The 136,239-nt window shown below is 47.7% G+C and overlaps 15 protein-coding genes, 1 non-coding gene and 1 pseudogene across 29 annotated transcripts; 11 read left to right on the forward strand and 6 right to left on the reverse strand.

Moving 5' to 3' along the window:
- Window positions 1–10,681: 10,681 nt before the first annotated feature.
- On the reverse strand, window positions 10,682–13,067 carry LOC120665128 (pentatricopeptide repeat-containing protein At1g11900-like). The gene is made up of 2 exons (XM_039944577.1): window positions 12,757–13,067; window positions 10,682–12,408 (listed from the first exon to the last, which is right to left on the reverse strand). The coding sequence occupies exons 1-2, from the start codon at window positions 12,832–12,834 to the stop codon at window positions 11,341–11,343; spliced, it is 1,146 nt and encodes a 381-aa protein (XP_039800511.1). The 5' UTR covers window positions 12,835–13,067; the 3' UTR covers window positions 10,682–11,340.
- A 3,145-nt stretch (window positions 13,068–16,212) lies between these two features.
- Window positions 16,213–18,440, forward strand: LOC120667673. Its single transcript, XM_039947701.1, has 6 exons — window positions 16,213–16,592; window positions 16,723–16,887; window positions 17,036–17,155; window positions 17,294–17,482; window positions 17,581–17,733; window positions 17,852–18,440. Exons 1-6 carry the CDS (start codon window positions 16,308–16,310, stop codon window positions 18,314–18,316), a joined length of 1,377 nt encoding a protein of 458 aa, XP_039803635.1. The 5' UTR covers window positions 16,213–16,307; the 3' UTR covers window positions 18,317–18,440.
- A 292-nt stretch (window positions 18,441–18,732) lies between these two features.
- LOC120665129 (NADH dehydrogenase [ubiquinone] 1 alpha subcomplex subunit 1) lies at window positions 18,733–28,816 on the reverse strand. Of its 4 annotated transcripts, none has more exons than XM_039944578.1 (3): window positions 28,582–28,816; window positions 28,409–28,492; window positions 18,733–19,110 (listed from the first exon to the last, which is right to left on the reverse strand). In XM_039944578.1, exons 1-2 carry the CDS (start codon window positions 28,690–28,692, stop codon window positions 28,409–28,411), a joined length of 195 nt encoding a protein of 64 aa, XP_039800512.1. In that variant the 5' UTR covers window positions 28,693–28,816; the 3' UTR covers window positions 18,733–19,110. The 4 variants fall into 4 exon arrangements, with proteins under 4 accessions (XP_039800512.1, XP_039800514.1, XP_039800513.1 ...); XM_039944580.1 differs by lacking the exon at window positions 18,733–19,110 and adding an exon at window positions 20,175–21,277; XM_039944579.1 differs by lacking the exon at window positions 18,733–19,110 and adding an exon at window positions 22,989–23,384.
- LOC120665130 lies at window positions 22,198–27,551 on the forward strand (annotated as a pseudogene).
- Window positions 28,817–36,125: 7,309 nt separating the features above from the next.
- On the forward strand, window positions 36,126–40,311 carry LOC120665131 (KH domain-containing protein SPIN1-like). The gene is made up of 7 exons (XM_039944582.1): window positions 36,126–36,325; window positions 36,469–36,557; window positions 36,869–37,020; window positions 38,849–38,962; window positions 39,048–39,164; window positions 39,304–39,447; window positions 39,855–40,311. Exons 1-7 carry the CDS (start codon window positions 36,234–36,236, stop codon window positions 39,996–39,998), a joined length of 852 nt encoding a protein of 283 aa, XP_039800516.1. The 5' UTR covers window positions 36,126–36,233; the 3' UTR covers window positions 39,999–40,311.
- A 3,812-nt stretch (window positions 40,312–44,123) lies between these two features.
- Window positions 44,124–46,886, forward strand: LOC120665134 (B3 domain-containing protein Os05g0481400-like). Its single transcript, XM_039944590.1, has 7 exons — window positions 44,124–44,339; window positions 44,520–44,585; window positions 44,698–44,796; window positions 45,296–45,330; window positions 45,415–45,592; window positions 45,686–45,892; window positions 46,355–46,886. The coding sequence occupies exons 1-7, from the start codon at window positions 44,250–44,252 to the stop codon at window positions 46,514–46,516; spliced, it is 837 nt and encodes a 278-aa protein (XP_039800524.1). The 5' UTR covers window positions 44,124–44,249; the 3' UTR covers window positions 46,517–46,886.
- Window positions 46,887–46,893: 7 nt separating this feature from the next.
- LOC120665133 (probable LRR receptor-like serine/threonine-protein kinase At1g06840) lies at window positions 46,894–59,058 on the reverse strand. 6 transcript variants are annotated; one of them, XM_039944583.1, is made up of 21 exons: window positions 58,734–59,058; window positions 57,908–58,069; window positions 57,682–57,829; window positions 57,106–57,177; window positions 56,811–56,882; window positions 56,462–56,605; window positions 56,306–56,377; window positions 56,136–56,207; window positions 55,957–56,031; window positions 55,666–55,734; window positions 55,377–55,445; window positions 55,241–55,312; window positions 50,096–50,182; window positions 49,942–50,010; window positions 49,361–49,857; window positions 48,734–48,886; window positions 48,377–48,660; window positions 48,239–48,290; window positions 47,872–48,122; window positions 47,648–47,782; window positions 46,894–47,457 (listed from the first exon to the last, which is right to left on the reverse strand). In XM_039944583.1, the coding sequence occupies exons 2-21, from the start codon at window positions 58,002–58,004 to the stop codon at window positions 47,110–47,112; spliced, it is 2,838 nt and encodes a 945-aa protein (XP_039800517.1). In that variant the 5' UTR covers window positions 58,005–58,069; window positions 58,734–59,058; the 3' UTR covers window positions 46,894–47,109. The 6 variants fall into 6 exon arrangements, with proteins under 6 accessions (XP_039800517.1, XP_039800520.1, XP_039800518.1 ...); XM_039944586.1 differs by having other exon boundaries at window positions 48,377–48,573; window positions 58,734–59,034; XM_039944584.1 differs by having other exon boundaries at window positions 58,761–59,032.
- Window positions 59,059–64,622: 5,564 nt separating this feature from the next.
- LOC120665135 (serotonin N-acetyltransferase 1, chloroplastic) lies at window positions 64,623–68,509 on the reverse strand. Of its 2 annotated transcripts, XM_039944591.1 has the most exons (8): window positions 68,297–68,509; window positions 68,123–68,208; window positions 66,758–66,821; window positions 66,108–66,294; window positions 65,905–66,004; window positions 65,657–65,757; window positions 65,459–65,552; window positions 64,623–65,105 (listed from the first exon to the last, which is right to left on the reverse strand). In XM_039944591.1, the coding sequence occupies exons 1-8, from the start codon at window positions 68,332–68,334 to the stop codon at window positions 65,026–65,028; spliced, it is 750 nt and encodes a 249-aa protein (XP_039800525.1). In that variant the 5' UTR covers window positions 68,335–68,509; the 3' UTR covers window positions 64,623–65,025. The 2 variants fall into 2 exon arrangements, with proteins under 2 accessions (XP_039800525.1, XP_039800526.1); XM_039944592.1 differs by lacking the exons at window positions 68,123–68,208; window positions 68,297–68,509 and adding an exon at window positions 66,961–67,056.
- Window positions 68,510–68,918: 409 nt separating this feature from the next.
- On the reverse strand, window positions 68,919–70,305 carry LOC120667674 (V-type proton ATPase subunit E). The gene is made up of 6 exons (XM_039947702.1): window positions 70,038–70,305; window positions 69,815–69,915; window positions 69,533–69,689; window positions 69,253–69,449; window positions 69,082–69,181; window positions 68,919–68,954 (listed from the first exon to the last, which is right to left on the reverse strand). The coding sequence occupies exons 1-6, from the start codon at window positions 70,137–70,139 to the stop codon at window positions 68,919–68,921; spliced, it is 693 nt and encodes a 230-aa protein (XP_039803636.1). The 5' UTR covers window positions 70,140–70,305.
- A 9,917-nt stretch (window positions 70,306–80,222) lies between these two features.
- On the forward strand, window positions 80,223–84,564 carry LOC120665136 (flocculation protein FLO11). Its single transcript, XM_039944593.1, has 5 exons — window positions 80,223–80,510; window positions 80,602–80,678; window positions 81,553–81,676; window positions 82,093–83,235; window positions 83,807–84,564. Exons 2-5 carry the CDS (start codon window positions 80,632–80,634, stop codon window positions 84,224–84,226), a joined length of 1,734 nt encoding a protein of 577 aa, XP_039800527.1. The 5' UTR covers window positions 80,223–80,510; window positions 80,602–80,631; the 3' UTR covers window positions 84,227–84,564.
- A 10,072-nt stretch (window positions 84,565–94,636) lies between these two features.
- Window positions 94,637–100,643, forward strand: LOC120665137 (probable inactive receptor kinase At5g58300). Its single transcript, XM_039944594.1, has 3 exons — window positions 94,637–94,798; window positions 96,873–98,222; window positions 99,741–100,643. Exons 2-3 carry the CDS (start codon window positions 96,944–96,946, stop codon window positions 100,358–100,360), a joined length of 1,899 nt encoding a protein of 632 aa, XP_039800528.1. The 5' UTR covers window positions 94,637–94,798; window positions 96,873–96,943; the 3' UTR covers window positions 100,361–100,643.
- Window positions 100,644–106,201: 5,558 nt separating this feature from the next.
- On the forward strand, window positions 106,202–110,678 carry LOC120665141 (ubiquitin-conjugating enzyme E2 11-like). Of its 2 annotated transcripts, none has more exons than XM_039944599.1 (5): window positions 106,202–106,404; window positions 107,989–108,067; window positions 108,271–108,398; window positions 109,103–109,207; window positions 110,267–110,678. In XM_039944599.1, exons 2-5 carry the CDS (start codon window positions 107,998–108,000, stop codon window positions 110,408–110,410), a joined length of 447 nt encoding a protein of 148 aa, XP_039800533.1. In that variant the 5' UTR covers window positions 106,202–106,404; window positions 107,989–107,997; the 3' UTR covers window positions 110,411–110,678. The 2 variants fall into 2 exon arrangements, with proteins under 2 accessions (XP_039800533.1, XP_039800535.1); XM_039944601.1 differs by having other exon boundaries at window positions 106,280–106,481.
- Window positions 110,679–111,186: 508 nt separating this feature from the next.
- LOC120665142 (thioredoxin H5-like) lies at window positions 111,187–113,944 on the forward strand. The gene is made up of 5 exons (XM_039944602.1): window positions 111,187–111,496; window positions 111,809–111,864; window positions 112,984–113,097; window positions 113,295–113,417; window positions 113,502–113,944. Exons 2-5 carry the CDS (start codon window positions 111,847–111,849, stop codon window positions 113,637–113,639), a joined length of 393 nt encoding a protein of 130 aa, XP_039800536.1. The 5' UTR covers window positions 111,187–111,496; window positions 111,809–111,846; the 3' UTR covers window positions 113,640–113,944.
- LOC120665138 (serine/threonine-protein kinase STN8, chloroplastic-like) lies at window positions 113,764–116,322 on the reverse strand. Its single transcript, XM_039944595.1, has 4 exons — window positions 115,419–116,322; window positions 115,146–115,319; window positions 114,522–114,926; window positions 113,764–114,419 (listed from the first exon to the last, which is right to left on the reverse strand). Exons 1-4 carry the CDS (start codon window positions 116,217–116,219, stop codon window positions 114,072–114,074), a joined length of 1,728 nt encoding a protein of 575 aa, XP_039800529.1. The 5' UTR covers window positions 116,220–116,322; the 3' UTR covers window positions 113,764–114,071.
- On the forward strand, window positions 114,983–115,056 carry TRNAI-AAU. The gene has a single exon. It is a non-coding gene; the product is annotated as a tRNA-Ile (tRNA).
- Window positions 116,323–116,333: 11 nt separating the features above from the next.
- Window positions 116,334–119,091, forward strand: LOC120665140 (MEIOTIC F-BOX protein MOF-like). 4 transcript variants are annotated; one of them, XR_005671108.1, is made up of 6 exons: window positions 116,334–116,559; window positions 116,671–117,583; window positions 117,769–117,930; window positions 118,026–118,179; window positions 118,658–118,755; window positions 118,843–119,091. XR_005671108.1 is itself a non-coding variant. In XM_039944598.1 (5 exons), exons 2-5 carry the CDS (start codon window positions 116,699–116,701, stop codon window positions 118,678–118,680), a joined length of 1,224 nt encoding a protein of 407 aa, XP_039800532.1. In that variant the 5' UTR covers window positions 116,334–116,559; window positions 116,671–116,698; the 3' UTR covers window positions 118,681–119,091. The 4 variants fall into 4 exon arrangements, 3 of the variants coding, with proteins under 3 accessions (XP_039800532.1, XP_039800530.1, XP_039800531.1); XM_039944598.1 differs by having other exon boundaries at window positions 118,658–119,091; XM_039944596.1 differs by lacking the exons at window positions 118,658–118,755; window positions 118,843–119,091 and having other exon boundaries at window positions 118,026–118,630.
- A 1,359-nt stretch (window positions 119,092–120,450) lies between these two features.
- Window positions 120,451–125,476, forward strand: LOC120667675 (protein ALP1-like). Its single transcript, XM_039947703.1, has 3 exons — window positions 120,451–120,528; window positions 121,020–122,154; window positions 125,241–125,476. The coding sequence occupies exons 1-3, from the start codon at window positions 120,451–120,453 to the stop codon at window positions 125,474–125,476; spliced, it is 1,449 nt and encodes a 482-aa protein (XP_039803637.1).
- The last annotated feature ends 10,763 nt before the right edge of the window (window positions 125,477–136,239 follow it).

A 136,239-nucleotide genomic window follows, 5' to 3' on the forward strand; every position in this document is an offset into this window, starting at 1 on the left:
TAATCTTGTCCTTGTTGCCACTCTTAGGCATGAATGTGACTCTGACAATCTTATTGATCACTGCAGGATGATGCCTCAGACCCTGAGTGCCCCCAAAAGTTCTAGCAATTCCAAGATGTGCAGGCTCATAGAACATGGGATAGTCATTCTCATCTAGAGGGTTTTCTAACACAACATTCATACTTTGCTCACTAGTGATGAAATTATAATCCAGTTGATTTGCCTCGGCAAACTGTGCAAATGTAGCATAATAGGTTCTTTTGCCAGTTGTCCACCTAAATGTTTCCTCAACCATATTGATCTCTAAAGTGGCATATAACTGACGTATCACAGTTTCATTCCAATCACAGCTATGCTGCAGAAAATTTGCTAACCCCATTTGCTGAAATTTATCTACTAAATCAGACATGACTTGTTGTTGTCTCATATAGCCTAGGTCAATGGTCTGATGTTTGAATACATTCTTCTTAACTAGATGACCAAAGTAAACATCTTTTTGTACCTCAGTTTTGAAGAAGAGAATGTTGGTGTCACGAGGCAAGCTGAATTGATCCACTGCTCTTGCATTGGCATAGCTCTCTGCAGTCCACTGTCGGCTAGGTAGATCTAGCCCCATCAAATCTGTAACATCATCATCAACCCCCTCAGTCTCTTCCTCTGAAGACTCATCACCTGCATCTCCTACTGAAGAAGCTGCAGCCATCTCACTGACATTTGGAGCATAGTCCACATCATCGGAGTCATCACTGTCTCTTTGTCTTTTGGAAGTCAGAGCCTTCTTGATTTTAGAAGCAGTGACCTTGATGATCTTCTGGGGTGGCCTGAGATGAAGATTTAACCATAAGAACAATTACTAAAGCAATATGATCAATCTATAATGATATAAGTCAATTCAGCATTCATCCGAAAAAAAACTGACACTGGCGGACCGTCCGCTCTTCTGAACGCGGACTGTCCGCGGTTCCTGAACTACCACTGTGGACCGTCCGCGTCCAGCAGGCGGACTGTCCGCGACCCATCTGTTCTGTGCAGGAACACAAAATCGCCCTCATCTTTGATTCACCCATATTTTGAGTTTCAATTCAAATCCACCAACCAAATTTTAACCAAAGCATCTCCTCATCACTAGGAACAAGATCCCCCAAGTATTTTCAAGAATCCATGGTCCAAAAACAGATCGGAGCATCTAACCCTAACTCTTTCCAATAAAGAAATTCAAGAACAAGAGTTAGGGATTCGTCAAAATACCGAGAGGACATGATGCACAATCTTGAGAAGAGTCCGGGGATGTTCTCGGACCGTCCGGGAACCACACCAAAAAGCCTTGACCTTGTCGTCTCCCCCGCGTGCTTGAGAGAGAAAGAGAGAGAGCTTTTTGACTATGTGTGCGGTTTGGTGGGGGATTGTGAGAGGGACACCCCTTATAAGTCAAGTCTGGCCGACCCCACCATTCTGTCCAGTCGCGGACTGTCCGCGGTTTCCTGGTGGACCGTCCGCCTTTGAATTTGTTCACTGCAACCCGACTGACACTGCCTCTGGCAAATTCTGCCCAACACAAGCGGACCGTCCGCGGTCCTTTGGCGGACTGTCCGCAGTGTATTTTTATGGTTGACAACTTCTCTACAGAGCCTCTGGTGGACAAGTCTCCTGAACTGCGGACCGTCAGCCTCTTACCCGCGGACCGTCCGCGCTACCAAAAATCTGACAAGTCTGAATTCTGCCGATTTTCTCAATTCCAACTCCAATTTGGGATCATTGCTCATATAAAAATCCAAAAATCTCAAATCTTGCATGAAAACCTTCAAAAGACTCATATGAGCAAGTTACAATAAGAATTCAAAAATAGATCGAGTAAAATCATTAAAACTCATAAATGGCTCAAAAATACCTCAAAAATTCAGAAAAATGAAACAAGGAGTGCATGAAAGAACCATATGCCACATGTGCTAGTTTTCAAGCCACATTTGAGAAGTCAATGATATTTAACTCATTTCTTAACTTGCAAAACCGAGATTCATCCAAGGGCTTGGTAAATATATCGGCTAATTGATCATCCGTGCCAATACCATCAATCTTGATATCACCCTTGTTCACATGATCTCTAAGAAAATGATGGCGGATATCAATATGCTTGGTTCTTGAATGTTGAACCGGATTAGAAGCAATCTTCACGGCACTTTCATTATCACATAACAAGAGAATTTCATCAAATTTCACACCATAGTCAAGAAGAGTTTGCTTCATCCATAACAATTGTGCACAACAACTTCCGGCTGAAATATATTCCGCCTCGGCGGTTGAAAGAGCCACGAAATTTTGCTTCTTTGATGACCAAGATACAAGAGATCTTCCAAGAAATTGACAACCACCGGAAGTGCTCTTCCTATCAACCTTGCACCCCGCATAATCCGATTCCGAGAATCCAACCAAATCAAAATGAGCACCCTTGGGATACCATAAACCAATATTAGGAGAATATTTCAAGTATCTCAAGATCCTTTTGACGGCGGTCAAATGACATTCTCTAGGTGCGGCTTGAAATCGTGCACACATGCAAACACTAAACATGATGTCGGGCCTAGATGCGGTCAAATAAAGCAAACTACCAATCATAGAACGGTAAATCTTTTGGTCAACTGGGTTACCTCCCTCATCTAGGTCGAGATGCCCATTTGTGGCCATAGGAGTCTTGATTGGTTTTGCATCTTCCATACCAAATTTCTTCAAGATATCCTTCACATATTTTGATTGACACACAAATGTGCCTTCCTTGAGTTGCTTGATTTGAAGTCCAAGAAAGAAACTCAATTCACCAATCATGGACATTTCAAATTCCCTAGACATCATTTCACCAAATTCCTCACAAAAACTTGGGTTAGTTGAACCAAAAATAATATCATCAACATAAATTTGACAAACGAATAAATCTTTACCAATATCTTTAGTGAACAAAGTAGTATCAACTTTACCAATTTTGAAGCCCTTAGATATAAGAAAGTCCCTCAATCTTTCATACCAAGCTCGTGGAGCTTGCTTAAGACTATAAAGAGCTTTAAAGAGCTTGTATACATGATTTGGCTTCTTTGGATCTTCAAAACCGGGAGGTTGCTCAACAAAAACAAGTTCACTAATCTTGCCATTCAAGAAAGCACTTTTCACATCCATTTGAAAAAGTTTTATGTTATGAGAGCAAGCATAAGCTAATAAAATTCTAATAGCTTCTAATCTAGCAACGGGAGCGAAAGTTTCACCGAAGTCCAAACCTTCGACTTGAGTGAAGTTTTGAGCTACCAATCTTGCCTTGTTTCTCACAACCATTTCATCTTCATTTTGCTTGTTTCTAAAAACCCATTTAGTGCCAATAACATTATAATTCTTGGGCCTCTCAACTAGATCCCAAACTTGATTCCGGGTGAAATTATTTAATTCTTCATGCATAGCATTCACCCAATCCGGATCTCTCAATGCTTCATCTACACGGTTAGGTTTAAGAAAAGATACAAAAGAATAATGTTCACAAAATGAAGCAATGCGAGATCGAGTTTGGACACCCTTACTAATATCACCCATGATTTGATCCACCGGATGATTCTTTGCAAGAACATGATGAATTCTTTGAGGAACAATGGATTTTTGAGTTGATGAAGAAGGTGCACTAGATAAACCAATTTGATTTTGTACTTGAGAATCATTATTACTTGAATCTTGTACAATTGGTTGTACTTGATCATTTGAGATAGAAGTTGAAGGATTAACTCTAATAGAGATAGAAGGACCATCTTCATCTTCATCTTCTTCTCTTGGTCTAACATCACCAATTGACATGTTTTTCATTGCATTTCTCAAACCATCACTTCTCACATCATCAAGATTTTCATGTTCATTATGAGACCCATTGGTTTCATCAAACTCAACATCATATGCTTCTTCAACAATGCCATGTGTTTTGTTGTAAATCTGATAAGCCTTGCTACAAGATGAATATCCAAGAAGAAAACCCTCATCACATTTGCTTTGAAACTTTGATAACCGAGTTCCCTTCTTGAGAATATAGCATTTGCAACCAAACACTCTAAAATATGATATATTTGGCTTCCTTCCAATGAGCAACTCATATAGGGTCTTGTTATGAAATCTATGGCAATACAATCTATTTGAGGCATGACAAGCCGTGTTGATTGCTTCGGCTCAAAAGCTATTCGAAACATTGTACTCGGAGAGCATTGATCTTGTCATATCAATCAAGGTTCTATTTTTCCCTCTCAACAAGACCATTTTGTTCCGGAGTATACTTGGTTGAGAATTCATGCTTGATTCCTTACTCATCACACCATTCCTCAACTCTTGTATTCCTAAACTCACTTCCATTGTCACTCCTCACTTTCTTCACCTTGAGCTCAAATTCATTTTCGGCCATTGAGAAGAATTTCTTGAATGTGTCATATGTATCGGCCTTGTCATGAAGAAAGAAAACCCATGTATATCGTGAGTAATCATCTACTACCACAAGACAATAGCAATTTCCACCAATACTTCTATATGTTGTAGGACCAAATAAATCCATATGCAATAATTCCAATGGTCTCTCGGTTGACATGACACTCTTAGTGGGATGAGTATTTGCAACTTGCTTTCCGGCTTGACATGCACTACATAGCTTATCTTTTTCAAACTTCACATTCTTCAACCCAACTACTAAATCATGTTTCAAAAGTCGGTTGAGTTGCTTCATGCCAACATGACCAAGCTTTCTATGCCATAACCAACCCAAAGATGATTGAGTGAACAAGCAAGTGGACAAGTTTGCCTCTTTAGTAGCAAAATCCATAAGATATACATTCTCATGTCTAAATCCCGTAAAGATGTGATCTTTTTCATCCAAGCTAGTCACTACAACATCATCTTTAGTGAAACTACACTTATATCCAAAATCACAAAGTTGAGTGACCGCTAAGAGATTAAACTTGAGAGAATCAACCAACAATACTTTTGAAAGAGAATGATCACTTGAGATAGGAATTGTACCAACTCCTTTGACTTTGCCCCGGCTATTGTCACCAAAGATGATGTCACTATAGCCACCCACATTCACATCTAGAGAGGAGAACATCATTGGATCTCCGGTCATGTGTTGAGTGCATCCACTATCAAGCACCCAATGTGTTCCTCCGGACTTGTAATTCACCTACAAAGAGAAAGTAACTCTTTTAGGTACCCAAACTTTCTTGGGTCCTTGAATGTTAGTGACCACATTAGTGACCAAGACTTTTGGCACCCAAATGGCATTCTTTTTAGCACCATTTATAGGTATCCCAACAAATTTTGCACTAACATTGACATTTGAATTTTTCATAAGAATATAACTTGAATCAAAGGATACGACTTTCTTGTTGGTGCAATTCTTCTCAACATGACCAACTTTCTTGCATTTTTCACAATATGGCTTACCACTAATTTTCACAAAAGTAGTTTTGGTTTGCACAAAAGTCTTCTTCCCTTTCTTAGGAATGTATCCAAACCCTTGCTTATTCAAGGTGAACTTTTGACTTGCCCAACAATGATTAAACTTGGCTCTACTATCATAGCACTTTCTCAAATTATTAGTCAAGCAAGTAATCTCTTTCTTTAACAAATCATTTTCCATAATGAGAGATTCATTGCAAGATGAGTTATCAATTTTGGTGCAAAAAGAACTAGTAGAGCTAGAGCCACAAGGTTTATCATCAATTAAATCACAACTAACACCAATGCTCAATGTTGCTTTTCTTTCATGATTAAGCAAGGTATTGTGAGATTCCTCAAGCTTCTCATGAGTTTCTTTGAGATTCTCATGAGAAGTCTTTAGCTCCTCATAGGAATCTTGAAGAGAAGTAAACTTCAACTTCAAGTCCTTCAACTTAGCATTTTCCTTAGTCATGAATTCATCGGCATCATTAAGCATTTCAACAAGATCATCATATGAAAGTTCATCAAGTTCACCATCTTGTTGTACCTTTGCACCACCCTTTGCCATAAGACAATGTGGTGTAGAGAAGAGTGATGGAGCCTCCTTGATGGCGATCCCGGCAACTCCCTTGGATGGCTTGTCGTCGTCATCATCATCATCATCATCATCATCATCATCGGAGCTTGCATCGAAATCCCATTCAACAAAATAAGCTTGGCCATTCTTCTTTTTCTTGATGAACTTCTTCTTCTTCTTCTTTTCATCATTTTTCTTGTCATTTTTCTTGTTTGGACAATTGACAATGATATGACCTACTTCACCACAATTGAAGCAAGTCTTGTCCACAAAAGGATTTTTTCTTGATGATTGACCTCTCTTGCCAAAGTTCTTCTTGCTCATCATTCTATTGAATCTCTTGACAAAGAGAGCCATCTCCTCATCCGATTCTTCTTCTTGGCATCCACTTTCTTCTTCATTTTTGCTATCTTGAGCTTTGAATGCCACACTTTTCTTTTTCATATCAATTTCTCCCCCATGAGCTTCATCTTGAGATTTCTTGAACATGTCATGGGTGATGATTTCTCCCAATATTTGTGTAGGAGTTGCGGTCTTCACATTTGACCTTACAAGTAAGGTCACAATTGTGTCATATCTTTTCGGAAAATATCTAAGAAACTTGTGGTTGAAATCCTCATCCGGTACCTCAAATCCAAGTCCCTTGAGGTCATTCACAATGTCGTTTAGCCGGTTGAACATCTCGGCTATACTCTCATCCTTCTTCATGGTAAATTCACTAAAATTTCCTTTAAGCAAATATAACTTGGCCTCCTTCACGGTTGATGTACCCTCATGAATTTCCATGAGCTTCTTCCATATGTCATTTGCATTTGTGAGGCTCTTGACTCTATTAAATTCATTCACATCAAAAGCACTAAAGAGCACATTAACCCCTTGATCATTTAGAGTCTCATTTTCCTCATCTAGGGGTGTCAAACTCTTTGGGTCCAAAATGACATATCCATCACTTACTACTCTCCATAGCTTTCTACTCATGGCTTTGAGATGAGCCGACATCCTAGTCTTCCAATAATCATAATTGTTCCCATCAAAGAACGGTGGCTTCCCAACATGAATTCCATGATCACTAGTCATTGTTCTACTCCAAGATGGTTAAATCCGCAATTAATTGAGTACTTAGCTTTGATACCACTTGTAGGATCAAGAACACTGACTAGACGGGGGTGAATAGGCGGTTTAAAATCTAAAGCCAATAGCACTAGAGAAATTTAATTAGTAACAAAGGAAAATCCTATGCCAAGCTATTACTATTTCTAGATGGGTTTGCAACCTAGGGTGACAAGATACAAATCAAGCTCTAGTAAAGTAAATTGCTCAAAGTAAAAACAAGTATTAAAGTGAGCAAGAGAAGTAACCAAGCTTGACACAAGAATTTATCCTGGGGTGTCGATGACTTGCCGGTCACCCCTAATCCACGTTGAGGTGGATTCCAAGAATCAACCGCTCCTCTATCAAGAACCTCTTGATCTTGAGCCGGCTTGAATCAAGGAACCGCTCCACACCTCGATTCCACTAGAGTTGCTCTTCACCACTCCGGTGAGGTGAGCACAAGACCTCTCACAACCGAAATCGGGGCTCCTCAACAATCTCCTTGGAGGAGCTCCACGAAATCCTCTTCTCCAAGCCGTCTAGGGAGCGGCAACTCCCAAGAGTAACAAGTCGATGATGCTTGCTTGAAGTTTCCCTAATGCCACAAAGCTCAAACTCTTGATGCAATGCACTAGGAAGCTCTCACACTCTCAAGAATGCAATATCTAAGCAAGTGTGTGTGAGAGAGGGATGCCTTAGCTCTAAGATGTCAAGTATGCAGTCCAAATGGCCAAAAGAACCACCCAAAGGCCGGGCAATGGGTATATATAGACATCCCTCAAAAAACTAGCCGTTACACTCTTTTCTGCGAAATCGCGGACCGTCCGCATTTCAAAAACCGGACTGTCCGCCGTTATAAACCAGTGAGTCAGAGTGCATTTAATGCGTGTCAGAACTAGCCGTTAAGCCCTGGCGGACCATCCGCGACCTAGGTGCGGACCGTCCGCAGTGAGTGTTCCACACCACCAGAGACGAAACATCGTCTCTGGTACAACTTTGAAATTAGCCTGCGGACCGTCCGCGCCTCAGGAGCGGACCGTCCGCAGTTCAATCTTGAAACCCCACCAGAGAGACAGCCTCTCTGGTACACCTTTAGAAATAAAGTGGCGGACCGTCCGCTCACCTGGACCGGACCGTCCGCGAGCCCACCAGAGACTTTGCAAGCTCTCTGGAACGGTCGCGGACTGTCCGCCCCTCGGTTGCGGACTGTCCGCCGTTACTCAGTCAGCTCTCAAACTTAGTTTTTTTCAAATCTTTTCAAAACGCCGTTAGCCCTCATGCATGCAACTAGACATTTTGAGCAAAATGGCACTAAAGACGCGTCAAGCATGAGTACACAACCCCTCTTGATAGTACGGTTATCTATCCAACAAACCCGGTCACTTTTCATTCACTAAACGCCTTGTGACCGGTAAAATACAAAAGCCCTATTTTATACCTTTGCCTTGAGCCCGAGCTTTGCTCATCATCTCCAAAACTTCATACGTTCACAACCAAATCTCTTTCATCCGTGGATCAACCTATACTCATTATCTTAAATGAAATCGTTAATCCACAAACCGTTGTCATTAATTACCAAAACTCGAATTAGGGGCATAGATGCTTTCAGCGTGGCGGTCGTCCTGGGCATCGTCCTTGTCCTCACGGAGATCGCGCCGGCGTCCTGCCAACCCCAGCAGGCGGCGTGGTCGTCGCTGTGGGGTGTACAATCCTCCAGATGTGGCGTGGTGGCGTTCCGTGGGCCCTGCAGGTCAGGGTCTTGCGTGCTCCAGCAGTAACGGGGCACGTGGCGACCCCGGACCCCCTGGACAAAGTGCCGGCGTGTGCACTAAGAAGGTCCGAAGGTCGCGTGGCGGTCCCGGACCCCTCGAGGGGGGGAGGTCCGGGCCTCCGGCCGCTAGCGCTGGGCGTCCCTCTTCGAGGGACTCGTGGCGATACCTGACCCCCTCCCGAGCAGGAGGCGGGCCCGGGGCCATACACGCGGGTGAGGTGGAGTCCGGACAGCCGGAGTTGGCAGAATAGTGATGGGAACTGTGCCAAGCGCGCTTCGTCCCGCGTCGCAGGTCCCACAGTATTGCCACAGCGCCCGGGATGGCGGAGCAGTGACCGGAGTTGGCAGATGGGACTCCGGTCACAGCAACTGTGGGGAATGGCGGCCTGACGCCGTCTGTCCTGGGCACTGTGGAGGAGTGGTTGGCACTTAATGCCTCCGTACGACGGGCGGGTGAGCGGCAGGGCCGTTTGTCCCTTACGCCGAGGGGTGGCCTCGAGCGAGGCGGAGATGAGTTGCCCGCTTGAGGGTAGGTCCGCTACCCTCGAGCGAGGCGGAGATGCGGGGCGCAGTCGAGGGTCCCGATGGGAGCCCTCGAGCGAGGCGGAGATCGTCCCGCGGGTCCGAGGAGGGTGCGAATGGGCCGCATGCTGGGTTTTTTGAGTCCTTTTCTTTCTTCCAGATTGGAAGGAGGCCGTGGGCCTTCGTGGGCCCGTTGCCTAATATGTATTTGCGTTTTTTAGGTGACCTTAGTACCGATAGAGTGTACCTAATTGTTACCCGACACGTTCCGGCGAGATACGGCCGCGCCGCGTATCTCCGTGCACGCGTCACCGCCTTAGCGCTAGGCGTCGTCTGCTTCCGCATCCATCTCCATCGCTCGCCGTCATCGTCGGGTCATTTTCTTCCTGCAGGCCAATCGTACGTGTCCATCTGACGTTGGGTTGACGTCCGACCCGGACCATCCTGACGTGACTGTCCGGCCCCGTGTTGCCCCTTGGATCGATCGATCGATTGCACGTCGCAGTTTTTGAAAACACGATGGCTGCTGCCTACACGTCTCCGCGTTCGATTTGATGATGATGATCTCTTGCTGCTGAAACTCGCAGTGCTACCGCGGGTAGTGACCAGAGAGCGTTTCAACTCCATGGTTTCAAAGCACTTCCGGGATGCACTGGCCATTTTTTTTTACAAATACTATAGGAAATGAAGTGGACTCACGGAATTATTTCCGTTGCAAATGTTTTTGCTGCAACCCTGCTTGCATTTGGGAGCTTGTCTTAAAAGAGAGCTCCATGGATTGCTGCATTATTATCCAGACTGTAGTCTGAAGAAAGAAATAACCTAGAACAGTTACTATTGTTCAAATTCAAGCTACCACTATAATCGCAAATGACTAAAATTGATGGAACGACTTTTATTAACTTTGGGTACTCCATGCCCTTGACGTAGCAAGTGTAACATGCCTTAATTAACTACAAACTTGTTGAGTTTTTTTTACATGTGTGACTACTAATTACTATCGCTCGATGACAAAGTATACATTTTGTAAAAACTACATTAGCGTTTCCTAGGTTGCAACTCCCACATGTAAGTTGTGATCCTCTACATCCAAAAGACTACTCACACATGTAAATTCATGTTTCATGCAAGTGTGTCGAGAGGAAGACAACTCACACAGACCTTGGTTGCATGACAACTTATCCCTATCACACTTAGAAACACTGTTGCCTATATCACCCATGTTTATATTCTTTAGGAAAGCATTAGGTTATCAATACAGAATTGTGATAGAATGACTAAAGTAAAAGATGAATTTAATCAACTGATATTAGTACATTCCACTTTCCGATTGCATGGCAGAACAATTGGAGAAAAAGAAATTCATGACTCATGATTAAACTATTTTGTTCAACTACAGCCACAGGTACAACCATTTGAGCGCAACTCAGGATCCTATGGTTAAACCCACCTAAAAGGATTGTACGTGAAGAATTTTAGTTTTGTTCAACACTGAAAAGGAACAGTAGAAGCTGATACTTTTCATGTAGAGATGCCCAGCAACACAAGCAGGTTAGATGCACACGTAGGGTACCACGTCACAGGTATCTCAAGCCCCAACCAAGTCATGTGACAGTCCAGCAATGTGTTGGTGCAGCAGATCACGTCTGTCACAAATTTACAATGCCCCCACGATGGCACATCGATCGAGGAGCCACAGGTACCAGATTGGCATGTCTCTTTGGTGCATAGTTTTGTGTTTGAATTTGTACCAGAGACTTCCCAATCATTGTGCTTTTGTCATCTGAAAGTCTGTTGCTCCTTGATTCTCTCTGAGATACATTCTCCTGAACATTTCAGTTCAATCCAGAATTTCTGGCACTATGGAAATATATGGATGCACACTGCGCATCAGAACAGAATATTCAGGCCTCAAAAATCACTCATCCACTTGTTATCTTTTATCCCTGAAACATCTTCCCTTGTTCTTTTGCTTGAAATCTTCAGGGACTAAATCTGATGCACTTGAATTCATCTCTTCAGATAGCTTTTGGGCTAGTTCAAACTGTCCAGCCTTTTTCATGTCACTGATCAGTGCGCGATAGACATAAACTGAAGGTTTATGAGACATCTTCATCTTGTCAAGTATTTCCAGGGCTTCAGTAATATGGCCAGCCCGTCCAAAACAATCAATGAGTGCTGTATATGTTCTAAGATCCGGATTGACACCTCTCTCAAGCATTTCCCGACAAAATCTTTTGCACAGATCTAATCTCCCAAGCCTTCGAGAGCAGTTAATTATGGTATTGTATGTCACAATGTCAGGATAATGGCCAAGTTCTTCCATTAGCTTCACCTCATGAAGCATTTGATCCACACGACCAGCTTTCCCTAGCATGTCCAAGATTGTGTTGAACGTGACAACATCCAAGCTGGTTCGATCTTTCTTCAACTCTTCAAAGATGACCAAACTTTTATCAATGTCTCCGTATTTAGCCGTGGCAAAAATTATGCGATTAATTACAGTAGGATCTCTACCCTGTGTTATTTCCAAAATTTCTCTTACAAAATTCAGTATCAATTCACACCCATCCAACTTCTGGAGGGCCTTGGCGACATTCATATATGAAGTTGAATCAGGAGCAAGTTTTGAAAGCAGCAAGTATCTGAATACCTTGGCAAAAAGAGCAAAGCCGTTTGCTTCAGCTGCTTGCTGCAGTAACATATTGAATGTGTGTAGGCTGACATGGATCTGCTCATCACACAGATAATGCAAAACACGTACAGCATCAACAAGATTGCCAGATTTGCAGAGCTTCTCAACATAAGCCGAAGATGCTGAGGCATCTGAAGCACTAGTACTTGCGATCGTCGAGCAATAATGCTTAAATGCCTCAATGGCCTCATCATTGCCGTCATTATCTGAACCACACCATTGGAGGTAACGCACAGTCATGGTCATGGGTGAATTAGTGCCCACAGTGGGCTGTTCCTCGTGTAGCAAGGCACGCACCAAACACCTCTGGAGGTAAAAATGAAAGAAACTTATGAGATCGTTGCACCACTTTGACAAGAGAAACACAATTCAAACAGTGTGGTAAAAAAGAAGGGACAAATTCAAAAGTTCAACCAAGCCTAGGATTAGGTCCTGAATACTAACAAAAGCTAGTGCCGAGTTGAGACGGGCTATCAACGATCTACCAGATAATCCGTCACAAGGAACCAATCAAGCCCCTCACCGGAGGCAATCTAGCAAGGTTATGCTTGGATTCGCAAATTCGTGACAGGCCCGCGCTAACAGAGCACCGTGACGGGATATCCTTTGCGGAAATCACAAATACTATTAGGAGAAGCTGGGGAAGTGCGGTACCGGAGCGGGGAGGCGCGCGGTGGCGCCGAGCGAGCGTCGGAGGAGGAGGAGCGCCGCGGCCGTGGGGAGCCGCCCCATCTGAATGGGGAGAGGAGCCGCGCGGGCCCCTCTCTACCTCGCGCCGCCGAGGCCATCCGACGGGCGGCGGGAGGGCATCCGCGGTCGCTCTGGGGTTGCTGGCGTTTAGGCGGGGCTGCGGGGTTTGGGGGCGCGCGGGCACGGCACGCAGGGCAGGTGTTCGGGGAAATGCTTCAAAGGGCGGGCGGTCGCGCGCGGCGGCGAAAAAGGCCGTGCGTGTGGTGGGAGACTGCTCGCTGGGCCGGGCGGAAGCCGGAGCGTAAGGGCCTGTTTGGGACCGCTTATAATCGGATTCTCGACGGAGAGAAGCGAGCCGACGAAAAAATCCCGCCAAACACCCGGCGTTTTTCTCGCTTCTGTCAAACGCAGCGGCAGCAAAACGCGAAATTTGTACTGCGGCCGGTGAAAAGCGGAAAGCGACTTCTGGCTCGCTTCTCCGTGCCGCGCGTCCCCAGCAAGCGCGTCTCCTGGACGCGGAAACAAACAGGGCCTAAGACTGACTTCAACAATCATTTGCAAATGCATATATGTCTCCGCGAGTGCACTGTGCATGGCCGATCGGAGGTCGAACAGGAGACCTAAACGGCGATGCATTTTGCTTCGCGAGGAGAGGGGAGTGGTAAAAATGAATCACCTCTCTCCTCGAAGACAAACGAGCCCGCGGGGCCAGGTGAGCCGCGGTCGCCGCCGACCCCTCCTCGGCGCCGCCCCATCCTCGCTGTAGCCGCAGTCGCTGCCGCCCCCTCCCTCCCTCTCCGCGCTGGGCCCTGGAGCTCGAGCAACGGAGGCCCATGGCGGCCTCGAGCTCCGCCGCCTCGGGTCGGCCGGCCTCGGCCTCGTGTGGACAAAGGCGGCGAAGGCCTCGGATCTGCGGCGGCCCTCCTCCCTCGGCGCGGGGGAAGGCCATGGTGGGCCTCCTCCTGTTCCTCCGCCGCCGGCCCGTCCTCCCGCCGCCTCCCTCTCCAGGCGACGAAGGAGCAGAGGGGCGGGTGGATCCAGGGGCGGCGCGTCGATCCGTCCGCTCGCGTCGATCCGGCGGCGGCGTGTCGATCCGTCCGCTCGCCTCGTACGCTCCGCCGGCCGCTCCTCGCCGAGGACTCGCCGAGCCGAGCTCGAATCGGCGGAGGGCGCCACGACGCTCGCCGGACCCGAGCAGAGAGGAGGAGGGACGCCCGTCATGGCACCACGCCGGCCGAGCTCGGAGGCGGCTCTCGGCGGACCGTGGCTCGGAGCTCCACGTCGTCCGCCGCCCAAGCCCGTCTTCGGGGCGCGTCCTCCCCCAAGCGCGCCGCCCCGCGGCGAGGCGCAGCGCCCCCACGCGCGTCTCCGGAGCGGGTGTGGCGGGCGGCCTGCACGGGCGGCGGCGGGCCTCGGGCGGCGGCGTGCGGTGGAGCGAGCATGGCGGGCGGCGGAGCAAGGGCGGGCGGCCGCGTGCGACGGAGCAAGGGCGGGCCGGCGCGCGGGAGGGAGGCGGGGCCGGCACGGATGGAGGCGGGCCGGCGCGCATGGAGGCCGAGCGGCGCTGGTGGCGGTCTGGCGGAGGTTGATTTACCTCTCCGATTTGCACTGCGCTGTTGGAGTCCTCCAAAAAAATTACTTGTTCTCGTTACTGTACACATGAGGCAAACTCGGTTTGCCTATCCAAAATGCATCTCTGCTGTTGGAGTCAGTCTAAATGAGTGTGCGAGTGGCGTGGCCTAAATTTGAAGATGGTTCTTTCTTTTTAGTTTTTGAGAAAAGATGGTTCTATTTTGACATGAGCGTTTTGCACTATGCCTAAAACTTGGCAGATTGAGGTGGCGCCCAGGTTTTTCTGGTTCAACATAAAATGCTCCGGCCAACGGACTTTTTTGCGTGACAAATAACGACCAAGTATCTAAATTGACGCCTAATTTGGACTCCCTCACAGGGATCGGAATCAAACACGCCTCAAGAACATGTATTGTGTTAATTCCGTTCTTGTTAAGCTCTATTATGCAATATCACTTTAGTTGACTGTAACAATATTGCCTCATCTTCTCAAATGATTTGGCAGTGCTTGTATTGGTTCCTTTTTTTATATATATAAAAAAACTTGAATCTAATGTCTTTGACGGGAGAGCCAGACTTCCACTAGTAGACAAATGGATCGAGTGGGAACATTGTTAGGCCCTCCACAGCGTTGGCCTTAAGTGAAGCTCCAAATGGAGAGAGTGTGTCTGAGTTTCACTCCCCACACTGCAACTTCCGATGCTACATCTAAGAAAACAAGAAGCGATGCATGTATAGGCATCGATGCCGAATGGTTAAACAATGGAGAAAAATGAAGATTTCCCATCCTCTGCTCTCCACAAGCTATACATTCCTTCATTGTTTATTTGCTTTTACATGTACCGTGAGATCAAGAAGGGATGCCCGCCACTGCAGCCGAAGTAGAGTGATTCCCATTTTGTACCGTAAAGTTTTTTTTATTTTAGACATCACTGCCACACCGTGAAGGGCCTTAGTCAAACACACGGGCTATGCACGGGACATGAAATCAGGTACACTGGCGCCAGGCTTTAACGTGTCTAGCAACACTGGCATGTGTCTCTGTGGGTGATTATGTTACCAGGACACATCTCAGAGTCAGAGCTCTAGAATTTTTGCGCAAATCAGGGTGTGTTTAGTTCGCGAAAAGTTTGCAAAAAAGTTATTGTAACACGTTTTGGTTTTATTTGATAATTATTGTCTAACTATGGAGTAATTAGTCTCAAAAGATTCGTTTCGTCATTTACAATCAAACTGTACAAATAGTTATATTTTTTAATTATATTTAATACTCCATGCATGTATCGTAAGATTCGATGTGATGTGCGTCAGTGAAAAATTTTGGGAACTTTTTGCGGAACTAAACACAGCCTCAGAGTCTCATCTCGTGTCGGGTGTCGGGTTCCGAACCTTCATAGCGAATGCTCCAGAGCGTGACAGCACTAGTGGTGACCGGACTTTTTATGAACCACGCCGAGCTCTATCCCAGTGAGAGTAAGTATTATAACTAGTTGTAAGTCGACTAAATGATGAGATGGAAAAGAGAAGAGAAGAGAGAGAAGTGAGCTGTAACCTTACAGCTAAATTGGATATAAGAACCAAAAAAAATTTGTGAGAGAAACAAATAGATTATCTATTAATTATGAAGAACTAACTATTGTACAATTAGGCTGAGAAAAAGCTATAAGGATTCTTACAGTGTTAGCTGAATTATTAGCCTTTGCTCTCAGCGAGTCGGTGACCATGCCACGCTATGGGATCGGAAGCTCGCGCCGCGCGCGGCCCCACCCCCGCTGCCTGAAAACGCGGGCAGGGTTAGTCGCCTAGAAGCTCGCTCCACCGCACCCCCGCCCGCGGAAGAGTTCGTCGCCTAGAAGCTCGCTCCACCAAGGAAAACGGTGCGCGAACGCCCCGCTCCACGCTCCTCTGTCCTCCCCGTCCCTGCGCGCGACGCGCCGGCGGCGATGGCGTACCGCAGGAAGCAGGGCATCCAGCGGTCGGCCACCTTCGTGGAGGACCACCGCCAGGCGTCGTCGGGCGGCTCCGCGTCGCCGGCCATCGCGTCCCCGCGCGCCACCCGCTTCGCCGACGACAACCGCTGGCCCGAGCGCTCCTCCGGCCTGGCCGCGCGGGTCATGGTGGCCCCGTCCGCCGCGCGCGGGGACCTGACGCTGCCGGCATTCGGCGACCGCTTCGCCGCCGCCGCCGCGGCGTCCCACGGCGACAGCCAGCCGAGCAGCCCGATACAGGTGCGCTTCCCGTCCCGTCCTGAAACCACCTCTGAACGCTGGTCAAGAATCGCCGATGGCGCTGGGGTAGTTGTTCTTGTGCGATCAAGATCCGACCCTGTCTCTGAGCGACCTGCTTCGACCATTTTAGGATCCTGTCACCCAGCTCTACACATCGACAAGCATGTTGAACGACGACGGGCCCAAGTACGACCTCGATCTGTCCAAGAAAGACGAAGCGCGGCACGGGCTCTGGTCGCTCGTGGCTCAGAAAGCCAAAGTCATGCTCGACGAGAACGGCACGCCACGCGCTCATGTAAGAACTCTGAAACCTAAAGGGAAAGGGGAAAAAAGTTACCAGGCCCGTTCACGAGATCCTTTGGTCAGTTCGCATGCTGCGTGTTCGCTTCAGAGTTCAGTCTCACCCCTGTTTCCTCTGCGCGGCTTCCCATGGGAATTTGCAGTCCTCTGAATCCCGCTGGTCCTACGACCGGGTCCGGAGCTCGGAGATCAGCCCCACGTCGCGGAAAGGAGCGCCGGAAGGGAAACTCGACATCGGAGGGAAGATCAAGAACGTCCTTGAAGTGAGTCGTCCTTGATAGACTTGACTGCTCCATGGTTTCATCCAGGCGCCTTTTCTGCACGAGGAGTTGTTAGAATTTTTTAGCATTCAGAGCCTGATGGCTGGCTATTGATGCGATCACTTGCTCGCTCGGTTGCAGCAGGAGGGCCTGACGGTGGCCGACAACGCGACGCCCGGCAGCGGCGGCGCCGTCGTCGCCGGCCGGAAGCTGCAGATCAGGAGGAAGGCGTGCAGCATGGACTTCCGGCGCGCCAACCTGGTGACCAGCTCCGACTCATCGTCGGCGCTGTCCGAAATGGACTCGCCTCAGATCAAGGCCTCTCGCGACGTAAGGTGCCTCCCTTGTTTTTGTGCGTCGGCGGGATGTGTCCCGCTAGTTCGTGGGTGAAAAAAAATGCAGCTTCCGCTTCTGCCCGTGCCCCGCAGGTAGCGAACGCCATGGCCGCCAAGGTGAAGCTGCTGCAGCGGGAGCTCAAGACGCTCAAGGCCGACCTGGCCTTCTCCAAGGAGCGGTGCGCGCAGCTGGAGGAGGAGAACCGGCAGCTCCGGGACGGCAACCACGACGCCGACGAGGACATGGTACGTGCTCAGCTCGACCCCGGGTCCCTGCTGCTGCATTCAGCGGTGAGGTGGCGTGTCCTCCTCTCGTGACCCCTGTTCGTTCCTGCGCCATGCTTGGTGCTCCTGCTTCTCCCAGATACGGCAGCAGCTGGAGACGCTGCTCGCGGAGAAGGCGCGGCTGGCGAACGAGAACACGCTGTACGCCCGCGAGAACCGGTTCCTGCGGGAGATCGTCGAGTACCACCAGCTCAACATGCAGGACGTCGTCAACCTCGACGAGGACGACATCGAGGAGGAAGACGAGGACGACGTCGACGAGGAGGCCGACGCCGGCGACGAGGAGGAGGAGGAGAAGGAGGCCGAGCAGTACCAAAGTCGCGGCTCGTCCTTGCCGACCCAACTCGTGCAGGAGGAGGAAGAGGAGCACCAGGCGGCCGGCCCGGGCGCCGCCCCGGCCCTGGAGTCACCCTCTCGTCGCAGGGAGTCACCGCGGATCCCGGGCACGAACGGCGGCGACACCACGGACAGGGAATCGCCGCGGAGGATGAACACGAACAGCGGCGACGCGGTTGATTACGACTCCCCTCGGAGAGACGGTTGACGAAAGGCGGCTCGTAGTGCATGCCTGTAGAGGACACGTGTTGTCTCTGATTTGTTATTGTGATTTTGCTGAATGTAATTCATAATTCACCTGATCAGGGTGAAAATAATGAACTCTTGTTGAGCATAACATCAGCACCTAGTGATCAAATATTCTTCTGTCAGAAGAGTGCATTGCTGTGACTCTGTCCAGTGTTCTCATTCTTTGGGTCCTTAAGAAGCCATGACCATAGAATTACTAGCATTTCTAAACTATACAAATTTACAAGTATCAAGTGCACACTGGTATAATCACAATGAATATTCTCATTGTTTTAATCAGACAACTCTACCCGTCTGAATCCACAATGGACATATCAGAACATACTTGCCAAAAGTCATAGCAACTGCTCCAGAGGAAAGAAATGGGGTACACAATTGACAAAGGAAACCAACTTTGTTCAATTAAACAGATTCATGATACACATTATTCTCCCAATTGTTTGAGATTTCAAGCAAAAACATAAGCCTTGGTCTCCATTATACAAGGAAACTAAAGAGTTCTTCTGTGCTTCTGAAATTGGTTCGTCAACATCCAGAAAAGTTTTTTTTGTGACTGACCTAACTTGTAGTACAAGTTGTAGCATCTGAACTTACACATAGAACCCCACACACACCACACTCACACACACCACACACACACCACACACACCACCTATGCGCAAGCTAAGACCTACAACCTACACTCACACGCCTGCCTTGAAGAGATGGTCTCGGACACCGGTACCCAGCATGTGTTTGAGGCTGATCAATACCCTGCAGAAAGCATTACCATTTCAGTAGACTTGTATTACATTATTGACATGACTAACAAGCAACTACTGTCATCAGCATCTCAATAATGGCTACGAAGAAGTAAATAAGCTGGAGAACTGGAAGTCAGGCAGGACATATCACGAGATACTACCAGCAGAAGCCAAATGGAATGGATAGTCTCCCTTATTATTATTCCCTTTTTTCCAAATGGATAGTCTTCCTTACTATTATCCCAATATCTTTCCCTACAAACTCTGCCAAATGATAATATTTAGTTGGGAAAAACACACTACCATCAATTAGATGTTGGCATTTACTTTTGTTTTTCTTCCTGGTACAACAATAGGGAGCTCTGAGAATAGCACTTACTTAGAGATGCATAGGGGGAAACTGACACGCAAAAAAAGGAAGATAGCACTGAAGATAATGTGTTACTGGAACTATTGATTTAACCATTTTTCTGGCCCATTCTGGTTAGTAGAAAATGTATACTGTAGGAAATCGCAAGAAAAGAAATCCAATGAGTTTTATGCATAATGCATAGACAGAATAAATCTGATGTTAGGATACTTTACATTCAATCAAATCATGGTAATTTTTTTTAGAACGAAACTTTTCAGTCAAATCATGGTAATTTGGGTCATGTTTAGTTCCCAAAAATTTTCAAGATTCCCCATCACATCGAATTTTTGGACACATGCATGGATCACTAAATGTAGTTTTAAAAAATAACCAATTGCACAGTTTAGTTGTAAATGATGAGATGAATCTTTTGAGCCTAATTAGTCCATGATTGAACACTAATCACCAAATAAAAACGAAGATGCTACAGTAGCCAAACCCAAAAAATTTCGCGAACTAAACACGCCCTTGGTAACACCAATCTTGTGGTTTATGATGCGGTACAGGATTGTAGGCAACAATAACAAAAGCAGCGAAGCAAACAGTGTGCGAACAAGGGCAGCATGAAGTTTTTAACAATGAATATGGAAATAGCATTTCAAAGAGACAGTTGACAGAAGCAGAAAACAGATGACATCAAGCAATGGCAAAGACAATGAACATTAAAAACAACAGTTGCAATTATTTACAAGAGCGTTATCCATGATTAGAAGGTTTGATCCTCACTTTGAACAGCAGTATTGAGGTAGAGTAAGAGATTACAAAGTTGAAAGCAGGCACAAGCTGATTATAGGTATGGACTTAACTCTATAACACGATGAGTTGATACCGCGTGAAGAGACTGCTAATTGTTGCTAAGAAATTGTAGTTTTGGACATTCGTTAGAATCTGTCAGGAGGGTGGTTCTCCGTTCCTAGCAGATAGTTGCCTACCTCGATTCACTTAAACGAGTAGACTACTGGAGTGAAAATAAATTGGACTTTCCCATCTCCATTGGGATGACCAAATAAGTTGCGATTAGGCAATTGGCACTGAGCAACTATGAAACACTTCGCAAAACTCACGTACCCGTATCGGATATGTATACTTCTCGGATACGTATCCGACGAAAATACGATTTTTTAAATAATAAAAAAAACTCGGATACTTCCCCGGTACCTTCCCGACACCTACCCTAAACCACTCGTTCGCTTCGTATATGACTGCTCTATCCAACCGTGCCCCTCCCTACTCCCGAACGAGCCGCCACAGCAGCGCAACACGCCGGTGCCGGGCACCCTCGCCGCCCTCGCCCTCCTCCCTCCTCGGCCGAATCCGACAGCGCCACCTCTTGCCTTGGCCGGTGCCCCCTCCTCCCTCCTCGAGCCCGCCGGAGCTGCGGCGGAGGGTCCCCGCGCGGCGGCTTCCCCTTCCTCTCCCTCTCCGGGGACGGGGAGCTCAGAGGTGGAGGCGCCTCTCGCTGCAGCTCCTCCTTCCTGCTGCCACCACGCGCCGCGGTCGGCTGCATGCCTTCCCCTCTGTGCGGTGAGTCTTCCCTGTTCCCTCCTCTCTGTTCCTTCCCTTCTCTGCTTCTCAGTTCTCACATCTCAGTCTTCCCTTGTGCTCCTTGTCTGATTCTTCTTCTCAGATCCAATGGCTAGCTCGACTGCCTCTGCATCTACTGGTGAATGTACTGGTCGATCTGCTGGTAGTGGAAGCGAGGAATTTCCTATCGCCCACAATGCTGACATTGCAGCTAAAGTCTTGGCTGCTGCTCGTGTGGCCCCTGTAGATGATGATGAGAAGAAGCCATTATGGAGGTATGTGCGGATACTAGAGAAAACTGGAAAGGGTGAGGGGGCCAACGCAAAGATAAAATGTAGACTCTGTGACCATCAGTTCCAAGGGAGATACTATAGAGTTAAAGCACATCTGTTAAAGATTTCTGGTGCTGGGGTGAAGTTTTGTCGAGTGGTGACTGTACATGTTCTTGAACAACTGCGAGCTGAAGTTGCTGCCGCCGAAGCTATTGCTGACAGAACCATGCCTAGAGATATTCCACTACCAACTGAGAGCAGCGAGAAGAGGAAGAGGAGGGGTGTTTCAGCTATTGAATCTAGTTTCAATTTAGAAGTCCGCAGCCAGCTTGATGAACTGATAGCTAGAATGTTCTACACACCAGGCTTACCTTTTAATCTTGCACGTAACCCATATTTCAGGAAGGCATTCATGTTTGCTGCCAATCGGCAAATTGGAGGATATGTTCCTCCAAGCTACAATAAGCTGAGGACAACTCTTCTTGTGCAAGAGAAGACACATGTTGAGAGTTTGTTGGTGTCAATCAAGGCAACCTGGAGCACTAAAGGTGTGAGTATTGTATCAGATGGATGGTCAGATGCTCAAAGGCGCCCACTGTTGAATTTCTTGGCTGTAACAGAAGATGGACCAATGTTTCTTAGAGCAATCAACACAGAAGGAATGTCCAAGACCAAGGAGTATATTGCAGAGAAGATGCTAGCTATAATTAATGAGGTTGGGGCACAAAATATTGTGCAAGTGATCACTGATAATGCTGCTAATTGCAGAGCTGCTGGTATCATTGTTGAGCAGAAGCGCCCTCATATTTTCTGGACCCCATGTGTTGTGCATACCTTGAACCTTGCCTTGAAGAACATATGTGCAGCTAGGGACAGCGAGGATGAGCTTTACAATGAATTCAAGTGGATCAATGAGATTATTGGAGATGCCAGCGCTATAAAGAATTGCATCATGAATCACTCCATGAGGTTGTCCATGTTCAATGAGTATAGCAAGCTGAAATTTCTTGCCATTGCTGACACAAGATTTGCCTCTGCTATTGTGATGTTGAAGAGGTTTGTTGCTCTAAAAGAGTCTCTTTCAGTGATGGTAGTGAGTGAAAAGTGGTCTGCCTATAGGGATGATAATCCAGGTCAGGCCCAATTTGTCAAAGAGAAGATTGTGAATGATTTGTGGTGGGATGATGTGCGCTATTTCCTCAGTTTCACTGAACCCATCTATTCTATGATACGAGTAGCTGATACTGACAAGCCATGCCTCCATTTGATTTATGAGATGTGGGATACAATGATAGAGAAGGTGAAGACTGTGATCTATCGTCATGAAAGGAAAGAAGCAAATAAAGAATTCATCTTTTATTCAGCTGTTTATGATATATTGGTGAATCGATGGACAAAGAGTAACACCCCTTTGCATTGCTTGGCACACTCACTAAATCCCAAGTACTATACTGATGCATGGATCAGTGAGGTTCCAAATCGACAAGCCCCTCACAATGATGAGGAGATCTCTGAAATGAGAAATGCTTGTTTGAGGAGGTATTATTCTGGTGAAGAATTAAGAAAGATCAAGCAACAGTATGCTAATTTCTCTTTGTTTGGTCCTGGATTCAATTCATTTGACTCACTTGAGGATAGAATGTATATGGATCCAAAGCAATGGTGGGGAATACGTGGTCATTGTGCTCCAGAACTGAAGACATTGGCACTTAAATTACTTGGTCAGCCAACATCTTCTTCTTGTGCCGAGAGAAATTAGAGCACATATGAAGCGTCCTCTCATAAGAGAGAACTTAAATGTGATACAAACATCAGTCCCAGGAGGCTGATGCCACATTTATTACATCAGATGGTCCATTACCGTACAAACCTCCGAGGAGGACACTCGATACAGACGATAATAATAAGTAACCAAGCTACGACATAACACCAAAGCGCGACCCACATGGGATCTAGCTCGGGCTCAGAGTACTGCGTCAGCGAAAACATCTTGAACAGGGCCGGTTCCATAGGCAAGGTTGGGTGTAGAACGATAACCCTACTCGGCGTCGTCTGGTACGAAGTCTGGGTCTTCTTCTGTAAAAAGTAAGAATGGGGTGAGTACAAACGTACTCAGCAAGTCCAACCACACCCACGGAGGGGGTTATATCAGAATAACATGCACGGGTAAAACAAGGATAAGGTTACGGTTTAATTTGCAGAAAACTCAATTTTATGCAGGGGTTCATTTAGCAGAAAACATTTCTGAAACCAGTTTTTGTATTGAAAATCACGGAGTTTAGGTTTTAAACTGCTACCGGACTCCTCGTCCGTCGTAGCACACGGCACAACTGCCGGACACAATTCCAAAACAACTCACGCTAGCCCAACCCAAGGTAAACACTAGTTGTGAGACCACACCGTAACTCGCCCAGTATCGTGGGCACGGACTATTCGAATAGATTCTTAACTCTGCAGAGGTGTGCAACTTTACCCACAAGCGGGTACCACAACACGAGCACCGAAGTGTCGGTGTAGATCCCGACATAGCCATTACCCACCTTAGCTAGACCTGATTCGCCATCACGGGATTTACCAAGGGGTCATCGACACAACTCTGAGGTATAACCGGGGTATAAGTCACACTGAGCCTATCCCTTCTCCTTGGTCACCCGTTGCTCTCAGCCCTCCTGATGGCTATCACATCAACTAGTGGGGTTTATGCTAAGTCGTTGCCCATTCAACAGTCGAGTGGTTTGCACGATAGTGGAGTTAGGTGAGATGACACACCAACTCGGTCCTTAGTTGTGACAAGATGGATATCTCCCTTCCTTGCCCTGCCACACAGGCATGAGCACACCAAATGGCAAATCCCGCGGAAATGCCATCCATCCTGTCTAAACTCACTTTTCAAAAACACCACTTTTATCCCTTCCCACATACTCACGCATTTTCTTTATAAAACAAATAGCATTATGTGTAGAGTCCTAAGCGTTCTAATAGCGATTAACGTCCAAGCAAAATCAGACATTAATCTAGGTGGTCAAGGAATGGTTATAACAAATCAAGGGGTGGCTATCCAACCGTGTTTTCATGCAGGCAAAACATATCAATTTTATAAAGCAGGCCAATAGGTTATGTTTATAAAAACCAGGACCGAAACATGCATCAAAGGGCGGGATTGAACTTGCCGTCTTCGTAGCCTTCGGGGAGGTCCTGTCCTTCGTGCTCGGGGTCGCAGATTTGGTCTTCGTTCACGGGCTCACAGTACTGCTCGTCAACGGGCTCTCATTCGTTCACACCGTGGTCTACGATACGAACAAACAAACACACAATCAGGACAAAGAACTAAAAGTTTTATCGTTGAGCTCGAATCGGAAGTAAATAAGATATGGGGTTCGGAGTAATATTTTTGGGTGGTTTCTTAATGGCATGGCCGAAACTAGGTTAAGAAAGGCGTGGTAGAGTTTCGGGTTGATCAGAGTTCGTTTGGTGCATGAAATGATAGGTTATTCAAAGGTTTAGGGGTTAAACAGGGGTCCAGGGACCTATTTGTAATTATAATTGAAAATGCAGGGGCTTGGTTTGTAATTTAGAAACTATTTGCGTTATTCTAAAAAGGGTCAGGGGTTTATTTACAACTATGTTCATATGGGGGGAGGGTTTATTTCGAAATATATTAAAGGGAAGGGTTTTATTTGCATGAATGTTAAAAGGTGGAAGGGTTCTTGAGTATTTAGAGGAAGGGCCAGGGGGTTATGGACAAAATGCCCTGTCCTCTTCCTCCCCTCGCGCTGGGAAACAGGGTAAGGGGAGGCGGCTCGCTGACGGTGCCGATTCCGGCGGCCAGGGGCTCGGGGCGGCTCTGGGGTAAGGGGAAAAGGGTCAGGGAGGTCCGCGGGGCCGATTCCCGGCCGCAGCTCGGGCGGGGTGGTCCCAGGGCGGTCTAGCCACGACGGCGGGCGGCGGCGGGCGGCGGTAGCTTCGGACCGGCGTCCCAGAGGCGTGGCAGTGAGCAAGAGGAGGGGGAAAAGCATCACGGGGCTCCGGGAACTCGATTCACCCGCTCACCTTGGGTGGTGGCGTCCTGTGGATGGCTCTCCACGGCGGCGGGCGGCGCTTGGTGGCTACGGTGGCGGTGGCGGTGCTGGGGCTCGGGAGGAAGCTGTGCGGCGGTGGCTGTGGAGCTCGGGGGGGGGGGGGGGCTCTTTATAGGCGAGCAAGGCGGTGACGGCTTGGCGAGATGCGGGCGGAGGCCGGCGAGCGATGCGGCCGAATTAATGGCGTGGCGACGCGGCGGCGCTAGCGGCGAGGTGGGATGGGACGCGTCGGGCAGGCTGCGAGCGGCGCAGGCGGTGCTGTGCGGGCGTCAACGGCGAGCGGTGGCAAGGCGAGCGCTGGCGACGTGACGCCTCGAGCAGGCGGCGCTGTGCGGGCGTCAACAGCGGCAGCGGGCGGTGTGTGCGTGTGCGCGGGCACCGCGGCATGAGCAGCGCGCATGTGTACCACGTCGGTGCGCGCGGCGCGGGGCGGTGTGTGTGCGTGCAGGCGGGCCGGTGCCGCGGCGCGGCGAGCTCGCGCGTCCGCGCGCGTGCGCGGCCTGTCTTGGCGTGGCGCGTCGCTCGGCCAGGGAGGGGAGGCCGGGGCGGAACGCGCGGGCGTGCGCACGGGGCAGGCGGCCGGTGGCGGGGTGCGGGTCAGAGGGGGCGCGCGGGCAGGTGGTGGCCGAGCGGCGTTCTGGGGCCGGCGGGCGCGTACCCCGCGCGCGTGCGCGCGTGGGGTCGGCGGCACGCGGCTCTGCAGCGTGGGGGCGAGGTCGGGGCCGGGCCGGGCGGCGTGCGCGCGGCCGAGCGGCTGCGGAGCAGGGAGCGAGGGGGGAGAAAAGCCAGGTCGGGCCGAGCGCGCGGGGAAGGAGAGGGAAAAAGAAGGAAAAGAAGAAAAGAAAAGGAAAAAGAAAAGAAGGGGAGAGAGAAGGGAAAGAAGAGAGAGGGAGAGAGATTTGCGCCGGAAATCGCGGCGCGCGGTCGGCCACGCGCGGCGCCGATCACGCGGGCGCGGTCGGGTGCGTGCGTGGTCGAGTGCGTGCACGGGTCAAGGGTGAACAGGGTGGCGGATACGGGTGTCGGGGTCGGGTCTTTCGAGGATCGGGAGATCGGGCGGAAAAGGGTTTGAGCTCAACGACGAAAAACATTTTAAACCATTTTATCGCGTGAATTATTTCGGTGGATTTTTGGGATGTTACAACCATAGTCACCAGATTCGGGGTCGACCTCACGTTCCTCGACCCGGGAACGTCGTCCCAAATCGAGGGTCGGGGACGACCAGGGTCGTCGACCCAATTCTAGCTGGTTCACGTCCCGATTCACCACCGGAGCGCACACGGCCGGCCTCCCAGTAGAGCGCAGATGACGGACCATGCCGGCGGGTCTCGCTGGTGGAGTGCGGACTGCGGAGGCATGAGAGAGCCATGGACTACCAATTTGTTCTCGGATGGTGCCAGATGCTGCAGTCAGCTACCATATTGGTGAAAGCGGTGCAGAGTAGAGGCAGAACGGGGAGGAAAGAGATGGCGGCGGCGGCTGCAGCATGCGACGTGCAGCAGCCAGCGACTCAAAAATAGGGTTACGTTAGATGAGTAATGGGCTATTTGGACCAACATGGGCAGCCCAAGTTTCTTTTCTCTCCTTTTTTGCTTTTATATCTTTGCCAGACCACACATCTCTAATTGTAGGACATATGAGATCTACGTGACTTGTGTCATCGACCCGGAGGGTCGACCCGGATTAATCGGGGTCATTCGTTCCAAACTACTCCCTTCGACCCGCATTTTTATATACATTCGACCCTCGATCCTCGACCCCGATCCTCGACCCGATCGACCCGGGAACTATGTGACTATGGTTACAACATATGGGCTGATTCATAGTTCCTTGAGAAACAGGTCATAGTTCTATCTCTTCTTGTCATTTTCTTAATTGCTTGTCGCCTGCATGAAGTTTGATTCCTGATTGAAAATCTATAATTGAATTTGCAGGCTGAATCCTGCACGTGCTGAGAGTTTAGTTTACACACACCAGAATTTGCATCTTCTTTCAAGGAAATCGCCTGAGTACCACCACGGTCCATCAGCAATGTGGGATGGTGGAGCTGATAATTTTGAAACTGATTTCGAGGGTGGTGCTGATTTTCTTGAGCATGCTGATCTGTCACTTGATGAACCAGAGCTTGAAAAAGTTCTTGAAGATCTTGGGGCATTGGGTCTGAATGAAGATGCTGGACCATCAGAGACGATGAATGGTTGAATGCAGAGTTGCAGACAATTAGTAGGCATTTGCTTGGCCAACGCCCAACAGTCGTTTATGCATTATCACTTATCAGTTATCATTTTATCATTGTCATGATGTCGTACCTTTAATCCAGCTATTGTGTTATGTAATATTTATGATCGTTGAACTCCTTAGTCCTTAGTCTTGAAGGTTTAATGGCTTGACGGCCTAAACGTTGTAATCTGCACAATGTTAAGTTATGTAATATATTTATCATTTGTGTTGATCTCGGCATCTCTATTTTTATTTTTTTTATTTTTATATATATTGGTGTATCCCCGTATCCTTGTTTTTGGAAAACTAGCGTATCGGAGTATCGCCGTATCGCGTACCGGTATCCGTATCCACGTATCCGGGCTACTTAGCTGAGCAACAATCAACCCACTACTGCCATTGAAATTGCTCCCGGAAATGCCCAGTTCTCCATCACAAGGATGAAACCCCACATCATTGGGCCACAAGAGCGTGCCTAGGGGTGCAAATTGGTGATCCTTAGATGCACCTCCAACCCTCTTTAGTTCAAAATTTTATACTAATTCTTCAAAATGGGATCTCGATTTGGAAAATTAGTTCAAAATTTTAAAGATGGTTGGAGGGGCACCTAAGGGTCACCAATTGACACCTCTAAGCGTGCCGTTACTAACCTAAACCAAACCCAAATCGAGTCCAAACCCTAGAATCGTCCCACAGCGCACCACATGAATTCCACCACAGCCAAGCATCCACGGAGACTGAACCCGTGGGGAAATCCCAGCAACAACCATGGGGAGCAGAGGCGAGGGGCCAGATCCGCACCTAGTTGCCGGAGGACTGCTCCATGAGCTTCTTGTCGCGGCGCTCCATGGCGACGTCCCACATGTCGTTCCCGATGTGCTTCGGCTGCCTCAACCCATCCCGATGAGAGAAACGAGAAGATTTGCGTCAGCAAGGGGGTGGGATTCGGATCGGGAGGGGGGACGAGGCCGTACCCTGCCGTGAGCGGCCTTGTGGATGAAGTACTGGGCGTTGCCCATGATGCAGAGCATGCCGCCGATGATGCCGAGCGGCAGGATGGCCTCCAGCCAGTGCAGCCGCGCCATCGGGGAAGCCGGAACTGGGGAGGCGGCGGCGGCGGGGGTCGACGGCGGCTGCGAGATCTCCAAAGGCGGGGGTCACGGCGTGAGCCAATGGAGAATGGACAGAGAAATGGTGACCCTGGTGGGGTCCGGACCTTTCGGGGGGATGAAGGAGATATGGGCCGGGCTTTTCGGATTGGCTTGTAGTTGTTGGGCTTGTTAAATGGATCGCCGTGTCCGCGCGCCCTTGCCCCGCCCCGATGGGCTGGATCGTTTGCCTCTGTTTTAAAATCTAAGCGCACATGGCAACACGATGGTAGGGTAAAGCTTTTTTTTTAAAAAAAAAACAGGTTAGTTAAAGTTGGTAACAACTCTAGAGCATCTCCGGCGGTCTCTCAATAAATATCTTCTAATAATATATTTTGAAATATTCTAACACAATTTTCATAGGTTATTGCGGAATATGTTGTTACAGTTCCCCAAATAATCTCATTCCAATACAACTATCATATTAGGAGAGTTAAATTCTCCCTTTATCAATAATTATTGGGAAAGAGAGAGATATTTGGGAACTGCTGGAACATATTTCTTTCCAATATTAATAGTTTATTAGAAAGAAGGAGACTACTGGAGATGCTATTACATTTGCATTCTCGTTCGTTTCCCTAGTTAAGTCATGTTTGTTTTAGCTGAAGATAAGAAAATCACTCTATTTTATTTACATGTCGTATTAGGTTTCTCCTAAGATAAAATTATCAAACTATAACCAAACTTTTAGAAATATATAATAACATCTACAATACCAAATTTATTTTATTGAATCCACAATGAAGTATATATTGATAGTGCATAGGTATAGATGTTGTTATATTATTCTATAGATTTAGTTAAAGTTAATTAAGTTTGACTTAGGACAATCCCGTACGACATTTAGATAACAACGGAGTGAGTCGCCGGTGAGAGCGCCACCATGCAGTCGCCGGTGAGAGCGCCACCGCCGGAATCACATATCCCAGTGTGTACCCTGCTCTGCTCTGCTCTACGTACACGGAAGGAAGAAAAGAATAGAAGCTTTTATAGGGTTTCAATACAATTCTATGACTTATCTGAATAGTAGTGCATAGTACCGATACGCAAGGGACGAGGAAAGAAATATCTATGAATTTTTTATTCTAGAAAAAATATTTAGACTTTTATAAACAATATTTTCACAACTTTTTATAAAGCATGATGGACCTTCTTGAACTATCGTCAAAATTCAATTTACCTCCCTCGTGGCGTGACGTGGTGCCACATAGAACAGTTGGCACCGCGTCACGTCAACTAAAACTGTTTTGAAAACCGCCTAGGGAGGTAAATATGCCGGTTTCAATAGTTCGAGGATCACAAACATCCGATTTTCTAATTGAAGGAGATAAATCAAATAATGGCAATAGTTGAGCGAGGTCGGAAGGACTTTTTCCTTTTAAAATCTAGGCGTTCACGATAAGATAAAGATTTTTTTTGTAAAGCAGGTTAGTTAAAGTTGGTAACAACCTATAGCATCTCTAGCTGTCCCTCAATAAATATCTTCCAATAATATAAATTGAAATATTCTAACATAATTTTCATATGTTATTAGGGAATATGTTGTTACAGTTTTTTAAATAATCTCATCCCAATACAACTATTAGGAGAGTTAAAATTCTCTCTTTATTTGAGGGAGTTGGGAATGAAATATTAAGACAACTCAATAATTATTGGGAAAAGAGAGAGGTATTGGAAAACTGCTGGGACATATTTCTTTTCAATATTAATAATTTATTAGGAAACGGGAGACTACTGGAGATGCTATTACATTTGCATTCCCTAGTTAAGTCATGTTTTTTTTAGCTAAAGATTAGAAAATCACTCTATAGTCCCTCTATTTTTCTATATGTCGTATTAGATTTGTCCTGAGTTAAAATTTTCAAACTTTAACCAAATTCACAAAAATATATAATAACATTTATAATACCAAATTTATTTTATTGAGTCCACTATGAAGTATATGTTCATAGTGCATATGTATAGTTGTTGCTATATTATTGTATAGGTTTAGTTAAAGTTAGTTAAGTTTGATTTAGAACAATCTAATATGACATCTAGATAAAAAAAGGAGTAAGCAGTAGAAAATGAATTGTTGTGAGATCTGAGATTATTATAAGGTCTAACGCCTAGACAACCTACTCGTACTTGGATTCCAGTATAGCCCTATCTGTAATAAATTTTGTGAAAAAATTGGACACCCAAAATCACTCAGGGTCGAGTTTTTCTCGATAAACAATACCACGAGTTAGAACTACTCAATACGCCATGTTTAGTTCCCACCCCGTAAACGCAAAAACACAAAATTTTGCGAAGGAATATTGCTAATTTGAAGTACTAAATGAAGTCTATTTACAAAACTTTTTTGCATGGATGGGCTGTAAATCGCGAGACGAATCTAATGAACCTACTTAATACATAATTTGCAACATTGGTGCTACAGTACCATCCGCTAATTATTAATTAATCATGGATTAATTAGCATCACTAGATTCGTCTCGCGATTTACAACTCATTTGTGCAAAAAAATTTATAAATAGACTTCATTTTGTACTTCAAATTGGTAAGATTCCGTCGCAAAAAAATTTAACGTTTACCTGGCAGGGAACTAAACAGGGCCACAGTTGGCCTGCCCTGGCAAACCAAGCAAACGTGCAGTCAAGGAGTTGTCATTGATCGATGGGCTCCGACAGCGACCAGCCCGGCCATTCGGGCGTGTGAGAACAGGATAACGATCAGCCACCGATGCGTCGCGGTCGCCGTCGCCCTAAAATTCACGCGATGGGAGGGGGAAAAAAAAAGGAAAACCAAGGAAAATGGGCTCGTGCTGCCGCGAGACGGGACACGGGCAAGGAGACGTGGGTGGGGTCGGTTGCGGAAACCGGTGGGCCCGGCGCCGGAGTATTCTGAGGCCGGAGGGAGGGGATCCGGTGGGTTGCAGGGGCGCCTGGATTTGTGCCAAAAGCCCCTAAAGGCCCTGTTTAGACCTCACCTCATAAATTCCATAAACACAAAAAAACGTCACATTGAATATTTCGACACATAAATGGAGTACTAAATGAAGTCTATTTATAATTTTTTTGCATGAATGGACTGTAAATCACGAGACGAATCTAATGAGTCTACTTAATCCATGATCTGCAACAGTGATGTTACAGTAACCATCTACTAATTATTGATTAATTATGAATTAATTAGCATCATTAGATTCATCTCGCGATTTACAACTCATCTGTAAAAAATTTTTGTAAATAGATTTCATTTAATACTTTAAATTAATAAGATTCCAACACAAAATTTTTTACGCGTGAAACTAAACACGGCCAAAATATTTGCTGCTTTACACGGGGCAGGGGGCCGGGAGAGGGAGCTGCTCAGGCTCAGGCACAGCCGCACAGGAGCACACAGGAGAGGGATGGCGCTTTTGTCCTTGGGCCTGGTGCCCTTTTCAGTTTCACTTCACCCTGGCCGAGTGGCCGTGGTGGCTCGTGGGCGTTGCAGGCCGCGCGTATGGCGCCGGGCGGCCAGGCCCCGACGGCCGACGCTGTTCCAACTCTTTTTCTACTACGTACTGTAGTTTTTTTGCGGGTACTACGTGCCGTAGTTGTACCTACGCTGAGCTTACTACGGAGGCTACTTGGTTAAACAGAAAGAGAGTAAGAAAAGGTCACTCTCCAGGAGCCATGGATCCATCATTTCCGAGCTCCATTTTTCGTATTTTTTTACTGCACGGCTGCCGGCACGTGCAAGCACAGTAAACCCAGCGCTGTATCTTCGTCACTCGCTCCCCAGGTCACCACCACTGGGCACTCAACGTGCCCCCGCACGGCCGCACCGCGCGCACCTGCCCCCCCCCCCCATGCGCTGCCGCGGACGTACGTGCTCGGCCGCTCGCCCCCCCCCCCCCGGCACCGGAGCAGAGCATCCTATGCCGCCTATGCGTGCGTGGGCGTATCCCACCCCCCGGGCCCAGCGTCGTCCCCTACCTAGCTCTCCTCCTGCGCCCACACCTCTCGCTCGCCGAGCAGCAGCCACCGACCACATCGGCCGCGGAAAAGGGCGAGCACGTGGGGGGAGACGACGACACGACCACCGCGCGAACGTGCGCGCCGGGGGGGGGGGGGGCGATGGCGTCGTGGTCTCGTCGCCGCTGTGCAGTGCGAGAGGCGAGAGAATCAGAGAAAGAAAATCCCGGCAGGCGGCAGCACACCACCGCAAGCGGCGGCAGGTAGCGATCGGGCATGTGCGTGTGCCCCCGTTTCCGATGTACGGTCGCCATTTTAGAAAGTGCCGAAGGTAGTAAGGCAGGATCACAGGACGTAGGGATCGGGGGGGGGGGGGGGGGGGGGGGTTCGCGCAGGCGCTCGCTCGCCATGGCGCCGCTTGCGCATCGCCGCCGCACGTGTCCACCACAGTCCGCGGTTTGGGGTGCGGCGATTCCCCCTGCTTCCGCCGATCGATCCCTTGGCGGCCGCGGGGTGGAATGCTTAGCAGTGGGAGGGGGTCTGGTCAACCGGCGAGGTCCATTAGCAGTAGAGCTCGCCACTGCTCGTCTGCTCCCAACCTCACTGGAGGCCTAAGGCTCTCCGCACTCGTCACTCTCCAAATTCACTCTCTAAAAAGAATATTCCATCCTGGTTATCGAAATTCTCTACTCTACATTCAGTTTCTCCACGCTCGTTCACTCTCTATATTTCTACTCCATACCAACTACCAAGGTGTGGGGCCCACATGTCATAATTTTTTTTCTTTTCTACCCCCTCTACCCCGGCCTCTCTCTCTATCTCCCTCCCTCCCTCCTCTCTCCCTCCGCCACCGCCGGCCTCCTCCCATTCTCACTCTCTCCTCCTCCCCCACCGCCATCTGCGCCCGCGCTCGCGGCGGAGCAGGCCCCTGGCGCGCCCGGCCGGCCGCGGAGACGGCCCCTGCCGCGCGGCGTCCTTCCCCTCCTGGCCTCCTCCCTTCTTCTTCATCTCAATACGGCGCCTCACTCCCTTCCTCACGGGGCCATGGCGGCCACCTCGCGGCCGAGCTGCGGCGGGGCGCAGCGGCGCCATGCCCGGCCAGCGGCCCCGGCGGGGTGGAGTGGCGGCGAGGCGCCTGCTCCCTGCTCGAGCTTGCCGCGAGCCCCGCGGGGGCACAGGACCGGAGCCACAGCAGGGCAGCAGGGGAAGGACGAGGAGGAAGAGCGGTGCGGCGAGGCGAAGGGAGAGAGGCGGGGCAGGGGAGCTCGCGCGACGGCGGTGCCGGTGGAGGCCCGCGTGGGACGGCGGCACGCACGCAGCGGGGCACGGCAGATCTTGGCAGCCGGCGGCGCCGGCGCGAGCACGGGACGCAAAACGTCGCGGCCGGGCCCTGCGGGTGGAGCGGCAGCGGTGGCGGCGCGGAAGCCATGGTGCCCTGCTGCTCCTCGAGCTCGCTGGGGCGGCAGGTGCGGCCTCCCTCCCCACCGGCGCCCTTCCTCCCCGGCGACGGCGGCGGCCCAGCGAGGCGAAGGCGAGGCGAAGGCGCGGGACGGCGGGACGCGCGCAGAGCGGCGGCATGCCCGCGGGGTGGCGGGGCGCGCGAGGTGCGGCGGCGTGCTCATGGGGCGGCGACGGCGGCAACAGCAGCAGCCTTTGCACGGAGCATGACGGCGGCGCTGCGCGTCGCGGAGGAGGGCGGGGTGCGGCGCGGTGGCCGCCGGAGGTGGAGGACCTGCTCCCCTGCTCCTCCGTGCGCAGGCGGTGGTGAGCTCGAGTAGGGGCGGCGAGATCCAGGCGGTCATGGCCGGATGCGCGCCTTGAGCAAGGGCAAGGGCAGCGGCCTCGAGTGCGGCTCCGATGGCGGCTTTCGGGCGGAGGCGGGGCAGAGGCGGCCGCGGCCGCGGCCGTGGCGGAGGCGGCAAGGGTGCTGCGGCGGACGGCGCCGGCGAAGGAGAGCTGCCCAGCCCGAGAGTAGGCGGGGGAGGAACGGTCCGAGGCGGGTCCCACGCCACGTCTGCCTGTACAGAGCTTCTGTATCGCGCTAGAAATGGAGCGCCGCGGCCCGCTCTCTAATTTGGCGCGGGTGTTGCAGTACCCCGCTGCAGCAAAATGTACTCCAAATACATACTGCAGTGCGCGTTTACAGAGCCCAGTGCGGGCAGCCTAATAGGCGTGCACGCCCCTGGGTTCGAGCCCGGGCGGAATCTCACCAACCCTCTACCTTGCCGTTCGATTCAGTCGGTAAAACAAATACAAAAGGAGTATCAATCTCCGCCATAGTCATATGCACGGAAAATTCTCACTGCTTGAGTTCAAGTGGTTAACAGTATAATCATCTCATCAGTTTCATGTGAGCTACTTAAGTTAATCTGGTAGTGCTAAAACAATGTATTTAAAAAATGAACGGCGGATCCTTGGAAGTGTAAAATACGACCAGACTAGAAGGGAAGGAAAAAATAGCTGGAAAAAAAAGAGTTGTTTTGGTTTGCCATGCAATTTCAAAAGACGAGACACTGAATATCTCAGCAATTTTAAGAAGACCCTAGACATCTCATGTCGGATATCTAGCATGACACATATATGTAGCTATATCACCCTCAGATATCGACACTAGTTGGTGCGACATGAATACGTCCATTGTTGTCTCGACTGTGGCGGTACGAGACAACAACATGACTAGCTAGCGTGACACGAACATGGATGTGCAACCGTCGACCCTAGCAACTTAAGACCACTAAATATCAAATAATATGGTTGGACACACAAGCATGTTTGGTGTTATGGTAAGTCTATACTCTACATCATGTCATAATACAATTGCCTATTATTATCTCTATAGGAAAGATGATCTATCCTGGCTATTTCCAATCGAGAAGTTAATAGCACATCATGTATGTATCGTTGGTACTATAGCAATATATTGAAAAAGGAGAAAACAAACAATCACATTAGAAAAATCTTTGTTCATTAAAATATTGCTGATATTGCATCTTTAGTTTTTATCAAGTCATAACTTGATGTTCATATATTAAGTATAGCCGTGGTTTATAGTTAACTCCACATAGGTAAATGTGCATAGTGTCAACTGTCAACAATTTCTATACGGTAGTAATAATAGTACAAAGAATGGAATCCAGCAAGAGCTCTGCAAAGCTTCAAGAAAAGATGCTGGCACCAGCCCATATTGTGGTGTATGCCTAGTAAAACCGGTAATGCAGAGTATGGCAAAGTAGGTCGATGGGGTATCCTGCAGGTGCCCTGGGCGGCAGGGGGGTCATTCATAAACCCTACGGGGGGTCAGCCACGCAGGAGAGGCAACCCGTCGTGCCGGGCGCAGGGTTCTGCCGAGATTTTCCCAAAAAAGGGTGTTGCCAGTTGCCACCGCACCGAGAAAAGAAAACGAGGCGCCGCGATAAAAACAAACACACCCCCTCTCTGCATCCGGTCCTCTTCTTCCTCCTCTCTCCCCGTAGCGGCTCCCCTCCCGATTGGCACCCGGGCGGCCCCATCCCGACCCGGCCGCCGCGCGCCGCCATGGACGGCCTGCACGGTACGGACGCCTGCTTCTCCCCCGCGAGGGCCATGTCGCCGCAGGTCAGGCCCCACGGGCCGCCGGACGTAGGCAGGTAAGCCTCGGCGCTGGGGTTGGGGGGTTGGGTTTTCTCGGGAGAGCGTAAAGATTGGCTCTTTGGTGTTCTGGGGAGCCCGTCTGATCCGTGCCTCGTTTTGCCTCCTGTGCCTGGGCGGGATTGGATTGCCGGGGGCGCAGTCAGTACCTGGCGGACTTGCTGCAGGAGCATCAGAAGCTGGGGCCGTTCATGCAGGTGCTCCCAATCTGCAGCAGGCTGCTGAATCAAGGTGAGTGTTGATCCCAGGTATTATAAAAAGATGCTCTCGCTGCTATGTTCCTCTTGCAGATAGCATTGCTGCGGTAGATTCGAATTTCTCTCGCTGTCCTCAATGCGTAACTTGCTACGGCTTGCCTTGCTTGATGAGAACTTGCTCGATGGCCATCTTTCGATTTCAGCTGCAATGTTTTTGTGCCGTGGGTCTCGATAAGATGAAAAATCTCGCCTGTTCTGAATAAACACGGTGGCAGGATGTTTTCTTTTTCATGTTCTTATGTCAGTATTATGTGCTAACGTTTGCTTATCGATGCATGGTACCAGAAATAATGCGGGTGTCGAATATGCGACGCCAACATGGTGCTGGGGACTTCGAGAGGTTCCCAATCACAAGCCCGAACCAGATGCATCCGTCACCCCCCATACAAAATTTTTGCGGGAACGGTTTTAGTCCATGGAATGGGATGCATTCAGAGGTAATTCGTTGGCTATCTACAGTACACTTCAGTCACCAAGCATTCCTTTTCGCTTGGTGGCATGAGCTTTTAAAACCTTTCTACAAAAAGAGAATGCTATATAGGAGATTTTTTTTTGCGGGTATATAGGAGATATAACTAACTTTATAAGTTACTATTTTCATTTTCTGAAGTGCAATCTGGCAGGATTATGATCCACGGCATATTAATATCTATGCGGTCATCAAGTTTATTCATCAAGCCACTGTAAAAATAAAATTGGCTTTCAAAGAGTACTAAGCATGCATACGCTTTTATATAGATATATATAAGCCAACAAGTGGTCAATGGGCTCTATGAAGCGTTTCTTTATTGACATCCCAGCAATGATTCATCTGCTTCTAGTTGGAAGTAAATTCTCTTCCATTCTATACTGTTAAGCCACTTTCCCCTTCCCCCAACATTTTTTTTTGAAAAGACCCTTTTCAACATTTATTGAATTAGCCATTACCACTGGATCTTTGTATTCATATTATCAAGGAAACGATCTATCAATTCTATAAAACAAAACTCAGTCATAGGGAGAGAGGTCCACTTGGCTTTGTCTTAAGAGAGGGGTGTACTGAATCCTTTAGGGAGGTACTCGCATGACCTGCAAGCACCCTTTGGTTCAAGCCTGGGTGAGAAGCTTCTCAACTGAGGGCTCTACCAACCAGGCAAATCTATATCAATTGATATCCTGCTATTTCTGAATACGCATACTCTTATCACAACTCACATCCATTCTATTAGTCACATCAGATACCAGGGGTGTCAACATCCTTCCAAAAAGCATGCTAATGTAACTAACACGCAAATTATCTAAGACACTGTTAAGACTCAAAGGGGGCAGAACTTCTCTGATGTTTAAGCCAAAAAATCCTTAAAAGTGAAAATATTTTTATGTAAACAAACAATTACATTTTCCATTATCTTCTCCCCTTGCATTCGTCCTTTATAATATTACATTATTTCCATTATCTCAAAAAATTTCCAAAGCCAAGGCAGTATTGTTTTCAATTACGATATCTAGTCATCTTAGTGACCACTGACCACAAAGTTAATCAGAACCTGTGACATCTGCATCTCAAATTGTCGACATCACCTGAATAGTCTTTGAAACTGTACGCTAGACATGAAGAAAAGCTAGTCTATTGTATTGAGTTTGATTTGTAGCAATGCTTGGGAAGAAGTTCCATTACATCCAAACAAATGCTTGAAAGGTCTATGCTTAATGTTGTATATAGTTGTTATTGAAGGCAGAAATATAAAATCAAGTTGATATATTTCTCCACAGAGAGCCGGCATCTTCCTTTGTATTTGCTTTTGCTGAGAGCTAATGACTAATAATCCATGTTTTACCTTGAATGAGAGTTGAAGTGTTTAAAGTAAGGGGTTTATGGTTTGTAGAAACATAACTTTTATGCTTATGGTGGAACACATGTAATTGTAAGTGGAAAAAAAACTGGACCAACCTAGAGGAACTAGTCAACTAGGTGGCATAGCATAGAAAGAATAAATAGGCACCCAAATTCGAGTTGAACCTAGTTGATTGGGGGTACAACCACGCCTGCCACCTACTGAGCTAGGTGCAGTTGCCCAATGCTGTGAGCCTGTGACTGAATCTTGGGCACATTAAGGAAGCATTCGGAAGCCTGGATAAATTGTTTAAAAATGATGTTTGTATGTTTGGCCTTCTTATTCAATGCAATAATATTCCTTCTTTTGGAACAATGGTGCCCATTTCTATCATCCTCTAAATCATATCTAAAGAATTAATCACTCTTAACACTTTATTCTCATTGGTCAGAGAGTGGGTGTTCCGCAAGGAGCTATGGGTTGGCAAGGACCCCCACAAAGTCCCTCTTCTTACATTGTCAAGAAGATTTTGCGGTTGGAAGTGCCAACAGATACATACCCTAATGTATGTTTTTATGTGTGATATTTGCATCGGTTACTCGTACAGCACTATGACACCATTAATTATACTACTTGCTGTTTTTGTACAGTTCAATTTTATTGGCCGCCTTCTTGGCCCAAGGGGAAACTCTTTGAAGAGGATTGAAGCCTCTACAGGTTGTCGTGTTTTCATCAGAGGGAAAGGCTCAATCAAAGATTCTGGCAAGGTAAGTGCTACTCTGGAAATAAGTTGACATGGCTATGTACTGTATTTAAAATGACTGGATGATTGTTTTAAGGTTTTATTTTCTGATTAAATCTAGCAAGCCTACAATACTAACGGTGGTGCTCTTTTCATTTGTAAAGGAGGAACAACTTAAGGGAAGACCTGGCTATGAACACTTGAGTGAGCTCCTCCATATCTTGATTGAAGCTGAGTTGCCTGCTAATGTGATTGATTCTAGACTTGCAAAGGCACAAGAGATCCTTGAAGAGTTATTAAAGCCAGTGGTATGCACATGTTTTCTACTTTTCTCAAATCTATTATCTTCCTTTCTGCTTTTCAATCTGCAGCTTATCTCAAACATATGCCGAAACATCCAAACATGCCAAAGAAAGAGCATTGTTTTACAGAAACCTCAATTTGGCGGATCTAGAAAAAATATTAGGAGGGGCTTTTTCACTTCATCTTCTACCTATACCTATTCCTTTTAAGGTTCAATGGCTACAAATTTATAGGAGGGGCTCTATGCTTCTAGCTCGGGTAGGAGGGGCTCTAGCACCGGCTAACCCACTAGATTAGTGCTATGGGCTATGGCTTTTGCAGTTTTACCAGCTCATAGTACTCCACAAATGAATAGGCAATCAACTTCTTTGACTTCTGTTTCTAAATCTGATTCTTACATACTTACACACAGGATGAATCACAAGACTACTACAAGAGACAGCAACTCCGGGAACTTGCCATGTTAAATTCGCCCCTCCGAGAGGAGAGCCCGCATCCAGGTGGTGCTCCTCCTAGTCCCTTCAGTAACGGTGGCATGAAACGAGTGAAACAATGAGCACGGAGGCTCACCCCTCCCTCTTGACTCTCCAGCAACTCCAACAGTCCATGCCTTCACACCCTAATTTTTCATGAGCAAGCTTTCATGACGGTGTTGGCAGTGCGCGACATCCTTTACTGTACTAGCAGGTGAATTTTGATCTCCCATCCCATGTGACATTAACCTTATGAGTGACAGATGACTATGCGTAGTGTATCCTCTGTGGCTGTATAATTAGAACATTTGATTTATTTGTTACTGGTAATGCTGAGATATAGTACTGTGCAAAATTCTGAGTTACAATGAGTTAGTGTGTCGGTATTTACCTCAATTATCCGCTTTTCGGCGCAACCTATCCGTGAGCCCTCCTTAAATACTTACTCGCAAGCAGAAATATGTATGGTATTTCGAAGCAGCTGTGGCTATCCGCAACCATGGATTTGATTCAGGGGTCCAGATTTCACTTGATACTGGTGTTCGTTATGCAGTTCATAGTAACAGGGGATGTAGGAGTACGTGTGCTGTACACTCTAATCTTAGCGATTCAGGTTTCGATCAAATTATCTATTTTCAAATATTGTAAATATTATATTAAACGCTGTAAATAAAAAGGTGGCCGTTACATTACAGTACCGTCGTATACTCGTATGTTGCGAGTCCATTAGAACTGCAGTATGACTCCAGTCCAATCAAAGTGACCAAGTTTAGGCACAGTTTGGCTTTGGCATGCCCAGTGCATCTCAAGTTGGGTGCATATATCTGAGCAACTTGGATGTGACCCATCACTCCATCAGGTGACGCCAAGGCATTTGGAGCCTTGTTGATGGTTACATGTACTTATTTATTAGAACCTAAATAAGGTTGGCTTTAGGGACACGACACGGTCTACATATTCTACACTACGATCATGCCTAGATGTCGGGACACGGTAACCTTGTGCAACACATGTCCTTAGTTTATCTGCGAGTTGGTACTTATGCAATGCAGGAGCTTCGTGCTAGGTTTCTACTTTCTACCGAGAAAGGACAAATGGTCCAGAAAAGTCCCCAAGGGCTAGGTTCCTATTAAATTTTCCTTGAACAATACAGGCAGATCTTGAGAAGTTGAGATTGATGAAGTCACATATACCTCTATAAATGCATAGGACATGTCCTATAACTACAAGCACCATTGTATATTGACTCATTATAGACGCTTTGTTCTCGATAGTCGTGCTGCATACCACTGTCAAAATATTCAATCGTAAATACAAGCACCCGTGTTGAGTTGAAGACTCAATTCAAGTGGGTAAATTACTACAAGTACAATCTATCCAATTGGACAACACTAAATATAACTAAAGCTTGGAGCTCAAAGCATCACTATGTTAGGGACTTCCTTTTTTACCTTACCTTTTTTTTTTCTAGAATTACACTGAAGAAATCTGTATCTTTATATTAATATAAAATTTGCAAATGCCATTGAGAATGTGAATAGTTTGACTTGGCGATCGCCTCAACACTTAGTTTTCATATGGGGATGAGATCGGCCCGTTGAAATACGTATGTATATATCTTGCCTTCTAAATTTGCTTGGAGACAAGCATCGCCCATTCACCACAATGTGGATACCATTCTTGTACCTTTTTTATTTTTACAAATTATTCTACCCCTTGATTTGTAGGACCATGTGAAATTTTATCATTGTGATATTTTTGAAAGGTTAGCACTGTGAATTGATTTGAGGTCGAATCGGGATTGAATGTTTCCACCATTCTTTAGGCAATTCTGAATTGTCTCACTAGAAATTTGAGATTCCGAACAATATAAAAATCTTCGAACCAGACATTTTGTTTTGCAGAAGATAATACTTGGTAGAAATTGCATCAGGAAATGATTGGTCATGCCTGGTTCAAGGCACCCTCAGCTAGTCTACTAGTTACAAAGTACATATCTAATATCTTTCACTGTTCCTTATCATGAAAAACACAAGTTTTTCTCGATTTGTGCAAAAATTAAATTGTTTGTTGTGAAAATATCATGTTCCAAGAGTTGCCTAAGACATAATAATAAGCACATAGAAACAAACAAAAGGAAATAAAGTATTGTGAATTTGGAAACAATATTAGGGTGTGTTTAGTTGATGAAAATTTTTGGGTTTTGGTACTGTAGTACATTTCGTTGTAACTTGACAAATAATATCCAATTATGGACTAATTAGGTTTAAAAGATTCATCTCATGCTAATCAGTTAGACTATATAATTAGTTATTTTTTCCAACTGCATGTGTCCGAAGATTCAATGTGACGGGTACTGTAGGATATTTTTCACCAACTAAACAGGGCTTTAGTTGGATTCGACTAGTCAAGGCCACCAGTACCCTATTTGTTGCAGTTCTACACGAAATCGGTACTTCATATATTGATGAATGTCTACGGTTGCAAGAAAATCTCACCTTGTGACATGCAACTTCAGCCGTACTATTCTAGGTACGTGGAAAATTGAAAAGTTTTTAAATTCATATTAGCTGGACAAATAAAACGTGTTTATGATCTACCATGAACATCTTTGATTCACAATGGTAATGTATAACTGGATAAACCACTCACCTAGCTTGCTCACTACATTACTTAATGGCAAAATAGGCATGCCTAGAGGGTTAAGTTCGTCACTCAACTTTCTAATTGGTCAATCTAGTATCTTAACTTTTATTTTTGAGTTAAACTCGTCCTTCTCCAGATGTGGCTCTCCATATTAGCACATGAATAATATGAAAGATCTCTTTTACCCTGAGCTCCTTCCCACCCTTCTCAAAATCAATTTCCACCCATGTGTTATTGAATAATTTACTTTGGACCTGTAATTTCTTGGTCCTGAAGTAATTTTTACCACCGATTTTAAAACTTAAATTCTAGTATTCAAATTAGGCAATCTAATTTTAAATTTAAATTCTAGCACTGAGTAAGGTAGTCTGTGTTAGCGTTTCTAAGCAATTACGGGAAAAGGAGCCAAGGGTAAAAAACAACTTTTTCATTAGTTTCATTCTAATTTGGAGACTACACCAGTACAAGGATAGTTTGAGTGTTTGACCCAAAAATGAGAGTTGAGGGATTAGATTGGCCAAAAGGACCAATAGTAAAAAAACAACTTTTTCGTCAGTTTCATTCTAATTTGGAGAGCTACACCAGTACAAAGATAGTTTGAGTGTTTGACCCAAAATTGAGAGTTGAGGGACCAAATTGGCTGATCTTATAGTTTAGGGTTGAACTTTGACCTAGGGGGTAAAGTTGAGGGACCAAAATATGGTAAAGCTTAGAGACCAAAATACCTATTTTTGTCTTACTTAATCTAAGAACAACCTAACTGTGCAACAAAGAATGGAATATCCATTTTTACTGCAGAGAAGGCATGTAATTGAAGGTGATTTTACGGGCTTTTTTTTGAAAAGATGATTTTACGGGCTTTTAACCGGCTAATCTCTTCTTACTAAAAACATTCTTTACACCCTATAAAAAAAGAACATTCTTTACACTGACCACGTACTACAGTACTAGAACAGTGGGGAAAGTGCGGAAAAGTCAATTGTAACAGAGTCAGCAGCGCTGGCACTGGTCCTTCCCCGCGATGGGCCCCACGCGTCAGCCACCGTGAACCAGGCCGGTTGGACGGCCACGTGTCCGCAGTCCGTACGTGGTGTCGCCGCCTACGACTCGTAGGATTCCCTCCCATCCCACGAGGAATCTCTCCCTGGCTCGTTCGAATTCGAAATTTCAGCCCCGTTTAGTTCCCAAAAATTTTCAACTCCCTCTAAACACATGTATGAAACACTAAATATAATTAAATAATAAAACTAACTACACAGTTTGGATGTACACGACGAGACGAATTTTTTAAGCTTAATTAGTGCATGATTAGCTATAAGTGCTACAGTAACCCCACATTTGCTAATGATGCGGTCAAAGGCCTCTAAAAATTCGTCTCGTGGTTTCCAAGTGGATTCTGAAATTAGTTTTTTAATTAGTGTCCGAAAAACTCTTTCGATATCTGATTAAAAGGATGATGTGACATCCAAAAATTTTTGGACGGGAAAGTAAACGCCCCCTTCAATGCCCACAAGGCAAGTGGCCTGGCCCCTCGCCACCTCCCACTCGGACTCGCCCTGGATTTCTCTCTCTAGAAAAGAACTCGAAAAGCCCATCCCCATTCGCTTTCTCGCTCCCCCGCCTGCCTAGAGAGAGAGAGAGAGAGTGCGTCTGTGTGGGAGGAGAGGAGGGCGGCGACCGGCGGCGGCATGGCGACGAAGGCGAGCAGCGCCGCCTCCGGCGCGGCCTACGAGGAGCAGCGCAGGAAGCGGGTCCTCGAGAACCTCAAGCACCTCGAGGTGAGCACGCTCGTCCCCTTTCCTGCTCCCTCTAAACGGGTGGCGGATCAATCCACGGATCCCCCCTTTTACTGTTTTCCTCCCTTCGACCCTGCCTTCTCTCCTTCCCCATCGATTTCCTCGGGTTCCTTGATCGATCTGCTTTCGTCTCTAACCGTGGCGCCTGGTCCCTCTGCGCAGGATTTGGGCATATCGGAGATGTCGAAGAGCTTGCTCCAGGCTGCGAGGCTGCATAAACAGGACAAGGTGCTGGGCGCACGTACACCGATTGCCGCTCGCGCGCGTGCGTTACGGGCTAGTGTGGCGACGCTGAGTTGAGTTGTTTGATTCGTTTTGTTTTGTTTTGTTTTTGTTGCAGGACGGAGTGCGCGCGAGCCCCAAGCCGAGGAAGAAGTTCGACGCCACCGAGGTGCGGCGTTCCTCGAGGGCAAAGCCCACGGTTTCCTACAAGGATGATGTGAGTTCTTCGTTGGCCTGTTGTATGCCGTGCTGATCAAAGCACACAGTTTCCGTGACATTGGTAACTGTCGATGTTCCCTGTTTAAAGATCCCTGTCAAATTTTATTTCCTGACATTCTTGTAATATGGCGAATTTCGGATTTTGATTCGGGGTCAGACATCTCATATCCTGAATGCAACCATTCGTGCTTGCATCCCAGATAAGCACTTAGGGCCATGAATCCATGATTTATGGGGCATTTGGTTTCAGGAAATAATTCATCCTTATACAAGTTAGTCCACAATGGATTATTCTATATTTTGGTGGGATGACATTATGATCTGATGTTCTTGTTGGTAATGCACTAACCATTAGGATGCCATAAGGTTGTGATGTTGTACGAAATTAGCTGAAAATTGTAGTGTGAGGAGGTTTTGTTTTTTTTCCTTCTTTAAGTGGTGAAATGCTTTGCGGTTTCAATTGTAATGTTGGTACTGACATTTTTTTTTCCTGCCAGTTTGGTGAACTGGATACTTTTCTACGTCGCAAAAGGTAATGTCTTTGTTTACCTTGTCCATATGAATCAGATGGTGTTGTGCCTGGATTGAACTAAGCGGCTACTTTTGTGCTGAACAGGCGCAGTGGTGGTACGAATGCAGACCCGGGAAGAGAATACACTGGAAGAGTTTCTTCTTATGAACAGCAACAGCGTGCATTCAGAAGAGCCGAGAAACTTCAAGATGGTCTAGACCCTAATAACCCATCATTTGTTAAGACCATGGTTCGATCACATGTGTCCAGCTGCTTTTGGCTTGTAAGATCTAAGATGTGCAACAGAATTCCTTGATTAATTTTGACACAAAGCATAGGATCAACTACTAATCAAAATGTATTGTTTGCACCTTAGGGTCTTCCTGGAAGCTTCTGCAAAAAAAATCTGCCTCGCAGTGAGTTTAGGATGGTGTTGGAGGATGAAGATGGTGTTGAATTTGATGCTGTCTATATTGGGAAGCGAACAGGTCTAAGTGGTGGATGGAGGGGCTTCGCAATGCACCACAACTTGGAGGATGGGGATTCCTTGGTCTTCGAATTGACTGAGCATGACAGATTTAAGGTACAGATTTAAAGTTCAGCAATTTATACTAATCCTGGACCAGATAGATTGTCTTATCATTGCTGTTTATACTTGCAAACGTTTTTAACCTTCTCCTAACTCCACATTTACCAATTGCCATACGAACAAAGACAAATCCAAAGTTCCTGACATGAACAGTCACGAAGCGAACATGTTTGCAGAAGCACCCCCTAACGAACCAAGCAAGCATGGCAAGGAATTAGCTTAGCCATGTTCCTATGCTGTTGGGCCTGTCAGATTCGTAGTACTAAACTCAGGCCTTGATGCTTACCTTGCATCAATTTTTTGAATAAATCTGAGGCACTATGAATAATCCTGTCAACAACCAATCTGTATTTTATTCTTCCTTTTCAGGGCTAACCATTTTTCTATTGTATATTTGGTTGCATTATGTTGGGTCTACTTGAATGAACTTCACATGTGACTCTTTATCTATTGCAGATATATATAATAAAAGCCATGGATGAGGATGATGTAGAAGAGGCTGAGTCTGATGACAAGAATGCCAGTGGGGGTACTAAGGAAGAGTCTGCCCAGGAAGATTCACCTGCCGCTGAGCCTCCAAAAGGTGCCAAAAGAAGAAAATTACGTGGACGGCGGTAGTTTTCAGCAAATTTGAAATATTAGGCACTCTTTGGTGAACGAACGTCACCATGCTAGCAATGCGGCTCCTGTCAGGTCATCTATTTTGCTCGTTTTTGTTGGCCTGTCCTTTTGGAAATTATGGGTGTCCAATCACAACCCATATGTAGCTGCAACAAGTGCATCTATCAACGTAGGCAGCCTTGATTCGATGTAAATAAGTAGTTTGACACTCAGCACTTGGGTTCTCAGAATCCCCTGTGGGCCACCAATCTAGTGTGTCAAGTTACTGTGACGTTGGTTTAAACCATGCTTCTGTGTGCATGTGAAGTGAGAACCATTAGCAAAAGAATAATTGCTAATGGCATCGAAACCTTGTTAGTTCTGAACACCCAAGAGACCCGAAAATGTCAACATTCTCAGCTCTATTAATTTACATAAAGCCATATCTGAAAGCTAAAAAGGCTATGTCAATAACGTTGCTGACATCCTGTGTATCATACACTATTCTCTACTATACATTCGGCTGGATATTTAGACCTGTAACGTTAGGCCCTCCGTATTGGACTACAAAACAAACTTGTCACGTGTAATTACACCATAAAACACCATGACTATCGAGGAGCCACCCTTCCAGAAATCATGCCGCTACTCGCATCAAGACTCCCAGAGACCTGCGACGAGATGAAGAGGGTCCCGCTCGCTGAAGCCGACAAGGATTTACTCACGTCGGTCGAGTCTGTCTCGGAGGTTTCGAGCAGAACCAGGTCCTCTTCAGGCATCATTCTCAAGATGATCTCAAGTTCTCTCACAATCTCCCACATGGAAGGCCTGTCATCAGTTTCATCCTGGCAGCACTTGGTTGCTAGAGATAGGAACCTCCTGACGCATTCTGGAGGGTACAAGCCCATCCGGCTGTCGATTATTTCTGAAATTTTGCCTGATTGGCAAGCAGAGTTTACCTACAGCAATAGGAAATGCGGTTCTTATTACATGTGTTTGGTTTTTACTGAAAGCAAGCGCAAGACAAGTTTCCTGATAATACAATGCAGTCTAGGTTATAGATTTTCAAACAAGGGCAGTCATTTTTTTGTTGCGAGAATTGGAGTGTCATTTAAAGGTGGCGTGAATCCAGAGTTAAAGATTGTGTACCTCTCTCACTATGTTTTTACCATGTTCAATTGGCTTCAACCCGGTCAACATTTCAAGAAAAACAACGCCAAGGCTATAGACATCGCTCTTGTCCGTCAATTTGTGAGTTAGGAAATACTCTGGATCAAGGTAGCCCTGCCAAAATGATGATGATACTGAATTGCCGCAAAAGAAAGGACAGCAATTTTGACATTGTTGATTTTACTGACAAATCTGACACTTACTGGGGTGCCCTTAACAACAGTGGAGACGTGAGCTGGTAACGTCCCTTCGACATCTGGCACTGGAGCAAGCCTTGACAGACCAAAATCGGCTACCTTTGCGACGAATTTGGAGTCCAACAGAATGTTACTGGCCTTCACATCACGGTGGAATATAGGTGGATTTGCTTCAGTATGTAGATACAAAATTCCTTTTGCGGCACCCAAGGCGATTTTCAGCCTCAAACCAAAACTAAGAGGTCTTTTGGACTTGGCTGTGGTTGGCAAATGATGTAAAATGACCAAGAGGTGGTTAATGCAGATTAATATTGATTAGCATGGGAAGGAGAGAATGTTCAAATATTTGCAAAGAATCTCGCCAGTTGCTTACCAGAAAGATGATCACGTAAAGTACCATTTGACATGAATTCATAAACAAGCATCTGCAAAACATGATTTGAATGAGCAGTTCGGCAATGTTGAGAAAATATATTTTTCTACGTATATAATTAAAATCAAAAGGTTTCACCTGCTCATCTTCTTCATCACAATAGCCAACCAACGAAACCAAATTGCGATGATGCAATCTTGATAATAACTCTATTTCTGTGCAGAACTCCTTTGAACCTTGAAGAGAATCCTCGTGTGCTCGTTTGATTGCTACAATTGCTCCATCAGCTAGAATACCTTTATAGACTTTTCCATAACCTCCTTGGCCAACTTGGGCTGATAGATCAAAGTTATTTGTGGCTATAGCCATTTCATCAAATGTGAAGCATCTGACACCATCAATTTTGACAGAAAACCTTGACACTGCAAACAGCATGATGCATATATCTTCAGGTGCTCCCTAAACCACTTATACAGCCAAATATAAATTACTTACGTGAACGCTTCGAGACTGTTCTATGTCTTGAATGCCTTCTCGCTATGAGGGTAGTGACTACCACGGACAGTGCAATAGCACCAGCTATTGAGCCTGCCAAGATAATGCCCAGTGCTGCTTTGCTTAAACCTGTTGAAGCTGAATTTGGAAAATCTGCACAAATGCGATAAATGGAAGATTCTAAGAACAAACATATGGTTAACTGGGATCAGTGAGCGGACATAAATTCAATGAAGCACAAGTCAAGGAAGAAACTAATTGCTAGTCATAGTCAACCCATGTCTCTAAAAATAGGACACCATAACTTATTGTTTCAATTTTCTACAATTAGCATCAGGGATATAACATTGAGAAAAACTTACAAATAGCAAGTGGACAAACTTTATTTTGCGGAAGTAATATACACCATTTTTTGCATGCAATCGGTACACTATATGCTGCTAAACAAGCTAAAAAATGCTGTAAAAAGTTATCATCATAAGCCAAAAGAAGTACACAAAATAAAATACAGGAAAACCACTGAAGTCCTGCTATTTTATTTTATTTTCTATCAGGAAAACAAAAATAAGCTAACAGTAGCACATAGTTTTCAACAATAGAACTAATATCTTCAAAGTGAACACATACCATCTGCATAGGAACCTAGTGTGAAGTTGAGAAGCTCATATGGACCAAACACATCTGAAAGAGTAATTTCCCAGCCAGCAAGTATGTGTCTGAGTCGCACAATCTCAGATGTATTGAATAAACTTGAATTACTTGGAAATATCTTCAGATGCATATTTAGCCTTGGACCGACTTCCCATATGTAGTGTTCAATATTTAACTGATAGAGAAACAGTTGCAGCAAAGAGGTTAAGTTAATATCAAAGGCATCTTCATAGGGACGAAAGTCTGTGATTCCTGGACTCTTCAGCCGAAGTCCAACTCCAAGTGGCACCGCACAAAAGCAAGGTATAGGCGATGACGGATTGTACTCGTAAGTTTTATCTGCTGGGCAAGGTTGACAACTGAAGGTAGAACCTTGTTCCTTTTTCAATGTTTGCTGGTCTACTGACATGGGTTGGCACATGTTGGTTATAAGAACTCCATTAGTATCCCCACATACAGGGTTTCCATATAGCCTGCCGAAAATAACAGTGGTGATCACAACTCATTGCATGTAGGAATGAAATTTGAGTGCATAGCATATATGTATGAGAACATACATGACGGTGACATTTGGGGGAGGATCAAATGTATCCGGAATTTTCTTGAGAGAATTGTTTTGGAAATCCCTGCGTTATTCAAAAATATATTTTTTATCACGTATATACAGTTAGATCTGAAAAATACTTCTGCAAAAAAAGCAAAGGTTCATACAGAACAAGGCTTCTATTTCCAGTAAGAGTGATGCCATTCCAGATTGTCGAGGGAACAGAACCATCTAGATTATTATCTTCGAGTGATCTGCAGAATAAAAATGTCAAGTATCTGAGAAGAATAAAACATAAGAAATTACATAATAGCCCACAGAACTTCAACATATGTACTCTTATTTCCAAATGCATAATTCTAGAAACTAATACAAGTTGTGATGGCATTGATCTCGATAAGATCAGTAGAAATTGAATCCAATTATGAGTACTCCATCCCCATGAAGAGTGCAATTCTAGATTTTTTTTTTCAGACAGATTAGTGGCGGCATAAAAAAACTCTCATGCCCTGATTTGTTTGCCACATGCGGTTAGTTTTGGCACGCAATTCAAATCTGACAACTTAATTAGGCAGGTAGTTGAGATCCAATGTTGTGGACGCTTTCACAGGCGTCCAGTATTTTCGCAAGAAGAAGAAACCGCAGGAGTAGTCGGCTCCTAGTTCCAGTGGCTGAGTTTGTTTATTTGTTGGGTTTGTTTAGCAAGTTGTTAGCGTGATCCACTTTGTTAGGGATTTGTTGGGTCCTCTATGTTATAAAGGGGAGACTAAACATTATTCAGATTAATCAAGGAATAGTTATCCACATAATCTGGTTGTTCAGAGCCTCCTCACGGAGGGCGAGCACGCCATCCGCCTACCTCCTTGCACTACCTTCTTCTACCTCCGATCTACCACAACATCTTTGGTATCAGTGTCTTGCTGATCTTTCCCTCCCTTCCACCATGAGCGACAACATCTCCGCGGCGGACATCAAGTCCGGCATGGACAAGCTCTTCGCGGAGTTGTCTTCCATCAAAGGCGACATGTCCACGGTGAAGAACGACATGATCACCATCAAGGGTGACCAAAGCCGACTCTTGGTGGCAGTCAACCGGCTGCAGACCGACAAATTCCCCTCATCCGCCTCAGGCAAAGGCCTGGCGGACGGCGAGGCACCATCGTCGCCACCACCACTTCAGCTCTCGGCACCGCCGACCCACAAGCTTCGCTTTCCCAAGTACGACGGCATCGACGACCCCCTCGGTTGGCTTCACCGCACGCCGGAGGATGAGAAGGTACTGACGGCATCCTTCTACATGGACGGCGCGGCCGAGCAGTGGTACTACCGCCTCAAGCAGAACCGCGGCGTTCCGACGTGGCCACAATTTGTGGATCTCGTCAACAAGCGCTTCGGGCCGCCGGTGCGCAGCAACCCGTTCGGCGAGCTGACGCACCTCTGTCGCACGGGCACCGTCCGCGAGTGCGAGGTCCAGTTCCTGCAACTCTTGGCGCGGTGCGAGCACATCACCGAGTGTCAGCAGATCGACATCTTCACCGCCGGCCTGCACAACCCCCTGCGCATCGACGTCGAGCTGCAGCGTCTAGACTCCCTGGAGGACGCCATGGGCCTGGCCAGAGCGTTCGAGCGCCGACTGGAGATCAACGACGACACCCTGCCACCGGCATCGCGTCCTTCCTCCCGCGCCGCACCGTCGTCCCATGGATCGCACCCCCCTCCGTCAGCCTCCACGCGAACACCTCCGCCGGCGACGTCGACTCTGCCTCCCGCGACTCCCCCAGCCCCCACCAAGGGAGCCCCGGCGCCAGGGACACGCTTCAAGCGTCTGTCCCCGGAGGAGATGGCGCGCCGTCGTGTCGAGGGGCTCTGCTTCAACTGCCCCGAGAAATTCACGCCCGGCCACCTCAAGCACTGCACCATGAAGGGGATCTACTTGATGGAGTTGGCCTACGACTTCGTCCAGGTCGACGATGCAGACTCAGACGGGGAGCCCGAGATCTCCATGCATGCGCTCACCGGCATCCACACCGGCGACACCATGCACCTGATGACCAATATCGCCGACCGTTCCCTGCGCGCCCTCGTGGATTCGGGATCGACACACTCCTTCATCGCCACAAGTGCGGTGTCGCAGCTAGGGCTCGTCTACAAGTCTCGCCCAGGCCTCTCGGTGGGCGTCGCGAACGGCGATCGCGTTCCGTGCGCTGGCGTCTGTCGCGTGTTGCCTATCACCATCGGCCACGAACGGTTCGACGTCGACCTCTACGTCCTCCCCCTCGACGACTACGATGTCGTTCTCGGCTGCTCCTGGTTGAAGACGCTCGGCCCCATTCTCTGGGACTTCGACCGCAAGTCGATGGCGTTCTGGCGCAATGGTCACCGCGTCCACTGGCGTGACGCGAGTGCGACGTCTCCAGCCCGCGTGCACGCGATGGGTCAGGCCGACCTGCTGGCTCTACTCCTGGCGGAGTTCGCGGTTGTGTTCGACGCCCCCGAGCAGCTGCCGCCGGCTCGTCGTCTCGACCATCGCATCGATATACTACCGGCCACGGCGCCCATAGCGGTTCGCCCCTACTGCTACCCACAGTTGTTGAAGGACGAGATCGAACGCCAATGTGAGGAGATGCTGCGTCTGGGCATCATTCGTCCCAGCACATCGGCATTCTCATCGCCGGTGCTCCTCGTGCGCAAGAAGGACGAGACATGGCTGTCGGTACCCCAGGACTGGGGTACCCCCTCTTGCTGTGTCTAGGCAAGGGCCTTGTAGTTATCCTTGACTACGTCCAAACAGCCGGACCCCTGTGGTCCGGAGTTCTGTTCTCTCGGCAACGGTCCCGGACCTGCCTCACGACTGGGAAAGATCCGGGAACGACGCGTGTCCCGGAGGAGGCGGGCAGCCCGAACAGCCGGGGCTCCGGACCTCCCGAAGGGTCCGGACCCCCGCGGAAGTCCCGGACCCCTCATAGGGTCCCGGACCTCTTGTATGGTAACCGGACCCCTCGCTAAGGGAAGAAGTCGACGCCCTACCTCTGGGTGGTCCGGCGCGGACACGTATACAAGGACGCTTGGTCTCCATACAAAGCCTCACCCACCACTGCATTTATTGCGGTAGGTGGACGCCCCGCATTGATACAGTGGAAGCCGAGGCGATTCTTTGATCAGGAGGCACTATTGATCGCGTATTACCAAGGTAGTGGAGCCGCTGGCGCCGCCCACGCCGCGCCTGCCAGTCTGCCATAGCAGATGGATACGACGGCTCGGTTTCGCCCATTATGACGCCTACATAATAGTCTCAGCAGGCTACGCCGCAAGCTACGCTACTCCAACGGGCACCTAGCTGACGGGACAAGGAAAGACCCCCCTGGGTCAGAAGAGCAGCAGTACGCATATCGGAGGAAAAGATTCGTAACCACTGTTGTCTTTTAAGTACTCTGCGCAGTATGCTGCACAGCACGTTGGGCCCACTTGTCGGGGCCCAACGTCCAATGTATCCGCTCCCCCTTGATCTATAAAAGGAGGGGGCGTCGCTAGAAGACCTCAGGCTGGGCAAGAGCCAAGGCCGGCAGAGGATAGATTCATACACACCACCAAGAACAATACAACACACAGTGGACGTAGGGTATTACGCTCCGGCGGCCCGAACCACTCTAAATTCTGCTGTGTTCCTCGTGTTCTTGAGTGAGATCGATCTAAGACTAGCTACCCCCTGAGTACACACCCTCTGGGCTAGGGCGGGTGCCTTCCGCCACCCGGCCGTGGTTTGCAGCACCACGACATTTGGCGCGCCACTCCAAGTATGCGCACTTCATCGCGCTGGGCCACCCGTACTCAGCGACATCGGTGGCACGGGCATTCTTCGACCAGATCGTTCACCTACACGGCATCCCGTGCTCCATCGTCAGCGACCGCGACACCGTCTTCACCAGTACATTCTGGACGGAGCTCTTCCAGTTGGCTGGCGTCAAGCTGCATCTCAGCTCCGCTTTCCACCCCCAGATGGATGGCCAGTCGGAGGTAACAAATCGGATCCTTGGGGTCTATCTTCGTTGCCTGGCAGGAGATCGCTCTCGCAGCTGGCTCCGGTGGCTGCCCTGGACCGAGTTCTGCTACAACTCGTCGTACCAGTCGGCGTTGTGGGCTACTCCATTCGAGGTCGTCTACGGTCGTCCACCGCTCACCATGGCATCTTACCAGCCCGGCATCGCCCGCGTCACGGCGCTGGACAAGCAACTCGCGGAGCGCGACGTCTTCCTGGCGCAGATTCGTGAGCGCCACCTGCACGCCCAAGATCACATGAAGCAGCACTACGATGCGGCGCACCGTGACATCGCGTTCGCGCCAGGAGATTGGGCATGGCTTCGTCTCCACCACCGTACCGCCGCCGGCATCACCGACTCTTCAGCAGCCAAGCTGGCTCCACGATTCTATGGACCGTATCAAGTCCTGGAATGTGCCGGCCCTGTGGCGTACCGGCTTCAGCTCCCTGCCCGTGCCAAGATCCACAATGTCTTCCATGTGGTCTTCCTCAAGCGGTTCACCGGTGATGCACCAGCTGCCGTCGTCCCTCTTCCTCCTATTGTGCATGGCAGGGTGGTTCCGACGCCATTGGCTGTCAAGATGGCCCGGGTGGTTCATGGCCACTGGGAGATCTGTGTTAGCTGGGTGGGACGATCACCAGCTGATACTACTTGGAAGCAACTTGAAGACTTCAAGGCAACATATCCAGATTTTCAGCTTGAGGACAAGCTATTTTCCAAGGAGGGTGGAAATGTTGTGGACGCTTTCATAGGCGTCCAGTATTTTCGCAAGAAGAAGAAACCGCAGGAGCAGTCGGCTCCTAGTTCCAGTGGCTGAGTTTGTTTATTTGTTGGGTTTGTTTAGCAAGTTGTTAGCGTGATCCACTTTGTTAGGGATTTGTTGGGTCCTCTATGTTATAAAGGGGAGACTAAACATTATTCAGATTAAGCAAGGAATAGTTATCCACATAATCTGGTTGTTCAGAGCCTCCTCACGGAGGGCGAGCACGCCATCCGCCTACCTCCTTGTGCTACCTTCTTCTACCTCCGATCTACCACAACATCCAATCTCTAGAATGGCACTCTTTGTGGGATTTTTTTTTTCAAACGCAGGATTGCACTTTTCATAGGATGGAGGGAATAGATTACAAGGAAAAGTCATTCTAAGCACATCACTAATTAAGATACATCAAATTCACAAATTTGAATATAAAATAATATGAACCATATACAACAAAAAGCAAATCCACATGCAGTCAAAGCTGTTTCACTCATTATTTAGGAAGCTACACTTACAATATCTGAAGATTGGGAAGCCCTGAGAAGTTCTGCGGGATAGTTCCATTGAGCATGTTGTGAGACAAATCACTGTCATATAACTAGAAATTAGATTGATGATCAACAGAAATAGAGTACTATCATAACTACATACATTGTAGTGATGTTTGAAGCAAGCTTATTGGTTGGTATAGGTCCTGTCAGCTGGTTCCAGCTAATATCCCTGAAAAATGGATGTGAGAGCTATTAAGACATGTATGCAGTATCCTGAACTGCATGAACTGAAAAGTTGGGGTGCATATGCTCTAATCTTACATTTCTAATTTAAACTGTCCCAAGAGCCACGTTCATTGTAAATTGTAACAACCGATAGTCATAAACTCATAATACCAAAATACATTAATTGGAGAAGAGATGTACTTGAGCAAGTCCAGTGTACTCACAAATAACCAAGTTGAGGTATGCTACTCAGATCAGGAATAGCTCCTTGCAAGCTGCAGTTCCTAAGACTCCTGGTAAAACAAGAAATATTACCCTCAGCTTTTATTAATTTTGTATTAAGTTTAGACATTATGAAGCTGGATGTTGGCACAATTGGATGCTTAAGATTACCTTATGTGTAAAGACTAAAACTAAATTTATCATATGAGGTAGATTTATGAAAGGTATTTACAGTGTTTATCTTAATATAATAAGGGAGAAAGGCAGAAAAAAAAAGAGAAGGTCATTCTTACAGCTTTAGTAGTGTGGATATGTTGCTATATGTACTAGGGATGGAACTTCCACTGAAGTTATTGTTATCAGCCTGACTAGAAACCGAAATATATGAATGTCAGAAAATATATATGTCACGGGCTGTCAGCTATTAAAGTGAGGTAAATAAAATCCACCATAAGAAAATTGAGGTACATACAATATTTTTAAAGCAGGTGCTTCTGCAAATTCTGGAGGAAGAGGTCCAGATAGATTGTTATGGTCAACAAGTCTGCAATGTTTTTTGTTGCAGTATGAGAATGAAGATTAATTTAATAGTTCATTCTGCGCATAAGAAGAAAATTGGGAAAGAAGTAGAGTTCCACATACAGGTGAAGAAGTAGAGGCAATCTGGACAGTTCGGATGGGATGCTCCCACTTAATGAATTATTGTTCATATGACTGAAATGCACAGGATGATTGAGGTTAGAAATAAGTTCAAATGGAACAGAAAAGCAGAGATACAATGGAAATAATAATTCTTACATATGTTTCACACTTCTTAAGTTGGCAAATGATTTAGGTATGGGGCCAAATAATTGGTTTTGATCAACCTGTAATCTGTTTAAGTTTTGAAGGTTGCTGATCTCATCTGGCAAAATACCGGAGAGCTGATTGCCATTCAAAAGTCTGCAAAAGGTATTAAAAATAGGGATCCTTAAAAATTAACCAAGTTAACTTTGTTTAATACACGCACATTCAGATATTGGAGTAAATGTTCGCAGACAAGAAATTTTTACTGTCAAATCAATGCTCCTTTATGTGCACAAGTTTTTAAGATATGCTGAATGATTCAATGCATGAGGCAAGAAACATAATAGTAAAAAGAACTTACATAAGTTTAAGTGTAGTAATATTCCCTATCTCCTTTGGGATGCTACCAGTTAAGTTGTTCCACATAAAATCCCTTTGAGAAAAACAGCAGTTAGTTAAATAGCATGAGAATCAATAATAAATGTTCCATAGAAAGGGAATCAAGAATAAACAATCAAAATCGTGACAGAAAATTTGCTAGCAAAGCACCGTGAACACGTATTGAAAAGACAGTGAAGTGAAACTAGTACAGCTTAAAATTTACGTAAAGCAGGACTTGAGAAATGAGCAAGTTTGAACTCAAGAGTAATACTTACAGTGTTTTCAGCTGAGATAAAAGACTGACCTCTGGTGCCAAAGTACCTGAGAGATTCCTCTTGAACAACTGTCTGCATGGAGGAAAATTTATGTTTTAGGAATAAGTTGAACATTCCAGTAATCACTTAACTGAGCTACTAGATTAACTGTATCCCGTATGTGATGAATATAAAATTTAAACATTTAAAAAAATCATGAAAAATCAAACCAAAAAACTTTGAAAAGAAACTTGAGCAATGGATAGGAATTGTAGACTTAGATTGAGGTTTCATGTTAGTTTGTCAGCCATATTAATGTGTCAATTACAGTTAGATGATTGGAAAAATTATCAATACCAAGGGCAGTTCATGTTTCAGTTGGCCTTGTACATACGTGCAGAAATTATTATTTTTACCAAGAAGGCACACGAAGTCAGCATTTAACTGTAAAATGTACTTCCGGAGAACAGGAGTGTAAGCTGATTTTTCTTCGATGGAGAGATCATTAGTTCATTACAGAAGGTAAGCAAGACTAACACAAAGAAGACATGAAAGTTCAAATACAATGAATAAATAAGACAGAGAAACTGATCATACAATTCTGTTACATGAAGAAATGTATCATCATTCACTTTGTGGCAGAAGACCCCTGTCCAATTTGATCTGCACGGATCTCCCCTGTTCCAATTCTTAAGGTTACTCATTGGATCAACTAGTCTCCCCTTGATAGCCCTGAGCGCATTGACTGCATTATGGGAAGAATTCATTCATTTGCAGCAAATTTTAAATTCGCACAAATTAAAATATGGCAGCCAGAAATTACCCTCCGAAGGGTCAGTACTCTGCCCCAATGCTACATCCAAGCAGGGGAGCAGCACAACCAGGATAACTGCACAGAGGGCACCTCCAAACTTTGCCATCCCTCCGAGAAAATCAGCAACAGCTTGTCATATCCCCAACATCACAACTTCCAAAACTTCAATTCCTATCCAAGAAAAAGACCACTGCTTAATTAAATCCATTGTGAGGGTAATCTATGATATAGCACTACCATCATTCTTCATGATGTGGACTTGTATGATCAGGGGAAAATATTATTGCATCATTGCTTGAATTTTTAATGGAAGGGGAAATAAAGATCAGACGGGGAAATATGATACTAGTCACATGCTGTAGTGCACCAACCAGGTTCTAACAACCTGCCTGGTCCAACTGTCCTCTGCCCAAAATAAATAAATGGGGAGCAAGTATGGCTCAGATCGATCAAAGCAGACCCTTTTTGGAGCATTTTTTGCTCACCTTCACTGACAATTAATTCAACTACATTGACACAACACCTTCCTACTTTCGCGATCATGACATGCCAACTAAACTGGCAGATGCAACGGATACTTGCGATTGATGTATAAGTACTCACGAAGAAACAAAGTTTCCGGGTCTACCTAAAAAAAGAGAACTAGGGAGAGAAGAATCTTTTTTAGTACATATTTTGAAGGAATAGACACTGAGCCAACAACAAGATTCCCAGAGCACAGTTGATCGAGGGAAGAAGAAGAAGCAGAAGAAGAAACGATTCGCAAAATATCCGTAAACGACACCAGTAGACGGTAACCGAACGAACAGATTTTAGGCTTTTAGCAGCAACTCACCTTGAAGTTAAGCCAAAGAGGCTCCTCCCTGATTCTTTCCAGGAAGGCAAGAAGAAAATGGTGGCGCCGGCCGGGAAGGCGGTTGAGCTTCAGGGTAAAGCGGAGGAGGAGCCGTGGAGGCGCGAGCGAGTGAGAACGCGCCGTTGCTCCTCCGGCCTCCCTCTCGATCCTATCCGGTCTGCTTACTTCAGCGCCGGCCCGCCCACGCGAGCAGAGCGCGTCCCACCGCTCCGCGGTTCTCGCGGGGTTGGGTGACCTGCGCCGGCGCCGCTGCTGCTGGAGTCTGTCGAGTCTGCTGAAGTCTGGTGGCCGTGGAGTGTGGAGGAGCCAAGGAGGCCCCTGCCGTCGCGACGCGCGTTTTATAGGGTGGTAGATTGCGGGGAAGCGGTGGGGACTGGGGTTTTCCTCGTTGGAAACTTTTTTGTTTTTTTTTCAAGGTAGAGCGAGCTTGTGGTCTCCAAACCGCACTATGCACTGTGTGCCTCGCTAAGCTAAGCTAGCAAGCTCATGAGCCACTATATTGCACTGTCTTCCCATTTTACTAACTTAGCTCATGAGCCACTATATTGCACTGTCTTCCCATTTTACTAACTTTTACCTTTAGAAGCAACCATGCTAGTCTTTATCTTCTTACTATTACTAATTGGAGACTCCTTTGCAGCCTCCACGTGAAGCCACTTAGGATTCTAGATGGACACTCTAAAAAAATAGAAAAATCCTATAAATTCTCACAAAAATCAGAAACATCAGAAACATCCGGCCATCAATCCAACAACTCTAATTATAATAACCATCAGATCTGTTATCTTTTCTAATAAATTACCCACCTCCGCCATTATAAAAATAGACTAAAGTAACCCCCTAAACATGTATCTAAATTACCCACCTCTGTCATTATTAAAAAAATCTAAAGTAACCCCCTAATCTTTGTGTAAATTACCCACCTAAAAATAATACAAATACCCCCCCTAAAATTGCATATAAACTATCCAATTATGTCGTTATTATTATAAGTTAAATTTACTCATAAATCTGAATCTAAATTATATAATTACAATAATATATTAAAGTTCACCGATATGAAATTCTAAAATTACTATTTCTATCATTATTAATATAGTATTTATATTATTATTATATAAAAATACTACCCACGATATATGTCACCATATATTCATATATGATGGAAGAGATAAGAACACCAATTCACAAACAAATAGTTCAACTAAACATATATTGAATACATATGGAGGTGCACAAAATGAAATCTATTGTAATTAAATAATAAAAATATGTATTTTAAAGTATGTGTTAGAATATTTAATAGATGAAAAGGGTGTGAGATGGATAATTATTATTATTGATCTTATTTTTATTAATTCTAATTAGCCTATGCAGGAGCACGGGTTGACAGACTAGTTTAAAATAAATTAGCACCAGCTACCAGCCACAGCTAGCCGAACATAGTGAATTGATTTTTACAATCCCTACATAGGTGGAAACTTTTTTAGGTAAGCAAAGTGAGACTTTTTTTGCTCCACCACGACATGAAAGCTGAAATATTTCCGTGAACTTTTTGCGTATGGAACACGATCACAGAAAACTATGGATCATTTGGGCAGCATATGTATCATCCTCCATATTTTAAATTAAAACTTTACTTGACTGTAGTTGGTCGCACCCTTGGTAGGGTGGTAGTCTGGTAGGGTGCGCGGTCGACTGGCCAGGGTTCGAATTCTGATCCTTGCGTCACGTTCCTTATGGTGGCATAGGATTAATCTACCCTCTGTCCTCTATAAAACCCTATTTGTATACAGAGAGAAAACAAGACAATAAATTAGACCGATTGTAATAGCTGTGGAAGTATTTGAATAAAAAATAATTTAGAAAGTTATCGGACTTTGACCATACGTGACAGAGTAATTTATTTTTTCCCTACTTGTGAAATCCGGATATTTGAATGCTAGCCGCGCCGCGCGTCTTACTTTCAGGACCCGTCGGTACTTGCCATTGCCAACGCTCCACCTCCACATGGCCTGAGGTGCAGCAGTGGCTGCTGTTGCCTGCGTTGGCTTCGGCATCAGTCACCCACTCACCCGTGACCGTTGTGGGACTTCGACAATGCGGCGTGCTACGAAGAGAGCGCCGCGGCGCAAGTCGCGCGCACGGGGCCTGCCTGTCGCTCTCGGATTCATCATCGTCTTACCAGTTGATTGATCCCAGGTCTCCGGCTCTCCGCTCGGCTTCGTTCTCGCCAGGGGCGGATCCAACGTTGGGGCAGGGGCTCTCTCGGGGGGCTAGAGCCCTCCTACCCCATGGATCTAATGGAGCCCCCCAAAGGCTCCCCAAGAATTTTCAACCATAAATGAAGAGGAGGAAGAAGAAAAGGAGAAAGAGAAAGAAGAAAAAATGAGGAGAGAAGAAGAATAGAAAATTAGCCTCCTCTGGATTGAGATTCTAAATCTGCCACTGGTTCTCGCGGCCCGAGGGCCTACTCGGCGGTCGGCGCTGGTTTGCCTTGAAAGCGCAGGCAGAGCCCGGTAGCCACCTGGGTGCACGCACGCCAGTCGCCACTCGCCATGAATTCAGGCGCCTCCTAGAACTTTTGGCCGCCGTCTGACGGCGACGGCCGGCGACCTGCCGGGACGAAACTGGCTTTGTGTGTCTGGGGTTCTGGGCGTTGGGCTGCGCAGGCGTGTCGGCACTTCGATTCCGGGGCATCGGAAGTCAAGCACGAGCTGCACAACTTGGTGGCTAGTGGAGCACAGCGATCGCAGTGGCGTCACTAAATTCAGTCGCCAAGCGATTCTCAAGGGACGCTTCAAAAATTTGCTTCTCCCTTCTTTTTTTTCACCTTTTTTTGAAATTAAAGGCAGGAGCACACCAAGATCATATAAGAAGAATAAGTATGCGAGATCTTACATAAATTGTGATTACATAAAAGAAAACAACACTCGTACTTATGAATGAAAACAACATGACTACCCTAGTTAACTCCTCGTGGTACACAGGCCTGGTGCCGAACCTCCATCTCCTGTTGAATTAAGGTGAGCACACGAACAGGTGATTGCGCCAAGTCTTGGAAAATCCTCCGATTCCTTTCGTTCCAGATATTCCAAACCGTGTAAAGAAGGACAGTCACAAAATGACTCTTGTTGTGTGTTGAAGACCGCGAAAGAGCGTCATTCCACCAATCCTCAACGTGGGCATTAGAAGATGGCACCTTTTTGCTTCTCATTTTTTCAGCCGTGATCCAAACCGTAGCATGCGTAGGAGTAGCTGGAGTACAATTCCACTTCCACGACCGGATACTCCAAAGTCAAAAGTTGCCGAATCGATGCGCCCCCACCCAGCAGGCAGAGCAGCCTGCGTGACTAAGCTTGGAACGACGGCGAGCACCGCCACGGGAGAGCTGGAAAACCCCGCCCGGCCTTTTCCTTCCCTGCTTCCTTTTTTCCTGTGTTTAGATTCCAAAAACCCCCCACAAAATCCAAACTTTCCATCATATCAAAATCACATCGAAACATTAAATATAGCAATGACCCATGTATGAAGTACTAAATGTAGGTAATTAAAAAAACTAATTGCATAGTTTTGATGTACGTTGCGAGACGAATCTTTTGAGCCTAGTTAGGTCATGGTAGGATAATATTTACCATAAACAAACGAAAAGTGCTACAATGTGCTACAGTGTCTGATGTGACTTTTTCTCCCACCTTTTCCAGGGATCTAAACACAGCCATTGTCCCTTTGCTGCTGATTAGATTAATTAAGCCCGTGATTGAGGCCTGAAAGCTACGTCTTGCACTGGCTGGCCACTGAGGTAACGACGCGAGCGTCTAAACATCCAAACAACAGAGGAGCTGCCGTAAACGTCAATGCAGGCAGAGAAGCCTGCAAGGCTGCAACTGCAAGTAGCTTTAGTTTAGTTTAACAAGATATAATACGGGTGCTTAGTGAATCTAATCCGTCCACCACCGATGCCGACACTGACACTAGTGGGGGTCATTGATAGGAGCAATCTTGATGCGGGAGGTTGACGACGGTGGCAGCCGGGATTTCAGGAGGAGCTAGCACTGTTTCTGACGGTGCTGTGACGTGGCTGTGACTGTGCAGCATGAACGGAGGCACGGGTACAGTTCAGAGAAAAGAAAAGAAAAGAACGTGTGAAAAGGGTTTGATGGTGAGCACGAGCGCCTCCAGAGATGATAGGTAGGATCGGTCGTCTTCGTCCCCTACTGCTGTGTTTGTGTGGTCGGGGGCGACATCTTCTGGACGGTCTCGGTCTAGCGTAACCTTAGCTCTCCTCTCTGCAGCCGCGTCACCGTCGCCTCTGCTAGGATTCGGGAGGAAGATAGCAAGCCCAACGACTTGGCTCCTCGTTTCTTGCCGCACGGACGTACTGCTCCTGCAAGTTTGCTGCGACCCTTGCCCGTAGATGCATGCCACAGTAATCTCGTGCGCTACGCCATCCTCTTCGATCGGAACATACGACCAACCATTTCTTGTAAATTGTAATGTGCCAGGTAATTTACCGCACGGAGCATCGTTCCACGCCGCAATTTTAAAAGTAGTAGTAGTAGTAGAGTGTAGACTTTCTTCAAGCCATAACACCAGTACCTGTACGGATGGATAGCCACAGCATGATGAAACCGCATGGGACGTGGTCAAGAGCGCACGCGCTGACCCCAACCAGAAGCTTGTCGTCGACGATACTCGGTGACACGGATACATCTGACGACGACACCATCATTCAAGGAACGCAAGGAAGACCAGCTCAACTGAACGGATGAGCTCGTTTCCTTGCTTTGCTGCTCAAAATATCTTCCCAGCAAATTTGCAAACTTTGCAACACAACACCAGAGACACCAAAACATCTTTGTAAAGACTGCCCGTTCACTTGCGCAGTTTGGGTTGAGCTGGTTAATTGGCTAAATTTGCACCAACTACCGACCAACGGTTCGGTGAGTTCTATCTACAGATGGTGGAAGAAATGTCGAGCGATGATCGTGAAAGAGAGTAAATCCTTTTTTGACGGACTCATTATTTATTTCTGGTGGAACATTAATTTGGAAGGAATGTAACAGACGAACGTTCGGGCAGGAACAAAAGGCCGTGACAGAGATTACTTATCTAATCAAGGAAGACGTCCAACAGTTTCAACAGGCGGTAGGAGTAGTCAACGGATTCATGCAAACCTCCTAGTGATTTTTCTTTTTTCTTTAGTTTTTGCTATTTTTCTCCGAGTGGTGTGTGGTGCGACTGTTTCGCGTGGAGTCTGTTTTCGAGTGGGTGTGATATGGTGTTGTTTTGAGTTGGGTGTCTTTGTATTGTAAAGTCGTTTTTCTCCTTCCAATAAAAATTCGGCAAAACTCTTGCCGTCCTTTCGAGAAAAAAAAAATCTTCCCAGCCAAATGGCACCAACAGCAACAGCCTCACAGCTGACAGCCACCATCAGGCAGCTCATCAGCGTGGTACTGTGATCTGAAGCTCCTGTTGTTTCCAATGTACACTTCTAGGTGGTTCAGGCCCTGTTTGGTTCCCACCCCGCAAACGCAAAAACACCCCGCAAACGCAAAAACGCAAAATTTTATGAAAGAATCTTGCTAATTTTAAGTACTAAATGAAATCTATTTACAAAACTTTTTGCATGGATGGGCTGTAAATCGCGAGACGAATCTAATGAGCCTATTTAAACCAATTTTATTAATTAATCATGAATTAATTAGCATCATTAGATTCGTCTCGCGATTTACAACCCATCTGTGCAAAAAATTTTGTAAATAGACTCCATTTAGTACTTCAAATTGGTAAGATTCTTTTGCAAAATTTTTTGCAAAAAGAACTTAACACGGCCTAAGTAAACGGCGACTCTAGTCACGCAACAGGTACAGCAATTCGATGTTGATACTTGATAGTTGATAGAAAGCAATTTCTTTCCCGCATACAGTACAGCATGATGGTGTGCACATGGACAACTGATGGATGGATACAGTATTTCGTTCCGAGTGTAGAGAATGCTACATACAGATGGACAGAGCCCAGAGTGCAGTGCATGAAACCTGGTTGCTACAGTAGCGTGTTTTGCTGCAGTTATGGTTACAAGTGGTGAGTTGACCTTGAGCCGACAGCCTGATCATTTTAGCATTGGAGAAAATTGTTGTTTGTCACCAGGATGAAATGTTAAGGACGATCCATCCGGGCTTGGAGCCCTGAGGCATGTCAACTCTGACCTGGCATTACCCTTTCGGAATGGGAGAAACTTCAGGTACAATCTATCTGGCTGCTGGCGCTAAAATCTGGGATACCAGAACATGCCCTTGATGCCTTGAGGATCAGCTTCAAATCCCAAGTTCTTGTAGAAATCTACAACTGCATCCAACAAGAACGAAAAGAGGCAGACAGACGAACAAACTGTTAGTCCATAGAAATATTCTGATCCATTCTATGTTTTACACCTTTTTCACAATTCTAAATTATCTTCTCCACACGATAAGTATGTGGCGCCTACATCATACTGTTCTATGACTCTTGCATTATTCAGAGGATAAACATATTTACAGATTTTGCAGCACCTATACAAATGGTTCAAAGTAGAGAACAAGGCAAAGGCGCATAAGACACAGGACATAAGACAATATAATTCTTGCCAGCAATTCTTAAACATGGCCTCTAAATGTGATTTGCTTTACAAAAGATGCTGTAGAAGATTTTGAAATCTGCACCTTTATTATCTGCAAACAATGTAATGTTGTTGATGTCTCTCTGGAGCAAAGTACGAATTACTTTCTCCATAAGTGCTTTACCAAGACCTTGACCCTGAAATGGTCGAAGTCACAGCACTTTGTAAGATAATCCTTATTTCATATAGCTAGCAAAAATGGTGCGCTAGGATTCTGGAAATGCAAAACAGAAAAGCTCACCTGATATGAAGGATCAATCAGGACATCCCAAATTGTAGCATTGAAGGCATGGTCTGAAGTTGCTCGTGCCATCCCAACCAGCTGTTTCTTCTCTTCTCCCTCTGTCAAATAACTTCTACAAGTACACTAAGATGTTCATCATCTAGAAAAATGAATTTCTGCAAATAACCTTCAGATTAGGATGTGTGCTTCAACTAATGCATAGGATCAGAGAAGAGCCTGTGATAATAAAACGATGAGGCAGGAACCTGTTTCTGAAGACTTAATTATTGAATGTAGCGTAGCAACCAAGTAGCTGTTTCTTAAGGATGCTGCTATTTTTGATAGAGGTCTGCGTGGCCATCCTACCTGTTAGATCAATAGATAAAACAAATGCATTTGTCAAGGAAGAAGTGTTAATTTCATTGACTATAACCACACACTGGGAAATATCAGGTTTGGTGAATATGACCTTATCACATAAGGCTTGGAGGTCATATACATCAACATCTCCAGCTGAAGAAAATAAAATCTGTTCTGTGCTACCATCAGGTAGTGTCCTTTCCAGAAGTACTAATTCCTCAGGCAAAGGTTCTTCGACTTCAAGTGGTGCTGGTGGTGGCTCTACTGTCTCGGTACTGTTATTATTTTTCAAAAAGCTGCAAAACAAATGCATTGTAATATTCGGCCAGAAGATTGAAATTTGAAGGAGCAAATGCAAAGACTATTGAAGTAAGAAATGTGCCCCTAAAAATAGGCGAGTTCAGGCTCTACAGTCTACACTTACCACAAGACTGGGTTGTTTTTCTTGTTTATTACAGAAAAAGGAAAATAACTAGATAATTTCATGCTATCAGGAAGAAATGAAATCATTTCATCAAATTGCCCCTGTCTCTACAAAATCTCCAAAATAAACCTTTCAATCAGGCATTATTCGGTCCCACTTAAAATCTATATAGCTCTCAGAATGCTAATTAGTAAGGAGTAAATTCCTTCCTGTTCAACTTCTACTCTCTTATTTTTTCCATTCAGATCATAGATGCATGTAGTAGTATATGATATCATTAAACCTAATGGAATTGTATAAATGAAGTGTTAACAAGTGCAGACATTGTACTTTACCCGGATCTGAGAGAATCCCACAAGCCAGCCTTCAAGGACCATGCAGCAGAAGACCGTGTTTTAGCTACAATAACAGTATGGTTAGTGTCAAGGTTTTTAAAGCGGTAAGGCGAGGCGATGCGCCACCGCTCGGACGCCTAGGCGATAAGGCGTGAGGCGAGGCGAGGCGACGCCTTATTTATTTGTAAAATGCGTTCGTTTACCTTTAAAACACATACATTTACCTGTAAAAGAAAAGAAAAAAATAGAAGACCACTGGGCCTAAAGGTGGAAAACAGACCCAAATCAGCCCAACCCAATTTAACCCATCACCCCACCCCACCCCACCTTATCCAACCCTACCGCCGCCTCTGCCTCTCCTCGACTCCTCCCATCCCGCCGCCTCCTCTGCTTGTCGCCCTCTCCTCCAATCCCGCCGCCTCCTCTGCCTCTCCTCCTCTGACTGCGTCGCCGCCGCCGCTGCCTGCCCGCCTCCTCCTTCTCCTCCTCCTCCTCAGCCGCTGCTGCTGCCCTCCTCCGCCTCCGCCTCTGCCTCCTCCGTCGCCGCCCACCCCTGCCTCCTCCGCCGCCCGCCTCTGCCTCCTCCGCCGCCAGCCCCTGCCTCCGCTCGATGCAAGACCGGAGGAGGAAGGACAGGAGGCGGCGGCGCAGCTCCGTCCCCCGGTGGCGTGGCACTGGAACACCGGCCAAGGCGACAAATGGTAAGGCGACGCCGACGCCTCAGTTTTTTTCCCGCTCGGACGCCTAGGCGACGCCTTAAAAACCCTGGTTAGTGTTTAGCTATTTATTTAGCTAATAAACAATTGTGCTTCACGAACATCCCACAAAGAAGTCACAGAATATAAAATCAACATAAATCAGCCTAAGAGCACCTAGCAGTTTGTAAGCTTAAATGCTTAATCTGCCATCAAGCCTATGAATCTACGCAGCCTTTCATCACTTAGAAAGTTGGTGTTGATTTCAGCACAAGTTGAAGTTGACATAAGAATTCAGAGACATCACCACTTTACCTAAGAGCTAATAGTGGTGGGCTGGTGGCAAGGGCACTGACAGACTCAATGCGGACTTCCAAATATGAACAGAAATGGAGAAAAAAAAAGGAACCACCACATCAGTTTGACGACCCTTGACGCTCCACGGATCTCAAACAGCCATTACTAATCCCATTCAGCAAACTGACAGATTGGCCCGGTGGCACCCACGGTATTTAGCTCAAATGCTAGCTTAACATTGCGCTAGTGTCCGCAGCAAATAAACCAACTGAAGCCCGCACTAGCTAAATGGGGTCTCATCTAACCATTATCAACCATTAACCCATTATCGCTTCTGGATAATGCGCTGAAACGCGGGGAGTGGGCACCGTACCTGCCACCCGATTACGCAGAAACCTGGCCGTGGGAACCGTGCTCTGCGCTTCGAAACGGCACGCTGTAGGGATGCGAACGACGCATCTGCAAATCACACGCAGAAGAAGAAGAAAAATCAGCACCATCTTCAGCAAGTGCTCTGGGGCCACAGGTTCGGAGAGCAGACACTCACACGGAGGAGGAAGGTGCGGCGGCGAAGGCGGGCGCCATCTTTAGCGAGTGCTCCCGGGCGCGGGGCGCTCGCGCGTCTTCCTGGGAGCGGAGGGGCAGGCAGCGTGAGCGACGCTGGCGGAGAGGAGCAGCTGGTGTTTGGAGAATCCGAGAGGGGACTGGGGGAGGGAGCTCGCGGCCAGTCGTCGGGGAGGTTGGTGGATAAGGTCTGGACGCAGCAGGAGAGGCGGCCGTCGGAGCTTTTCGATTTTGCCTGGGCCTGAAAGCATTCTGTTATATTAGGCCCAGTTTTGTGAAGCGACGTGCGGCCCACAACAACGTGTCGGATGCGGCCCGCGGTCACTTCAGAAAAATTACAAAATAATTTTGACGAACAATAACACAGTATCCATACAAAATAATTTTGGCGGCTTTTCATTCAAACATTACACTTTTTTCTGCTACACACTACTCGCAGCACTCCAGAAGCATGGTTAGTACTTATATCTCAGAGACTCAAAGAAACAGATACTAGGACCGTTCGAGACATCACTGGCAAAGAGACAGTCGAGTTCCAAATTATCAGGAACCGCTTCTGGTTTATTCCATGAAGGGAAACAATCGATCAGGGAAGAAACAGCTTATTAGGATGCTTGGTTGCTGAAGAGCTTCTTCCTGATCTGCAACGAAAAGGCAGCATGGACATTATGAGTCTCTCTGCCTGATGCGCACAGGCTGCTTGCTTGCAAATTGCAAATTTGCAATGCATGAGGAAAACAACAAGGAAACAAACCATAGCCGACGCACCTCAGGAAGCTTTTGCCTGAAGGAGACGTTGAGCCTCGCGTCCAGCGTGTTCTCGCAGACGATCTTGCCGTCCTGCGACGCCAGCACCACGCCGCCGGAGCTGTTTGTGTTCGTCGTCAGAAATGTTTCTGGAGTGATGAAAGGTTTAGTGATGGCGGCAGATGCAAGTACCAGGACGGCCCGTGCTTGTCGCGGCTGTTCCTCTGCGGCGGGAGGTAGACCTTGCCGTCGATGATGACCTTGGGGAGGTTCACCTTGGCCTTCTCGGCGTACTCCTTCTTGGCCACCTCCAGCACCGCCTCCACCAGGCTCCGGTCCGCCTCCCGGCACCGCAGCACCAGCGCCGCCTCCCTCAGGCGAAGCAGGCTCTGATCCGATCCGTTAGTATTCAAACGCACCAATCCAATCCAATCAAACGGAGCAGCGGCAGGTTATTAGGAAACCAGCTGACCTGCACGATGAGGCCCTTGAGGATCTTCTTGTAGGTGTTGGCGTCCTTGGTGACGCGGACCAGGGCCTCGCCGGCGTTCTCCCTCATGCCGGTGACCACGTCGTCCTGCGCCTGCAGCAGCTTGATGCGCGCCGCGTTCAGCTCCGTCGAGTACTCGCTGCGCGCGTCGGAGCGGAGTGGTTACCAGCAGCGCGCGATCAGGGACAGGGAGGGGCTGATTTCTCGTTGCATCAATGAAACGAGAAATCGAAATGAATGGATGGGTCGAGTCGATCTGCTCACATCTTCCTGCGGACGTCGACCTGCTTCTCCTTGCGCTCGTACTCCTGCCTCACCCTCCGTTTCTCGGACTCCACCAGCTGCAGCTTCTCGATGTTGAACTCCTGCATGCAGATGCACGCCGTCCAAACGATCATTTGATCATAAAAAAAGGAACACAAAAAAACGCATCGAAAAAACGAGATTTGAGATTGAAGACGATCGACAGAGAGTCAGCAGCACGGACCTCCTCCGCCGCAACCGTGATCTCGCTGGCTTTCTCGTCGGCCTCCTGCAGGATGAACCGGACCATCTGCTGGACCTGCTTCCCGACATCTGCGTCGTTCATCTTGGACGCTACAACAATTCAACCGATCGACGCGCGCGCGGGGGCGTTCCTCGAGCGAGATCGAATTTGTTCCGGATCAAGATTTTTGTGCGCTCGCTTCTTCGTTCCTCCTTGGATCGACGAGGGCGAAGGAAAGAGAAGCCGGAGAGGGGAAGGCCTGCGCGGAGTTCGGATCTGTGCGCGAGCGTAGCGCGTGGGAGTGGGGGACTGCGGGAAGAGGAGGAGACGTGAGGTCGGAAGTGGTCGTTGCCTTCCGCGCCAAATTTGGCAATTCGTTATGGTGTATTGCTTCAGGGATGACCAATCATATTACGAAAAAGCTACAAGATCCATGGAGAAATAATCTTGTAGTTCCACACTTTCACTGCTTGGTAAATGTTTGCATAATGCTTGCATTTCGCAACCTTTTTTTTCTCCAGAAAAATTATCAAAAGAGCCAAGTGGTCCAAACTCCAAACGAACAGCAGTTCCGCTGTACTGCACCAATAAAAAAAACAGGCCGCGTGACCACTTTCTTATCGTCCCGGTCCAGTTTACGGATGCCTCGGCCCGTTAGTTGCTCTGGCATGGACGGCCCATAATTTCTGTCACGTTGACCTGTTTGGCAGTACTGGCCGTAAACTTGGTGCTCGTGGAATACACCAGTCCTTAATCAGCATGACTACAGTGGAAACGAAGAATGCTGGTATTGTTATCACTGTGCTAAATTTAGCATCACTTGCATTGCTGGATTTGACGACACGTGGCAGCATAGTTTGTATATCGGTCCTCTCTCTGGTGGCAAAAAGATAGATTGATTAAGCGAGTACTTGCTGATCTCTGCAAGGTTTGCCTTGCTTCCGAATTGGCAGGACAAGAATAGGCAGTATTCTTTGCTCGAGTCTTTTGAAGGCACTCTATGCATGAGAAGGTTCAACAATTTCATTGTTTTTTTTGTAGAAAAGGGAAATGAAATGGTTTCCAGCGTCGGAACAGTTTAATTGGTGTGGAGCTATATCATGTATCTTAAAGATCAACTGCAGAGGAGAAGAAGGCAGGGAGGAAGGGGATGACATGTGGGACTGCATGTCACTGACTAAAGAGAGCAGCGGCGGAGCCAGGATCCAGAGCTAGGGGGCTCTCCTTTCCTTCTTCCTCCTCCCTCCTCTCATTCCTTCTTCTTCCTCAAAATTTTCTCCTTCATTCTTCTTCCTCCACAAAATTTGTAGGGGGGCTTGGGGGGGCGCTTCCATGAAAGCCAAGGTGGTAGGGGGGCTTGAGCACCCCCTGGCTCCGCCACTGAAAGAGAGAGGATTGTAGCAGAAGTATTTTAGTCCATAAGGAAATACGGATGCCTACACGTGGGCCTAAGGACATCGAAGACATAGAAAATGATATGTTTCAGGTTTCGAACGAATTGTAATGACATCATTCCAAATATGTGAATTGTAACGGCATAGCTTATAAGTTAAAAAATTGTGATGGCATGAATCCAATTAATCTTTTCTTAAAAGGTGCAAAGCTTGGTAAGAAATTGGAAAGAATAACTGATTATTCAGCACGGTGGAAGGTGATTGCGGACTTCTGGTCTGAAATGATTCTATTTGTTGCACCATCAGATAGTGTAAGAAGTCGCATACAACGCCTTACACATGGTGGGGAGTTTATATATCACTCACTTGTGGGCTTTGCTCACTCACGCACGCATTGTGGAACAAAACGAAGGCAACCAGATCAATGTGTTGACCCTCCAAGTAAAGGTTGGTTGATTGTGTTCTAGGCTTACTGTATTGAACGAATTTGATGGTAGTCATGATATAATTGAGTGACAGAGTTTTCTGTTTGTGCTATTGTAATCTTTGTGGTATGGATGGAAGCTATCACGATGTGGTAGTGGAGGCCGGTTTCCCCTTATCTAAAAAAAATCTTTGTGGTGGTCTTGATACATTCATGTCAAGTGAACTGTTCTGTTTTGTCAAAGTCAGCACAGTGCTGCCCAAAAAAATAGAGGAGAAATTGGTGAGCTTAAATGTTTCATATTTCACTATATGTGAAGCTCATGTGTATATTTACTATTGGCCTAAGGATTATTGAAGTTTGCACTGTTGTGGTTAAGAAGTTAACTTTTTTTTAAAAAAAAATCTTTCAATGTGTACTAGATGAAGGCTATTGCCAAACTGCAATGTTCGGTTGTTTGAGTTACATTGAATGACTCTTTATTAGGTAAAAAGGATGAACTTTGTGCAGTAGTGCACCTTTTGTTTGTTGGACTCAGATCTCATGGGTACCGGTCTGTCAACCTTTAGACTGACTCCAACAGATAACCCAAAGGGCGACCTATACCCAAAATAGGTTCCGCACAGTACATTTGGGTATCAAAATCATGCTCCAACAGACGACCCAAACACGGGACCCATTTTGCGTCGCCTGCGAGGCGCGACGCAAAGTTGCGTCACCTCCCCACCGAAACCCATTCCTCTGGCGCGCTCCCCTCCCTCCGCGCGCGCCATGGCCTCCTTCGCCTACTCCCAGCTCGAGCTCCACTGCGCTCCGTCTCTCGCATCCACCCGCCCGAGCTCCACTCCGCTCGAGCCGGCCGCCGCATCCACGCCCGAGCTCCTCCCTCTGCGCCATGGATTCGCGCGGTAGTGGGGCAGACGGGGGTTCCGACGCCTCCTCCCCAGCCGAGGGATCGGCACTGTGGAGGCGAGTGCGACGATGACCGAGTCTGCGGCCGACGACAGCAGCCGGCCCGCCGCCTCGGCGGGGACCACCAGCTCGCCGAGCCGCCCTGGCCACGGCCACTGCGCGCGCGGGGGCGAGAGGAGGGCGAGCGAGCGGTTGTGCAGGGGAGGATCATCAGAAGTTGCCGCCGTGAGGCCCGTTCGCGCCCTTGCTCCGCCGCCGGAGCAGCCTCGAGCACCGCACCACCAGGCCTCGCGCACCACCGTCGGAGCCGCCTCGAGCTGCTGGAGAGGGAGCCTCACTCCACCAGGCCGCGCCAAATCGAGCCGCCCCATCGCAGGCTCCGCGTCGGACCCGCCACCGTGCTTCGCCGCTTGCGCTGCCACCGCTTCCGCTGTCGTGCCGCTGCTGCTCGCCTCAGTGCCACTGCAGGCCGCCGGTCGCCGGAGATGGAGGCCGCGCCTCGCCTCGCCGCGCACCGCCATCCACAGAGGCAGCAGGGGCCGCGAGGAAGCGACTGCGAGATCCCGTCGTCGTCGTCGTCGCCGGCGAGGAGCCGGGCCGTCGCGGCACGGGTGGGAGACGGCGGCGCCGGCATGGAGCTGGGGATAGCTAGCGGAGGATGGGTGCTGCTGTTGGAGACGAGTAGAATATGCATTCCCTCGATTTCACTTTGCGTGACCCAAACCCAAGAATGGGTCTCACGTTTGCCTACTCGTTGTTGGAGACAGCCTTATATAGCCATGAAATGCTCTAGGTAGTTAGCAAACTCTTCGCAAGTGAGTGGTCTGATTGGTCTATTATGGAGCTAGACTAGAGGAGGCAAGATGGCTGAAGATGGAGATGGGAGTTCCTCAAAGTTGTAAGAGCGAAATTACACACAGATGATTAATGTCCCATTTCAGGGCAAATGGTACGTGCAGGTGCCATCATTCTCCAGCAAAACATCCAGCGGCCTACAGCTAAGGTGTCGCTTTTGCTTTGCCTTTCCGGTGAAAAAATAGAGCTTAAATCTCCCTACCTTTGACATTTAAATTTTGGGTAAAGTACTAACTTTAATCCCAATCATTGATGTTTTAGTTTATTTCTTCATAGCTGATTTCTTCCAAGATTTTCAGTTGCAATTCCAGGATGTGTCATTTGTTAATCCAGTCGGACACCAGGAAAGTTGAGGCTGGTCATCCAAAAAACTCTTGCTCTGGAAACAGATACAGGCAAGCACTACACAGGTACAGTACTCATGTGATTTGTGCCTTGAATTAAGAAGGATGTATCAAATAAGTACACGCCATAGTGTAGAAATGCTCTGACTATCTCTTCTTCTTCTTTTTTTTTTAAAAAAAACTCAATGCAATGAGTCTGACGGACTGATTGGCATCAATGCATGCATCATCAAGCCGTGGGCCTTATCCACTTGCTGTAGCTGAAACTCCAGGCTCCACGGACAACTTGAAGAATGGAGGGCCCCTCCACAGCTTGGCTCTGTCAGTCCCTGGTGCAGGGGTATCTGAATGTGGAGGACAAACAATGCGTCTAATTGGCACGGGCCTCGAGTACAGACAGTTTGTAAGAGCAGGACCATGCAACATATGATAGGATGTGGATCCTGGAAGGAACGTATGGCATGTGCAGGCAGCATGTTACATGTACCCTTCCGGTTCCGGCCCGGGGCCAGCGGTTGTCGCCACTGACTACTGATAAGGATTCCTATCATCTACACCGGCAGTGCTCTAGATTTTTGTTTTCTATAACCTACTGCCTATGATTCCTGCTCTCTGCATGACTATTTGTAAATTATATATGCAACTAGTAGAAGGAATTAGTTAGCTTTCCTGAATTTGACAAGATGTCTTGAATTCGACAGAACAACTGCTATTATACTGATGCGTCTTCATTAAATGAAGAAGATTCATAACCTCATACGGAATATTCCAATTGTTTTCCTCTTAATCTGACTTACGTACATGCATTGCCGTAAAACGAGAGGAATTAACGGATGAAACCACTACTACAAAATTGTTTTATTGTAATCATTCAAAAAAGCCCTCAGTGGCGGGCAGGAATTCCAACTGCCTCGGCTAATCCCTGGTATTAACTAGGCATTAACCGAGACGGTCATGTTTTATTAACCGAGATGGTTATAACAACCACCTCGCAAAATATATTAACAGAAGCGGGCGTTGTAAATCAACCACCTCGGTAAATCAGATCTAGCCCGCTAGCCCAAAAAACCTAGTTACGAGCACATATTTTTCTTGAACACGTAGGAGAGCTGCGCATCTTTATATTAGAGAGGAAAGAAGTCCAATTACAAATCCATCACCTTACATTGGACTAGAGTAATGGATGTAGCAGAATTAAAAAACATAATGAGCACACGTATATATACCAAATTTTAGGGTTTCACACTCATTCCTCTCTCCCTCAGTCCATTAGCGCCTTCCCTTCTTCCTCTCTCTCCCCATCCGAGACCTGCCTCTCCCACCTCGTTCCCTCTACACGTGAGGCGCGCACCCACTAAGCGTGGCGCGCGGCGCGCGGCGGGCTCCCTCCACGATGGCGCGCAGCAGCGGGATCCCTCCCACGATGTGGTTCGACGCTCCTCATCTACTTCTCCCGTGTGGAAGCAGGGCGCGGCGGTGGGGGATGCAGCATCGGTGCTTGGACATGGCGCCGACACCGGATGGGCTCGGCGGGCCCATGATGGGCTTGGTGGGATTTTTTATTTTTTTTATTTTTATTTGATTAACTGAGGTGTGCAGCAAAACCGTCTCGGATAATATATTATTTATCGTGATATTTTATTTGAGGTGGTTGTGAAAACTGCATCGGTTAATCAGTTTTGCCGCCATGGTTAATTTTTTTGTAGTAGTGACCAAAACTGTGTTTCAGCCTTTCATGTGTGGGTGCTGACTAGCTGATCATTTACTGGCTTACTGCTTGGACCAGCTGCCACCAATACGAGCCCTCTCCTACCCCTTCGTGGAGGACCACCTGCACCAAACACTCAAACAGGATGAGACGAGCTGTGTTCAGTGGTCACCGGAGCCCGGCGTGATGAGAGGACCAGAACGAGAACGCAAATGCATGCATCCTGCACAGTGCGCGGCCCCTGGCGAAATGGGAAACGAGACGGAGGCGCACTGCGAGTCTGCGACTCCGCCAAAGCCGCAGCGAGCGGCCGGCGACGTTCGAGATCGCCCCGGATCCCGGCACAGTGCCCGGCGTGTCGGTCCCTGGCGACGCAGCAACCACCGGCCACCCGGGTCGCCATCGCCCAACCGCCGCGCGGGCCGGGGAGGCGAGTGGCCGCCGCTTGCCGGTGCCCTCCCGCCTCTGAGACGCAGATGGCTAGGCACCAAGCCACCAACCTACGGCCTACGGGGCGTGCGTGCGCCGCGCGGTCTCCATGGAGTAGTATTCGGGAATCTGTCTGTGTGGAGTTCCCGTGGTCTTCGTCCAACTCACCTACTACTACAATTTCTGATGAAGCCCGGGGATCTTTCTTTCTCGGTTCTTGCAAGAACTGGACTGCATCGCAGCCAAGCTAATGTGCAGTCCTCTACGTTCCCATCAATGTGAGCTGTGTGGGATAGCGCACTTCGAGCTTTCGGATACTCATTTTCAGAGTCAAGGACACACAACTAAGTGACTAACCACCAATATAAACTGTGCATTACCATTTTCCCTCGCCCAGGATGTAGTCTCATGTGTCTACAGGTACAGGGTACAGTTCATATTCAAACGGGACACGAATTACCAGGAGTTTTTTACCTATATACCATCAAGAAAGATGTCAGTTACCTATGTGCCATTAAAAAATTTCCTCGCACCTACATACTATCGCGCGAACTTTCTTTTACCTACACGCCATTCCGTCCGTCTTCCATCCATCTTCCGTCTATCTGACATGTAGGCCACAGCGAAGATGTTCAAATACCCCCCTCCGCTCTCCCAAATTCCAATCACCGGTCCACCACTGCGGTCAAACGAGCCAGCCTCCACTCAGCTCTGCGCTCCCCTTGATCCGCTGCTTCTCCTAGGCCGAGGGCGCTGCACCGCGCAGCAGGGCGAGGCGAGCGACACTGTGACACCCCGGCCCAGGGCTTAATATGATTAATAGAATACTCATACCAACAAGTTGCAACTTCTTTTCCGGAAGCCGATCTCCAAAGAACTCCGAGGTTAAGTGTGCTTGGCCCGGAGAAATTTGGGGATGGGTGACCGACCGGGAAGTTCTTCCCGGGTGCGCACGAGTGAGGACAAAGTGTGCAGAAAATATTGGTGTCGGTCTGTGAGGACAGTCTATGTCCTAGAAAGCTGTCAGATGTAAGCGGGCCCGGCCTCGGGGAGGCGGGACATTACAGAATGGTATCAGAACCAACTTAATAAGAGTGTGCAGAAAATATTGGTGTCGGTCTGTGAGGACAGTCTATGTCCTAGAAAGCTGTCAGATGTAAGCGGGCCCGGCCTCGGGGAGGTGGTATCAGAACCAACTTAATAAGATTAATAGGATACTCATACCAACAAGTTGCAACTTCTTTTCCGGAAGCCGGTCTCCAAAGAACTCCAAGGTTAAGCGTGCTTGACCCGGAGAAATTTGGGGATGGGTGACCGGCCGGGAAGAAAATTTGGGGATGGGTGACCGACCGGAAAGAAAATTTGGGGATGGGTGACCGACCGGGAAGTTCTTCCCGGGAAAAGATTGGTGTTGGTCTGTGAGAAAATTTGGGGATGGGTGACCGACCGGGACTTAATAAGATTAATAGGATACTCATACCAACAAGTTGCAACTTCTTTTCTGGAAGCCGGTCTCCAAAGAACTCCAAGGTTAAGCGTGCTTGACCCGGAGAAATTTGGGGATGGGTGACCGACCGGGAAGTTCTTCCCGGGAAAAAATTGGTGTTGGTCTGTGAGAAAATTTGGGGATGGGTGACCGACCGGGAAGTTCTTCCCGGGAAAAAATTGGTGTTGGTCTGTGAGAAAATTTGGGGATGGGTGACCGACCGGGAAGTTCTTCCTGAGAAAAGATTGGGGATGGGTGACCGACCGGGAAGTTCTTCCTGAAAAAAAGAAAAAAAATTGGTGTTGGTCTGTGAGGACTTTCTATGTCCTCTTCCCGGGTGCCGGTCTCAGGGGATTGGTCTTGGTCTGTGAGAAAATTTGGGGATAAGTGACCGACCGGGAAGTTCTTCCTGAGAAAAGATTGGTGTTGGTCTGTGAGGGGGACATTACAGAATGGTATCAAAACCGACTTAATAGGATACTCATACCAACAAGTTGTAACATTTTTTTCGGAAGCCGGTCTCCAAAGAACTCCGAGGTTAAGCGTGCTTGGCCCGGAGAAATTTGGGGATGGGTGACCGACCGGGAAGTTCTTCCCGGGTGCGCACGAATGAGGGCAAAGTGTGCATAAAAGATTGTTGTTGGTCTGTGAGGACAGTCTATGTCCTATAAAACTATCAGATGTAAACGGGCCCGGCCTCGAAGAGCAAGGACGTTACAGATTACTCGAGCAAGGACAGCAGGGCGAGGCGAACGACGGGGGTGTCCAACTGCGCATCGTGAAGGGATTGGCTAGTACAATTACTCGAGCAAGCATCTGAGGAGCTGGCCTCGGGACTGAGGTCAGTGCAGGTTTAGGGCCGTTCGTATCCGAGACCGCTGCACAATCTGCTATTAAATAAGCTTCCTTTGAGCTCGGAGCAATTACACGGATGGATTGGCTGGCCGAGCGCGCCGTCGCAACGGAGACCCACGTGCTGGCATGGGCGGCGGCCACGGCCGCCAAGCTAGTCGTGCGTGCGCCTGTTGGGGGCGGCGATGGCGACGGCGAGAACGCGGTCGCGAACCGCGGGCACATCCCCGCCGCGCGCCGGAGGTCCGCGGGCGGCACGCCAGCCGCGAGCAACACCGCCGCGGCGTCCGCAGCCACGGGCGGCGACGGCAGCACGGGCTCCCTGCCGGCGACAGCGGCACCGTGGGCTCGGGCGGGAGGCCGGGACAGCTAGGCTGGTGGGCCTGGTCCGCAGCGCGACCGTGATGACGCGTAGCCGGCGGCGCGGCGCCACCGGCCGCGGGAGGCCGGCGTGGCGCAGCAGGAGCTCCTCCATGGTCGGGGAGAGCTCGGGAGGTACCGTAAATCAAGCTGTAAACTTTGGCAGACTGTGCGACACTTACAGCTTGGGCCCACATGACAGTTTGACGTCGTTAGATTGAAAGTTGACGGAATGGTGTGTAGGTAAAAGAAAGTTCGCACGATGTTATATAGGTGCGAGTAAATTTTTTAATGGCGCACAAGTAACTACCATCTTTTCTGATAGTATATAGATAAAAAAACTCAATTACCAGCGAGGTCACGGGACGCCGGACGAGATTTCCCAATAGCAAGAGGGCGAACATACCCTAGGCTACTAAATCCGAGCTCCTGTCTGGCGAAATTCCTCTTTTCAGGGCATGCCATGCCAGATTGCCAGGCACATACCGCACACATGACACAGCGCTGGTCCACTGTCCAGTGCCCACCCACGCGCGGCTGGGGTAGCCGGCCACATGCAATTATCGCAGCTCCTCGCGGCACACGCACGCACCCTGCACTGTCGTACTACTACGTCACTGGCGGCCAAGATCCGAGGACCTGACCTCACGTTCGGTAACAGTGCTCCACTTTTCCAGGCCGCAACGCACGACCCCCCCCCCCCCCCCCCCCCCCGGCACGCGAGCAGATCAGGCTCGACCGCTCGAGCCATCCAAGCAGGCACAAAATGATGCGCGGCCGATGATGCGGTGGTGGTACTCGATCCAGATCTAGGACACGGGACGGGACCGCGACGGAGAGTACTAGCAACGCAAGCGGCAAGCCACGCGAAGCGGAGCCGCCATCTGGAGCGCCCGTTCCTGATCGGACGGCCGCGGAGGGCCACGGCGACTGCACGTGCACCGTCTGGGATCCAGCTCCCGCCCCCGGCACGTTGCCCGCATTTTGACCGCGGCATGGGAAGGGGGTAGGGGCTTGATCTGCCAGCCTGCCGCTTCGCGCTTGACAGCGAACACGTCGGCAAATCATCCGCTGATTATTCTGACCACGCACAAAGTAATTACCGCATCGCTGCTGCCTCTGACAGTGATTAGCACAACCGGGCCGCTCCGCCTGATGCGTGGGCCCGCACTACCATGGCCCCACATGTCAACCCCACCTGGAAGTTGGAACCTGCTCCCCCAGTCCTTTTTACCTACGGTCCTATCCGCTCGAGGGCGGGCGCCGACTTCTCCTGCTCGGCTGCGCCCCCCGCACCGGGGCCTCCACGCCAATCCGTCGTTGACACGTGGGTCCCGCGAACTAGCGTGGGGCCCCCCGCCCCGCGGGCCACGGGAGGGGTCGCGGGCCTTTGCGGCTAAACAAAACAAAGGCTTCACATCACAGCGCAGAGGCGCAGAGCTTCACGCTCGCCCACGCAGCCCCTCCAGGCCGCCACCACCACCAGCGCCGTCCCCCTCCGCGTCCGTGCTGCCGCCTCCCCTCGCCTCGGCATCTCCAGCTCGCGCAGCGCATCTAGGGCGGCGGCGGAGGGGGAGCGGAGCGGCGCTCGTCCCGGCCGTGGCATTCGAGGAAGGAAGGAAAGAAGGAGGCGGCCTGCGGGAAAGGAGGTTTTGGATAGATAGAAGCTTCCGGATCCGGATCCGGACCCGCGCTGACGACCGCCTGTGGTAGTTGCAGCAGCATCGGTTTGGCTGTTAATGCTCCGGTGGGATTTGCTGTTCCTTTTTCCGCTGAATCGTTTTGGGGGATTTGTTGCAGTTTGGGACTGCTAGGTTGCTGTGCTCTGAGATGGAGGACCTGTTGGGTTCAGAGATCGGGAAGAACGACTATGACTGGTGATTCTCAAGTCTCAACTTTACATGCCTGTTCCCTGTCTAATTTTTCTAGCTTTTTTTTGAAAAATAAAAAGGTGTGCGTGTTTATGTATATATGTGTTTATGATCTCTGCATTGTGTTGGCTGAAGAGGGGAATAATGCAGTACTAGGGCTGTATTCTCCCCTGGATTGACTTCAATTGCCCTGCCTTGGGGACGGATTTGTACGGATCACTGCTTTGAATGAATTCAAGCTTGTTCGTATTGACTAGTCAGGCGTCAAGGCGAGTACTAGTCTGGTGTTGGAAGAATCACTGTTTGAATGATTGATGAAGCTTGATCTTGGAAAGCACCATTTCACCATCATGTCGGTTTTTAGGTGTTGGTTGCCTGATTTTTGCGGTTGATGTGATCTTTCTAGCTAAAGATGATGTGGCGTGGTGGTTGTTGGGAGGAAATGTGTCGCTGTGCAAAGCAAAGTTGAAACACCAGATATGCAAGTGAGCTGATTGTCCTGTGTGAGCTCTTCCCTTGGGAGGCCAACCTGGAGATTGGTAATTGGTACTCAACACATATTTACAGAAGTATAACCTGCATGTAAGAAGCACAGTGAAAAACAGTGAAATATATTGAGGAGGATCTTATTGTTGTTGAGGTGCGTCTGAGGCATTTGGTAAAGGCCAATTCAAGGCATTAGCATGAGTATGATGCAAAAGATGGGCTAGTTGTTGCCAGTCAAATTTACCGTCTCGTGATATTTGATACAGGCCAATTTAAGGCATTAGCAGAACACATTGATTTTCTTATGCAAAGAGCTAATGTTTGTTTATCTGTTTATACACATCATCATATTTTTTCTACTCTAACTTAATGTACTTTGTGATGTACTCTAAAGGCTTCTAACTCCGCCTGGGACCCCACGTGTTCCTGCACTGGAGGTTGCTGAGAAAACACCATCCTCAAATATATTGCCGAAGCGTACTACTGCTAGGTCATCCTCAACTACTAGAGCATCTAGGGTATGTTCCATTTTCATGCTTCAAAGTTAAATTTCTTAATGAACTTTTCCTGCAAACTGATCAAATATTCTTATTCTGAGCAACAAATTTTCCTGGAATCATGCTTTGTGTATTTGTGTAGAGGCGACAAGTTTGAAGCATTTTGACCTACTAATTGGCCTCTTTGCAAAAGAGAATTCATGAATATGAGATGTAACTCTTATTCGGAACACTACGATTTACTTTTTTTTTTTGCTGTCTTACTTGCCAATTCATTTCTTTTGGAAAAAATGGTTTCTTACTTCTTACCTTAGTAGATAGGGCTTATTTTTAGTATTCGATCATATAGCAAGTGTTGATGTAAAACCAAATTTCGCCTCTTCATCTACACCAACTAACATAAATTATACTGATTATAATAACTGTTTCATTTGCAGCTTTCAGTATCTCAAACAGAGAATGGGCATTCGACGGTTCCCACTAGACCAGCAAGAAGTAACTCTGTCAGCCGACCTTCTATCCAGTCTACTCTCATGAATGGCAACAACAGGACATCAGTTCTCAATACAAGCATTTCCTCAGTCACTTCAAGACCTACAACCCCTAGCAGGCGATGCAGCACTTCGGCTGTACCAAGACAATCAGTTCCAGCTTCACGTCCAGTGCCTGCAAGATCCTCTACTCCTGTTAAAACTCGTCCATCTACACCAGCCAAAACTCGTCCATCTACTCCTACGAGAACTCGTCCAACAGCCCCAAACTCTTCAACTGATTCAGCTGCTGCCAAGACCACTTCCGCACATAATTCAAGGCCATCTACTCCAAATTCTCGGTCCCGTATAATGCCCAATCCATCTTCTGGTCCAACTCACGCAACAAGTCGCCCAAGCCCATCCTCTGGTACAATGAGCCGGCCAGGGTCTTCCTCAGGCAATGTTCATGGGATAAGTCGTGCCACCTCATTGTCCTCAAGTTCTGTTCCTTCAATGAGCCGTTCCAACTCACGATCATCTACACCTACACGCCAGCCTGCAACTCGTTCATCAGCCCCAGCTATCGGTCGCTCTCCTTCTGTTGGACGGAGTTCTAGCATCAGTAGCTTTACATCAGTCTCCCGGTCTGCAGCCAGTAGTGGGCGGAACTCAGCACCTTCATCAGCTCCTTCATCTCGTCCCAGTTCTCCAAATCCACGACCTCGAGCTCCAGTGTGTCCACTTGATATCCCTGATTTCCCAAGCGAAACTCCACCAAATTTAAGGACAAAATTGCCTGAAAGACCGCTATCTGCTGGCAGATCAAGGCCAGGAATGGCTTTAGGCATAAGGTCAAATCCAAATGCTGAACCTTCAGCTACGTCAGCTCCTGTGAAGAAGGTCTCTGTGCCTGCTGTGAGTCAAAGTAAATTTTCTGATCCATCATCAAAGATGCCTACACTCTCAAATGGACACCAAAATCGACAGGCTGAAAGGTCCGTTGTTGATAGTCAACCTAATAGACCATCAAGGCCTGCCACTAGCTCTGATAATGGATTTGGGAGGTCGATATCAAAGAGGTCACTTGACATGGCTATCAAACACATGGTACGTTCCCTGTGTTCATATAATCTAACATCCTGTATTGTAGTTTAAAAGCTGCATTTCAATTGACTAAATTCGTTAGTTTGTTACCTTCTGAAACTGTTGATCTACTCTGGGCCTATCAAGATTCGATCTTTTGCGTTTAGTCAAATTGTCATGGTCATGGCATTGCAAGCCTTTGCATTTCAATTTTCAAGGTGAAAAAATTAAGCCCTGCTGGTGAAATGTACGTGAGTACAGATTGGCTGTTTGTTACTGTAAGTTGCAAGGTCCTCTCTAATTATATAAAACCAAAACAAGAATACAGATATGAACATTGATTGACAAAGGGTATCTGCACTGTAACTAGAAAGAGTTATCTGGTGATATTATACTAAAATATTCAAGGGGAATAAACATTGGATGGACAACTGCATTTTGCATCTGTAAGTTTCAACTTGTTCTCAAGTGACGTGTGTCTCCAAAAGTTTATGAAGCGAGTCCTTTTAGATATGATCAAGAAATTTTTCATAGATAGCTTGGGCTGAATGGTGCAGAGTGTTGGAAGGAACTAAGCCATCTCTGCTTGTGACAGGACATTCGGCAGAACTTGGGTGGCATTCGCGGCGCATCCCTCTTCCCCCAGAGCATCCGCTCGGCTGCTGCCAAGGCCCGGCCAGCTCGGGCATCGGACCCGGGGCACGGTATCTCAAACGGCGACCGGCACTACGCGGACAACGCGAGCAGCGTGAACGGGCACCTATCCGGGGACTCGAACGGGGCTTCCTCGCGCAACGGCGGCAGCTCAACAGCGTCGCCGGACTGGGTGAGCGTCGGGACCAAGGAGACCCTGAGCGAGCTGGACATCTATGGCAGCTCGCGCTACGAGGCGATGCTGCTGCGGGAGGATGCGCGCAACACCAGCTGGCTGCACGGTTTCGACGACAAGCCCGACCAGAGCCCTCTGTTCGACCACCGGTTCGAGCCGCTGCCGGAGCCCTTCAGCCCGTTATGACAGAGCCAGACGCCAGAGCCGCCGCCTGTAAAGTTCTTCTGGATCGTCAACATCTCTCCGTTCCTGTTCCCCGTCGTGCTGCAAGATGTGTATGGTTTCTTTCTGTCTTTTTTTTTCTTGTTCTATAATTGGTTGGTTCTGCACGTTCACCGTTTTCTGGAGCCGATGAGACGGGATAGAGATTGCGGGGTTCTGGGTCCCGTGGTTCGTCCCTGGAGATTGCATTGGGTTTCCACTTCCCCGCGAATTGTTGTACTGCTGAATGAAGAAAGAAAGGATCTGAAAGGACAGAAACGGTAAAGAATTTGTAAGTTATATTGTAATGATCTTGGATGCTCGCTCGTGTGAACTATGATCATGTCGTGCTGGGTTCGCAATCGCCCGTGGTGGAGCCGCGGGGGCAGATGTTTGCCGTCGAACCGTTTGCGCGCGCCGGACCGAGGCGGCAACGGCTGATCGGAGGGGCACATCGGGGTGGTTGGGAACCAGTGGCAGGCGATTGGGGCAACGGGCCCACGGTGGTGACTGGTGAGGACAGAGCCAGCGCCCAACGGACAAGTCCAGGAGGAACCGAGTAGCCAGCCCATGCGGCGCGCACCGTTGCCATGGGCGCGCGGCCAGCGAAGCCTGAAGGCCTCAAGCCCCCAACTGACAACTATAGTATGGACACCCACCCACCGGGCACTGATGGAAGAGGCCGGCTGGAAAGGACCTCCCGGCCTGGCTGGCTATCTATTTCGGGTTTGTTTGGCAGGACTCCGGCTTCTCCAAAAACAGCTCCGGTTCAAGCTCTTTTGGTGGAGCGGATTCTCTGATGGAGTTAGAGCCGTTTTGAAAAACGTTTGGCAAAACGGCTTCACCTAGTAGATTAAGATGGTAAAATGTCTAAATTACCCTTCCTTATATTTTCTTTTTTTCATTTTTCTTCTTATTTTCCCTCTTTTTCTTTTCTCTCCCGTTTTCTTTTTTTTGTCCTCTCCTCCTTATCCATTCAGACCCGTCCTTCTCCTCCGGTCCTCCCCTCCAGCGCTTCCTCTCCTCCTCTCCTCTTCTCCGCCGGCCGCCACGGGCTCCCGCCGCCGCGAGCTCGCTCCGCCGAGCTCGTCGGCCACCTCAGGGACCCCCGCCGCCGTGAGATCCTTCCGCCGCCAGCCGCCTCGGGCCTCCCCGCCACCGCGAGCTCGCTCCACCTCAGGGCCCCCTGTCGCCGCGACCTCCTCCCTCCGCCGCTAGCCGCCTGGACCTCGCCGCCGGCCGCCTCCTCTCCGCTGGGCTGCGCTGCTCGAGCCTCCTTGCGGTGGTGCGGCGCGCCGTCGTGATGCGATATAGGGGTAATATGGGGCGAAGGGGGGCGGAGCCACTTGGAGCCACGAAAATGTGGCTCCGCCTCCCATGCGGAAGCCGCGACCAGCTCCGGCGCTGACTTCTCAACTGGAGCCCCAACAAAAACGCCAGTTTGGCAGGGCTCCGGCCAGAGCCGTTCGTGGAGCCCTGCCAAACAAGGCCTTCATAGAGCAGGAGGCGAGGAGAGGCCGCCGCCATGGTTCAAGGACGCTGAGACTCTGTGTTCTGCATCTAATTTCTTACTCACTCCTTCCCAGTTTATAAGGCATACACGTATATCAAGATTCAAACCTTCTCATCTTTGACCAATAATTTCACTATTAAATTTTTGTTTTTATAATGCAAATTTCATATGATTGGATTCATAATCAAATATAGTTTACAATGATTATAAGCTTATAATCAAAAGTGATATAATATATGATAAATAAATGGTCAAAGTGTTGTTTAGAAGACCGTGTCATGTTCCACCATGTCTTATAAATGGGGAAGGAGGGAGTATGAAACGTGTTCCTACACTACAACACCATTTTTTTCCGCACCAAAATCTCCCAGGGACACGCTTGTTTCCCTTGACTCTCTGTAAACGCGACCGAGCAGCAACGTTGCCTAGCAAGTAGCAGCAGCGATGAACAACCTCGTCGATCGCAGACGTCAGTTACGTCGCCGTGCACGCTGCGCTGTCTCACCGGCCTACGGACGCAGGTCAGGTAACCGCTGGTACAGCGAAAAAGCGCCTGCGTTCGCCGTGGGGCCTGCTGAGGTACGACACGCTCTCAGAGATCCCTAAAAAGGCTGTCGAAACCACTCCGATCGATCACATGGATCGGCATCGCTCTTTTAAATTTCTTATTATCACCATTAGGGAAGCTAAAAAACAAGAAAGAAAGAAAGAAAAGAAAAGGGAAATGAGAGAGACCCAAAGCAGCGCAGAGCCAAGGGCCGCCGGGCAGGATTGGGCGAAATCTGTCTTATGGCTGTGTTCGTTTGGCTGTGGCTGGTGGCCGGTACTATTTTTTTCGAAGAAAAGGGAGACTTATATTAAATCTTAACAAAGTACATCCCCAAATTACACATGAAACAATCTGAAAAACAAGATACATAATATTCTATTCAAATTCTTCCATCGTCTTCTTCCCTAATGACTTCCATCGAACTTCGAAGCCAAAGTACACTTTTTATGCCAAATTCGATGACCAACCCCAAAATATTAGACATGCCGCAAGATCCAATGCTTCGGAACCAATCCAAAACGCATCTAAATCACTGAAAGAATATCGGTGGTTGCATCATCGGGTATAACATAGAATGCAGATTTATCACCTTCAAAACTTGATTTCCTCTCCGTGACCACCAACGATGAGATCGTTGACCCGGAGTCGTTGTCTTCGTAGGGGCTCCCAGAAGGACCCCTCCCCTTGCAGATAATGGCCACAAATTAGCCGCCTCCCGATGAAATCGATGCTTGTAACAACGATCTTGTCGTAGTAAATCACCGAAGTCATCGCATATCACACAAACCCGGCCGAAAATCATATGATTTCACCGAAAATTTATTTAGCAAACCCTAATACACTATAAAATTAGGAGAAAAAGAAAAGGGTGGGTCCCCTCCCCTTCTCGTCTCCGGCGGACACACCGGAGAAGAAGAATGTAACAACCCGAAAAACTCACTAAATAAATCACACGCTAAAAATATTTTTTTTTAAAAAAACTCTTTTTCATCGTTGAGCTCAAACCCTAATTCCTCCCCAGAGTTTTCCGCCGTCCCGACACCCGACTTCATTCATCGTTCCACACTTTTTCCGCTGACCGTACTTCTCTCTTTTTCCTCGTCGCTGTCCCATCCCGCGCCGCTCGACCACCGGTCGGCCACGCGCGACCGATCGCCGCGGTCGGCGCCGACGCATCTCCCCCTTTCTCTTTTTCCCCTCCCCTTTTATTTTTTCTTTTTCCCTTTTTCCCATTTTCTTTTCTTTTCTCCATTTTTCTTTTTCTTTTTTTTTTCCTTTCCTCCCTTCTCCTCTCTCCTTTCTCTGCTCCCGAGCACCGCCCGGCCCGCACTCCCTGTGCCGCACGCCCGAGCGCCACTCCCCAGCCTGCCCTGCCCCGCGCCCCGCTCTCGGCCGGCTGGCGCACGCGCTCGCCGCGGCACCCGCGCACCTGCTACCCCTCCCTGGCCGAGCGCCAAGCCGACCCAGGCCGTGCACGCGCTCGCCGCGCCGCGGTGCGCCTGCACATGCCGCCGTGCCAAGCCGCCGCCCGAACGCTTACGCCGCCCACCGCCTTTCCCCACTCGTGCGTGCACCGCGTGCCCGCACCCCCCCTCGCCGCTGCCACCTCCGCGTGCCCACGCCGCGCGCCGAGCCGCAACGCCGCGAGCTCCGCCGAGCCCACGTGCGCCGCCCCGCCACCACCGCTGCCACCTTCCTGTGCCCGCACAGCGCCGCCTGCGCCGCTTGCAGCCTACCCGACGCGTCCCATCCCACCTCGCCGCCCGCGCCGCCGCGTCACGACACGAACGAGCGGCCGGAACGCCATTAACGCGCCCGCACCGCTCACCGGCCTCCGCCCGCGTCCCGCCAAACCCCCACCGCCTTGCCACGCCTTTAAAAAGGCCCTTTCCCTCGCTGCCGAGCTCCACAAGCCACCTCCATCACCGCACGGCCCCCTCTCGAGTCCCAGCGCCGCCGCTCGCCTTTGCCGCCGCCGGCCACTGCGGAGCTCCCCTCCCCTCCCCACTGCCCCTTGGCCCGAATCGAGGTACGAAATGGCACCCCCGAGGCTCCCTAGTGCTCCTCCCCCTCTCCTTGACCGCCGCCGCCCCTCTGGGACACCAGTCCGGGGCCACCGTCGCCCGCTGCCGCCGGCAATCAAGGCCAGGCCATCTCGGGCCGCCTCGGGCCGAGCTGTGACCGGGGATCGGACCCCCGCATCGCCCTGACCCTTTCCCCCCTCACTCCGATCGTCCCCGAGGCCCAGGGCCGCCGGCTGAGCGCCGCCGCCGCCCTTTGGTCGCCTTCTCTGTTTCCGTGGAGGGAGGAGGAAGAGAAAGGCATATTTGCCCATAGCCCCCTCCCCTTTCTGCTATTTCTAAAAGAGCCCCTCTACCTTTTAACCATTTTGCGAAACGTACCCTTCTTTCTATTATATTTCAAAGTAAACCCTCCCCTTATGTAAACTTAATTCTAAATAGACCCCTGACCTTTCCAGAATGATCCAAATGTTTCCAAAAATTATAAACAGGCCCCTACCTTCTCGAGATTAATTACAAATAGGTCCCTGACTCTTTATTTAACCCCTAGACCTTTATACGACCTATCCTTTTATGCGCCAGACCATTTCCGTTTGACCCGAAACTTCACCACGCCATTTCTAATGAAGTTTTGGCCGTGCCATTAAGAAACCGGCCAAAAATATCACTTCTACCTCTATATCTCAATTGACTCCGAATCGAGCTCAACGATAAAGCTTGTATTTCTGTTTCTTGATTGTGTGTTTGTTTGTATGCGTCGTAGACCACGGTGTGAACGAAGGGGAGCCCATTGATGAGCAGGACTGCGAGCCAGCGAACGAGGACCAGTTCCGCGACCCCGAGCCCGAAGGACAGTGCTTCGACCAGGACCTCCCCGAAGGCTTCGAAGACGGCAAGTTCAATCCTGCCCTTTGATGCATGTTTTGTCCTAGTTTTTATAAACACAACCTATTGGCCTATTTTATAAAATTGCATATGTTTTGCCTGCTGAAAACATGGTTGGATAGCCACCCCTTGATTTGTTATAACCATTCCTTGACCACCTAGATTAATGTCTGAATGTGTTTTGTTTGGACGTTAATCATTGCTAGAACACTTATGACCTTATACACAATACAACTTGTTTTATAAAGAAAATGTGTGCACGTGTGGGAAGGAAGAAATGTGGAATTTCGAAAGATGAGTTTAGACAGGATGGATGACATTTCTATGTGATTTGCCGATTGGTGTGCTTGTACTTGTGTGGTTAAGCAAGGAAGGGAGATATCCATCTTGTCACCACTAAGGACCGAGTTGGTGTGTCATCTCACATAACTCTATTATCGTGCAAACCACTCGATCGTTGAATGGGCAACGGCTTAGCATAAACCCCACTAGTTAGTATGATAGCCATTAGGAGAGCTGAGAGCAACATGTGATCAAGGAGAAGAGATTAGCTCTGTGTGACTTATGCCCCGGTTAGAACCTCTGTGATAGGTCGTTAACCCCTTGGTGCATCCCGTGATGGCTAGTCAGGTCTAGCTAAGGTGGGTAATGGCTTTGTTGGGATCTGCACCGACACTAAGGTGATCGAGTTGCGGTACCCCGCTTGTGGGAAAAGTTGCACACCTCTGCAGAGTTAAGAATCTATTCGAATAGTCGTGCCCACGGTACTGGGCGAGTTACGGTGTGGTCACATAATTAGTGTTTATTCTGGGACGGGGTGACGTGAGTTGTTTTGGAAATGTGTCCAGTAGTTGTGCCGTGTGCTACGGCGGATGAGGAGTCCGGTAGCAGTCTTAAAACTTGGATCCTGTGTGGATCAACCCTTCGTGTTACTCGGTACAAGAAAACTGGTTTTGGAAATATTTTCTTTCAAATGAACCATTGCATAAAATATTGCTTTCCGTAAAAGTAAGCCTTAACCTTATCCTTGAATTACGCTGTGCATTATACTCTATTTATACCCCCTCCGTGGATGTGGTTGGACTTGCTGAGTACGTTTGTACTCACCCCAATCTTTATTTTTACAGAAGAAGATCCAGACTTTGTACCTGACGACGTTGAGTAGGGTACCGTCCTGTACCCAGCCTTGCCTGTGGATTAGGGTCACCCGCATGAGATACTGCATGACGCAAGACTCTGATGACTTTCTTTTTGTATTTAATATCATTGCGTGTGTGTGGATTGTAATCCTTGCGATAGTGGCGCTTCTCTGCTCACTACCGCGTAGAGTTGTACTGCAATGAACCATCTGATGTAATAAGTGTGTCATCAGCCTCCTGGAACTGATGTTTGTAACACATTTAAGTCTTCTCTTATGAGGGGACGCTTCAAAGAAGGAAAGGGGACCGAGCCCTGGCGGCGTAGGCGGCGGCAGTGGAGGGCAGAAGCGATAGGGCTTTTCCGTGGAGCGGTCTGTTTCTTCTTACTTAAATGACAAGCGGTGCTCATGCTGGGCCGGTGCTGATTTGTTATGAGAGAACAAGTGGTTGGTGCTGATTTAATATAAGAGAACCGTTTTTCTTCTCTGGTCGACGGGCATGCCTACGCATAAAAGAAAAAAGTAGCAACAAAGTAGCCAGAGCACAGCAAGCGGCAAAGAGCTCCGCACCACTGCACCAGCAGGATCGGGGAAAAAAAAGGTTGGTGTGATGGACTACTCATGGGTGTCCGTCGTCACTTCCATGTGCTGCTGACCAGCAGCACGCATTACTGAATCATGCATGCATGCTTGCTCCGGTAGCAGTGGTGGCTACATCGTTCGCAAATCGCAAGCTCGATGCATCGCTCTCTCCATCCATGGCAGTTGGGACACACGACGGGCTGCCCTGTTGAGGCCTAGGTCACAAAACTCAAAATGTAATTTTTTTATAAATCACATACATGATGTATTAAATGTAGTCGAAAAATAAATCGCATCACACAAATCGCGAGACGAATCTAATGAGCCTAATTAAGACATGATTAGACACTAAATTGCTACAGTAATGTTATAGTAAACATGCTCTGATGATGGATTAGTTAGGCTCATTAGATTCGTCTCGTAGTTTACAGACGATATCTATAATTAGTTTTGTAATTAGTCTATATTTAATACTTCAAATATTGAAAATTCTCTTCCAAAAATCCAAAATACAAAGTGATTTAAACAGAGCCTAACTCACTTAGTCGCTGGAAAAACTGCTAACCCAAATAATGCCATGAGTTGTGCTATCGCACATTCACACCGCCCACGTTCATTTTTTTTTAATGTCTCCCAACTACACATGCGTGTTCAGCGGCAGCGGAGCAGGAGGTTGGGAACGAACGACGGCCAGTGGTCAGTTTCAGTGATACCAGCTACGTTCTGTTCCTTTCTATCTGTCCGTTGTTTGCATCCCAAGCATCAGACAACAGTACATGAGGTTAATAAATGTACCACTAGGAGTTACTGCTAGTAGTATGCATAACACGGTACAGTTGTAAGGCTCTCCGCACTCGTCACTCTCTAAATTCACTCTCTAAAAGGAATATTTCTACTTGGTCATCAAGATTCTCCTCTCTATATTCAGTTTCTCCGCGTTCATTCACCCTCTAAATTTCTACTCTATACCAACTACCACGAGTGGGGCCCACATGTCATAATTATTTTTCCTTTCTTAACACCTCCCTCCCCACTCTCTCTCCCCCCGCGGCCCCTCTCTCTCCCTCCGCCACCGCGCCCCTTCTCCCCCGACCACCACCGCCGGCCACCTCCTCCGGCCTCCGCCGCCGTCCACCTCCTCCTCCCTCCCTCCTCCGTTCTCCTCCCTCCCTGCGCCGGTGACACGACGGGCGGCGGCGCGTCGGGCCACTCCTCCGGCCTCAGCTCCGCGCCGCCGCGGCCTTGGGTGGGCGCCGCGCCCCTCCCCTCCCGGCGGCCCCTCCTCCCCGGCGCCCTTCTTCCCTGGCGCGGTGGCTATGGGCCGCCTCGAGCTCGGCGGCCCGGCGGCCATGGCCCGGCTCGAGCTCGCGGAGGCCATGGCGCCCGCCGCCCCTTCCTCTTCCCTCTTCCATCCTCCCTCCCTCTCCCTCTCTCCCTCCTCGCGGCGGCATGACGGCACGACGGCGGGCCCGCGAGACGGCACCGGGCTCCTCTCCTGCTCCCGCTGCCCCGCCCTCCCCTGCACCGGCCCTGCTCGTCACCGCCCATGGAGCCGAGGCCCCGGAGCTGGCGGCCCCCCGAGCTCGCCGCCCCGTCCCCTCGCGCGGGCGAGCTCGGCGCCGCAGCGGCCCGCAGGCGAGCGAGCAGCGCCACCGTATATGGACCTCGGCGCCCCCGGCGACATCGCGGCGGAGCAGGGGCCCCTGCCCCCCTGGCGAACCCGGCCGGCGGCGGAGCAGGCCCCTTCCGCGCGGCGTCCCTCCCCTCCTGGCCTCCTCCCTCCTTCCCCATCTCTCCACGGCGCCTCCCCTGCACCCCTCCCCTGCTCGGCACCGGGTCGTTGCGTCCACGGCGGGGCGGCTTGCCGTGGACGCGCCTGGTGGCGCCCGCGTCCTCTCCCTCCCCGCCGGGAGACGCGCGCGCGGCATGGCGGCGCCCGCGTCCGCCCCCTCCCCGACGGCATCCCCTTCCTCCCCCTCCCTCGCCAGCTCTTCTCCCTCCTCCCTCGTGGTGGCCATGGCGGACGCGCGACGGGCCGGGACGGAACGCCTCCTCGCTCGGCGGGCCGGCTCGTGCACGCCACCTCCTCGCGAGTCCCTCGCCTCGACGCGCCCCCTCGCGGGGACCGCGCACACCTCTGTCGTGAGCTCGGCAGTGTCGAGCTCGCCGACCTCGACCTCCGGCCGCGCCATAGGGAGCCACGGCCCGGCTCTCCTCCCTTTGCGGCTCCCTCCCTCCCGGCGCTCCGGCTCGGACGGCCACGGCCCGGCTAGGCCAGTGCTCCTCCCTCCTCCCCAGCGGAACGGATCCAGCGGCTTCGCGGCAAGCAGGTCTGGGCGGCGGAGGGCGCGGCGGGGCCGGCGCGGAGGTGCGGTGGCGTGCACGACGGCCGTGCGGGCGCGGACGACGGCGCAGCAGGCGGGCGGGCGAGCGCGGACGGCGACGGCGTCGGAGCGCTGCCCGGCGCAGGAGGAGGAGGGGGAGCAACGGCCCCTCGCCACGGTGGCAGGTGCAGTACGTCCGCTTCTTGCTCTGGAAATAGCGAGCGGAGGGGCACCCTGAATCATAGAGAGTGGATTACAGCACCCCGCTGCGGGGATTTTTTCGCTAAAGCGGTACTCCATCCCGGTACAGAGTGGGATGCAGTAGCCCACTGCGGAGAGCCTAACGAGCAATTTTCAGCCCAGCTGCCAGAAGCCAGCCCACGAGGAGCATCCAGCAGCCACCGCCACCAGTCTCCTTCTGTTGGGCCCGCATGTCAGAGACACCGAGCGAACCTCCGTATCCTCGCAGCCACTGCCCGGTGGGCCTAAGGACACCCCTGTGCACTCACGCTGCGCGGTGGGGCCAGGGGCAGATCCGTCACTCGCTTTTGAGCTCCCCTCCAGGACGAGGGAACCCGTCGCACCGGCAGGAACAGACCACTTATCTCCGATCATTCTCCCTCTCCAACTCTCCCCAAACATACTATTTACTATATTTTATTATCTTTTTTAAAAAAATTCCTCCTCCTATAACTCTTTCTTCCCAACCATTCCCCCTATATGTATTCCTCCTATATACTATCACTCATTAACTAACTATTTATTTATCATTTTTGAATTTAAAAAATCATATAATATTTATACTGTTATAATACGCATTATCATTATGTTACAAGCCTCAAACAAAATTAATATCGCGAAGAAACGGTATGATTAGAATATAGGAGTTGCTTTGTGGGCTCCCCCCCCCCCAAGCTCCCCTTGCGCACCGCGGGGCTTGCACGGGCGCGCGCACCCCGCACACGGCGCGCGCTCCTCCCGCGGCTTCAGCATCACTGGCTGCCTGCGTCCGCTCGCAACTGCAACGAGAGAGAGAGAGAGACGCGGAGGCGGGCGGGGAGGAGGGGGAGGGAGAAAGGGCCTCAATCCAGCTGCTGCCTCGCTCGGCGCGCGCTCGCCGGCCGTGAGGGTGAGGGGGAGGAGGAGGAGGAGGAGGACGGTGGCGTCCGGTGGGCCGCCGCGGTGGAATGCCGGCAGTTCCCGCCGCGGATCGGGCTGTCTCCCTGGAGCGGCGGCTGGCCCTGGGCGGTGACCGCAAGGCCCGGTCCTGAGGCTGGGCGGCGGCGACCCCGAGACGGCGCTTGGTTGTTTCGTTCTCGGTCGCGCTCTCTTTCTCTCGGAGACGCCGCGAGGGTCAGAATTCTCTCCCCCCCCCCCCCCCCCCCCCCCCCCCCCGGCGCCACCTCCTCTGGCTCCTTTCGCGTCCTGGGTCGCCGGCTCGCCGCCACCGGGGAGGCGCACACCGCGCGGCGCGAACATGGAGCTCGCCTCCGGGCTTCCGGGGTTCCGACCCCGGGACGGGATGGCTTCTTGCGGCTTGCGAGGTACGGCGTAAGTCAGAGTTCTTTCAGTACAGTTGTACTGCGTACTGCGCGAAAACGATGTGTAGGTGTAACGTAGTATTCCGTTCCTTGCACTCGGCTCACCAGGCTACTGTTGCACGAAAGCAAATCGCGCTCCGCTTTTCCTTGAAACACATTTGTTTGGTCGATGAGTGCGTGCCTTTTTCTTTGTCTTTAGAAAAGGGGAAAGAGAATGCACTGGAATTGCGCTTTTGTTAGCAGCTGTATGGGAGGAGTTGAGCACTTCGAATCTCTACAAGCCAACAGTCCACTGTTACCTTGCGTTTATTGGTGTGGTAGTGAAGCAATATTTATTTTTTTAGACAAAAACAAAGTGGTACTGAACTAATGATTTGTACTTCCTTAGTGTAAGAAACCTGCAACTACTGAATAAACAAACAAGAGCTTGAAAATCATGCAATGGAGCAGGTCAGGCATGCATTACTGGACTGCAACTTGCAGCAACAGTGACATGGGGAATTCCCTACTCCCAAGCTTGATGCACCAGGGGGAGTGGTAGGAAATGTGAACTCTCAATAACCTTTATTTAAGAGTAACTCTTAGTAATCCTACTGGTACATCTACTGTTTCAGTTGTCCTATGGCGTGTTGAGATAGTGATGCCTCTTGTCTTGCATTTGTCCTATGGTGTGGAGCCTGACCTCAGATCCCTCCTAGGCGTGCCGTGGCGCCGTGCTGCCCATGGTCGCCCCCATTAATGATCAGAGCCCCACGCTGCCTGTCAAGCCCTCTTCCCTTTGGTTTCGTGCATCTGAGACCACCTGCTTTACATGCTGGACTTTTGGTTTCGTGCTGACGCCTTTTTCCAAAGCATTTGGTCCATGAGAAAACAAGGGCATTAGGTGTAGTAACTGGGTCTAGGTTAGGTGCTCTGTAATGCTGCTTTTGTGCAAGTTACACATGTGCAAGGGAGTCCTCCAACGTGCTGTGCCTGCTCTTTAGAAGTCCTATACAGGGTTAGTGTTTTGTCACCACCCTTGTGTCTGTTCTGGTTATGACTGGGCGCCATTTGTTTAGGTGCGGTGGCTATTTTGTTAACACAGTGGAGTTATCCTTCGCGGAAAAGGCTAAAAGAGTGATGGCTACTTGCTAAAAGATATGTTGTTTTTTTTATGTGGCACATGATCCTAGCTGTCCTTTTCACAAGGCTTGAGATAAAACCAGAAGATTTGTTTAGGTCGGGCCTTTCGGTTGTGGCTAAAGAGAAGACAGGATGCGTCATTCTGTTTTCATTTCATTTTACTATTTTAGAGGGAGGGTTGCTGTGTGGCAGTTGAGGAATCTTATGGTCCCCTTGAAATATCAATGTGGACAGCACTCTGTCATTATCTCAGCAGAGAGCCCATACCAGATTTCTGTGTCAGTGATGCAAATTAGCTAATAGCTATGGTGCAAAATATAGGTTCTTCATTATGATGTAAGACAGTGAGGGCAGTGTTGATTCCAAAGAATGGTGATTTTTTTGTATCTTAGATTATGTAACCTGCTCATCCCGTTTCAACTGGAACATATACACCAGATCCATAAATTTTAGGTCTAAAACCTATTAGTCCCATTATTCACGGTAGACATTCTATTAAGCATATTTACTATTATCCTTTAGCAGAACCAGAATCTGATATTTAATGATGGAAAAACATACCTGGTTTTGACATTTAAAAACTTAAGCAGCGGGAATGCCTCTCGTAAGCTATTAACTGATGAAAGGATATTTCTTGGATTATATTTGGTGGTTTACGTGCTTGCGTCATATATTGATCATTGATGAAAAGAGTTGCTCCTCCGTTTTCTTCAAGATCTCTCAGGGCATATATTTTCAGTAGCTGCTCGCTTGGTTAAGACCATGCAAATGTCCCTATGAAAAAGGCGTGAGTATCCTTTGGAAAAATGCAATTATTATTTTCGCTATACAAATTCCTTTGCCTTTCTACCTTTTTTTCTACTTGTAAACTGATTTTTTATACTGTTCTCTTGGCTCTAAAAATGTGAATCGCTATTCATGTATTGTTGACTCTTGTCACCCTTTCATGTGGCAGGAGTGATGCACTGATGGAGACTCTTGGATTATAACTGCAGTTTCCCTTTTTTTTTCCAGCCATTCCTAACAATGTGGCATCTGAGGCTTATAGCTATTCTTTCTGCTGCTCTTTTCTTTACGCACATTCCTTGTGCCAGAGGTGCTGACCTGAACTCCGATAAGCAGGCCCTTCTTGCGTTTGCTGCATCACTGCCTCATGGCCGAAAGCTCAACTGGACCTCCACAACCCAATTATGCACATCCTGGGTTGGAATTACTTGCACACCCAATGGTAAGCGTGTATGTGAAGTGCGACTACCTGCAATAGGGCTATTTGGTCCTATCCCTGGGGGCACACTTGGCAAGCTTGATGCACTAGAGGTGTTGAGCCTTAGGTCAAATCGTCTCACTATTAATCTCCCACCTGACATAGCATCCATTCCTTCTCTGCACTCCCTTTATCTTCAGCACAATAACTTGTCCGGAATTATACCAAGCACACTATCTTCCAGCCTAACATTCTTAGACCTGTCATATAATTCCTTCAATGGAGAAATCCCGTTGAAAGTGCAAGATATCAGTGGACTGACTGCATTGCTTCTCCAAAACAACTCTCTTTCTGGACCCATCCCTGACCTTCACCTCCCCAAATTGAGACATTTGGATTTGAGTAACAATAACCTCAGTGGACCTATACCACCTTCCCTGCAGAAGTTCCCAGCTAGTTCTTTCTTGGGAAATGCCTTTCTATGTGGATTTCCATTGGAACCATGTCCAGGAACCGCACCTTCTCCAATATCACCATCACCCCAAAATGGCCAAAGAAGCATATGGAAAAGGCTCAGCCGTGGTGTCATCATTGCAATAGCTGCTGGAGTAGGGGCCATAGTACTGCTTTTGATTATCATCCTCTTGGTATGCATCTTCAAAAGAAAGAAAGACACAGAACCTGGTGCGGGATCATCTTCATCCAAAGGAAAGGCTAGTGCTGGCGGAAGGGCAGAAAAATCCAAGGCAGAATACAGCAGCGGCATTCAAGAAGCAGAGAGGAATAAATTGTTTTTCTTTGAGGGATGTTCATATAATTTCGACTTGGAGGATTTGTTGAGGGCTTCGGCTGAAGTCCTTGGAAAAGGAAGTTATGGGACTACCTACAAAGCTGTTCTTGAGGATGGCACTACAGTAGTGGTTAAGAGACTGAAGGAAGTGGTGGCAGGAAAGAAGGAGTTCGAACAGCAGATGGAGCTAATTGGCAAAGTTTGCCAGCATCAGAACACCATCCCATTGCGTGCTTACTATTACTCTAAGGATGAGAAGCTCTTGGTGTATGATTATGTCCCATTGGGTAGCCTTTGTGCTGCTTTGCATGGTACGTCCTTCACTTTGAATATCTATTTGAACCATATTACATTTTATACTACCTGTCAGAATGATATTTTGAACCTTTTTTTGTACTAATGAAATCTAAAGCTATTAGCTTACTTCAACTTGAAAATGTTGGTAGCTGTAACGGGTGCTTGGTCAGGTCCGATGCTTGAGTAAAACATATTCTAGTTCATTCCGGTACTTTGATACTTGATAGTTTTATTGCAAGTGATGTGATACAAAACAAGAGGGTTGCATCATAACCTTTTCTTTTATGCCGTTATTGGTAGAAGCTTAATTAGAACCACAAGGTAGAAACCAACACTTGAACGCTCAAGTGGTGATTGCATACTTGCATTCTAGCATAGCATGGTGCTTTATGTTAATTCTGTAGAACTCCGTAGATACATAGATAGTTGAATCTCTGTAATTTGTAGCTTATGATAAGCTACTAAACTCAGAATGGTTGTTTTTTTGAATAAGATATCGATATTGACTCTGAATGTAATACTGCCTTTCGGCCCTTGGTTTTTATCTTTCTGAAGATAAAACATATTGAAGTATTACAAATCAAGTCAAGTCAACATATAGCTTCCCTACTAAATAGAATCACATCGAATGTTTGGACACATGCATGGAGTACTAAATAAAATCTATTTGCAAAACTTTTTGCACGGATGGGTTGTAAATCGCGAGATGAATCTGATGAGCATACTTAATCCATGATTTGCAACATTGATGATACAGTAAGCATCCGCTAATTATGAATTAATCATGTATTAATTAGGCTCATTAGATTCGTCTCGCGATTTACAACCCATCCGTGCAAAAAGTTTTGTAAATAGACTTTTATTTAGTGCTCTGAAATAGTAAGATTCTCTTCCAAAAATTTACGCCAAAAAGATCTAAACACACCCTAATTTGTTCATTGTTCTTGGGATTACAAGAATTGTTCTGGAAAGATCTACTCTTATAGCTAGGCTTTTGAGCTACACTACCTTTTCTGGCCATTGCAATGTGTGCAAAAGAATACCAGTGGTTCTATAGTACCTTTATTTTCCATTACCTGCTTTTAGGTATCACACCAATACTGACCCCGGCACTTTCAGGGTAGCCTTATTACACGGACTGGGGTTGCAAGTAGGGGTGGTAAAGGGCCCAATATTTTGAACTAAAAAATCTAAGGATCGGACCCTAAAAGGGCCAGGCTCTAAACATATGTATTTTTGAACTAAAAATTTTAAGGGCTTTATTGGGCTGTGAAGAGGCCATTAGGGCCATGGCCCATTACCACCCCTAGTTGCAAGTAGCTCTAGTAGTGAATTGCGATGACCTGCAAACTGTGTAGATTGAACATGACGGCTGAAGTATGGCTCAAACAGTAGCATTTCCACGGTTCTTTTCCATTTCAGCCATTTCGCTAATTTATTTTCTGAAAGGCTGACTAACTTGCTCATTGTTCACATTTGTATGGAGGCGAAATTATATGACAACAGACTGACTGCTGATTACAATTACCCAGGGAATAAAGCTTCTGGAAGAAATCCACTTGACTGGGAGACGAGAGTGAAAATAGCTCTGGGCACCGCACGCGGGATGGCTTATCTTCACGACGAGGGTGGCGGGAGGTTCGTCCACGGGAACATCAAGTCAAGCAACATCCTCATCTCCCAGGAACTCAGCGCATGCGTCACCGAGTTCGGCCTCGCCCAGCTCATGGCCCCGTCCCACGTCCACCCGCGGCTCGTCGGGTACCGCTCACCTGAGGTCCTCGAGACCAAGAAGCCGACGCAGAAATCCGACGTCTACAGCTTCGGCGTCCTGCTCCTCGAGATGCTCACCGGTAAAGCCCCTCTGCGATCCCCCGGCCGCGAGGACTCCATCGAGCACCTCCCCCGGTGGGTGCAGTCCGTGGTGCGAGAGGAGTGGACGTCGGAGGTCTTCGACGTCGACTTGCTGAGGCACCCGAACGTCGAGGACGAGATGGTCCAGATGCTCCAGATCGCTATGGCATGCGTCGCCGTTGCCCCCGAGGAGCGGCCTCGGATGGAGGAGGTGGTCGGGAGGATCGAGGAGATCCGGAACAACTACTCGGAGACGAGGACCTCCCCGGAGGACAACCCGAGGGAGGGAGCCTTCTGAATCATTCATCCGTAGCGCAGCCATAACATGGCATCTTTACTGGAAAAAATAGGTTTGACAGCTCCGCACTTAGTGGGTTTGCAGTTGGTACCTGATCATTCTTTGGTGAAATTGTTTCATGTTCTTTGGTTCCATCCATGATGTTAGCACTGGTGGTTATTTCTCTAGCTCTGTGCACTGATGATCATCGTAGGGTGTTAATTTGTCGACTGTGCTGCGACTCAGTTTGAGACAACTCTTTAAAGTTTGTGTTGTCCAATGAGCATTCTTTCTGTTTTTGCCACTTCTGTTGACTACTGAATCATGACCGTGCTAATCACTTTCCCGACACCCTTAATCTCTTGCAGATTGGTGCATGTATGATACCCAGTTTATGTAAGAGACCCGGTCCCGGACGAATTAACAATTGGTACCAACGGTGAAAAATAAATCCAAATTGCTGCTTTTAAAGAGAGAAAGACATACCGAAGACAATTCAGTGATCAGAACATTTGCGCCAGCCTTATCGGTCTTCTGGGAAGAACGGATCCTAATACGGTCCACAATGTCGACATTTCAACCACTTTCTCAGGCCCACAGGCCACAGCGCTTTAGCTACTTTGTCAGCAATCAACTCCATTCATCTCCATGTGTTCTAGTGCCTCTTAATCGTGTGTGGATAATGGTAATCCAGTTTTGCGTTTCCTTCGCAAGACCTGCGCTGGATCAGCGATGAGATTATTCCATTTTTCTTTGTGAGATAATGCACGCTTGTTCTTTTATATTGCTTATTCTTTTATATCATTAGCCTATTAACCCGTGCTCTTGCACGGGTAATTAATATAAAAATAAGACTTATAGCTAATAATTAGAACGTTATATATTTCGCCCCCTCTTTCATCTATTTAATAATCTAACACATACTCTAAAATACATATTTATCATTACCTAACTGCAATAGATTTTATTTTACATCACACCTTCATGTGTGTTTGGTATACATTCAATTGAACCATTTGTTTGTGAATTAGTATTTTTATCTCTTTCGTTATACATGAAATGCAAGGTGACACATATCGTGGATAGTATTTTTATATGAAAAATAACATAAATATTATATTAATAATAGTAGAAAAAAGTAATTTAGAATTTTATATCGGTGCACTTTAATATTTTGTTATGATTATATAATTTAGATTTAGATTTAGGGGTTACTTTAACTCTTAATAATATCATAATTGTATAATTTATATACAAATTTCAGGGGTTATTTGCATTATTTCATAATGGCATTGGTGGCAATTTACATGAATATTAGGGGGTTATTTTAGATTTTCTTATAACGACAGAGGTGAATAATTTAGATATATAGTTTATTTTTATAATGGCACAGGTCGGTAATTTATTAGGAAAAATAACAGATCAAATGACTATAATGATAGAGTTGTCGGATTGATGGGTGGATGTTTCTAATTTTTGTGAGAATTTCTAGATTTTCTCTATTTTTAAGGGTATTCGCCTAGAATCCTAGGTTGCTTCACATGAAAGCTTCAAAGGAGTCTCCAATTAGTAATAGTAAGATATTGGTCAGGTCTGTACAGTTCAGAGTATCAGCCAGGAGGTTGGCGGACGACATCAAGGTGGTGATAGGGTGTTGTATTCAATCTACTGGCCCAGCAAGTGCGGGAATTTCTCTTAGAGACAAGCGCGCACAGTGAGGGGTGGAAGGGTGGGGGAGGTCAGCCGGGGTGGGAGATTGGGGGAGCCGCCTGCGGCGGTCGAGATGGTGGTCGAGGAGGTGGAGCTTAGGGTTTCAGATTTCTTGGGCTCTAATGGCCACCAGCTCTAGACGAGGCGGTCGTTGGCGGTTTGACCTGTGGCGGAGATGAGACGGTGTGGCAGTACCGTCAACTGAATGGTGGCCAGCGGTGCGGCGAGGGGCGTTTGCGATGGCTTGTTTCACACTCACGCGAGCTAGAAATAGATGCCCCCAATAAGAGGCGCCAAGAGCCAGAGCTCTACCGCAGCCGCAGAAAGAACTGACAGATGAAGCGGGCGACGAGGAGATGGAAGAATCCTGAACCTCCTGTGTCTTCTAGTGTCGAACGGTCTGGTCTGAAATTCAGATTAGGACCTTCATAGGTATTCCCTCCCTCTCTCTTTTCTGCTTTGTATCCAACTATTGAATTTCCCTGCCTTCAAAGAAAATATTTGAATTTCCCTTCTTGAATGGGAATGGGATGTGCCCTCGTGTCCGAAAAAAAAACTTGTGAGGGAAGCTTGTTCCTGTACCTTTCTCTTAACTTCAAAGTGTGCAGTACAAAGAACAAAAACAAAAGAAAAAAAGAAACGGTAGCGGTAGACGCAAGAACTTGCCAAGTCAAACCAAAATGCGTACCTCTTCTCCGTTACTCCATCACATAAAGTGTCCATTTAGTCTTTAAATTTTATTTAATAGTAAAAATTATTGATTTATATTATAGTAAAATTTATCTAATTAAAGTAATATCAAATACCAAGAAAGAATTTGCATTGGGAAGGGTATGTAGCCAATCAAATATTTAAGTAGATATTATTTTTTTGTTCCAATGTATTTCCATTTATTAAGGATATAGAGAATAAAATAAGTAACACGGTCTTCAATCACAATTGATATAGTTAATTAGGAGTAATATGGTCATTTTCCAGTACTAATAGTATATCTGAAATTTTCTAAACCAACAATCCACGTGGATGGAGAGGGAGTATTGGCTAAAACTACTTCCAACTCTCCAACTCAGTTGGTGTTCATATAATTAATTAGGCTGCCACATCTAAGGTGGCGCTTAAGTTAATGAGGGAAGAGAAGCACCGAGCACCGTTTCTCATGCACGAAACGGTGTCGGTGCGAACTCCGATGAATGAAGAAACCGGCGAAAACGCGTTGGGGGGCGACACTGGTTTCTTCGGAATGCAATCTGTGGGGCCCGCACCCACACCCAGCAGACCTCGCCGTCGAATCTTGCCGGAGTCGGAAGAGGAACGCCTTCCCGCTGCCGCGCACGCTTATTCCGGAGTCTTGCTGGTGCGCGGCGCCCGGCCGTCGTCCCGCCGGTGTCCCGCTGCCGCCCGCACCTGAGGTCCCTGCCGCTGGCCGAACACGCAAAGAGACCCCTTCGTCCCTACACGCGTTCCCTGCCGCGGCGCGCGCGCAGAGGACTCGCCGGCGGCCGGCCGCACGAGACCCACCACCGACTGAGCAAGCATCAAATACTTTGATTAAGTTTCTCTAGAAATTAAATCTTTCTCAAGCACGCATCTTGAATCCTAATGGAAATATTTGTAATTGGGAGCTTGCAATCTTGAAGAATCGCTTCCTTACAGCAAAGCAAGCAAGAAAGAAAGGCTAATTCCAATCTGAATCTAACACCACAAGCAAATCTACTAGCACAGGAAGCAAGAGCTCACGCGAATGCGGAGCAGCATCGGCTACGGACTCCAACTCGTCTTCTCCACAGTCCACACTGTAACAGAACGGGCCAGATGGGCCGGGCCGAATCCCGGGTTATTGTAGCTCGGCTACTGTAGCGACGAAAAATACTGTAGCGACGGGAGTATAGTCCCCCACTGTAAGTTGAGAGAGGGACGAGCCAGATTAAATACCAGGCCCTGGGTAGTTAAATAACTCTGGTTGCAACCTTTTGCGCGAAGCGAGGACGAAAGCGCAAGAGAGTTATTTAGCAGGTGTGATTTACTCAACGTGCAGAGTAGATCTTAGCCGTTACCCGGGTCGGATCCGTTACAGTGGTATCAGAGCCGACTCTCGCGGTTTCACGCCACATACGGCCATAAGTGCGCGGACATGAGCACGGGCGCGTGGTCGCAGATGCCACCGGCATGTGGGCGGACGCGTGTGGGCACAGATGCGCGGGCATCGAGGATGCGCCGGCACTGGACGCACGGACGTGGCACAGGACCGTTGGCACTGGACGCACGAACGTGGTACATGGGACCGTTAGCACTAGACGTATGGGACGTGGCCAAGAGAGGAGATCCTGGTGGTATTTAAGTTGGTTCGATGATTCGACGGGGGCCAGATGGGCCGGGCCGAATCTTGGGTTACTGTAGCGACAAAAAAAAATACTGTAGCGACGGGAGTATAGTCCCAGACTGGAAGTTGAGAGAGGGACGAGCCAGCTTAAATACCAGGCCCTGGGTAGTTGAATAACTCCGGTTGCAACCTTTTGCGCGAAGCGAGGACGAAAGCGCAAGAGAGTTATTTAGTAGGTGTGATTTACTCAACGTGCAGAGTAGATCTTAACTGTTACCCGGGTCGGATCGTTACACACACGCTGGCAGCTGTCAGGGAGAACAGGAAGGACGCCCAATCACCCAGCTTGCAGTCGCTTGCCGCTCGCTCCGTAACCTGTACGGGTATAGCTACGGGTGGCCACCGGCGGCGCGCCGCCCGCTCGTGGTGCCGCAACATCTCTGTTGAAAGATGAGAAGCGAGAGAAAGAGAAGAAGATGGAAGAGCGGGAGAGAAAAGGATAATTTATGGGTTGGAGGCTGTAGTTTCTATACACGATATTTGGGCCGTGTTTAGTTCGCGTGAGATGTAAATACAAATTTTTTTTCGATGGAATCTTACTAATTTGAAGTACTAAATGAAGTTTATTTACAAAACTTTTTGCACAGATGTGTTGTAAATTGCGAAACGAATCTAATTATGCTAATTAATATATGATTAATCATTAATTAGCGGCTGATTACTGTAGCATCACTGTTACAAATTATGGATTCAGTAGGCTCATTAGATTCGTCTCGCGATTTACAGCTCATCTATATAGAAAGTTTTGTAAATAGACTTCATTTAGTACTTCAAATTAGCAAGATTCATTCGCAAAATTTTGTATTTTTTTTATTTTTGTGTTTACGGGGTGGGAACTAAACATAACCTTAGTGATATGGCAGCATGGACACCACCCCAAGATACTATGGGTTAGACCTGGCCTAAACCGACTGCGAAACGGTACCATTCCTGTGATCTCATCCAAGGATGCCACCTTTTACGACCGAATTTCAACACCCACGCTGCAATTTTCCATCTAATCTCGGAAATTGAAACATCAATAAAGGAAAGAAGTTCAAACCTTTCGACTGCCACATCTTAATGGTTCGAGTGTTAAGATGCAAAGCTACCAAACGAGTAACAAATGCAGCGCACTGCAGAAGTGTATACTTCATGAAATGCGCAGTTAAACATCCAAAAATTTCGGTTATATTTCTAAAAAAAATTCAGCAAATCTTTCATGGTTCCCGTATCGTATTGACCGCTTCCCTGTAAATGCGATTCTAGCTGACTGATGCTTGCAACTCTTGACGGTTTGACCAATAAATTTTATTAGGGCCCATTACATCACAGCAGTGGAAGGAGCAGGTTCTCTTTGGTTGTGAGCAGGTTCTCTTTGGTTGTTGGATTTTTTTGCGAGCTCACTTGGTAAATGAAAACCTAAACCGAGGGTGTGTTTAGTTTGCAAAATTTTTTAGGTTCGGTTATTATAGCACTTTCGTTTTTATTTGGTAATTAGTGTCCAATCATAAACTAATTAGACTCAAATGATTCATCTCATCATTTACAGCTAAATTGTACAATTAATTATTTTTTAAACTATATATAATATTTTATGTATGTGTCCAAAAATTTGATGTGACGAGAAATCTTGAAATTTTTTAAAAAATAATCATGGCGAGTTGTTTACTTATCTTATCAGGAGAAAATAAAAAAATAAAGAAGGCCAGGCGACGTACGACGAACGTTCCACTCCCACCCCTCTCTGCCCACCCCGCAGGCCATATATAAACGCCGGCTCGGACCCGGAATGAGATCCTCTGCAGTCGACTGCAGTGGCCGACGAGTGGGCCTGATGGACGTCCGGGCCCACATGCAGTGACAATGGCACTCTGCAGTCACACCACAAGCGAGGAGGGACCCGGGGCGGGGCAAGAGGAAAAAACAAGAGAGAGAAGGCGTCTCTCTCTCCTCTCTCGCCGTCCCCAACCTCTCGTCTCGCTGCCTGCGAAAGGTGGGAGCCTTTGCTTTTCCGCGTGAATTTTTTCGGGCGAATTTTTTCCGGCCTCCGCTCTGGTCAGATCGGCGCGGGTGAGCTCCGGCCCCTCCCGATCCGGATCCGTCCCGTCGGCGCGCGTGTTTTTTCTTCTCGAGTTTTCTGCGTGTTTTTTTCTCTCTTCGCTTTGGTTGCAGCGGCTGGCTCGGGTAGATCTGCGGTTTGGAGCGCGCAGAGGTGTCGTGGCGTGTGGTAGCTTTGTGGTTTCGTGGTGGGCGGCGTCGGTCCGTGACGGATTTGGTGCTGGTCTGCTTGAGACGTTGGCCGATCGGTGCTGGGATACGGGTTGTTCGATCTTACGAGCTCGTGGTCTGAATTTCACCGCTGTTGCGCGAGATTGGGGGCTTTTTGGTTGTTTTGGATGGATGAAGTTGGCCGTCTGTTTGCTGTGTGTCGGCTTTCTGTAAGAATTTTGGGTAGGATCCCTTTGCTCGTGCAGGCTGTGATGTGTTCCTCTGATGGTTCAGGCCGATCTCTGAGATGCCTGAAAGTGCTGTGCTGGTTTCACCTCGGTGCCGACTTTGAAGTTGGCGCAGCTTGTTTTGTGTTTACCGGTAGCTTAGATAGCTTAGCTTGACCCTGTGGGCGTTTAGACCGTGCATTTCTGAAACATGGCTGATATCTTGTTCTGACTCTAGTGTGGTTAGTTATGATGGTAAGCTTGACATACCGGGTAGAATGCTTGTAGCTGATAATTTTGGAATTAGTAAGAGGTTGGCTCATCATCATGGAATGTGGGTTGTATCATTCATCGTTACTAAACGTTCAGCTTTAGTCGTTCTGTTGGCTGTTTTAACTCATATATATGACCTGGAGTCCTTTAGCATGGAGTTTACTTTGATATGCATGTTAGAGTTTAGAAGTGCTTATCATATTTGTTTTATCTTAAGGGTAAGAGTATGTGCAAGGGTCTCGCAAGACTTACAATTTGTATATTGGTCTGTAGATCTTATATTAAACTAATCCAGACTTCTTAAGCATTGTGGCCTTCTTTTAAGAAAAAAAATAATTTATCTGCTGGCTAAACTTGCTAGTATTTGCATGTTATTAAGTTGCTAAGTGGACTAAGAATGATAATTGAGCCAAACCAACTTAATCATGGTTTGCTGCCTAATGTTGATTGGACTTAATGTTGGACAATTTTGGCTTCCAAATGATATTATATCTAGAAATCGAGCATGCAGAAAACCTAATGTTCCTGCTTAGGGGGCTAGCTGGGCAACCATCAAAGTATATGGGGTTAAGGTGACTTCTTTTGTATGTCTAGAATATTTGCATTTTTTCCAAAACAGAAAACTGAAGCTTGAATCAGCTATATGGGGTTCACAATTGTTCAATATCAGGACTGTCATGGCACACTTTGCTGAGTTTTCGGTTCGATATGTGCTGAGTTCTCTGCAACATTTTACTAACATAATTTAAACTCTGTTGTATATCATTTGCATCTCTGCTTTTTCAAATACACAAATAGATATGATTGACTGCAATCTTTGTACTACATGTTTATTAACTTATCCTTTTGCATAATGTATGAAAAAACAGGAGTTCGTCATGGCATCGAAGCGTATCCTGAAGGAGCTGAAGGACCTGCAGAAAGATCCCCCCACATCATGCAGTGCAGGTACGATTACAAGTAATTATTGGAACTGTGGAAGTGTGGATGACAAATCTTTCCAGACATTTACCGATTTACATAACCCATTGGGCACAGGCCATGCCATCTTGCCTGTATCATATTGCCAGTCTTTGCATGCTCAGTTTTTTTTTCCTAATGCCTTTCCATCACTTCTCATGAACTGCAAATTTCACTTTTACAATGTTCAGGCCCTGCTGGTGAGGACATGTTTCATTGGCAAGCAACAATTATGGGACCGCCAGACAGTCCCTATGCTGGTGGTGTGTTCTTAGTGAACATTCATTTCCCGCCAGACTACCCCTTCAAACCACCAAAGGTTAGAACTCAGGTTTATCTTATCTGCAAATTCTTTTATCTTCTTAAGTTATTGTGTATTATGCGCTCTTGCAAGCTTTGCAGTCTTGGATAGTTTGAATGTGATTACCTTTTATAAGTATAGGTTCCTTTTACCATAACTATAGGTTTCTTCTGGGTAAAAATTTGTGAAAAAGAAAGCTCTCTGTCGTCCCTTTTTCTCCTGCTAATGTTATAATTCTGGGGGAGAGGCCACTCGACATTATCCCTATTGCTTTACCTTTCTGTTAGTACTTTTACTGATGGTCAACTGATAATGTGGTTATAGTTATACTGAATACTGACATAAATCATCCCTTAGTTTTTTGCTGGTAGTTCATCAACCTTTTTCTGAATGAAGTATCCCTGCTAATATATCCTTGCAGAGTTGTAGTTTAGAACTGCGTTAGTGATTTAGTACACCTGAGGAAGTCACAAATTCCTTGCAGCTTCTCTCAAATTAAGCATTTCCATGCTAAGAATTTCAAGATAAACGTATCTTAGTAATATCATGGATTATTGTGTGTTTGACAATTGACATGCCTACGAACAATCTTTATTGGCATCCCCCTCCTTTGATGGCTGAAACTTCTTCATGAGCCGTCCCAATCTGAAGGTTGCTTTATTTGGATTTATTGTTTTAACTTTATACACGTTTATTAATCTTTGTTGACCTGTCCATTTTAGGTGTCATTCAAGACAAAGGTCTTCCATCCAAATATCAACAGCAATGGAAGTATATGCCTTGACATTCTTAAAGAGCAGTGGAGCCCTGCTTTGACAATTTCTAAGGTCATCCTGAACACTGATCTTTTCTTCTATATGTGCATATACTTTTTTATTTTCATTTCTTTCTCTATGAATATAAAATGAGTAATCTAAATTTCTGATGACACTAGATTGTTCAATATGTGCCCATTCCTCTTGAAACCTGGAACATTCACTTCCTGGTCCTTGCTGTTCCTGTGCTAGTGTCCTGTTTTTGTCATTATCTGCATTGTTTTTTTTTCTCGAATACGCAGGAGAGCTGCGTATCTTTGTATTAATAGGTAGGAAAAGATGTGCTTTTACAACGCGCAATGCCAAGACATGCGCAGCAACAAATACGCAGCCGCTATTACAGAAATAGATAGCTGCAAAGGTTCAGAACTAGAAAGCTTTATTATCTGCATTGTTGAGGTTGTTATTGTGGATTAACTGTTGATGTAATGCCTCTATAGCAGATTCAATTGGAAATCTGATGTTGTTTTCCCTATTCATTTGATTTACTTGATAAATATTTTTTGATTTCTTATGTTGCACATGCTTTAACCATATATCTGCAAAATATAAGGGCCTTTGTCATTTGAGTGTATGCTTCTATGAATTATCTCCGCTTGGATAACTTCAGAATCATGTTTGCTATTTTACTAACATATTTCATTGCTTGGATCTTCTTGCATTGCATGATTCGTGTTGTTTGAATGGAGACTCGTGGTACGTTTGTCAACCATACTTGTAGTCGACACCTCTAGTAGTTAGCTACTGGGATGGATACGATCATAGGAACTTAGTAGTTCCCCATTTTATAGCATTTGTTCCATTCATTTGGACCTTCCTCTTGTGCTGGCTGCTGGCTGCTGGCTGTATGCCAACTGTTGCTGCAAAAATCGGGCGATGATTTTCACGTGATATTATTCTTTTCTGGATCCATCCATGTGCTTGCATTTTTTCATTCAGCTGCACAATTAGGTTATGTTGGTGATTAAGATGTTGTGTTATTGTTGCATTGTGCTCATTGTACTCCTGAAACAAAATGCTATGATATCTGGTCTGTTGCTTATTAGAGTGTTGCTATGTCGGATGTTCCAGGTCTTGCTCTCCATCTGCTCCCTGCTGACTGACCCCAACCCGGATGACCCTCTTGTCCCCGAGATTGCCCACATGTACAAGACGGACCGGCCAAAGTACGAGTCGACAGCCCGCAGCTGGACACAGAAGTACGCGATGGGCTGACAAAGCACCTCGGCAGCTCAATTGGCGACGGTTCTCGTGCCGTCTCAAGAAATTGCCCGTGGGCCATTATTTCCTTCGGTTTGTCGCTGGTTGTGTGTATCCCCAATCCATCTAGGATCGTATTGTAGTCGATGTCTGCCTACCACCGTTGCCATCCATAGTGAGATGGTCGGACATGCTTTGGCTATGCACCTATGCTTGCTGAGAAACCTTCCTTCGGGTCGGTGCTATTCGGTAAGTGTTAATCGAAGACATTTATTTCATTCCCTCTGGCTGTGTCATGCATGTCCATTTTAACCATTTTGAATGTTGGCTGTTCCATGTCGTGTTCTTATTGATAAGCTTTCAGGCGTCTTGTTCCAACACAATGTCCTCGAAAACTAAACTCATTCATGACTGCTGAAAGTTTAGTCTGCTTGAAACCTGGTAGTGTATTGAACACATGAACTGTAGATCTTCAAATCATACGGTCTTAGTCTCTTAGATGCTGGAGCCATGCGAATGGATCGTCTTAAGAGGCTACAACATCACGAGTACATCGAATTGTGGAGGCCTACTGTGTACTTTACCATGGTTTTGACCATCTTGCTCCTCAGTCCTCACGGTAGCTAGGCGCCAGCTGCTGCTGCTGCCGTGCTACGTCAAGCGGGTCCGCCGCAACTAGACACACCGTGCCAGCCGGCTGCCTGGAAGCCAGCGGCGGCCATGCCTGGCTGCGCCGAAAGAGCGCCCGTCCTTTGGCTACCGCTCTTTTGAGGCCCTGGCTCTGCACAGCCAATCTGATCCGACAAAAGCTAATTTTGGCTGTGCACAGCAGGACAGGACTGCAGGGTCGGCGTTTTCTCGCGGAGCTGCCCCCGGTAATGGCGGTGGCTCGTTCGCTCCCCTAGGCCCCGGCGCCACCCCCGCCCCTCCCTCCTGCCCCCCTGCCGGGGGTGCCGTCCTCCGCAGCACCGCACGCCGCGCGAGCTCGCTTGCCGCGCTTGGGAACGGGAACGGGAACCGGCGCCCGCGTTGGCTGCCGGATTGAGTCCGGTTGGGAGGTGAACCCGAGCATTCCTCTCGTTTCCTTGGCCTGTGGCAGAGGTACGTGCCGGTTCACGGTCTTGTTTTATTTTATTTACGGATTGCTTTGGGATAATCAATTTGTGACCTTTTGTCTCGTTAATTTATCATCAATCGAAATGCTGAAGTGCTAGTTACCATCTACATGAAGCTATTTTGCTTCTCGATTTTTTCTATATTTGCAACAACCTGTTAAGACCGAACAAACATTTCATGGACTTGCTTGCCTCGTGCTGTCTGATCAGCCTATTTCCTTCAACTACGCATGGCATTTGCAACATATTTTTTTTCTTGGGACATTGACACCATTTCTAATCTTTTGTTTCCATCCAGGGGTCCGGATCAACATCCTGACAAATTGCCTCGAACCGATGGGGTGCTGTGGAAGTGTAAATCATCTCCTCCTACCCCATTACAATTTTAGGCATTGCCGTTCCACCTCGTTTGAAAGTCCATTTTTCAACCCTAAACTATCAGTATCGTCTGATTTTGATCCTTGAACTACGAAATCGGACATCATACACCTTCAACTGCCGAAACCGTTTGAAAGACAACCCTGGGCTCAGCCTAAGGTGGTTTTTGCTACAGTATAATTTCTGAATTTCTAGTATTTACACCTCTTAATTAAATAATGGAGAAAGCATAGTTTATATTATCTAAAAAATCGTGATGTTTGCTGGAAGGTACCAAAAGAGACAAGAAATCTATTTTGGCTAGATGTGCGACATTAGATGTAAAGGAATTTGAATTATAAAATTTTAAAAATAGATAGGAATCAAAATTCCTTGAATTTTTAGGCTAGTTAAACCTTTGCTAAAAATGCCTGAAAACAAGATAATTCAAATTTTTTTATTTAGTTTAATAAGTATTTTTTTTGTTGGTCCAAGTTCTATAGAAAATTATCAAATTAGAATTTTAAATAATCAAATCTGATTCAAATTTGAGCATTGTGAAGGAATTCAAATAATTTTTTAAAAAATTGGACCAACAAAAAATATATTATTAAACTAAATAAAAAGGTATGAATTATCATGTTTTTAATGCATTTTTAGAAAATCTTTAGCTTGCCTAAAAATTCAAGGAATTTTGAATTTACCAATTTTTAAAATTTTATAATTCAAATTCCTTTATGTCTAAAGTAGCACATCTAGCTGAAATTGATTCTTTTTCTCTTGTGGTACCTCAACAAAATATCACATTTTTTAGACAATATTAACTATGCTTTCTCCATTATTTAATTGAGAGAGGTGTAAAATTTTAGAAATTCAGAAATTATACTGTAGCAAAACCGCCTTAGGTCGAGGTCAGGGTTGTTTTTCGAACGGTTTTGACAGTTGGAAGTATAAGATGTTCGGTTTTATAGTTCAAAGACCAAAATCAAACGATCGTGATAGTTCATGGTTGAAAAATGAACTTTTCCCTATATACAATCATACGAAAGACTAACCATTTGCAGCTTTTTAGTAGGTTTCTGATTCAGGAAATTTCTATCACGGTTCTGTTTGCAGAGTGCTGTAGATGCTGAGGAACATCTGGACTACAGCGCCGGGAAAGTGACTATCATACCAGATCTGAAGTGTTGGGAACGGAAATTGGACGAAGCGAATGAACTTGGGCAAACGGTAAGTACCCAAGATGAACAGTAGAACACAACGCTGTGAATTACTAGGTCCTCCTTCATTGTGTCATTAGGGCACAGCGAGTATGCCCCGATTGCAAAAATACGAGGCGTTCGCAGTGCATTTGGCTCTCCATTTCACGATCCCTTCAGGTTTTCACCAGGTTAACTACGTATGTTGACATGTCCATGTGTGTGCAGGTTGTGGTAAAATTCAGCGCGACTTGGTGCGGACCGTGCAGGAATGCTGCTCCATTATTCGCCGAGCTCTCTTTGAAGCATTCTGATCTTGTTTTCTTGTCCATTGATGTAGACGAACTGCCGGTACACGAGAATACTCGGAATTTTGCCTATTGATTTCTTTCTTCATTTTTTTAAATGCCACCTTAAAAAGTACATGTTCTCCAGGAACTGGTCACCCAATTTGACGTACGAGCAACTCCAACGTTCATCTTCATGAGAGACAAGAAGGAGATCGACAAGCTGGTCGGGGGCAACCAGGAAGATCTCCAGAGGAAGTTCGATCCATACTGCCAGGAGAAATGACCGATGACCATTAAGTCTGTCAGCATAGCATCAGAACGAGCATGGCCAAACACCTGATCGGCTGAAACGGGAACAGCTCAGAATATTTGGCAACCAGTCGATGACCTCTCTGGGATCTTCATAGTTTCGAGGAACTGACCAGCGGAAGTAGGATTTCTGTCTAGTATAATGTAAAGTTAGCTAGTGTCTGAAACTCTGCACCACATTGTTCAAGCAATTCATACAGAACAAAAATTGTAACGCCACTTACGACCACATGCCTCCCTCTTGATCCCTCCCATGAGTGGTCATCCAGCAAAAAAAAATGCCAATGCCATTGCTGATCACTGTATGCCAAGGACTCAACGATGAAACGATCAGAGGATTCCAATCACCCAATCTGTATAGCGCGAGCCTGTACGTTCGTTCCCAGCCATGATCCACGGATGGGTGCTATTTGCTGAGCGAGAGCTTGGACAGCACGGCCGCGGCCTGATCTCCACCCAGGAGAAAATATGGGTGCCTCAGCGCCGCGGCGGCGGAGAGCCTGCCCCCGCCGTTGGCGCCCCTCTGCGAGATGAGCTTGGTGGCGAGGTCCCAGCCTCGGCCGGCGTCTAGGTCCAGGATCTGCAGGTCGGGCCTCCGGCGCGTGCTCTGCCGCCACTTGTTGAGGTCGTAGCCGGCGGACCTGAGCTCGCTGTTGAAGTTCTTGAGCCCCGACTGCGTCCGCAGCGTCGGTATGGCCATCTGCATCAGCACTATCCCCGCCGAGTACATGTCGAACAGGTCCGGGTTGTTGAGCTGCGCAAGAGACGAAGCGGAAGAGGTTTATCAATGCCTGATCAGAGCGGTAACTAAAGCGCGAGGGGCCGGGAGAATCGTCGGCGGCGGCGATCCACCCACCTGCCAGAGGATCGGGGAGAGGATGGCGGCGATGGGCTCCGGCGGGGGCTCGGGCGTCTCCTCGGGGAGCACGTAGAGCTCGGGCGGGCAGTAGTCGGGGTCGAGCAGGGCGCGGTCGGGGACGTAGTTCTTGCCGATGCGGAGGTCGGTGGCGGCGCCGAAGTCGATGAGCTTCACCTGCCCGCGCCGGGTGACGACGAGATTGGAGGGCTTGATGTCGCGGTGCACGATGCCCGTGCCGTGGATGCGCTTCAGCGACGTGACCAGCTGCCGCATCACCTGCTTCACCACCAGCGCATCGCGCTCCAGCGTGCCCAGCCCACGCAGCGCGCGCCCGAACATGAGCTGCTCCAGGTTGGACGGGAACCCACGGTCGTTCAGGTAGTTCGCCAACGTCCGGTCCCCCTGAGCGTAATTAAAGACCATAATGAATCTTTCACTGTCAGTTATTAGATCAAAATGGCCTATTAGCTCAGTTGGTTAGAGCGTCGTGCTAATAACGCGAAGGTCGCAGGTTCGAGACCTGCATGGGCCAGTGGTTTTTTTACGTTTTTTGTTTCTGATTTCAAATTCTTTTGCGATTAGAAGTTCTGAACTCGCAACTTCAATGGCCTAAATGCGCACCTCAAACTTCCAGACGAGCCACTTGCCGCCCCTGACGAACTCCGACTTGGTCTTGTCGGCGACGAAGCTCCCGAGGAAGTCGGCGCACGTCTCCGGCGCCGCCCTGGCCACGCGGTAGTTGAACCACTCCTCGTAGTCGCCGCACTCCTTGGCCCCCACCGTGCCCACCTTGATCTGAACACGATCAGCCACACATCAGCCGATCAGCGTCTCTCCATTTCACTCGTCGTCACAGCAATCTCGCAGCCGTGCTTGTCGCGCTGCTTGGCTTACCTTCTTGAGGATGACCTTCTCCTTGTACCTGTCGTCGTTCTGGAGGCTCGTCCTGGCCCTGCCCGACCGCTCCTCCACCACGGCGCCGTTCTTCGGCACGACGGCGCCGAAGAACACCACCCCGAACGAGCCCTCCCCGATGCGCTCGCCGACCACGAAGTCGCTCATCTTGAGGCTCCGCCGGCCCAGCGCGCTGTCCAGCGCCAGCTGCAGCGGCGCCAGCACGTAGGCGTCCACGGCGCCGCTCAGCACCCCCGGCCGCGCCGTCAGGTACAGCCACGTCACGCCCAGGAACCCCAGCAGCGCCCACCGCTGCGCGTCCGACAGCCCCGCCGTGAGCGCGTCCAGGCGGGACAGCGCGCCGCCCGCCGCGCGCACCGCCGGGTTGGACGCGTCCAGGTGCAGCGCGCTCAGGAGCCCGTCCGGGATGGCGCCCGCGCCCGCGTCGCTGCTGGCCGCCGCGCCGGACGCGTCCACGCCCAGGAGCTCGTTCGCCGCGCCGGCGGCGGCATTGGTCGCGTCTCCGACGGCCGGGGCGGCGGAGGCGTCCAGTGGCAGCGAGGTCACGAGGTCGTCCGGCGTGGCGCCCGCGCCGGCGTCGCTGCCCACCGTGTCGGTCGGGCCCACCTGCAGCGAGCTCTTGAGCTCGTCCAGAAAGGACGCCCAGCTGTAGTCCGTGCCGTCGGTGGTCGCGCCGCACCTGAAGATCAGCCTCTGGGCGTGTAGCTTGGCGGCGAACGGGTGGAGGAGGGTGGGGTACTGCTTGGCGAGGGTGGCCGGGGGCAGGAGGGAGGCGGCCATGGCGAGGAGGGAGCTCTCATCCCATGGGTTGTCGAAGGCAGCCGAGGACGCGGGGGAGACGGGGCGGCGTGTGGAGTAGGGAGCAGAGGCTGCGAGGTGTGCTACGTGGCAGGCAGCGGCTTGTAACGTTTGTTATCCGAATGGGAGGAGATGGGCCGGAAAAAATAAAGATGGGTAACGCAGAGAACATAATGGGCCCTGGACTGGAGGATATTGGGCCTGAAAGCATGTTGACGGAACAATAAAGAGAGGACCTCTTCTCTCCTCCGACTCCGATCGGCCGCCGCCCCTGCTGCTTCTGCGTCGATCTCACCCCAGGACCCAGGCTACGGGACGCGAGGTGAGCTGGTCACCGGCGAGCGGCCGAGCGCCGTTTTACTTTTACATATCCTCATCTGATTACCTCCGCCCTTTCCGTCGTTATCCGACAATATGGTTTCTTGTCCCGCAGCACAGACGCCCGCCGCCTGTTCGACGGAATGCCTCCGGCGAGAAGAGGGAAAAGGGGCAAGAAAGCGCCGATGGAGAGCGCAGAAAGCAGCATAGACGACTTGCCGGACGGCGTCCTCCAGCACATCCTGGGGTTCCTGCCGGCGTGGGATGCCGTGCAGACGTGCGTGCTCGCCCGGCGCTGGCGCGACCTCTGGATGTTCGCGACAGGCCTGCGCATCATCGGTAATGACGACAACAATCTAGAGGGGCTCCGGGAGTTTGTGGACCATCTTCTTCTTACCCGCGGAATCGCGCCTCTAGAAACATGCGAGCTCTGGTTCGACGGTATCGCCGATGAATTCTCTGACGGCTACGTTATCCGTGTGAACCTCTGGTTCCGGCATGCTATTCGGTGCCAGGTTCGGGTGCTCCGGTTGCTTTTCACACAGCAAAGCCAACACTTTGATCTACATGTCCTGCATCTCATCTCCCAACACTTAATTGAGCTAGAGCTTGCGGGTGTTCAGGTGAAGGAAAGTTTCCTTAACTTATCAGGGTGTCCAGCACTGGAACAACTAGCGGCTGATGACTGTGACCTGTCTCTTGTCAAGAGGATCTTATCTAAGTCTCTGAAACGCCTTAGCATCACCGCTTGTGTATTCAGTGAAAGCTTTCGCACTCATATTCACACCCCCTCTCTGGTTTCGCTGCTGTTAGATGACAATTGGTATAACACTCCAGTGCTTGATAGCATGCCATCATTAGTGGATGCTTCTATCAGAGTTGTTGACAAGAGTGTGGACAGCTGTAAGGATTGTGACTCAGGGTATTGTAACAGCTGCAATGGCATCATAGATGGTAACAGGCACTGCATTCTTCTGGAAGGTTTATCAAAAGCCAAGAACTTGGCATTGGTAGCTGAATCCAAAACGGTATTGGATACTTTTGCCTTCAGCTTGTTCATAAGTCATAGTTATCCCATCATTATTAAATGCACACAGACAGATTTTCTTATGCTTCAGTACTGTTTGGAGTTCTTAAATTAAACATTTGCATTCTCATTAATAATTTTTAGTTGATTTGCATTGATAATTAGTTGTGCTTGCATTCCATTCAGCTTATTTTCAGAATGGATTTGAAACGGTGTCCTACCTTTAGCAAATTGAAGACATTGTTACTCAGTGATTATTGGTGTGTGGCTCTTGATTTGGATGCAATAACATGCATTCTCAAGAACTCACCACTTCTAGAGAAGCTTACTCTTGAACTTTGTTTGAAGGTATATATTTTATGGATGGAAAATTGTTGCTTTGTTAAATTTATTATACATCATTCATCATTGATTGATCCTTGTGAACTGATTGTTTACTACAGGGATCTGATCATAAAATGGAAATGAAAGGAAACTACATTTCAGTACAGGAAACAACTGCGATATCTGAACACCTTAAGATAATAGTGGTGAAGTGTGATGTGGTTGATGAGAAAGTTTACAAAGTTTTGAAGCTCCTGTCTACATTCAACATTCGTAAGCTAACTAGCAGCACTATCTCAGTATTTCTAAAGTTTTCCTCCGCGTTCATAAGCATCTCGGGAGTTGGGACAAGTTTAAGAACCGCTGTTGTATTTTCCTCTTGAATTAAATTGCATGAAAAGTATGATTGGATGTTGACTTGCTGATTAGTTCTGTACAGCATCACATATTTCTGTATTTAGCAATGGTACAGTATGGTTACATTTGATTATGCATTCAGTCACTCCCTTCAGTTATATATTTAGTTATATTGGAATAGTTATTTGAAGTTATATGTATCTTTGGAAACCATTAGTGCCGATCATAATTTGCTTTCATTTTGTATTATGACTTTTTTTTGTTACCTATTGTTGTCACAGCTTCAAAGGTTTAGAAACATGTACTCTGACAAGCTAAATATTGACTTCCTTTGTCAAGAAAATTAGAACTTTTTTTCTGCGCTCAACTTATTGCCCCTGTCCAATTTGCACAGGTTTCAGTTTCAGTTTCGAGTAGGGTGGGAAAGCAAGGGGTGCCGCACTGCCGCTGGACCTGCTCTCTCTCGATTGCTCGGAAAACCTATGGCTCGAAGTATGGTTTTGCCAAGTTTTATGGGTACCTTTTATTGAGTTCCAGCCAAAGGTACTGCGTAGAATTTGACAATATCACTTTTTTTAGAACTTGAGATCGTCTAGTCGGGCATGGAGCTTCAGATCACATCGTCGGACCGGGTTTATCATGCCGCGGGATTTCTGATGCGATTTTGGTTCCTGCTGTTCTACTCAGCATTCTGGACTGACTAACGTGCTCTCTAGTGAAGTGCGCTTGCCATCAGCAGAGAGCTGCTACTGTGTCTCGGTTTCTTGTAATTAGAACTCTCATGCACTGGCTACTGCCTACTAGTAGTAAATTTGACTACTGCACTGACCGATTGATGCCCTGATCGGCTGATCGTGATAGGTGGATAATGGGGAACGAGAGTACGCTCGCACAGACGTAGCTAGCGTTGCGCGTACCGGGAGATCAAGCACCCAGCCACTCTAGAAATGCTACACGTTGTCTGAACTCGCCCCTGCTGTGCTTTAGCGTCGTGCGTAGAGGAGCAGAGCTGCAGAGCCGCAGAGGCAGAGCGTCGAATCACGAGGGCTCGCTGCTACTCTGCTGGCACCGTCACCTCCTTGAACCTGCCCGCACCAAAGTAAAAGGCGTGCGCACATCGGCGTGCGCGTGGCTATATATCGTCTGCGATACAATTCATCAACCATCAACGCATCACCAAAAATGATTCGTCAAACCAGTGTAATAAATCGGCCCAATAAAACTTTCTTAAACCACGAGGGGTGCAGCACCATGCATGCAGTCAGAAAAAAGAGGTGGGCGCATATGCGCAACAACATGTATGATATTATGATGGGCTCCTTATCCAACATGCATTGTCTGTCGTTTATTTTTTTAGGGCAGTCCCAATGCAGACTCAAATCATAGAGTCTAAGGCCAGTCTCAGTAGCGATTTCATGTGGATTTCATGGCATTAAATGAGTGGACACATCATCAAAAATGAGGACGTGGCAAGACTTTTGCAAGGAGAGAGAAGAGAACCGTTTCGTGGGGACGAAACGAGTCCGGCGCCGTTTCCAAGTCGATGAAACGCGCATGAAACGCGCACTGAGAGCTGCGAGCGTTTCATGGCGGATCCCGTGCACTCGGCGGCGGCGCTCCCTCGTCCCGCGCTCCCGCTCGGACCTCGCGCGCCAAATCCTTCCTCAGCTCGCGCCAAATCCACCTCTCCCTTCCCTGCAGTCGGTGAGGCCCCTTCCCTTCCTCCCAGATCCGCCGCCGTCCTGCCCTTCTCCCAGATCCGCCGCAGCCCTGCCCTTCTCCCAAATCCGCCGCCGCCCTACCGTGCTGGCCGGGCCGACTTCCTCACCGACGCCGCCACGCCACGGCGCGCCTACCACCGCGACTCCTCGTCGGCTCATCCTATAGCATGTCCCGCCAGGGGAAACGCCAGGGGAAAGGGGTCCCCCAGCTCAGCGGCGACCCGTCGAAGCGCGGCAGCGGCGGCCCGTCGAAGAGAAGCGGCGGCGGCACTCGTCCTCCCGCGTCCGCAGCTCCTCCGCCGTCCGCAGCACCTCCGCCGGCGGCAGCTTCTCCGGCAGCGCCTCCCCCACCGTTGTTCGGTCCATGCGGTCCTGGGTATGCAGCTTCTCCGGCGGCGCCCCAAAATTCTTCCCCACATGGAGCTGCAGCTTCTCCGGCAGCGCCTCCCCCACCATCGTCCAGTCCATGGTTGCCTGGATTTGCAGCTTCTCCTGCGGCGCCCGAAATTTCTTCTCCACATGGAAACCACTGCACAAATCCATGGTAAATATTTTGTGCCTCACAAAGCTTTGAACACTTCGCAATACTGATCTGCAAGCTTCACAATCGCAATATTTTGTGCCTCACAATGCATATGTATTAGATGTATATCTACTTCATGCCCTAGTCCAGTTATGGCTAGCTTTAAGAAAGGGATTAGCTAGGAGTTTATGTTGATGGTTGAGGGAAGAGCTTATAGAATGTAATCCAAATATTTGTTTTGACACAACAATGTTTATTTACCATGTTCTACTAGACTCAATATGCATAGATGAAATATGCAGTAGTTTAGATTGGCTTCATTGCCAAGCAATTTCAGCTACCATCTATGATCTCAGTGCTTAATTTCTGAACTCAGTGCTAAATCAGTGCAAGCATTCATTTTTTTCTTGCTTGGTACTTGTAGGGGTGGTTATTTGAATTTATTGGATGAGTTCATCGCAGAGGATGAACTCCTAGATGACGTAATCAGTGAAACAGTGTTGGTCTTGAAGGCAAGCGTAGAAGCTCTTGGTGAAGAGGCGTCTGATCATCGTTTGCGTGCAAGAAGCTATATCAAAAGGCCACGGGAGGAGTATCATGATCATCTTGTGAGTGATTATTTCTCGGATAATCCTCTCTATCCGCCCAATATTTTTCGTCGAAGATTTCGTATGCAAATGCCATTATTCCTAATACACATTGTCGACGAATTGGGCAAGTGGTCGGGATACTTCACTACAAGGGTGGATGCACTTGGTCAGCAAGGACTGACACCACTACAAAAGTGCACGGCGGCTATTCGCCAATTAGCTAATGGTAGTGCGGCGGATCATCTAGATGAGTCTCTAAAGATTGGCGAGACTACTTCCATGGAGGCGATGAAGTACTTTGTTGAGGGTGTTATAGCTGTATTTGGTGAACGATATTTGAGACGCCCCACTAAGGAAGATGCTGAGCGTCTACTCAAGATTGGAGAGAGACGAGGTTTTCCTGGTATGTTTGGCAGTATTGATTGTATGCATTGGCAATGGGAGAGATGTCCAACTGCATGGAAGGGCCAATTCACTCGGGGTGATCAGAAAGTCCCGACGATAATTCTTGAGGCCGTGGCATCACATGATCTTTGGATTTGGCATGCATTCTTCGGAGTTGCAGGTTCTAGCAATGATATAAATGTCCTGCAGCAGTCCCATCTATTTATGGAAGAACTAAAGGGACAAGCTCCAAGAGTACAATACATGGTTAATGGAAATCAATATAACACGGGTTACTATCTTGCGGATGGGATTTACCCGGAATGGGCTGTTTTTGTGAAGTCAATATCCATGCCTATCTCCGACAAGGACAAGTTATATGCACAGGAACAAGAAGGAAAGAGAAAGGATATCAAACGCGCATTTGGAGTATTGCGTCGTCGATGGAGCGTCTTGAAAAAGCCAGCTCGCCTATACGATCGTGGTCAACTTGAGAAAGTGGTGCTAGCTTGTATCGTCCTTCACAATATGATTGTTGAAGATGAAAAAAAAGTAGAGGACATTGAAGAGAATCTTGATCTAAATGAAGCCCCTAGTACAGTGACCGTGCAAGAACCCGAATTCTCCCCCGAAGACTATGTTCCATTTGAAAGGGTGCTACAAAACGAACAAGGTATTCGAGATCGTTCGGCTCATATACAACTTAAGAAGGATTTGGTGGAGCACATTTGGAACAAGCACAGGCGCCGTCGAAATTAATCTGCAAATCCATGGTAAGCACCGATTTATCCTATTCACGAGTAGCATGCTGCCCTGATCCAAGTAGTATTTGAGAACATGAATACTGCCCTGATCCTATTCACAAAGTTTTTAGTAGCCTAAATTACTAGTATTTGAGAACATGAATACTGGCTCCAAGTAGTCAAACCAATGCCATAGGTGCTGTAAAGTGGTAAGAACTCGGACTCAACATGCAGAAAAGCAGTGCTCTTGCTAACTGAAGATGTAGGGGTCAAACCAATGCCAAGCATGTGAGTCATTTCTTCCACTAAGTTGCATCTAGGGAGCTCTTGGTATTCTGAACTTTGTTACTACCTTGTGCTTTTCTAAGGAGATATTTCTTCCACTAATAACAGGAGCATTTGTGTAAGGATATCATTTTAATTTTGCGGAATGCAAGGATATCAATTGGGAGGCATGTGCTTTTGGTCAATTATCTTGGAAGGTCGCAATGCAGTGGACACTTAATTATTATTTTCAGTTATTTTGGTGCGAAACTGCTCCATTCTTTATTATGTGAACGTGAACTGCTGGTTTCAGATTGAAGCTCCTTTCAGCATCATCTTTATTTATCATGTTCTATTGGACTAAATATATAGTTTAGAAACAATTGCAAAAAAAGCTATAGAGTTCTCATGGTACATTTGATCACAACACAATGTACATATTAAATACTGCATCCTGCCTATGAAACTGTGTAGCGAAACTGTGCACTGAGAGTGGTAGTTTCATCCCACAGAAAAGCTGATGTGGCAGTCTAGGTTACAGTGCCATGAAACTCCCATTGAGACTGGCCTAAGTCTCAAAGACTCCATCACAAGAAACTATACTTTCCAATGCAAAGTGTGTTACTTTGGTTTATATGGTCTACTTGTCTCTCTCACATTCATTCTTGATTTGCGTGAAGACTTGAAGTCTAAATAAAACTTAGAGTCTTCTCTCCCTCCCTCTTCCATAAATATACTGCCACATCAGCAAAACATAATAAATAGAAGGCTTAGACTCCATGGTAGAGTCTGGGTTGGGACTTCCCTTAGGACGTATATGCACAACACATGATGGCCCCTAAACGCATGGTCTGCTGTTTTTTTTTCTGGGACAACACATGCACTGCACATGATGGGCCCCTACATCCATGGTCTGTTTTTTATTTTTTGATTTTATTTTTGTTGTTTATTTTCCTTGCCGAGAGGCCGCAAATGAGAGAGAATTTTTCTCCTTTGAATTTATTTTTATCCTGTTCGATTCTTAACATTTTTCTTTTTTTCCTTCCAACGCTTTATTTTTCCTTTTCCTATTCTTATCCTTTTCTATTTTTTTCTTCCAACATTTTTTTTACAATCCTTGGGTGTATATTATTTATTTCTATTTATATTTCTTTCCTTTCTCATTCTAAATCTCATGTGGATACTAATTTGTTCGCATTCTAAGCTGATTAGTTAGTGTGTGAAATAACTTATTTACATTTTATAAATTATACTAACTTGTTCAACACGTGTCTATATTCTGATTCTTTTTAAAATATAGTTTGCTTGCAATGTTGATGTGTTTGTCCTTCGTGTAAACTTAATTGTCTGTGCTTAACTAATTTGTTCATAATATCAAATTATTTGTTCATATTTATAGACTAATTTGTTCAATGATGGCGACTTATTTGTTCGTGATATTCAATTTCTATTGTTTATTGTGTATAATCACATGTTCGGTGTTTAATTTTTTGTTTGTGATGCACTATTATTTGTGCGTTTAATCGTTTTGATCACGAGGAATAATTACTTGTTCACCATATTCAAATATTTATCCTAGTAGGTCAAATTAATTATTTTGTATTAAAAATATGTTTAAAAATCCACGCGTCTTATTATGAAGATTTTGTCGTAAGAAACACAACAATGCATCATGAATTTATTTCTAATAAATAGTTTAAGAATTATAGATTTTTTAGTTGGAAACTCCATTAAATGGTGTCATCAATTTGTCTCCATCTGCATTCATGCATTTCTTAACTACTTTAGCTAGGTAGGTCCGTATGGTTGGTTAATTAAGTAAACCATGCTTCTAATATGTTAGGTCGCGGCCTATTTAATCGTGCAAAAAAAACACTCTTCAGATGATGGTTGCGTGTTTTATCGCCGCTGATGATATATAACAGCACATGTCGGTGTTGGTGTGTTGGTGTTGCCACCAGTTGCCTGAAACGGCAATGTCTGGTGCTTTCACCACACTCATTCCGAGCTCTCATTAGCACCATCCCTCGTGTAGCATAGGGCTGTCGTGAAGTTAGAGCAAAATTAGAGAGGGTTGCATTTTTATTGTGGGTGGATGAGGTTAAGTTGCCGGAAGTGAAAAATGAATTTAAATCATTGAATTTTTATTTTCTTGGAGGTGCATATGCCCCCCTACATATTATATTTTTTTAGAAACAAGGTTTCCCTGCTTTATTTCAATGAAACAAAGCACCGAGTATAGCAAATCCTTTCACAGCAAGGTCAGGGTTACAGCAAGGTCAGGGTATTTTAAGCGCGTCCACTATCATGCAACACCGAAAAGCTAGAAAGTTTAGGACGGAAGCGGAGCTGAAACCCACCGCCGGCCACGAACTCCAACAGCAAGTTACTCCTCTTAGAGGAGGAGTGGCTGGCACGCTACAAGCATCGTCTTGCGGGGGAGGGTTCTCGCTCCAACGGCAACAGCGGCAAGCTGTTCGGGAGTCCACGCGGTGACGACAACGGTGGCACGCGCATTGGCGGCTCTTCTTGCGAGCCGGCCAGAGTCGCCACCAAGAAAGACAAGTGCAAGTACTGCAGCAAGAAAGGGCATTGGGCCTGAGAATGCCGCAAGAAGAAGCGCGATGAGAAGGCACTCCTTGCCCAGGTCAGCGACGACGACGATGAGGAGCCTTCCCTGCTGATGGCGATCGGCGCCGCGAGCCGGAGCGCGTTGCACCGCCTGTCGCGCCCATCCACGTCGGCGAACAAGTCTACCTCAACGAAGAACGCGCCGTGGTGGAGCTGGGGAAGTCCGAGGACCGCTCCGGCAAGCTGACCTCCGACGTGTGGTACCTTGACACTAGCGTGTCAAATCACATGACGGGCAACCGGGGGGTCTTCTCCGAGCTCGATCAATCCATCACAGGCACGGTCAAGTTCGGCGACGGCTCGGTGGTGGACATCGTCGGCCGTGGCACAATCATCTTCGCGGCGCAGGATGGTTGACATCGAGCCCTCACCGACACTTTATTCATTCCTCGCCTCCGCAGCAACATAATCAGCCTGCCGCCAGCTCGATGAGACTGGCTGCCAGGTGCTGATGGAAAATGGGCTCCTGTGGGTTTGCGATCCGCAGAAGGAACTCCTCGCCAAGGTATGACGTTCAGTGAATCGCTTGTACAACATCACTCTCACGGTGGCCCAGCCCGTATCCCTGCTCGCACGTGCCGGCGACAACACCTAGCGGTGGCACGACCGGTTCGGCCACCTCGGCTTCGACGCACTCCACAAGCTCGGCAAGAAGGGCCTGGTGCGCGGTCTGTCGCAGCTGGATCATGTGATCAGCTGTGCGATGCGTGCCTGGTCGGCAAGCAGAAGCGGGCGTCGTTCCCCCAAGAGGTGAAGTACCGAGCGACTGGATCTGGTCCACGGCGACTTGTATGGCCCGATCACCTGGCGACACACGGCGGGTGGCGCTACTTCCTCCTCCTCGTCGACGATGCAAGCCGGTACATGTGGCTGTTCCTCCTGTCGAGCAAGGACCAAGCGGCGGATGCAATCAACAAGTTCCAAGCCGGTGTCGAGGTCAAGACCGGGCGCAAGCTACGAATGCTCCAGAATGACCGTGGTGGCGAGTTCACTGCCGTCACATTCGGGGAGTACTGCGCCGAGAAGGGGTTGCAGCGTCAACTCACGCTGACCTACTCACCACAGCAAAACGGCGTCGTTGAGCGCCGGAACTAGACCGTGATGGCCATGGGCGCTGCATGCTCAAGGCGAGGGCGGTCCCGTGCACGTTTTGGGGGGAAGCGGTAAGTGTCACACCCGGTTTTAAGGACAAAACCGAATGCATAGCTATATGTGTGCCATGATCAAGTTTCATACATATAGAGACATCATAAGTGAATAATCAGTAACAGTATCACATAAAAGAGAAAATAAAACAATTAAAAGACTATCAGAGTTATATAGCTTATCCTGAAAACGGAGGCTTCAAACTTCACAGGCAATCGACTGGGGGTTGCGTACGCCTAGAACTCAGCATCATCAACAAAATACTTCTCCACAACTTTCTCCTTCTGAGCAGCAGTAAGCAAGGGTGAGTACACTTATGGTTGGTACTCAGCAAGGGCACAAGAAATAACCAGAATGTGATTTATATCCATCTTTAAGTTTATTAATCATGTGAGGGTCCAAGCCGCTCTTGACCGTGAGCACGGCTAACCGGTTAGTTTTAACTCTGCAGAGGTTGTACACTTTCACCACAATTCGCGTAAAAGTTCCGAAGAACTTTGAACCCACCACGCATATGTGCTGATCAGGCACAATACCACACTTCTGAGGTGTGATTGCATAGGGACGCTACGAGGCCTTTACAAAGAATCCCTATATGTATGTGTTGGTCCCTGCCGTGCGGTCCCTCAGAAGATACAACTTCCTTCACCCTCTCCACAACATAAACTCATAACCACCAAGCGAAACAACCCCAACACAATATATAGTTCATCTAATTACTTAGCCAAGACCATAGCCATATAGTATTGTGGTTATACGGTTTTCTTGGGTGGTTCTCCATGTTCCAATTAAATCAAGTACTCTTGTATATAAGCATAGATAGAAAGATGGTTAGGGTCACTTGCCTTTCTTCAACGAAAAGCTACTCTTACTGCTCTTCAGCTTTTGCTCACTTGAAATTCTTGATCTTCAATCTTTGAACGCCAATCCTTCTACTCGGAGCAATCATCGAGCAAACATACAAAGAAAACAACAAGTACATCTAAGAACAATACACCAAAACAAAGAAAGGCTTTAAAATAACACACTAAAGGATAGGGCTCATTGCTATGGTTACGGAGGCGCAAGAAACACGGAAAACGGAACTAAAACGGCGATTCTATAGACTAAACGGTGCTTCAGGGATCTAGTCGCGATTAACAAAAGGGTTAGGGACTAACAGAAAAGATTTGTAAGACACAACAAAATGTGCTCACAGAGGATAAAAAGGTTATAAAGCTATTGCACATGTCACAAGGATCACGTGAGCGCAAGAATCGCTGAAAACGGAGTTGAAACGTGAAAAATATGGCTAAAACATGGTTCTAGGGACTTATTTACGATAGATTTAAAAGAAAAAGGGCTTTGGGTGAAGAAACCGAGGGCCTAAACATAATTAAACCTTATACGCAGGGGTTAGATTGCAAAAACACGATGGACTCAGGGTTTAAAACATAAAAGGAAGGACCTATACGTAATTATTTTTGAACGCTGATGGACTGCGGGTTAATTTTATAGAAATAGAGGGGCTCTTTTGCAAAAGACCCTAGGGTTGACCGGTATTGGATCTGTTGACCTCGGGTCAGATCTAATCGGGGCCGTTGGATGAGGATCAAACGGCTGGGGTGGATTGGGGCGGAAGGAGCGGCGGTGCACTGCGCCGGCGGCGAGCTAGCAGCGGCGAGCGGGGTCGCCAGAGCTACGCAATAATGCGTTTCCGGGCACGATTTAGATCGTGGTTTGGCCCGAGAGAGAGAGAGAGAGCGCGAGACGGGGAACTCAGCTACGGATCTTGGGAGGCGGGTTGTAGACCGTGCATAGGGGCGCGGCAGCGAGAGGCGGCTCGGGTCGTCGGAGCTCGCTCCGATGAGCTATCTACACGCAAACGAAGGGGGAAACAGAGGGAAAAGGGGGCCGGCGTGATCCTCACCACCACGCAAATCTCCGGCGGGGGTCGAACACGACAAGGTCGCAACGGAACGGCGAGACGGCGGTGGCTCCGAGCTCCGCGGGAGCTCCAATGGCAGCGGCGGCGGCACTTATATAGGGCGGGGCGGGGCCACCTTGATGTGCGCGCCAAGGCGCGGACGGCGTGGCGCGGAATCGGGGCGTGGCCGGACTCGGGCAGAGTCCTGGTCCGTCCCGAGCTCGGGGATGGCCCCGACAGGTGGGGCCCGCCTATCGGTGGCAGGGAGAGAAGGAGAGGGCGGGGCGGATTGGGCCGGAAGCAAAAGGAACGGGCCGGTGGGGAAAGCTGGGCCGGGCAGTGGAAAAAGAAGGAGGAAAAGAAAAAAAGAGAGGTGGGCTGGGCTGAAATGGTGAGGGAGAGAGAGATTGGTTTTATTATTTTTTTTTTGAAATTGATTCAAACAAGTTCAATTCAAATTCAAGGAATTCAACGTCGAAATGAACAACATTCAATAAAACAAATGCAATTACGGCATTAAATGCAACACAAACATAACAACCTCATTTAATTTAAAAAACAACCAATATTTATTTTCTTTTTCACTAAAGTCTCTGTTAGGAAAAAATGTTGGAAAATTTTTACAATTATGAGAAAATTGATGATTTATTTTTAATTTTAATTACATCCTGAAATCCAAAAATTTCAAGGTGTGACAGTAAGCACTGCTGTTTTTATCCTGAACAGGTCGCCCACCAAGGCACTAAAGAACAAGCCTCCATATGAAGCTTGGCACGGTGAGAAGCCGGCGGTCCAATTCATGCGGATGTTTGGGTGTTGTCGGTGTTTAGCCGCCAAGTCTGCTCAGGGATACCCTTAGCAGTAGGGTTGTAGGCAAGGGATCGACTAGCTCTAGAACTTGATGGTGCAAGGAACACAAGGATTTAGACAGGTTCGGGCCGCGAGTTGCGTAATACCCTACGTCCTGTGGGGTTGTTTGTATTGCCTTAGGAGTTGATGTGTTTTGAGAGGGTCCCTGCCCCCTTATATACTCTTGGGGGACAGGGTTACATGGAATGTCCTAGCTGAGTATTGTTGGAATCCTACTACAACTTGATCGGATAGTTTCCATGTACTACAACTAGTTCTACGCCTATTTGGGTAGTTACAAAAGAGATAAGGTGCATCCATGCGCTATCCCTTACTCTAGAACATTCTATACCTATGAGCAGTCCCGCTGCCCCGGGCCTGACAGGTGCATTGCCCATGTCAAGGTGACCCGTCCTCACACCGGCAAGCTCGACAATAGAAGCATCAAGATGGTCTTCGTCGGGTACGAGACAGGCTCAAAGGAATACCGTGTGTATGACCCTGCGAGCGGCAAGTTGCACATCACTCGTGATGCTGTCTTTGATGATGCAAAGGGGTAGAACTAGGCAAGCCCCGGTGACGGTGATGTCCCCGACACGTTCATCGTTGAGTACACGGTGCGCGCCACGACAGCGGGCGGCGAGCCTGAGGAGCCAGCATCCCCGTCTGCTTCACAAGGTGGGGCACCAAACGTGGAGGAGCCTCACACTCCACCAAGCGGCGGCGACAAGAGTATCAGGTTCACTACGCCGCCATCACATGTACCGCCCGAGATTGATCTGGACGATGAAGGCGCGCCGCAGCGATACCACATCGTGGTGGACTGCATCAACACCTCTGAGCCTAGGGAGTTTGATCCGGACGAGCTCCTCCTGGTGGCTTCGGAGGAGCCCACTTCGTTCGAGCAGGCGAACACGGATCCAGCTTGGCGTGCAACAATGCATGAGGAGTTGTCCTCCATCATTGACAATGCGACCTGGCAGGCTGTAGACTTGCCGATCGGCCACTGTCCCATCGGCCTCAAGTGGGTCTTCAACTTAAGAAGGACGCCTCCGGTGCCGTTGTGCGGCACAAGGCGCTCTTGGTGGCAAAGGGCTACGTCCAATGCGTCGGCGTGGACTTCGACGAAGTGTTCGCACCGATGGCGCGGCAGGATTCGGTGCGCGCGCTGCTTGCCGTGGCGGCGCACGAAGGCGGGGAGGTTCATCATCTCGATGTCAAATCGGCGTTCTTTGTCACACCCGGTTTTAAGGACAAAACCGAATGCATAGTTATATGTATGCCAGGATCAAGTTCCATACATATAGGGACATTATAAGTGAATAATCAGTAATAGTATCACGTAAAAAAGAAAAATAATAATTAAAAAATTATTAGAGTTATACAGCTTATCCTGGAAACGAAGGCTTCAAACTTCACAGGCAATCGACTGGGGGTTGCGTACGCCTAGAATTCAGCATCATCTTCAAAATCTTTATACACCTTCTCCTTCTGAGAAGCAGTAAGTAATGGTGAGTACACTTATGGTTGGTATTCAGTAAGGCCACAAGAAATAACCAGAATATGATTTATATCCATCTTTAAGTTAAATTAATCATGTGAGGGTCCAAGCCGCTCTTGACCGTGAGCACGGCTAACCGGTTAGTTTTAACTCTACAGAGGTTGTACACTTTTACCATAATTCGCGTAAAAGCTCCGAAGAACTTTGAACCCAACCACGCATGTGCTAGCTAGACACAATATCACACTTCCGAGGTGTGATTGCATAGGGACGCTACGAGGCCTTTACAAAGATTCCCTAACAAATGACAATCCGCTAAGGTTTCAAGCCAAAGCAGAGCATAACCCTCCCTAATGGTCAGCTCCTTAGCAAAGGCCGCTATCCCAAGAGGACCGGGCTATACCCCATCGATGCATCCCCTCTTGCCCTTTCGGTAAGACTGTCACAAGCTAGAGTTTCTAATTAATTAGCCAAAACCAGAGCCATATAGTATTGCGGTTGTACTGTTTTTCTGGGTGGTTCTCCATGTTCCAATTAAACAAAGTATTCTTGTAAACAAGTATAGATAGAAGTATGGTTAGGGTCACTTGCCTTTCACCAACGAAAAGCTACTCTTACTGCTCTTTAGCTCTTGCTCACTTGGAATTCTTGATTCTTCAAGCTTCGAACAATGATTCTTCTACTTGAATCAATCATCGGGCAACATACAAAGCAAACGATAGGTACAACTAAGAACAATACACCAAAACAAAACATAGGCTTAAAAAGAATGCATTAAAGGATAGGGCTCGTTGCTATGGTTACGAGAACGCAAAAAATACGGAAAATGGAGCTACGGTTGAAAAAATACAACTATCTAAAGATTTTGAATTATAAAAGAAAACAAAAGAACAATAAACTTTATTTATTTTAATTAGAAACCACAAGTGAAGGACATTTAAAAGAAATATCCTTGATTATAAATAACTCACATTATATTTGCATTTATAAAATTGAAGTAAAACTTAGTCAAATTTTATTCATCGAGTTTCAATATAAATTAAACCAGTTAACTATTTAACTAGATAAATAAAAGACATACATATGAGAACATCTAAGTGTGAAATTTTGTGATCTGTGGTTTGAACTAAACAAATTATTTAAAAGACACATTTTTATTATTATTAATCAAATTAACATTAATTGTGAAAACCGGTGTACAACTCTAATTATATTTTAATTAGAAAACTAGCTAGTTTAAATAAGTATTAATGAAATTGATTCTTAATTTATTTATAAAACCCGAACTATGAAACAACTACACTACTAAGCTATAGCTCGTGCTAAAACAAAGCTAACGCAACGAGATCGAACTAAAACGGAGCTAAAACGTAGAGTCTATGAGCTAGATAAGATTAGAAGAACCTTATTGCAGAAAACTCATAGATTTCTGTTCATGGCCGTCGGAGCTCTTGTGCTTCAAATTGCTGCTGCCAATTCCTTGTACGAGGGACTCAAGTGAGTAGGGGAAAACGGATAGGGTGACGAGGGAAATCCACTTGAGGGCTTACCCACGGTGAAACATGAAGGATTGGGGTGGATTCGGGGGGAAGCTCGGCAGCGGTGGTCTGCTCTGTCCCGGCGGCAGAAGGGGCGCATGGCTGACCACGACTCCTGCTGTGTGATGGTGGCCGGTGATGGCTTGCTTCTGGGCGACGGGGAAGCAAGAGAGGCGCGCGATCTGACGGCTTCGCGAAGAGGCGGCCGGGCTGCAAGGGGTGTGCGCACGAGACAAAGGCGCGGACGCTGCCTAGGGCAACTCAGGGATAGATGCAGCAGGGCGATCTGCAGGGAGCCGGGCTTGTGACTCCCTTGCGGCGGCACAGGGGGAAAAAGGGAGGGATCGCAGGGAGGCGCAGGAAGGAGGAAGGGAGGGATCACAGGGAGGCGCAGGAGGGATCTTCTTTCTTACTTACCTATGGGTCAGAGGCTATACTACCCGCTGATATCATGTGGAGATCCCCAAGTGTAGAAGCCTATCAAGAAGGAGAAACAGATGAAGCTCGACAACTGGAGTTAGATTCAATCGAAGATGCCAGAGTCAACGCCTTAACTCAATCGGCTAGATATTTTCAAAGAGTCAGACGCTATCATGATCGCAACGTCCAGCCAAGATCCTTCAACATTGGAGATCTAGTACTTCGCCGGATTCAGAATGAGACATGACTGCACAAGTTAAATTCCAGATGGGAAGGTCCCTTCATCGTAACTAAGGTTACAAGACCAGGTTCATACAGAATCACTGATGCAGATGGCAATGAGGTACCGAATTCCTGGAACATCGAGCACCTGCGCAAGTTTTATCCTTGATCCAAGTAGTTTAGTGGTGTCAGTTGATTTCCTTAATAAAGTGAGGATCCTTATTGGCATATCAACTGCATTAAAGACAATTTGACGGCATCACCAGTTCAGGATAAGCTTACACAATTTTCCATCAGAATAACTACACAAGCCGCATTCTTTCCCTTAAAGGGCACAACCTACTTGCCTAGCCCGAGAAGGTGAATGGATACCTTTACTAGTTGTCCATCTTGGGTAACTCGACGGAGTTCATCCTAACAGGTCAACTATGAGGAACTCCAGCATTACTGTAAATGCAAAACTACTCGCTTGCTCGAGTACGTTATGGATACTACTACATTTTGTCCATCTTGGGCAATCTAACGGGGTTCGCCCTAATAGGTCAATCTTAGTGGTTACTCCAGTCTACAAGTTAGACACCTTACTCGTCTTGCTCGAGTAAGCTTTGGATATCTTTCTGGCATTTACATATTGGACAACCCGACGGGGTTCGTACCTAACAGTTTTGCCTTAAGGATTACTCCAGTCCTTGGTTAAAGGACACCTTACTCGCCTTGCTCGAGTAAGCCTTGGATATCCCTATGACATTTATGTCTTGGGCAACCTGACGGGGTTCGTACCTAACAGTTTTGTCTTACGGATTACTCCAGTCCTTGGTAAGGATACACTACTCGCTTGCTCGAGTAGTTTATGGATACCTTTACAAGTTTCTCAAATCGGGTAGTCTGACGGGACTCACCCTAAATGATTAACTTTAAGGATTCCTCCATTCAAGTATTCTACTGTATTAGTTCATATTTATCCTACGGTATCAGATCATGCTTCTGAAGACACACCAACAGTATACGAATTATGGACAACGATAAGAATCCAATGAAGATTACAAGAGTTGTTACAAGCAGTCTACTCTGCCATGTTCTTCAGAATTTCCTCCGCAATCACTTCTGATTCCTTACAATACTCTCGGAATTTCTCATCAGAGCAACTGTGAGCTATTCCTTTAGCTATCGGAGCTAAATTAAACTGAGGTAAGTATGACTTGACAACTCCTATATGGGTTAGATAATTCTTGGAAGTAGCCATCATAACATCAAAAACTTTCTGGGGAGCTTCTTCCAAACGCTCCACCAAGGACTTGCTACTTGACGACTCTTCTTCAGTATCAACCACATCCACAAGGGCTTGAGCTGCTGCTATTAGTCGAGTATGGTCTTCCGGAGAACCTAATGGGAAGATATCTCAGAAATTGATATGACAAAGCAAAATCAGGACAAAAGATCGAGTGCTTACAGGCTTGGGCAGTCTGCAATTGCTTCTGAAGCCTGCAATTTTTCCTCTTGAAGCTTTGATCTTTCTTCCTCAAGGTTCTTAATCTGGCGCTTCATGTCACAAACCTCCAGATGATCCTGCTGACTTGCTTCATAAAGTTTGTTCTGAGCAGCAAGGGTTTCATCCAGTCATTTGGCAATCATGGCCTTGTGCTCCTCTAAGATCTTCCGATTGTCTACAGTCTTATATAAAGCATGAGACTTCAAGAAAGATCGATTGGCTACATCCTGAGATATACAAGGCGAATCTGGTCAGACATCAATAACTACTTGACAAAGACAAGTAGTGGCAGAAGACTCACCTTGGTAAATTTAAAGCTCTACTGCATACAATCTGTAAGTTTCTTCATGTTGTCTAGAGACAACAGTGGATCATTAAATAGTTCCTTTCCCAACTCTTCCTGGGCTGACTGAGGCATAGACTGGAATGGTACCAGTAGAACGGAAGGACCTTTTGACCCTTCCGCTCCACTACTCCCAGATCCACCAGCTTTGGAGGCTCCTTTAGCAGCCACATGAGTATCAGATGTTTCAGGACTTGGTTCGCTTGGTTTCTCAGCTGTGTCTGTACTCGGCAAACTGGCAGCCGAGGTCTCGATCAACCCAATTACAGGAGAATCGGGGGATGATCGACTAGTTCCTTCCGAACCACTCGACACCCAGTTGCGGAAGTCTTGGACTTGATCTTTCTCATGTGCCGAAAGATGTTGGATCCTAGCCAAGCAAGATTTTGAATAAGAGAGCTAAGGCAAACGGGATACAATCAACAAAATTTTATATACTTACTAGCCGGCATCGAGACGAGGAACTTTCCTCTGCAACATTGATCCGGGAGCCACCTTCCGTTTCTTGCTGTCATCAGAATCAGCATTTACAGAAGTCGGAGGCATACAATACCAGAATTTATAATTTTTCTGCAGAAAGAAGCCAATACTTAGTCAGAAGATCAAAAATGGTTAACTACAAGTACTCAATATGGTATCCAAAGCACGTACCTAGGCATTCTCGGGAGGATTTTGTGCCGAGAAGAGTGTTGGAAGTGTCAAAGACTTGTCGAAGTTATCGAGTACTTTGCAACATCTCTTTATTACTTCAGACAGAGCCATTGGTTCTGAGGACATCCTAGTGGGATCCTGCGTACCTTCATATCTAAAGACAGGATGCTTTCGCAGCTGGAGAGGCGACTGATAAATGAGAAGACCACATAATCTCTAGTGACTCCCTTCTTCTTAACAATGGCTATTACACGAAGAATGGCTTCAACTTGCTTGCCACCAGGTCCTCTACTCGACCAACTCTCCTGGACTTGGGGGGCACCAGCAGTCTTTTCTGGAAGTGGGGATTCAAAGTTCCCAACATAGAACCAGAATTTCTTCAATTCGGCTCCTTTACCCGCCGGATCATAAGCCAAATACTCGCCTCTGTTCTTAGGGCGGAGTACCAATTCACATCCCCTGATGACGGCGGGATTGGTGGCATTAGGGATTGGAACAAGGAAGAAGAAATGTTGGAAAAGGTGGAAATGAGGGAGAATTCCAAAAAATGCCTCACAAAAATGAGTGAAAATTGAAAGATGCAAGATGGATTGGGGAGTGAGATGGTGTAATTGAATTCCCCAAAACTGAAGAAGTCTATAGAAAAATTCTGACACAGGAAGAGTGAGACCACGTTCTACAAAATTGCGAAACATAATGGTCTCAAGGGTACCTTCCATGGGGTAATTTCTCCTTCACCAGCGCACCACTGGCACCACTGGCTTACGCCCTACTCTTGGAGGAGACCCATACTCTCCAACTCCCGGACCAGTGATTCAGACACCTTGTTTTTACGCCAACCTGTGGACATATTGGCGATCGTTTCCTCTTCAATCTTGGACTTGTTCTTCTTGGGAGCCATCTCACAGTCACGAGTTTTAGCTCGGGGGCTATGAGAGGGGCTTTTGGATTTTGACTGAGAAGAGGCAAATGTGAATCTGAGTTTGACGGCGGCCAGAAGTTCAAGGGGTAAACCCCTTGGAAGCTTTCAACCGGCTTTATACGGTCTTCAGGGG

Source organism: Panicum virgatum, chromosome 3N, assembly GCF_016808335.1.
Source record: "Panicum virgatum strain AP13 chromosome 3N, P.virgatum_v5, whole genome shotgun sequence".
NCBI lineage: Eukaryota > Viridiplantae > Streptophyta > Magnoliopsida > Poales > Poaceae > Panicum > Panicum virgatum.

Bases quoted from the DNA above. Each gene is read 5' to 3' on its own strand.
- LOC120667675 (XM_039947703.1), top strand. From the start codon at position 120,451: ATGGTTGCCTGGATTTGCAGCTTCTCCTGCGGCGCCCGAAATTTCTTC. The intron at 120,529-121,019 runs GTAAATATTTTG...TTGGTCTTGAAG, and splicing joins AACCACTGCACAAATCCATG to GCAAGCGTAGAAGCTCTTGG. The intron at 122,155-125,240 runs GTATTCGAGATC...TCGGCGAACAAG, and splicing joins GGTGCTACAAAACGAACAAG to TCTACCTCAACGAAGAACGC.
- LOC120665141 (XM_039944599.1), top strand. From the start codon at position 107,998: ATGGCATCGAAGCGTATCCTGAAGGAGCTGAAGGACCTGCAGAAAGAT. The intron at 108,068-108,270 runs GTACGATTACAA...TACAATGTTCAG, and splicing joins CCCCACATCATGCAGTGCAG to GCCCTGCTGGTGAGGACATG. The intron at 108,399-109,102 runs GTTAGAACTCAG...TGTCCATTTTAG, and splicing joins ACCCCTTCAAACCACCAAAG to GTGTCATTCAAGACAAAGGT.
- LOC120665133 (XM_039944583.1), bottom strand. From the start codon at position 58,004: ATGGCAAAGTTTGGAGGTGCCCTCTGTGCAGTTATCCTGGTTGTGCTG. The intron at 56,883-57,105 runs GTAAGTATTACT...TTTTTCTCAAAG, and splicing joins TTATCTCAGCTGAAAACACT to GGATTTTATGTGGAACAACT. The intron at 48,123-48,238 runs GTAAGCAACTGG...TGCCAACCACAG, and splicing joins TTTACGTGATCATCTTTCTG to CCAAGTCCAAAAGACCTCTT.
- LOC120665134 (XM_039944590.1), top strand. From the start codon at position 44,250: ATGGCGACGAAGGCGAGCAGCGCCGCCTCCGGCGCGGCCTACGAGGAG. The intron at 44,586-44,697 runs GTGCTGGGCGCA...TTTTTGTTGCAG, and splicing joins GGCTGCATAAACAGGACAAG to GACGGAGTGCGCGCGAGCCC. The intron at 44,797-45,295 runs GTGAGTTCTTCG...TTTTCCTGCCAG, and splicing joins CGGTTTCCTACAAGGATGAT to TTTGGTGAACTGGATACTTT.
- LOC120665135 (XM_039944591.1), bottom strand. From the start codon at position 68,334: ATGGCGCCCGCCTTCGCCGCCGCACCTTCCTCCTCCGT. The intron at 68,209-68,296 runs GTGAGTGTCTGC...TGTGATTTGCAG, and splicing joins GCCGCACCTTCCTCCTCCGT to ATGCGTCGTTCGCATCCCTA. The intron at 66,822-68,122 runs GTACGGTGCCCA...CTGTTATTGTAG, and splicing joins TCTGCGTAATCGGGTGGCAG to CTAAAACACGGTCTTCTGCT.
- LOC120665142 (XM_039944602.1), top strand. The intron at 113,098-113,294 runs GTAAGTACCCAA...ATGTGTGTGCAG, and splicing joins CGAATGAACTTGGGCAAACG to GTTGTGGTAAAATTCAGCGC. The intron at 113,418-113,501 runs GTACACGAGAAT...CATGTTCTCCAG, and splicing joins TTGATGTAGACGAACTGCCG to GAACTGGTCACCCAATTTGA.
- LOC120665136 (XM_039944593.1), top strand. From the start codon at position 80,632: ATGGAGGACCTGTTGGGTTCAGAGATCGGGAAGAACGACTATGACTG. The intron at 81,677-82,092 runs GTATGTTCCATT...TTTCATTTGCAG, and splicing joins CAACTACTAGAGCATCTAGG to CTTTCAGTATCTCAAACAGA. The intron at 83,236-83,806 runs GTACGTTCCCTG...TGCTTGTGACAG, and splicing joins ACATGGCTATCAAACACATG to GACATTCGGCAGAACTTGGG.
- LOC120665138 (XM_039944595.1), bottom strand. From the start codon at position 116,219: ATGGCCGCCTCCCTCCTGCCCCCGGCCACCCTCGCCAAGCAGTACCCC. The intron at 115,320-115,418 runs GTAAGCCAAGCA...GATCGTGTTCAG, and splicing joins AGAAGGTCATCCTCAAGAAG to ATCAAGGTGGGCACGGTGGG. The intron at 114,420-114,521 runs GTGGGTGGATCG...TCTCTTGCGCAG, and splicing joins TCTCCCCGATCCTCTGGCAG to CTCAACAACCCGGACCTGTT.
- LOC120665140 (XM_039944596.1), top strand. From the start codon at position 116,699: ATGCCTCCGGCGAGAAGAGGGAAAAGGGGCAAGAAAGCGCCGATGGAG. The intron at 117,584-117,768 runs GTATTGGATACT...CATTCCATTCAG, and splicing joins TGGTAGCTGAATCCAAAACG to CTTATTTTCAGAATGGATTT. The intron at 117,931-118,025 runs GTATATATTTTA...TGTTTACTACAG, and splicing joins CTCTTGAACTTTGTTTGAAG to GGATCTGATCATAAAATGGA.
- LOC120665137 (XM_039944594.1), top strand. From the start codon at position 96,944: ATGTGGCATCTGAGGCTTATAGCTATTCTTTCTGCTGCTCTTTTCTTT. The intron at 98,223-99,740 runs GTACGTCCTTCA...ACAATTACCCAG, and splicing joins CCTTTGTGCTGCTTTGCATG to GGAATAAAGCTTCTGGAAGA.
- LOC120665129 (XM_039944578.1), bottom strand. From the start codon at position 28,692: ATGGCGCGGCTGCACTGGCTGGAGGCCATCCTGCCGCTCGGCATCATC. The intron at 28,493-28,581 runs GTACGGCCTCGT...GGGTTGAGGCAG, and splicing joins ACAAGGCCGCTCACGGCAGG to CCGAAGCACATCGGGAACGA.
- LOC120665131 (XM_039944582.1), top strand. From the start codon at position 36,234: ATGGACGGCCTGCACGGTACGGACGCCTGCTTCTCCCCCGCGAGGGCC. The intron at 36,558-36,868 runs GTGAGTGTTGAT...GCATGGTACCAG, and splicing joins CAGCAGGCTGCTGAATCAAG to AAATAATGCGGGTGTCGAAT. The intron at 38,963-39,047 runs GTATGTTTTTAT...GTTTTTGTACAG, and splicing joins CAACAGATACATACCCTAAT to TTCAATTTTATTGGCCGCCT.
- LOC120667674 (XM_039947702.1), bottom strand. From the start codon at position 70,139: ATGAACGACGCAGATGTCGGGAAGCAGGTCCAGCAGATGGTCCGGTTC. The intron at 69,450-69,532 runs GTCAGCTGGTTT...GGATCGGATCAG, and splicing joins TCAAGGGCCTCATCGTGCAG to AGCCTGCTTCGCCTGAGGGA. The intron at 69,182-69,252 runs GTACTTGCATCT...GAACACAAACAG, and splicing joins GACAAGCACGGGCCGTCCTG to CTCCGGCGGCGTGGTGCTGG.
- LOC120667673 (XM_039947701.1), top strand. From the start codon at position 16,308: ATGGCGTACCGCAGGAAGCAGGGCATCCAGCGGTCGGCCACCTTCGTG. The intron at 17,483-17,580 runs GTAAGGTGCCTC...CGTGCCCCGCAG, and splicing joins AGATCAAGGCCTCTCGCGAC to GTAGCGAACGCCATGGCCGC. The intron at 17,734-17,851 runs GTACGTGCTCAG...TGCTTCTCCCAG, and splicing joins ACGACGCCGACGAGGACATG to ATACGGCAGCAGCTGGAGAC.
- LOC120665128 (XM_039944577.1), bottom strand. From the start codon at position 12,834: ATGGGGCGGCTCCCCACGGCCGCGGCGCTCCTCCTCCTCCGACGCTCG. The intron at 12,409-12,756 runs GTACCGCACTTC...TTTTACCTCCAG, and splicing joins CCGCGCGCCTCCCCGCTCCG to AGGTGTTTGGTGCGTGCCTT.